Source organism: Mobula hypostoma, chromosome 9, assembly GCF_963921235.1.
Source record: "Mobula hypostoma chromosome 9, sMobHyp1.1, whole genome shotgun sequence".
NCBI classification, from domain to species: Eukaryota; Metazoa; Chordata; class Chondrichthyes; order Myliobatiformes; family Myliobatidae; genus Mobula; species Mobula hypostoma.
Genome location: NC_086105.1, coordinates 56,660,405 through 56,804,583, shown reverse-complemented (window position 1 = coordinate 56,804,583; position 144,179 = coordinate 56,660,405).

Genomic DNA, 144,179 nt, shown 5'->3' with positions numbered 1-144,179 from the left:
CTGATATCCTGACTAATAATGAAGTTCAACTGATAAATACTCTGATATGATAGATACAGTGATTCTGCAGACCAAAAGATGAAAAGATGGGTCCCCAAGTCAGAGTCACGTACTGGGCGGGAGTTACAAGAGCTGGTGACCTCCCAGGTCACTGGGGTCGGAGGTCCTTGTGGGTCCAGAAGTAGAGGCCCGAAGGGCAAAACTAAAGGCTGAAGCCTGAAGGAATCATGAGTGCTCAGGACACCAGGGGTGGGGGTTTATGGGAGTCTGGAAGTGAAGTCCTGAAGTTCCAACCTATGATCAGCACCCTGGGGTGAAGTCCAAATTTGGAGGCCCAGTGACTGCGAGTCTGAGAATCCGGGGACGAGGATGTTGTGTATTTAATATTTTAACAATATCTGAGTAATTTTATATATATATATATATATATATATATATATATATATATAGTTTGATTAATCATTCTTGTCATTCTTGTTCATGTAAATAATTCATTACGGGTATCTGTATATAATGTATATACATGAAATGCATGCATCATCACGCTGCCATGCGATACGCGGGTGCCTCGTTTAAAATAAAGCTGAAGTTACACCTGTAATCTCAGACTCAGGTGTCTTTGTTCGAATTAATTTAATGTTTTGAAGTTACAAAACATAGCAAAGGGCTGTCCCAGGGTTAGAGGCCAGTCTGTGTGTGTGCTTGGGTGGGAGGGATGTGAAAAGAGTTTTTGTTGTTGTTTTTGCTTTATCGTTGTTCGTGTTGTTCTATTCAGCATTGTTGATGACTCCTACCACCCATCCCACAATCTCTTTGACCCACTACTGTGAGGAAGGACGTACGGGCGCATCAGGATTAGTGCTGTCAGATTCGGTTACAGCTTCTCCCCCTGAACTGTGAAACTAATGAATACCCTGCCACCACCGAGGTCTTGTCAGTAGGACAACGAGCTGTTTACTGTTTACCTGTGCTGTGCATTACATGCATTTTTGATTATATTTGTTTAGCTTATTTATGATAATATTTTGTTTTATGTGCTGTGTGTGATATATGTTTTGTGGGTGTGCTGTGGTCCTGAGGAACATTGTTCTGTTTGGGTGCATATATGTACAGTCATATAACAATAAACTTGGACTATGGAATACCGTGAGCATGCTATGTTGGCAGCAGAATGTATCACGGGGATCTGCTGGGGGCAGCACTTGGGTGAGACAGTTCACTGTATGTTTCGATGTACTGTACATGTGATAAATAAATCTGAATCTGTACCTAAACAAACCATGTCATGTACAGAGCTGAGAACTTTGACAGAGAATGTAGTGTTATTATTATGCAATGACATTATATTTCCTTCTTAAGAATACTCTACTTCCTTTTAAGACTGTGTACAGTTCTGAGTGTACTGAGTTGCTTGGGTCTGGTAATAAAGTAAGTAAATATTTGTTCTACAGTGTGTAGCACTGCATTTGTATAATTAACCACAAGATGTTTACCATTTCCAATTTATATTGCAGACAAGGAACAAGAAATTGAAAAGTTGGAAGTTCAAATTTATTATCAAAGTATGTATACCATATACCAGTGGTCCCCAACCACCAGGCCGTGGACCGGTACCAGGCCGCAAAGCGTGTGCTACCGGGCTGCGAGGAAACGATATGAGTCAGCTGCACCTTTCCTCATTCCCTGTCACGCACTGTTGAACTTGAACACAGGGTTGCCAACTGTCCCGTATTTGCCGGGAGATCCTGGATATTGGGCTAAATTGGTTTGTCCCATACGGGACCGCCCTTGTCCTGTATTTCCCCCGCTAAGGTACAGCGTTCCTATGAAACCTTTCGTGCCGAAATGGCGTGAAGCGAAGAAGCAATTACCATTAATTTATATGGGAAAAATTTTTGAGCGTTCCCAGACCCAAAAAATAACCGACCAAATCATACCAAATAACACATAAAACCGAAAGTAACACTAACATACAGTAAAAGCAGGAATGGTATGATAAGTACACAGCCTATATAAAGTAGAAATAATGTATGTACAGTGTAGTTGGGAAAATGAAGGCAAAACTGAATTGTGGGAAAAAAATCAGCACGTAATGCACGCACACGTCACACATGCACACACAGGTGCCCACACAAGGCTTCATGGTCATCATAGTTTTTCCTGGGGTAAAGTGTCCTGGGATTTGACTGCTACTTTTGTTCCTTATCTGGGAGTGAGAAAGCTGGCAACCCTAACTGTAAAAGACATGTTGAGGTGAGTTTAACCCTACTTGAACACCCCCCCCACCCCCGCCGGTCCGCAAGAATATTGTCAATATTAAACCGGTCCATGGTGCAAAAAAGGTTGGGGACCCCTGCCATATACAACCTTGAGATTCTTGCAGGTAGACACAAAACAAAGAAACACCATAAATAAAGGGAAAAAAACGTCATGTAACCAAGACCAGCAAACATGCAATGTGCAGAAGAGGACAAATCGTGCAAGTAGTGAAACAAAGTAAACAAATAGTACACAGAACGTGAGCTGCAGAGTCCCCGAAAGCAAGTCCACAACTGCACTCGGTTCAGTACTGAGGCGAGTGGAGCCAGTCCAGGAGCAACTGCTCCCGTGGGACCCAAGGCTACTGCGCCTCCACCGTGGTAGTAGTGAGAAGAGAGAGAGACGGGACAAACACAGGCAGACTGTGCTAAGCTTTCTCCACTCGCAGGCCTCGTTGCTTCAATCTGATTCGATGCTTTAATCAGCGTGGAGTAACAGAGCTGAGCACGGCTTCATTTTCCACCCCCAGCCATGGCCATAACTGCAATCAACTGAGGTAGACTTGCAGTCATTGTGGACATTCAGTGTGGGTGATTACTGCCTTCTGGTGTTGTTTAATGCAGTGGGAAGATCCCCTCACACGCCACCTTTAGTTCAAAAGCCGTGAGGTAATATTGCAGCTCTATAAAACCCTGTTTAGACCACAGTAGGAATATTGTATTCATTTCTGGTTGCTTCGCTATAGGATGGGTGTAGAAGCTTTAGAGCGGGTACAGAGGAGATTTACCAGAAAGCATGTCTTATGAGGATAGGTTAAGCAAGCTGGAGCTTTTCTCTTGCAGTGAAGGAGGATGAGAGGCAACTTGATAGACTTCTACAAGATGATAAGAATCATAAATATAGTGTGGATAGCCAGAGTCTTTTTATCAAGGAGGAAATGGCTAATTCCAAAAGACATAATTTTACAGAGACTGGAAGAATGTTTAGTGGGGATGGCAGAGTTAAGCTTTTTACAGCTTAATTGTGTGCAGTTTTGGTCCCTTAATCTGAGGAAAGACATCCTTGCCATAGAGGGAGTACAAAGAAGGTTCACCAGATTGATTCCTGGGATGGCAGGACTTTCATATGAAGAAAGACTGGATGAACTAGGCTTGTACTCGTTGGAATTTAGAAGATTGAGGGGGGATCTGATTGAAACGTATAAAATCCTAAAGGGATTGGACAGGCTAGATGCAGGAAGATTGTTCCCGATGTTGGGGAAGTCCAGAACGAGGGGTCACAGTTTGAGGATAAAGGGGAAGCCTTTTAGGACCGAGATTAGGAAAAACTTCTTCACACAGAGAGTGGTGAATCTGTGGAATTCTCTGCCACAGGAAACAGTTGAGGCCAGTTCATTGGCTATATTTAAGAGGGAGTTAGATATGGCCCTTGTGGCTACGGGGATCAGGGGGTATGGAGGGAAGGCTGGTGCAGGGTTCTGAGTTGGATGATCAGCCATGATCATAACAAATGGCGGTGCAGGCTCGAAGGGCCGAATGGCCTACTCCTGCGCCTATTTTCTATGTTTCTATGTTTACACAGAGAATGCATGCGTGGAATGCCCTGTCAAGGTAGTGGCAGTGGCAGATACATTCAAGGCATTAAAGAAACTCTTAGATAGGCACATCAATATGAGAAAAATGGAGGGCTATGTAGGAGGGGTTAGATTGATCTAGTTAAAAACGATGGCACAACGTGGTTGGCCGAGGGGTTTGTACTGTGCTGAAATGTTCTATTGTCGACCACTTCCAGCTGAAGGAGCCTGCCTGTTAGTTCTACAGCTTTCTAACAAATAGACTAATTACTCTGCAACAAACTCAGTCAGGATATCATTTTCTGCATTCACCCTGTATCAATTGGCTTGAATATCACCAGTGAATGGCTTTCCACAGAGAGTCACAGAATCAAGACAAACGCAATACAGAAACAGGCCTTTTGTCTCAACCTATCCATACCCACCGTGGTGCCCGCCTAAACTGCTCTCATTCGCCTGGCATTTGACCCATAGCTCTCTCAACCTCTCCTATCCAGGTACTTCCCAACATACATTGTAAACAACCAAAAGACCATAAGTAAGAGATTAAGGAGTATTTAACATGCTCTTTCATGTAACAGGTTCACCCAACAGCACAGGCAATGCAAGAGTGTTGGTGCAACTTGTAATCTCAACTACACTTTATTCCACATTTTTCCATAGTTACTCTGCGAGAAAACTGATCAACATTGGATTATCCCTGGTTTGTTGGCAGATGCGTGGCCTCGGTAATAGTGAGAACCAGGCCTCGAGCTGCAGTGCTGCCCATTTACAATCACTTAGGAGAGAGGCGTTGGAGCCAGTGTGCTCCACTGGAGCGGGTGTGGAGCAGCATCTAAGCTGGAGTTGGTGCTGCCTCCCCCCGCCACACGCCACCCCCGCACAGTGTCACTTGGCAGAAGACAAGCCATATTGTGTTTGACTGCAGACTGCTGTAGCATTCATGGACTCAGGGACTTGGACCATATCCTTTTTTGCGTGCGACAGTATTCTACTGCTACCTTGTAGGTCCTTGCTGTCTTATCTGTGCTATGTGTGCCTTGTGCTGTGTGTGATTGTTGATACTGTGTTCTGCTCTCTCGGGCCTGGAGTAATGTTGTTTTGTTTGACTGTATTCACGGGAACTCATGTATGGTTGAATGATAATTAAACTTGAACTTGAACCTGATTCACACAAGTGTGATAAGGCAAACAAGCTTATGAAAGCTAAATAAGGAAACACTAATAATTCAGAACTATGCTATTACAGTCTTTGAATAAATATCCTTAGAAATACAATAAACATTTGGGCAAGTAAATACTTGGTATGATAAGTGACCATTTAGACTCACCAACAGGCAAGGTTTCATAATCCACAAACAAAGCAGCAGAGCCTGACAGCATACCTGACCGTGTGCTCAGAGACTGTGCAGCCCAGCTAGGAGATGTTCTCACTGACATCTTCAACATCTCCCTGAATCAGACCACTGACCCTGCAAGCTTCAAGACCACCACCATCATCCCACTGCCCAAGAAGCCAACTGAATCCAGCCTCAATGACTAACAATCCATGGCACTGGCCTCAGTAATAATGAAATGTTTTGCGCTGCTGGTCATGAACTGCACTAAATCCAGCCGTCCCATCACATAGGACCCCTACCAGTTTGCATATCACCTAAATTGGTTCACCAACAATGCCATAGCTTTGCCCCTTTACACAGTCCTGTCTCACCTAGACAATGGAGTCTCCTGTGTCAGAATGTTGCTCATTGCTTTCAGTGCAGGCACTCCCCAGAAACTGTCCACAGTGGGTCTCAACACTTCCCTCTGTAACTGAATCTTGGACATTCTGCTGAAGAAACCACGGACTGTCTGTATTGGCAGCAACATCTCTGCCTCCATCATGGTAAGAACCAATCTCCCAGGGCTGTGTGCTCAGCCTGCTGCTGTACCGACAGATCCAGTTCTAACCACATCAGTAAGCACACTGATGATACAGCAGTGCTTGGCCTCATCGGCAACAACAGTGAAAGGGAGGAGGCTAAGCAGCTTATGAACTGGTGTAAATACAACAATCAGAGACGCAACATGGAGAAGACTAAAGAGGTGATTGTGGACTTCAGGAAGGTACAGGCTGAACACTCCTACACATCAACAGCGTCTCCATGGAGAGAGTCAGCAACACCAAGTTTTCTGGTGTTTTCTTTCATCAGGTTCCAGAATTGCAGCTTCTCATGGCTCGCGAAGCATCGTACAAAGCACATTATCCACGAAAAAAATTCATCAACGAAATGCTGGGAACACTGATCAGGTCTGCGGGAAGGAAAACCGTCAGCACTTCAGATCAAATACTTTTTGTCAGGTCTGGGAGAAACGGAAAAGTCAGTTTTCACTTCTCCTGCTGACAACAGGAGAGATGGATTGGACAAAGAGGATGCCTGTGATAGGGTGAGAGACCAGGGCTTCCTTTGGGCGTGAGTCATGTGCTCAAAAGGGTCAATGAAGTGTTGGATTTGAAGACAGCATTGCCCAGGAGGGTCTTCCGAAGTCAAGAATGAGGTGCAAATCTTGTGGTTACGACTGTTTTATTGGACATTCACAATTGAGAAATAACTGAAACCAACTCACTCTCCTGAAAGAACAAACAACAGGAAGAGCTGAAGGGAGGCAAAGAATCCGCCTCGTGGTCACCTTTATATTGAAAACTAGCTCAAACTAGACAGATAAGAAACTTCTTTTGTTGTAACAGCCAGTGAGACAGCTTGATTTGTGCCGGTATGATGCAGGCTTACAGATAAAGAAACTATGGAAAATATACAGAGCCAGCTATACCACAAATGACTAAAAATCCACTGAACACTTACACACAGGTGATTATGTAAACATATGCTGTAAGTAAGCATAAAGAAAGTTGAACTACAGAAACAATGGCAATTTAGACCCTAATTTAACTGACAGTAGAGCTCAACAATTTTACCACGCTTGCTGTGAGTTACGACCCTGTTATTCCCTATGCTTCACTCGCTCCTGGATCTTTCTGCTCCACCTCAGGAGGAAGGTTAGCTATCCGATCTCCTTCCCCATCCTACAGATATCCACAGCTACCTCGCTTATCTCTCTTTCCAGCTGGTCCAGACAAAGGCTGCAATGAGGTGAAACCATGCTCTTTCCTCACTGCTGCCATTGGGAAGGGAGTACAGGAGCCTTGGGTCCCACAGCACTAAGAACAGTTATTACTCTTCAACCACCAGGCTCCTGAGGATAACTTTACTCACCTCAGCTCTGAACTGATGCCACAACTTACGGACTCACTTCCAAAGACTCTACATCTCATGTTCTCACCATTATTTACTTATTTATTTATTTATTTTTATTTGCACAGTTTGTCACCTTTTGCACATTGGATGCTTGTCGGTCAGTGTTTGTGGGTGGGTTTCCATTGCTTCTGTTGTGTATCTTTGTTCCTCTGTGAATGTCTGCAAGCAAATGAATCTCAAAGTAGTGCATGGTGACATATAAGTGCTTTGACAATGATCTCACTTTGAACTGAACTTGAACTTTGAAATGCAGTCCAAGTAGCTGAATGCCAGACCTGAGGTGAGATACATCCAATCCCACAACCTCTGGCATCAAGGAGGAGCACGGTGGCAGGTGCTTGGGGAAACCAAAGTTCTCCTAAATCACATGCTATCCTTATTTATGTTGCCATTCCTTAATCACCATGCAAATCCCAGAAGTTCCTCCCTAATGGAGCTAAAGGAATGCCTTCACCATAAGAACTGCAGTGATTAAAGAAGGTTTAATTACCACAAAGTTCTCAAGGACAGTTAGATTTCCCTGGCTTCCTGGCCTATCCTCCACCTATGAGGGTCTGGCCACACTTGTGCCCCAACCTCATATCAGGGCGATTTCCCCAGTCCACGTTCCCCTGGTCTCTCATCCTCCAATACACCAATCTCCACTTAAAGTCGTAGAGTCATTCAGGAGGGAAAGAGGCTCCTCAGCCCAATTGGTCTCTGTTGATCAGGATACTCACCTGTCTAATCTAGACCCATGTTCCCACATTTGGCCCATACCCCCCTAAACCTTTCCTACCTGTCCAAGCAACACACACAAAATGCTGGAGGAACTCAGCAGGCCAGGCAACATCTATGGAAAAGAATACTGTCGACATTTCCGGCCAAGATCCTTCAGCAGGACTACCTATCCAAATACATTTCAATGTTGTTAATGTACCTGCCTTAAACACTTTTGCTCAAAGTTCAAAGTAAGTTTATTATTAAAGTACATATATGTCACCATATACAACCCTGAGATTTATTTTCTTGTGGGCATACCCAATAAGCCCATTATAGGATAATCACAATAAGACCGCACCAAGCTCATTCCATATATTCATCACTCTCTGAGTAAAAAAGTTGCCCCTCAGATTCCTATTACCTCTTACCTTTAAACTAAGCCTTCTTGTTCTTGAATCCAACCCCAGGAAAAAGGCTGTGCACATTCACCATATCAATGTCTCTCATAATTTTATACACTTCTATGAGACTACCACTCATTTTCCCATGCTCCAATGAAAAAAGTCCTAAACTTATCAACCTCTATTCATAACTCGGTCCCTCAAGTTCGTGCCACATCATTATTTTCCACTACACGCTTTCAAGTTTAATGTCTTTCCTACAAAAACTGAACAGAATATTCCAAATACAGCCTCACCAATATCTTATACAACAGCATAACATTCTGACTTCTATACTCAGTACCCTGACTGATGAAGCCTTCTTCACCACACTGTCTACCTGTGTTGCCACTTTCAGGGAACCATGAATTTGCCTTCCTGTTCTCTAACACTACCCAAGACACTGCCATTCACTGTGAAAGTCCTGTCTTCATCTGTCCTCTCAGAATGTCACACGTTGCATTTATCCAAATTTAACTCCATTTCCCACTCCTCAACCCATTTACCCATCCGATCAAGGTCCCTCTGTAAATCCTGGTAAACAACTTCACTGGCAACGACCTCCTATTTTGGTGTCATCTGCAAGTGTATTAACAAAACTTAATACATTCTTATCCAAATCATTGTTACAGATGATTCACTAAGAGTCTGAAAAATTTGGTACGTCACCAAAGGCTCCTGCAAGTTTCTACAGATCTACAGAGAGAACGTTCAAACTGGTTGCTTCACTGCCTGGCATGGAGGCTCCAATGCACAGGACTGAAAGAGGCTGCGGGAGGTTGTTGACTCAACCAGCTCCATCATGGGAAGAAGCCTCCCCAGTATTGAGGACACCTTTGAAAGGCGATACCTCAGTAAGTCAGCATCCATCATTAAGGACCCTCACAACCCAGGACATGCCCTATTTGCAACAGGGAGGAGGTACAGGAGCATGAAGACCCACGCTCACCAACTTGGGAGCAGCTTCTTCCTCTCTGCAACACAAGTTCTGAACGGTCCATGAACCCAAGAACACTACCTCACTGTTCCTCTTTTGCACTATTTATATATTTTATTTTTTCATTGTAACTTAAGGTAATTAGCTATGCCTGCAACTGTACTGCTGCCACAAAACAACATATTTCATGGCATATGTATGTTGGTGGTAATTGTTATGTTTTATAACTCCAAAATCTAATCATGACCTTCCTAGTCTCCATTTAGTGAGGCGCTTACGTATGATGTGGTGGCATAATAACGTATGCCATTTACATACTTCTTACATATAACCCATAATGAATTATGCAAGCAAAGAATGCTTAATCAAACAAAATATTTACAATATATATACAATATTAGTGAAATAATAGATACATTACACTCCTCCATGCTTAGCATTAAACTCCAACTTTCTATAAAGCATTAAACCTCAAATATGTAATGTATTGCTCTCTAGCCATCTAAATATATTTATTTATTTATAATATGCTATATAATACAGCTACTGTATAGACTTCCACAGCATAGTCAATGTTAAAATTTATCCCATCCAGGCTTGAAGATTTAATTGCTGTGGAGGATTTCTTACTCTTGTGGGATGATGTCTTTCCTGACAAGGGGATCACTCTGCCTGGCAGGTGAGACTTATGGCTGTGAAAACAATCTCATGTTCTGGGGTCACTCTGTGGTGGTTGTAGGAGTTGACTCTGGGACTGCAGGAAGTGGTTCTGACAGCTCTGGACACCTTTCTTCTCTAACAGTTGACTCTGCTCTCCTCCTCTGATCGATGTGTTGTACCCAGATGACGCCAGACACAATCTCCACCATTTAGGAGAGTGGTCCAATTCTGCCCTTAATCCTTTTGTGTACCCACTTTTGAACACCTCTGTAGTCCCTCAACAGGACTCCTGGTTCAGGAGTGAAACATTGAACCTCTTTGGTTGGACTACTGGCATTTTCCATGCGTTCCAATCAGCCTTGGAAAGAACTTCTTCAGCTTCCATGCGATCTAGCTCACTGTCTACTTTATCAAGGATGATATAAGCACTTTGTAAAACTTGGGTGTGGCACTTTTATTTAGCACTATTTTACCCTTTAATACGTTTATAGTTTTTCCAATCTTCTCCGTGGATTGTCACCTTGTCGTGGTGGAGAAGCTTGTGTGGTCCTGTGATCCTGAGAGCAATACCGTCTGAAGCTATGCTCCTGGTAGGGTCACCCATGGTGGTAAGGTCAAGAGTGAGGGCCCTGACAAAGAACAATCCAACCAAGACTTCAACAGTGGAACAGGCGGACGAAGTTACTTCAAACTCAACGGCTGTGAAGGCAGATGAAGGCTGCAACAAATCCATCAGCTCCAATCGTTGTGGTTTCCATGCCATTGGAATCGGTTGGTTGATTTGTGAAGTATCGTGTGCTTCTTCAAGTACATGTTAAACAAATACACATGCAGGCGTCTTCACTCTGTGAGCCACTTCCTCAGAACTAAGACCATCATCCTCGACCCCAAGGGATAGCCACGACGATGACGATTTTTTTCCAATGCCACCCTTGAACATAGCTGTGACATCATCTAGTTTCTTTCTTAATGTACTTCCAGTTGACTTGATTGCAGAGGATGTGGCAATGATAACGGTGGATGGATCTCCAATCAAGTTGTAGATGTCTCAGTCAATCGTATCCCCACAGTGCTGGCCCTCCTGTTTTCACCACATAAAAGCCCAATGTGGCTTCTGGTTGTTGTACTTCACTGCTCCAAATGTCATTCCCACAGGAATGATCTCTTATTGTGTTTAAGTTCCCAGTTGGATATCTGCAGGCTTCCGTTTAGTGTTTTTGAAATTCCATTCAAACTCATTTTGTGGAATGAACAAAACAGCCGAGCCAGTGTCAACTTCCATCTTAATTAACTTTCTGTTCATTTGCTTTCACATTGTACATCTCTAGGCTACTCAGTCTTGTATCACTATCATCATTATCAGACGTCTTTATCAACAGCATGCAGATGAGTGTTGTTTTTGAAAGTGCAAGTTGATTTTTTAGCTTTTTCTCTTCCCTGTACAGTCCATTTATTTTTTTCCTACCTAATGTGCTCTTTGTATGTTGAATTGAATTAAATTGACTTTATTTCTTACATCCTTCACATACATAAGGAGTAAAAATCTTTACATTACATCTCTCTCGAAATGTGCAATGTGCAGCCATAGTAATTTATAATAATTTATAATAAATAGAACAGTCAATGTAACATAGAGTGCACTCAAATCAACGTGAGTCATCAGTCTGATGGCCTGCTGGAAGAAACTGTCCCAGAGCCTGTTGGTCCTGGCTTTAATGCTACAGTACTATTTCCCGGATGGTAGCAGCTGGAATAGACCGTGGTTGGGGTGACTCGGGTCCTCAATGATCCTTCGGGCCCTTTTTTCGCACCTGTCTTTGTAAATGTCCTGAATAGAGGGAAGTTCACAGCTACAGATGCGCTGGGCTATCCGCACCACTCTCTGCAGAATCCTGCGATTAAGGGAGGTACAATTCCCATACCAAGTAGTGATGCAGCCAGTCAGGATGCTCTCAGTTGTGCCCCTGTAGAAAGTTCTTAGGATTTTGGGGACCATACCAAACTTCCTCAACCATCTGAGGTGAAAGAGGCACAATTGTGTCTTTTTCACCACACAGCTGGTGACCTACATTGTTGTATCTTCTGCAGCTTCACCTTTAAACCCGCAATGGCCTGGATGTGAGCCCCTGCCACATTAGTAACACAATTTTTTTGGCCAGGCCGTTTTGTATTCAGACATTGCAAGTTTGTGCACGTTCACTTTCATTCCTGATTGCAGCTCACTTGCGTCTCTGGCTGGGGTTACCATTGATAAAGCAATTTCAACTGCTCTTTTAAAGGTGAGTTGTGCTCCAGATTGAAGCCATTTTTGAGTTATTTCTTCTAACATTCCATAAATTAAGCTCGCACATCATTAAGCCCGTCACTGAACTGACAATGCTTGGACAATTTCTTCAATTCAACCATGTAAGCTGAAGTGGACTCCCCTTCCTTTCCATTCTGGTTATGAAACCTGAGGTGTTCCACAATCAACAACGGTGTTGATTCTAAAAGTTCCTGCATTATGTTCATGATATCCACAAAGCTCATTTCAGCTGGTTTATTTGGAACAGTTAAAGCTTTAATCTTTTCCACCTATTGCACTCAGCAAAACTGGCACTCATATTTTATTAGCTATTTTGTTTGCTTCAAAGTTCATTCCTTATATAACACCCAATTATCTGTTGTGCATTTGAACACATCTATCTTTCTGATGTAGCCTGCAATTTCTGCTTTTTAAAAATTTATTATTATTATCACCCGGTACTCACTGTTTAAGTAACCGTGGCTGTACACGTTACTTGTTAATTGCGTCCACGTTCTACTTTTTTTTAACTTTAAATTCTCTCTGCCCTTTTGAAAAAAAAACTGGCAACACTTTTTTTTAACTCAAATGTCTCTCCCCCCACCCCCCAACCCCCATCTGAAAAACAATGTGCCGCACAGATAGGTGGTCATCTAGGGTTCACATTAAAACTTCTTGATCTCGACTGTTATGTTTTGTAACTCCAGAAACTAATTGAAAGAAACACGTGGGAGTCAGATATACCCCTGTGCACTTAGTTTTCTTCAGTGACACACTCTATATGATGTGCTGGCGTAAAGATGTATGCCATTCACATACTTCTTACATATAACCCAAAATGAGTTATGTAAACAAACAAAGAATACTTAATCGAACAATATGTTTACAATATTACTGATATATTAAGAACACAGAGTATATTCAAGGTGGAGTTTGATAGGTTTTGATTAGTAAGGACGTCAAAAGTTAAGGGGAGAAGGCAGGAGAAGAGGTTGAGTGGGATAACCAATCAGCGGAATGGTGGAGCATATTCAATGGGCCGAATGGCGTGACCCTGCCTTTATGTTTTATAGTCAATGCCTCCCCCTCCTGACCCCAAACACCACCATTAGAAACACCAACACCCATCCATCCGGGATAAGATATCAGCACTGGTGCTATCATTCATGGCAACGTGGTGTCACTGCCTGTGTATTCAAGACAGGTATTGAACCTTGCAGGGTGATTCAGGAATACCCCTGCTGTTAGAGAAGTACATGCATGGGAGGGCTACGGTCCAGGTGGGTTCAATGGGTTGAGGCAGAGTAATAGTCTGGCATGGCCTAAATGGGCCAGAATGCCTGTTTCTGTGTTGTAGTGTTCTATTCCAATGCACTTCTACTACCGGCAGAGTGCTACCTCTTTTCCATTAACACTGCCAAGCTTCACACAGACCAAATATCTCACGATCACTCATGCCGTTAAGCTTCCTAAAGCGAAATAACTAACAACATTTTTTCAAGTACCTTTTCAGTCTGTTTTTATTTCATTTCATAAATGCCATTAATTACCAGATCTCATTCAAATAATTGGAGGGCTCGACTTCTCCTTTCGTGAAGGAGAGCACAGCCAAGTGCTTGTTCAGGGCCTGTGAATGAAGGGCTGGAGCGATTAATGGAGATTGCCCTCCGCAACACATGAAAGTCATTCCTGCTGTGCTGAGCAGGAGCACAATTCCAGCTTTGTTTTCCCAACAAGGAGGGCCTGTGCTCCTGGTGCCAGCATGAAACTCAACCCAGCACCTAGCTGATAATTTGGCTCCAGCATTGTTTTCCTGTTTGTTTTTCTTTAAGTCATGAATCAATCTCAATATCTTAATTCTTTCAAGGACAATAATGAGGTGGCTTTCAGGGGCCCTGGGAAGGAGAAAGCTACATGCGTTTTCCTTGTGCCTGCAAGGTGCCAGCATTTCTGAGTTTCATTCACCTCAGCTGTGTCAGGAAGAAAGGAAGCAATATTTTTGGTTCTAGTGGCTTCAAGTCAAGGCAATGCGAGCTGGCAGCTTCTCCACAGGGATATGAAGAATGAAGCCGGCCTGTTAATTCAGATAGGTCAGAAGATTACCTTGAAACTGCCATCGCTCCTCCCCGTAGCAGTCTGTGGAGAGAAAGTTACAGCACTCATTTGATGTCTTCTCCTCCACCTGGACCAAATTCCTTCAGAGCGTAAACATCTAGCTGCGTTGGCCAAGGACAGAAGCAGAAGGGTGTCTGTGTCAATTGATCCGATATCTAATGTTATTCTGAAAAGTGATCTCACAGAGAGAGGCACCCAGGTCAATTAATGCTCCTGCCAGCATTTCACCAGAGAATTACACCCTCAAGTTTTGGAATTTCTAACAATGCAGAATCTTTCCTTTCAGATTCACATTGTTGGATGACATTCAGTCAGATTCAAGACTCAACATTCAAGATGCACGAATGAAGTTTATTTATCAAGTATATGTCAAAGCATACAGTGAAATGTGTTGTTAGCATTAACGACGAGCGCTGGGGGGCAAGCCCGCAAGTTTCGCCACACATGCTGATGCCAATGTAGCATGCCCACAATGCTTGGCAGAGCAATGCAGGACATAACAAGCAACAAAGCAACAACTGCAAAACAACCCCTGTTCATCCCTCCCACCTCCAGCAGACCCAGACTCGAGCCAGCAAACACCAGGCTTTGAGCTCCCCAGTGGACTCACAGAAATTTGCAGATTCACGGGCATAGACTTCCAGACTTTCGATTCAGCTCTTGGGCCTTGTCCTCAGCATCGATCCTAGGAGACGCTGAGCACTGAACACTAGGTCTTGATCTCCAGACTCGCCGATGATGGAACCCCGAACACTAGGCCTCGAACTCCGCTCTCACTGACTTGCGAACCCAGGGTGTCATTGGAAGCAGCTCAGCACCATCTTGAAGATCTGTAACTGAAACCAACAAAGTCTGAAATGGCAGGAGTGACACTTACCAAACAATTGTGTCTTCTGAGCTTGACTGGTGAGACTGATGTCTGCTATTTGTGAATGATTATGCACAAATCTTCCTCACCAAATGGATGCAGCCCACTTCACCTCCGTCAAGAGCAATGCTTGGTAGTCAGCAGCAAGGTGCAACAGAACATGGACTGAAATTGTGTTAAAGGCATTGGGATCACGTTGGATGCAATTGAAAGCTGAGAAATCTGTCAGCACTTACAGTTGTGAGCTCACACACAAACAAAGGCCAAGGACAGGCCACTAAAAGCTAGAGAATACAGGTCAAAGGTAACAGGATTTAAAAGGGACATGATTGGCAACTTTTTCATGCAGAAGGTGATCCATACATGGAACATGCCACCAGAGGAAATGGTTAATGCAGGTACCATAACGTCTGTCTGTCTGGGTACCATATCCGATGCGGACGATGGTGACCATGGTTTTCCATATAGATCTATCCTTCGTTCTTTGGGTGACTTCCATTTCCTCGATGTGTAGCCACCATAACAACAGCTAAAAGATATTTGGACAGATAAACAGATAGGAAAAGTTTAGAGGGATAAAAAAAGTGGGCACATAGAACCAGCTTAGTTGGGAATTTTGGTTGGCATGGACCAATTAGGCCAAAGGGCAGAGCGCCAGTGATCACCAAATAGGATTCAATTCCAGCCGCTGTCTGTAAGGACTTTGTACATTCTCTCTGTAACTGGATGGATTTCCTCCAGACGCTGCCGTTTCCTCCCACATTTCAAAGATGTTCAGGACAGGGATAGGCTTTATAGGTTGTGGGCATGCTATATTGCTGCTGGAAGCATGGTGGCACTTGCAGGCTGTTTCCAGAACATCCTCGGTCGAGTTGTTGTTAGTCATTGACACAAGCAGTGCATTTTACTATAATTTTCAATGTTTCAATCTACATGAGACAAACAAAGCTAATCTTTAATCTAGTCAAGGTTCATTAAAGAAGTAAGTGGGATCTGTACTTCTGGCTTGAGAACGGCTCCTCTGGATGTAATGTGATAACAACTGCACTGAGACTCAGAGTGCTGTGTTCGAGGTCTCCTCCAAATCTTCCCGGAAATCCTGCACAGTTATTCGGGGAGCAGGTTTGCATTTGGTGGTGCCCTCTGACACAAGATGGGGAGTCAAAGTCTAAGTAAATATATTATCAGAATATGAATATGTCACCATATGCAACCTTAAGGTAAACTTTTTTTCTCCAAGGATCACCACCTTGTCGCGGTAGACAGACTAGTGCGTTCCTGAGATCCCGAGAGTGATGCTGACTGGAGCTTAGCTCCTGGTAAGATCGTCCATGGTGGTAAGGTCAAGGCGGAGGTTCCAGACAAAGAGAGAATGCAGCCAAAACTCAATGGTGGAGCTGGTGGAAGGTGATGACACATCACAACGCCACCGAAGGCTTTCCAGTCATCTTGCATTCCATGCCACTGGACCCTAACCCCAACCTGTCAAGAACTGTGTGGTGGCTGCCCACACATCAGCCTCCCCACGTTAACGAAGTCAGCACAGGCAGTCTCCATCAAGGGAATAACCTGTTGGAAGAACATCATACTCAACTCGAGTGATCGCAGGACTATTACCTTCAGATTCACTTTTGTGCAGGCATTTACTGGAAAATGAAGAAATTTATGGAAAGCTATAAACAACAAAGACTGACAAACAGCCAATATGCAAAATTATACAAACCAATCAAACGAGTAAACAGCTGGGTTGGGAAGTCAGGGTTCTCCCTGCTGCCAGCCTCCTTCTCAGCACACGCGTAATACTGGGTGTGTACTACGGGTCTGTACCTGCACCTATACTGTACAACCATCTAAAGCAAACTTTCGGTCTGCTCTGTTTCGCTGCCCTTGGTACAAATGTCAAATCCCAGAAATCAATTCATATCAAGATTAGGTCAACACAGTGGCACAGTTAGTAGGTCTGCTGCCTCAGAGTGCCAGGGACCCTGGTTCAACCCTAACCTCGGGTGCTGTTCCATGTGGAATTTACACATTCTCCCTGCGTATTCGCCTGGATACTGTGCACTTGCACCCCCCTCTTCTCCACCGCCTCGTATGGACATGTCAATTGATTGGTTAATAGTCCCAAGCAAGCAGGTGAGTGGGAGAAACTGAAGACAGCTGATGAAAGTGTGAGGAGAATAAAAATTGGGATCCGTATCATGGAAGAGGGCGCATGAAGGTCGGCACAAACTCGATGGGCCTCTTTCTGTGCTGTATCTCTGCAAAGACCTGCAGTTTCTAGTTTACTCCATTGCATCTATCAGTTCCATCCCAACCTCTTCCACTGAACCTGCGCTGAACCCAATCTTCCCATTGACAGGTGTCAATTCAGCCTTAAAAAACTATTCCTGGGGGTTCTTTGGAGTCCATGTGCCTCTTCAGTCTCCCACCAGCCCATCTGCCCTGCCCAAGGCCCAATGCCAGAAAGAGCTCCCACGGGCACCCTGCTGATGAATTCAAAGCTACGATGGGTCCCAGATAACCTTAGGAAAGTGCCCAGAGCTCCAATGAAGAATCTTCAATGAAACTATAACCAGAGGTACAAACAGAGGTAGCCTGACCTGCTGAGTGCTATGTTATTTTCTGTTGCAGTTCCATCAACTGACATATCAGAGAATGATCAGAGATTAATTTTCCAGGAATTGCAAATCTGAAGTGACCTGCAGTGCGTTCAGTCACTGCAATGCCTGGAATTCATTGTGAGAAGGAGAGTTCCTCTGCTCCGTATTTCAAACAAAACAATTGAGGGATTCATTTGATGTAGTTGGGCATTCATAATCGTCTTGGTCAACTTAATTGCTTGCCGCAGCTCCAGTAGCAAGCTTGGAAACCCATTCCCTCTGAATGTATTACGAGCAAGCTTTGCTGAATTTAATCAGGGGATTCATTACTATTCACTCAGTGATGCTCTTGCTGGGTTATCCAGTGGACATACTGAATGTGGAAAGTGAATCTTTCAAGTAATTCTTCATTGATCCACAGGATATAAACACTGAAGGCAAGGTCACCATTCCTTATCCATCCTCAGCGACTCTACTTTTGTAGGACATCCTCAGCGACTCTACTTTTGTAGGAGGCCAAAGAGGTTCAGCCTCTCACTATGCACTCTACATAAACTTCTACACACGCATTGCTGGAAATATCCTAACAGCTTGCATCATGGTCTGTGTTTAAATTCAAATATACAAAATGTAACAAGATGCAGAGAGCAGTGGACTCTGCCTAAAACATCACAGGTACCTCCCTCCCCACCATTTGTGCTCCGCACATGGCCAAGTGGTTAAGGCATTCGTCTAGTGATCTGAAGGTCACTAGTTCGAGCCTCAGCTGTGGCAGCATGTTTGTGTCCTTGAGCAAGGCACTTAACCGCACATTGCTCTATTGTCTGTGCAAGGAGTGGCGCCCCACACAGGCTTCCAGTCTGTGCCTTGTAAGGCATGAAAATGCACGACGCAGGCCTCTCATGGTCTGAGTCGACGCTCCCTCCCCTCCCCACCAATGGTACTATCTACAGGAGGTGTTGCCTCAAGAAGGAAACATCCATCAGCAAAGATCTCCACCTTCTTGCGGCTACCATCGAGCAGGAGGTACAGAAGTCTGAAGTCCCACAGCACCAGGTTCAGGAACAGTTACTTCCATTCACCCATTTGGTTCTGGAATCGGAATCAGCAACAGAATCATGTTTATTATGAATGACTTATGTTGTTAAATTTGTTGTTTTGTGGCAGCAATGCATTGCAATATGGAAATTACGATAAGAAATATATACAAATAATTAAATAGAATGAGAGAGCAAAATCTGTTCATGGGTTCAGAAATTTGACAGCAGAGTAAGGAAACTGCTTCTAAACCATTCAGGCTCCCTGTTGGCAGTAACGAGAACCGACTTGCACAAGCTTAGTCCTTATCTCAGAACAGCAACACTGCGACCACTTTGCACTACAATAGACTATGTGGTTTCGGTTTGTTCTAATTGTGCTGTATTTGTAAAGATCGCAAACAGTTTATGTATAATTTATGTTTTTCTCACAAAGTCCTCTTAGCTGATGTGCCTGTGATGCTGTTGTAAGTAAGTGTTTCCTTGCACCTGTGCCTTTGGCAATAAACTTGTCTTTTTGACTTTTATCATCTGTGACAAGGTGGTGATCAGGTTTGACGTGAACGTACAGGGATACTATCCAAATCCTATTACACAGCAGAGAATTCAGACTGTAGAAACAATATTTTGCAATTTGTATTAAAGGTCATGATTTTGAATTGAATCGACTTTATTATTACATCCTTCAAATACATGAGGAGTAAAAACCTTTATGTTTTGACCTGGAAACCTTTAAACACAAAATAAAAACAAGATAATCTGCAGATGCTGGAAATCCAGAGTAACACACACAAAATACTGGAGGAACTCAGCAGGTCAGGCCGAGAGGAATAAACAGTCAATGTTATGGGCCAAGACCCTTCATCAGCACAGTATGTTCTGGTGGCACTATATAGGATGTTAATACCCACCTCTCTTCTGCACCCAGACTCTGCTATCCAACATGCATAATGCCCTTGGTCATAGAGCAGATATTGCATGAATCAATGGAAAGTTCTCTGACCTTCATAAAGGTGGTGCCTGGATTAGAGAGCATGTCTATGAGGAAAGTAAGCAAGCTAAGGCTTTTCTCTCTGGAATAAAGGAGAATTAGTGATGACTTGATCGAGGTGTTCATGATGATGAGAGGCCTAGACAGAGTGGACAGCCAGCACTTCTTTCCGAGGGTGGCAATGGCTAAAACTTTTAAAGTAACAGGAGGAAAGTATAGGGAGGATGTCAGTAGTAGGCTTTTTACACAGAGATGCAAGTAAGTGGGATGCACTGCGAGGTGTGATGGTAGAGGCAGATACATTAGGGATGTTTAAGCACACTCTTAATTAGGCACATGGATGATAGATATAGTTGGGAATGATTCGATTGATCAAAGTATAGGTTAAAAGGTCAGCACAATGTTGTGGGCCAAAGGGCCTGTGCTGTACTGTACTGCTATGTGTTGCTATGGTGCATCTTCATAAGTTCCTGTTGTTAGGGAGCAAGGGGTCATGGAGGAAGGAGTGGGTGGTGATGGAGGAACAATTGATGGAGAAGACTAGGATGGCGATTATTGGCTTGGATTTTCTCACGATTCTATCCTGACCTGGGTAGAAACATCCAGAACTTCAGCTTTTTCTCTCATCTAGACATTCCTGATCCCAGCACAACCATTTGCTCATCACACCATGATTATTGGCCAATTTTTGCTACCATCTCTCGGAGTGAATTCTCTGGGACTCCACAAGTTTTTTGTGGAATCTTAATGGTGATGACATTATTGGAAGTGCAGCAACTTAATCTCTATTGTATGGGGCTCGAAAAATGCGGGAATCAGGAAGTAATTTTGGCCCTGCATTTCTGTTCCACATTTCAAGAAGATTGTGACTTATCTTTTATCTCAGCACCAGTTTATTGCACTAAATCCATATCCAGTGATTCCCTTAATATGTAAAAATCAATGCCATGATTATAATCAAGAGCCTCAACAGTCTGTACCAGAATATTGCATTCAATACAACGTACTCTGAGTTTGTTAAACAATCTCTTAAGTCCACATGCACACAACTGGTCTGTCACTCAACTTTAAAAAAACAGATTTGTCAAACAGAGTTTCTTTCCACAAACACAAGAGATTCTGCAGATGCTGGACAGTCTGAGCAACACAAAGTTCTGGAGGAGCTCAGCAGGTTAGGCAGCATCTATGGAAGGGAATAAACAGCCAATGTTTTGGATCAAGACCCCTCATCGGGACTGGAAAAAGAAGGGGGCAGAAGCCAGAATTGGAAATTGGGAGAGGAGAAGGACTACAAACTGGCAGGTGAGACCAGGCGAAAGAGCAAGCGGGTGGGTGGGGGAGAGGTGTGTAATAAGAAGCTACACTTCACCTGTGAATCTTTCAGATCATCTACTGTATCCATGTGGTGATAACACGTGTCACATGTAAGAACGTGATTGGACAGAGTTCGGAGAATGAGCAAAAATGACAGAATGATCAAGAAACTTATATGGTGAAAACGTGGTTGCTGTTGCTCTTGTAAATAAAAGTTCTAGTTTTAATTCTTCCAGAATATGATTTGTTCTTAGTAACCCGCGGTACACATAAAGAACACAACATGGTGTCGGAAGTCAGTCTGGAAGAATAATACAGAAATGGGAGAATCGAAGATAATTGAAAAAGAGAGCATGCGAGCTGTGGTGTGCTAACAGTTTTACAAATGGAAGGGTTGAAACCTCTGAAAACACTTCAGCTGACTGTGAATGCAGCTGATAACTGGAAAAGATTTAAACAGCATTTTGAAATCTATTTATCGGCGATCAGATCTAACGAAAAATTGGAAGAAATGAAAGCTGCAATTCTACCCCATGTAATAGGGGATGACACAATTGAGGTATATAACCATTTTACTTTGGAAAATGGAGAGAATTTAAATTTCAAAGCGATAATGGACAAATTTGACGCATTTTGTATACCGAAGTGCAATGTGACGCATGAACTGTACAAATTTTTCAAATGTCGGCAGAGACCTGGTCAAACGATGGATCAATTTGTTACAGAATTGAGAAACTGCAGTAAAGCATGCGAGTTTGCAGAACTTACAGACTCTGTCATTAAAGACGGAATTGTTTGTGGCATTCAGGATAATGGTCTGAGAGAAAGACTGTTAAGAGAACAAGACATCGACCTGGAAAAACCTTTGAGGCTGTACAAAGCTTCAGAAACTGTGATGTCGCAGGCAAAAGAGCTTTTTATTGAGAGCTGTGTAGACGCTGTAAAGCACAAACATATTAGAGAAAATAATGAAGCGACAATGAAACCAACAAAGAGTAAGACGTCATGTGATCACTGTGGGCGGCAACACCGACCAAAAAAGTGTCCGGCATATCGGAAAATGTGCAACAATTGCGGTAAGAGTAATCATTTTTCATGCTGTTGCAGAAGTAGAAAGGAGATAAAACATGTAAATGCAGTGCTTGAAAATGAACGTGAGGAGTTTTATATAGATGTGCTTTGTGAAAACAAACAAAGTAAGAATGAGTGGACTATGCCATTGCAAGTGAACCAAAATATTATTCTGTTTAAATTGGATACTGGAGCACAAGTAAATGTTCTTGCAGAACCTGAGTTTAATGCAATAAAACCAAGACCAAAGTTACATCAGAAAAATATAAAAGTGACTGGGTATTCAGGTGTAGACATTCCAGTTAAAGGAACATGTGTGGCAAAAGTATCACACACAAATATGGTGCACACGCTTTCATTTGTGGTGGTGCCAAAGAATGTACAGTCAATACTTGGCTTATCTGTCTGTGAGAGACTGAATTTGGTGAAAAGAGCCTTGTCCTGGACAGTGACACAGAGTCAGAATACAGTGACTTGATGAAAGAGTATGAGGACTTGTTCAAAGGGCTTGGTTGTCTTCCAGGAGAGCACATGATTAGAATTGACAACACAGTGCCACCCATAATACATCCATGTAGAAAAGTACCTTTTCCATTACGAGATCAACTGAAAACAGAGCTTGACAGAATGGACCGGTTAGGAGTCATAAAAAAATTGATGAACCGACTGAATGGGTCAATTCACTTGTCATTGTTGATAAGAAAAGTGGAAAACTGAGGATTTGCTTAGATCCAAAAGACTTGAATCGAGCCATTAAAAGAGAGCATTTCAAATTGCCTACTCGTGAAGAAATTATGTCAAATGCAAAGTACTTTAGTAAATTAGATGCATCCTCTGGATTCTGGCAACTTAAACTAGATGAACCGAGTTCAAAGTGGTGTACCTTTAACATTCCTTTTGCCAGATAATGTTTTCTTAGGCTTCCATTTGGAATTGCATCAGCTCCTGAGGGAGTTAGATATGGCCCTTGTGGTTAAAGGGGTCAGGGGGTATGGAGGGAAGGCTGGTACAGGGTTCTGAGTTGGATGATCAGCCATGATCATACTGAATGGCGGTGCAGGCTCGAAGGGCTGAATGGCCTGCTCCTGCACCTATTTTCTATGTTTCTATGTTTCTATAAAACCATTCACATGCTACATGAGCACATTGAGGGCGTAGATATTTCCATGGACTATATTATTGTTTGGGGATCATCTAAACAAGAGCATGACACCAGACTTAGACAAGTCTTAGAGGCAACACACAAGGCAAACCTGAAGTTGGATAAAGACAAATGTCAGCTAGGAGTGACTGAACTTACCTCTGTGGGTGATATCTTCAGCAAAGAGGGTGTGCATCCTGATCCATTGAAGGTTTCTGCTATTGAGAACATGCCAAGACCGCAATGTAAAAAGGATGTTCAAAGGTTTATGGGAATGGTCAACTACATGGGAAAATTCATACCCAATCTTTCGGAACAGTTTGCTCCATTGAGGCAGTTAACAGAAAAAAAACGAATGGAGCTGGAATCATGAACAGGAGAAGGCATGGCGAAATCTCAAGAAAGCGCTCACTAAAGAACCTGTGTTGAAATTCTATGATGCTGAGAGACCCATTAAAATCTCATGTGATGCATCTCAAGCAGGCTTAGGGGCAGTATTACTCCAGAAACATGATCAGGAATGGTTACCAGTGACATATGTATCTTGTTCATTATCTGATCCAGAAACAAGGCATGCCCAAATTGAAAAAGGATTGCTCAGCTTTATGTCTGCTTGTGAGAGATTTCATCAGTTTGTGTCAGGGCAATCTATTGACGTTGAGGCATTTGTTTTGATTAATGTTGCTAATTGTTTTTCTTTTTAAGGAAAGGAACATGTGGTGATATCACGTGTCACATATAAGGACATAATTGGACAGATTTCGGAGCATGCACAGAAATGACAGAATGATCAAGAAACTTATATGGTGAAAACGTGGTTGCTGTTGCTCTTGTAAATAAAAGTTCTAGTTTTAATTCTTCCAGAATATGGTTTGTTCTTAGCAACCCACAGTACCTATAAAGAACACAACATTCGATGCTCCCAATGTGGCCTCCTCTGTATCGGTAAGACCTGACACAGACTGGGAGATTGCTTTGTCAAGTACCTTCACTTCATTCTAACCACCACAAAGGCAGGATCACCCAATGGCTACACGTTTCAGTTCAAATTCCCATTTTCACACTGACGTGTCCGTCCCTCGCCTCCTCTACTGCCACTATGATGCCAAGTGCAGGCTGGCGGAGCAACACTTTACATTCTGTCTGAGCAGCCACCAACTTTGATTTCTCTAACTTCCATTAATTACTTCCCCACTCTCCTTTCTCTCTTTTTTAAATTCCCCATTGTGACTCCCCTCTTACTCCACTTCTCCTCACCTACCCATCTTTTCCCTTTGGTTCCCCACCTCCTTCCTTTTCTTCCACGATCCACTATCCTCACCTATTAGATTCCTTCTTGGTCAACCGTTTATCTCCTCCTCTTATCACCTCCCAGCTTCTTACTACACCCCCATCTCCCATCCACCCACCTGCCTCCTTACCTGGTCTCAGCCATCATCTCCCAGCTTGTAATCCTCCCTATCCCCCGACAAGCATCTACCCGCTTCCTTTACAAATCCTGTAATGGCCCAGTACATCAATTGTTTATTCCCCTCCATAGAATCTGCTTGGCCAGCTTAGTTCCTAGAATATTTAGTGTGTTCCTTTTCACAAATCCACAATGACTGTGTAATCTTATTATTAACTTCTACATTCAGTGACCACTTATTAATGCAAATATAGAGCCATAGAGTCAGGGGACACGACAGTGCAGAAAACAGGCCCTTTGGCCCATCTAGTCTGTGCAGAACCATTAATCTGCCTGGCCCCATTGATCTGCACCCAGACCATACCCCTCCTATCCATGAACCTATCTACTGTAAATATATCTTAAACTTTGAAATTGATTCTGTATCTACCACTTGCACTGGCAGCTTTTTCCACACCTTCACTACCCACTGAGTGAAGATGTTCTGCCCTCATGTTCCCCTTAACTACTTCACCTTTCACCCTTAACCCATGACTTCTAGTTCTAGTCTCACCCAACATCAATGGAAAAAGCCTGCTTAAATTTACCCTATCCATACCTCTCATAATTTGTATACCTCTATCAAATTTCCCCTCAACCTTCGATATTCTCAGGAATAAAGTCTTAAACTATTCAAATTTTCACTATAACTAGTCCTCAAGACCCTGCAACATCCTTGTAAATTTTCTCTGCACTCTGTCAATCTTATTTACATCTTTCTTGTAGGTAAGTGACCAAAACTGTGCACAATACTCCAAACAAAGCCTCACCATGACTTATACAAGATCATCCCAATTACACAGCATCCCAATTACTGCAAGCATGAGGAAATCTGCAGATGCTGGAATTTCAAGCAACACACATAAAAATTGTTGGTGAACATAGCAGGTTAGGCAGCATCTATAGGAAGAGGTACAGTCAACGTTTCCGGCTGAGACCCTAAACGTCGACTGTACCTCTTCCTATAGTTGCTGCCTGGCCTGCTGCGTTCACCAGCAATTTTTATGTACGTTGCTTTCCCATTTACTGCGCTCAATTTATGAAGGCCAATGTGTGTCAAAAACTTTCTTAATGACCCTATCTATCTGTGACACCGCTTCCAATGAATTATGGACCTGTATTCCCAGATCCCTCTGTTCTACCACACTCCTCAGTGCCCTACCACTCACCGTGTAAGACCTACCCTGGCTGGTCCTCCCAAAGAGCAAAACCTCATACTTAACTACATTAAATTCCATCTGCCATTTTACTGCCCATTTTACCAGCTGGTCCAGATCCTGCTGCAAGCTTTGATAGTCTTCTTCACTGTTAACTATACCCGCAGTCTTGGTGTCATCCACAAATTTGCTGATCTAGATTACCACATTATCATCCAAGTTATTGATATAGATGAGATATAGCAATGGACTCAGCACCAATCCCTGTGGCACACCACTATCCACAGGCCTCCAGTCAGAGAGGCAACCATCTAAAACTACGCTCTGGTTTCTCCCACAAAGCCAATGTCTAATCCAGTTTACTATCTCATCCTGAACGTCAAGCGACTGAACCTTCTTCACCAACCTCCCATGTGGGACCATATCAAAGGACTTGCTAAAGTCCATGTAGACAACATCCATTGCCTTGCCTTCACCTACTGTTCTGGCAACTTCCTTGAAAAAGTCTACAAAATTGGTTGGCCATGTTGACTATCTCTGATCAGCCCCTGTCTATCCAAATACTTATATACAATATCCAGTCCTTTAGAATACCTTCATATAACTTATCCACCATTGATGTCAGGCCCACAGGCCTGTAATTTCCTGGATTATTCTTAGAGCCTCTCTTAAACAACAGAACAACATTAGTTGTCCTCCAATCCTCTGGCACTTCGCCCTTGGCTAAGGTTGTTTTAAATATCTCTGCTAGAGATAGAGATATTTAAAACATGCCTTAATGTTTTAAATAGACAAAAACACACTTTTTCTGAAATTTCTTCGGTAACCTCCCTGAGGGAATACATAGTTAACCCCTGGGGATTTAGCCACCCTAATTTACCTCAAGACAGCAAGACATCCTCCTGTAAAATCTGTGCAGGGTCAATGAACTCGCTGCTGCATTGCCTCACATCTATAGACTCTGTGTCCAACTCTCAAGCAAATACACACAAAAGCTCCATTTAATATCCTCCTCATCTCTTTCAGCTCCACCTATACAGTAGATTACCACTCTGATCTTCCAGAGGACCAATTTTGTCCCTTGCTATCCTTTTGCCCTTAACATACCCTTAAGGATTCTCCTTAATATTGTCTGCTGGAGCAAGTTCATATCTTCTTTTAGCCCTTCTGATTTCCTTCCTAAGTGTTCTCTTGCATTTTTTATACTCCTCAAGTACGTCATTTGCTCCTACGTGCCTTTGCCTGCTATGCACATTCCTTTGCTTAACCAGGGTCTCAATAGTTCTTGAAAACCAAGGTTCACTAAATCAGTTATCTTTACCTTTTATTCTGACAGGCACATACAAGCTTTGTACTCTAAAATTTTCATTTTTGAAGTCGTTCAAATTACCAAGTATGCCTTTGCCAGAAAATAGCCTGCCCACTCCGCACTTCCCAGATCTTTTCTGATATCATCAGAATTGGCCTTTCTCCAATTTAGAATCTCAAGCTGAGGACCAGAATTTTCCTTTTCTATAATTACATTGAAATTAATGGCATTATGATCACCAGGTGCAAAGTGTTCCCCTACATAAACTTCTGTCACCTGCCCTGTCTCATTCCTTTTCCCTCTAGTTGATACTTTTATGTACTGATTAAGGAAACTTTCCTGAACACACTTGACAAACTCTTTCCCATCCAGCCCTTTCACAGTATGGGAGTCCCAGTCAATATGTGAAAAGTTAAAATCACAACCTTATGTTTCTTGGAACAGTCTGCGATCTCTCTAAACCTCACAGACTATTGGGTGGTCTATAATATAATCCCATTAATGAGGTCATACCTTTCTTATTCCTCAGTTCCACCCACAAAGCTTCACCAGACAAGCTCACCCGTCTGTCCTGACTGTCTGGAGAACTGCTGTTGCGTTTTCCCTGGCCAGTAATGCCATCCCTGCCCCTTTAATCCCTTCTGTCCCATCACGTCCAGAACAACGGAGCCCCGGAATATTGAGCTGTAGCCCTGCCCCTCCAGCAACCAAGTCTCACAAATGGGGACAATGTCATAATTCAACACACTGATCTATGCTCATCCACAATACTTTTTGCATTGAACTATATGCATCTCAGAACATTAATGCCACTATGCTCAATGTTTTGATTCATGAATTTCTGTGTAGGCTTAACAAGCCCTTTCAACGTTCAAAGTGAAACTTATTATTAGAGTACATACATGTCACCACATACAATCCTGAGCTCTTTTTCCGTGGACATATTTAGCGAGTCCATAAAACCGTAACTGTACACTGTAAGGGCTTCGGCTCACCGGGCTTAGGCGGAAGCGGGCGAGGCGAGGAAGGTTTGACATTCATTTTCTGTTGCTATTTGAGGAGAGGGGCATTATGACTGTGAGGGCAGTTTGCTGTTCTCGGTGTCGGATGTGGGAGGCCCTGGAGTCTCCAAGCCTCCCGGACGTCTACATCTGCGCCAAGTGCATCGAGATGCAGCTCCTAAGGGACCGCGTTACGGAACTGGAGCTGCAGCTCGATGACCTTCGTCTGGTCAGGGAGAGCGAGGAGGTGATAGAGAGGAGTGGAAGGCAGGTGGTCACGCCGGGGCCACGGGAGGCAGACAAGTGGGTCACGGTTAGGAGGGGGAAGGGGAAAAGGCAGGTGATGGGGAGTACCCCGGTGGCTGTGCCCCTTAACAACAGGTACTCCTGTTTGAGTACTGTTGGGGGGGACAGCTTACCCGGGGGAAGCGACAGTGGCCCTGCCTCCGGCACAGAGTCTGGCCCTGTAGCTCAGAAGGGTAGGGCAAGGAAGAGGAGGGCAGTTGTGATAGGGGACTCGATAGTAAGGGGGTCAGATAGGCGATTCTGTGGACGCAGTCCAGAGACTCGGATGGTAGTTTGCCTCCCTGGTGCCAGGGTCCGGGATATTTCTGATCGTGTCCAAGATATCCTGAAGTGGGAGGGAGAAGAGCCAGAGGTCCTGGTACATATAGGTAGCAATGACATAGGTAGGAAAAGGGATGAGGTCCTGAAAGAAGAATATAGGGAGCTAGGAAGGGAGTTGAGAAAAAGGACCGCAAAGGTAGTAATCTCGGGATTACTGCCTGTGCCACGCGACAGTGAGAGTAGGAATGCGATGAGGTGGAGGATAAATGCGTGGCTGGGGGATTGGAGCAGGGGGCAGGGATTCAAGTTTTTGGATCATTGGGACCTCTTTTGGCGCAGGTGTGACCTGTACAAAAAGGACGGGTTACACTTAAATCCTAGGGGGACCAATATCCTGGCAGGGAGATTAGCGGGGGCTACTGAGGTGACTTTAAACTAGAATGGTTGGGGGGTGGGAATCAAATTAAAGAGGCTAGGTGTGAGGAGGTTAGTTCACAACAGAGGGATGGGAACCAGTGCAGAGAGACAGAGGGGTGTAAAGTGAGCGTAGAAGCAAAAAGTACAAAGGGGAAAAGTAAAAGTGGCAGGCCGACAAATCCAGGGCAAGCATTAAAAAGGGCTAAGAGAGTTGTAAAAGAGCGCCTGAAGGCTTTATGTGTCAATGCAAGGAGCATTCGTAATAAGGTGGATGAATTGAAAGTGCAGATTGTTATTAATGATTATGATATAGTTGGGATCACAGAGACATGGCTCCAGGGTGACCAGGGATGGGAGCTCAACGTTCAGGGATATTCAATATTCAGGAGGGATAGACATGAAGGAAGGGGAGGTGGGGTGGCGTTGCTGGTTAAAAAAGAGATTAACGCAATAGAAAGGAAGGACATAAGCCGGGAAGATGTGGAATCGATATGGGTAGAGCTGCGTAACACTAAGGGGCAGAAGACGCTGGTGGGAGTTGTGTACAGGCCACCTAACAGTAGTAGTGAGGTCGGAGATGGTATTAAACAGGAAATTAGAAATGTGTGCAATAAAGGAACAGCAGTTATAATGGGTGACTTCAATCTACATGTAGACTGGATGAACCAAATTGGTAAAGGTGCTGAGGAAGAGGATTTCTTGGAATGTATGCGGGATGGTTTTTTGAACCAACATGTCGAGGAACCGACTAGAGAGCAGGCTATTCTGGACTGGGTTTTGAGCAATGAGGAAGGGTTAATTAGCGATCTTGTCGTGAGAGGCCCCTTGGGTAAGAGTGACCATAATATGATGGAATTCTTCATTAACATGGAGAGTGACGTAGTTAATTCAGAAACAAAGGTTCTGAACTTAAAGAGGGGTAACTTTGAAAGTATGAGTCGTGAATTAGCTAAGATAGACTGGCAAATGACACTTAAAGGATTGACGGTGGATATGCAATGGCAGGCATTTAAAGGTTGCATGGATGAACTACAACAATTGTTCATCCCAGTTTGGCAAAAGAATAAATCAAGGAAGGTAGTGCACCCGTGGCTGACAAGAGAAATTAGGGATAGTATCAATTCCAAAGAAGTAGCATACAAATTAGCCAGAGAAAGTGGCTCACCTGAGGACTGGGAGAAATTCAGAGTTCAGCAGAGGAGGACAAAGGGCTTAATTAGGAAGGGGAAAAAAGATTATGAGAGAAAACTGGCAGAGAACATAAAAACGGACTGTAAAAGCTTTTATAGATATGTAAAAAGGAAAAGACTGATAAAGACAAATGTAGGTCCCCTGCAGACAGAAACAGGTGAATTGATTATGGGGAGCAAGGACATGGCAGACCAATTGAATAATTACTTTGGTTCTGTCTTCACTAAGGAGGACATAAATAATCTTCCAGAAATAGTAAGGGACAGAGGGTCCAGTGAGATGGAGGAACTGAGCGAAATACATGTTAGTAGGGAAGTGGTGTTAGGTAAATTGAAGGGATTGAAGGCAGATAAATCCCCAGGGCCAGATGGTCTGCATCCCAGAGTGCTTAAGGAAGTAGCCCAAGAAATAGTGGATGCATTAGTGATAATTTTTCAAAACTCGTTAGATTCTGGACTAGTTCCTGAGGATTGGAGGGTGGCTAATGTAACCCCACTTTTTAAAAAAGGAGGGAGAGAGAAACCGGGGAATTATAGGCCGGTTAGCCTAACGTCGGTGGTGGGGAAACTGCTGGAGTCAGTTATCAAGGATGTGATAACAGCACATTTGGAAAGCGGTGAAATGATCGGACAAAGTCAGCATGGATTTGTGAAAGGAAAATCATGTCTGACGAATCTCATAGAATTTTTTGAGGATGTAACTAGTAGAGTGGATAGGGGAGAACCAGTGGATGTGGTATATTTGGATTTTCAAAAGGCTTTTGACAAGGTCCCACACAGGAGATTAGTGTGCAAACTTAAAGCACACGGTATTGGGGGTAAGGTATTGGTGTGGGTGGAGAATTGGTTAGCAGACAGGAAGCAAAGAGTGGGAATAAACGGGACCTTTTCAGAATGGCAGGCGGTGACTAGTGGGGTACCGCAAGGCTCAGTGCTGGGACCCCAGTTGTTTACAATATATATTAATGACTTGGATGAGGGAATTAAATGCAGCATCTCCAAGTTTGCGGATGACACAAAGCTGGGTGGCAGTGTTAGCAGTGAGGAGGATGCTAAGAGGATGCAGGGTGACTTGGATAGGTTGGGTGAGTGGGCAAACTCATGGCAGATGCAATTTAATGTGGATAAATGTGAAGTTATCCACTTTGGTGGCAAAAATAGGAAAACAGATTATTATCTGAATGGTGGCCGATTAGGAAAAGGGGAGGTGCAACGAGACCTGGGTGTCATTATACACCAGTCATTGAAAGTGGGCATGCAGGTACAGCAGGCGGTGAAAAAGGCGAACGGTATGCTGGCATTTATAGCGAGAGGATTCGAGTACAGGAGCAGGGAGGTACTACTGCAGTTGTACAAGGCCTTGGTGAGACCACACCTGGAGTATTGTGTGCAGTTTTGGTCCCCTAATCTGAGGAAAGACATCTTTGCCATAGAGGGAGTACAAAGAAGGTTCACCAGATTGATTCCTGGGATGGCAGGTCTTTCATATGAAGAAAGACTGGATGAACTGGGCTTGTACTCGTTGGAATTTAGAAGATTGAGGGGGGATCTGATTGAAACGTATAAGATCCTAAAGGGATTGGACAGGCTAGATGCGGGAAGATTGTTCCCGATGTTGGGGAGGTCCAGAACGAGGGGTCACAGTTTGAGGATAGAGGGGAAGCCTTTTAGGACCGAGATTAGGAAAAACTTCTTCACACAGAGAGTGGTGAATCTGTGGAATTCTCTGCCACAGCAAACTGTTGAGGCCAGTTCATTAGCTATGTTTAAAAGGAAGTTAGATATGGCCCTTGTGGCTACAGGGGTCAGGGGGTATGGAGGGAAGGCTGGGTTCTGAGTTGGATGATCAGCCATGATCATAATAAATGGCGGTGCAGGCTCGAAGGGCCGAATGGCCTACACCTGCACCTATTTTCTATGTTTCTATGTTTCTATGTAAACTTCAGGAACTGTTAACTGTAAACAAGCTGTGCAAATGCAGATATACATAAGTAGCAATAAATAACGAGCATGAAATATCAATATAACAGAGTCCTTAAGTGAGTGTAGTTATCCTCTTCTGTGCAAGAGTCTGATGGTTCGGGTAACTGTTCTTGAACCTGGTGGTGTGAGTCCTGAGGCTCCTGTACCTTCTATCTGATGGCAGCAGAGAAAAAAGAGCATGGCCTGGGTGGTGAGGATCTTTGATGATGGATGCTGCTTTTTACAGCAACGTTCCATGTACTCCACTCCGCTCCATTATCCAAGTAGCCAAACATATGGCAGCAACTCAGTGAGTAAAAGCATGCAGACATGGTCAAGAGGTTCAGTTGTTCAGACCAAACATGAGCATGGGGAAGAAATATGATCTAAATGACATTGACCATGAAATGATTGTTGGTGCCAGATGGGGTGGCTTGAGTACCTCAATAACTGCTACTCCTGGGATTTTCACACACAACAGTCTCTACGGTTTACAGAGAATGGTACAACAAACAAAAGGACATCCTGTGAACAGTAGTTGTTTACTTGAAAATGCCTTGCTATTTTTGGATTACCAATGATAGAATCAAATCATTTAACCTCTTCAGCTCATCGGATGATTGCATTTCTTACTTCAATGGCTAGAAGATCCATTTTGCTGAATTGGAAAGAGATTAACACTCCTACTGTATTTCACTGGTTTTCACAAACTATGTTGTGTTCACATTTGGAAAAAATTAGAAGTGTGGTTTATGACCCTTCCATTAAATCTGAAAAAACTTGGAGGCCGTTTATTCAGCATTTTCATATGATGTAATTTGACCATTTCCAAACTTATTTTACTTCTCTGTAGCGTTGTTTGAGAGGAACGGAGTTGTCGACACTAAGATTTTCTTTTCTTCCATTTTTACGTTGTTAAAATTTTTTTAGTTTAGTTGATTAATTCTGTTTAGATTAGTTTTTTTTTGAGGGGGTTTTATTTTTTTTTTGTTTTTTTTTCTTTTTTCATTATTTTTGTCTATATATTTTCTTTTTGTCCTGTATTATTCATTGGTATCCTACATGATTGGGAGTTTTGTCAATTAAATACTATTTGGTTTTATAATTACTCATGTTAAGTATAACAATGTATTCCTAACAACTTTGTATTATTGCTATGTTATGTTTATATTCTATGAAACTAATAAAAAGATTGAAAAAGAAAGAAAAAAGAAAATGCCCTGTTAATGGGAGGGGTCAGAGGAGAATGGCCAGACAGTTCAAACTGACAGGAAGGTGACAGTAACTCAACCACGTGTTACATCAGTGGTGCGCAGAACAGCATCTCTGAATGCACAACATGTCAAACCTTGAAGTGGATGGGCTGCAGCAGCAGAAGACCATGAGCATATACCTAATGGGCATTTTATTAGGTACAGGACGTACCTGTAAAAGATGCCAATGAGTGTAGGTGCCCTTAATAATAGATTCCAGCATTTTCCCTGCTACTGATACCAAGCTAATCAGACAGTGGACCTCTGTTTATTCTCTCCTTCCTTCCTTATGTACTGCAGTTGATTTAGCCATGAGCTGGATGGAGTGTCTTGCTGTGGGCACTTCCCACAAAAGCCACTTCATAGCCACAGTGATTCTGCACATCTGATAAAACATTGGCTCTGCTTAGTGGCATGGCAATCCCAGTCAGGGTGGGTATTGTTGAGCACCTCTTCCATTATCCAAATCTCTTGACACATGCCCTCTTCACATTGTTACCAACAGGAAGGAGGTACAGGAGCCTAAAGGCACACAGTCTATGATTCAGGAACAGCTTCTTCCCCCCTGCCATCCATTTTCTCAATGGACATTAAACCCATGGACACTACCTCACAACTTTTTAATTTCTGTTATCTTTCACTATTTAATAGACAGAGGTATGTACTTACTGTAATTTTTGCTCCATAAAGTTAACAAATTTCACAATGTATGCCTGTGACGTTAAATCTGATTCTGATACTGAAATAATTTGTGATCAACTGTCTTCCACTTTTCTGGAGAAATGATATTACGTTTTGCTATTGGTATTGGTGTTTGTTTATTATTGCCATATGCACCAAGATAGAGTGAAAAGCTCATTTTGCATACTGTTCATACAGATCAGGTCATTATGCAGAGCAACGAACTAAAGATAAAACCATTACAGTGCAAAATAAAGTGTATATGCTACTGAAAGAATGCAGTGCAGAAAACAATAAAGAGCAAGATTATAAAATAGATTATGAGGCCAAGACTCCATCTTATTGTACAAGAGTCTTATAACTGTAGGGATAGAAACTGTCCTTGAGTCAGGGAGAGAGGAGAACAGGGAATGGCCAGGGAGGGTTTGATTATGTAGGTTGCTTTACTGATGCAGTATAGACAAAGTCCATAGTGGGGAGTCTAGTTTCCATGACGTACTGAGCAGTATCCACAACTCTCTGCAGTTTCGTGCGGTCATGAGCAGTGCGTTTTGAAATACTAAGCACATATCTATGCAGACAGAATGCTGTCTATAATACATCGGTAAAAATTGATGAGGGCCATCAGGGGCATTCCAAATTCTTTTCGCCTCCTGATGAAGTAGAGCTTTCTTGATAAGCTTTCTTGGTGGCAGAAACAGGTGTGGATTCTGAGGTACTTTCTGTATCACTGCACTAATTCCACAAAACAACAAAATGTACCCATGTCAATGATAATAATCTGATTCTCTGCCCTTTCAAGGTGAACTGACTTGGTTTAGAGATTCTTCTGATAAAACATTTGCTGAGAGATTGTCTGTGAAATGCTAGCCATTGCAATGTACAAGAGGTGATTGGTAAGTTCGTGGCCTAAGGTAGAAGGAGCCAATTTTAGAAAACCTAGCACATTTATTTTTCCTACATTTACACATTTAGTCCAGCGGTCGCAGAGCATACGGATCCCTTCTTTGTAGAAGTCGGGGTCTTGGACCTCCAGAAAGTGGTCCACAACAGGGGTGATTGATAAGTTCATGGCCTAAGGTAGAATGAGATGAGTTATTAACTTCGGACTTTCTGCATATTCACTCAAAGAGTTGAACTGCACGTTCATGTAACGAGAGCTGTATAACTCATCTCCTTCTACCTAAGGCCACGAACTTATCCATCATCCCTCGTATTTATCTTGAAGGAATTGTTAACTATTCTGTAGTTTCTTTGAGATTTCTGCAATTCTTGCCATCCAGCATTGATGTGAACATAACCCTCATCTCTCCAGTATACCAGAGGGAATAGAAACTTTCAGAGTTACAATGAATACTGTACATAGACAACAGTATGTAAATCACTGTCTTCCCATTAATTCAATGTATTTTTTCTCAGAAAGTGAAAATAAGCCCAGGAATTGTGAAGTGTGATTATCAGAACCAGAATCAGATTCATTGTCACTGACATAGATTGTGAAATTTGTTGTTTTATGGCAGAAGTACAGCACAGAGAAAATAAATGAATATAAGTTGCAATAAACCATTAAAATAAAGAACTCGTGCAAAAGTGGAATAATGAGGTAGTAGGTGAGGCTCACCATCCAGGCCATGGGTTAGTAAAGGCAAAATTTCTAGAATCTTTAATTTCACTGTTATAAAATGGCACCCATGTTAACCTTTGAACATAAAGACAGTTGTAAGGGGGTTTCGACTTTTATGTTACTGCGGAGGCTAATTAAAATGGCGTCTTTGTTATGTTAATCTAGGGAATGCGGCTTTGTTGTGCTAAACGCAGAGAAAGTTTGCGCTAGCAGCTTGTTGTTTCTTTAGAGTGTGATAAGTAAGTGCTATTAACCAATTGGGATAGTTGTTATGGTTTTGGTGTATTTGAAGATACTGTATGCGCGGGGTTTGGGGCCAGAAGGCGGGAGAGCAAGGCAGAGGATGGACGAGGTGCTGTGAGTCCGCTAACCGGGTCGGACCCCGAGCGGGACATTCGGCGAGGAGACGGAGACGGACTCGTGTGGAGCGTCTGGTCGACCGCCGTTGTTGGTCCCAGGCGGCCGGTCGAGGTCGTCCGAGGGGGTCGCAGGGTGAAGAAGAAGATCCTTGAGCTCCAACGGTTTTGTGCACGAAGAGATTGAACTTTGATAAGTGTGGCACCTTTTATTTTCCTTTTATATTTTATTCTCTTTTAATTATATAGTTCCAGTAATCTCTATAAACTGTAAATCATTTAATTGCATGTGGTGTATTGTCTGTTATTTGGGCGGGGTGGGGTACCTCACACAGCATCCACACAAACGAATTATACAGTTTGCCGGGGCCGAGGCTGTTTCCCTAGACGACAGCGAGCCGAGCGACCCTGAGGGTGGCCGGGGGTGGGGGGGGGGGCTACACAGTCATAGCATGTGATGGTGAGTTTGTAAATTCATTTTTAATTATTTTTGGTGACCTATTTCCTCCTTTGCCATCTTTACAAAGAGAGAAGAGGTAGCCAATAGTTTTGTTTTGTTGCAAATGTACAGTATTTCTTAGGAAAGTTTCAGGTTCAATTACCAATCAGTACTGTATGTGTACGTAAGATTTGATTGGATGTAATGTGCCTCGTCTCTTCCTGAGCACCCACCAGTGTAAGCAGCTAGCCTCCCCTCACAGATGGGCCCAAACATACAAGGATTACCCAGATCTATGGAACGGCACCGTGTCTGAAAAAAATCCTTCAACATTTAGAGAAAAGGATCAGTGACATGTGTAATGAACAACTCAAGGCTAATGAAGAAACTAAATCATTCTCAGTATTGCTGAGGACATCAAGAATGACAGAATCTAATAATCATCATAACTATTTAATGGACCACAAGTTTCATAAAAATGAAATTTAATTATTTTAATTATTCTTCGTTGTAATGGGAAATTACATTCTCTTAGAAAATAATCTCTGATTTTATTGCTTTGCTCCTTTTGAGATTAGATTTCAGTATCCATTTAGAGAGTGTTGCAGCTGGAGTGTGTAACATGGCCAAGCTGTGCACTCGACTGCAACGAAAGAACCTGTCATTGTCTCCCTGCTTCATGCTCCTCTCAATATCACAGCAGAGTTCAGCTGCTCCCCTCTCACTCCGAAGGAGAGAAAAATGTCGTCAAGCAATGGGCCAGGTCGTTCGAGAGACAAGTGACATAGTGGGATAGCATGGACTGGTGAAGGCACCTGACCTGGGCGTGGCAGATGGGGAGCAGTAAGTAGAAGCTGGGTTAGAGCAGAAGCCAACACTGTGGCCTCCTCTTAGCCCATATACTGTACATGAAGAGTGTTGAGAGGAATGATTATCATGATAATAATCGTCCTGCATTGTCTCACCATCAAGGCCATCTTTAACAGGCGATAACTCAAAAAGGTGGCATCCATTATTAAAGACTCTCGCCACCCAGGACATGCCCTCTACTTGTTACTACCATCACAGCAGCCTGAAGATACACAGTCAATATTTTAAGAACAGCTTCTTCCCCTCTGCCATCAGGTTTCTGAACAGACAATGAACCCATGAACTCTACTTTGCTATTTTTGCTCCCTTTTCACCCTACTTATTTAAAATGTTATATATAAATTTATTATCTTAATTTGTGGTATATTTTATGCATTGTACTGTACTGCTGCCACAAAACAACAAATTTCGTGATGAATTTCAGTGACAATAAACCTGATTCTGGTTCTGCATTTCGTAACTTCTTCCCCGCCACACGTTTGAAATTATCTGTGATTTACCTGTAGTTTCTGCTGTGATGCAGGACAAGAGGTGGCAGGTTCTGAGCCCATGGAAGTCCCACGAGCACCAACATCTACTTGTGACTTTGGTCGGGGGATAGATATTGACTATGATACCCTAACTCTTATCCAAAGTGGTACCACAGGAACCTCTATGTCTACCCAAATAGAGAGTAGAACAACATCAGCCTGGACCTCAGGGATCTGTACTGGGTCCAATGTTGCTTGTCAAATACATTAGTGATCTGGATGATAGGGTGGTAAATTAGAATAGCAAGTATGCAGATGATACTAAGATAGGTGGTGTTATGGATAATGAAGTAGGTTTTCAAAGCTTGCAGAGAGATTTTGGCCAGCTGGAAGAGTGGGCTGAAAGATGGCAGATGGAGTTTAATGCTGATCAGTGTGAGGTGTTACATTTTGGTAGGACTAATCAAAATAGGACATACATGGTAAATGGTAGGGCATTGAGGAATGCGGTAGAACAGAGGGATCTAGGAATAATGGTGCATAGTTCCCTGAAGGTGGAATCTCATGTGGATAGGGTGGAGAAGAAAGCTTTTGGTATGCTGGCCTTTATAAATCAAAGCATTGAGTATAGGAGTTGGGATGTAATGTTAAAATTGTACAAGGCATTGGTGAGGCCAAATTTGGAGTATTATGTACAGTTCTAGTCACCGAATTATAGGAAAGATGTCAACAAAATAGAGAGAGTACAGAGGAAATTTACTAGAATGTTACCTGGGTTTCAGCACCTAACTTACAGAGAAAGGTTGAACCAGTAGGGTCTTTATTCTTTGGAGCGTAGAAGGTTGAGAGAGGACTTGATAGAGGTATTTAAGATTATGAGGGGGATAGATAGAGTTGGCGTGGATAGGCTTTTTCCATTGAAAGTAGGGGAGATTCAGACAAGAGGACATGATTTGAGAGTTAAGGGGCAAAAGTTTAGGGGTAACATAAGGGGGAACTTCTTTACTCAGAGAGTGGTAGCTGTGTGGAACGAGCTTCCAGTAGAAGTGGCAGAGGTAGGTTCGATGTTGTCATTTAAAGAAAAATTGGATAGGTATATGGACAGGAAAGGAATGGAGGGTTATGGGCTGAGTGCAGGTAGATGGGACTAGGAGAGAGTAAGCGCTCGGCATGGACTAGAAGGGCCGAGATGGCCTGTTTCCGTGCTGTAATTGTTATATGGTTATATGGTTATATGACCTAATGCTTACTGAAGTCTAGTTTGGAACCTTCTAATTTGAGACAAGGGCTTTTCTCCTTTTCAGTTTGAATAGGGCAATAACCCCATCACTGAGCAGATGTACAAAGAGTACTGCCACGGGGAAGCAGCATACATCATCAAGGACCCGCACCATCTTGGCCGTGCTCTCCTTTCACTGCTGCCTTCAGGCAGAACATGCAAGAGCCTTAGGTCCCATACCGCCAGGCTTAGGAACGTTTATTATCCTACAACCAGTGTGGATAACTTAACACACCTCAACATTGACTGATCACTGAACACAAACTAAATCTCACTTGCAAGGAATCTGCAACTCATATTCTCAGTATTATTTATTATTGTTATTTTTTTTTGTATTTGCATAGATCTTTCTTACTCCTGTAGGCTTCCTCATCGCCATCTGAGATTCTGCCAACTGTGTTGGGGTCATTGTGAATTTATGGATAGTGCGTGAGCTATACTTGGCCAGACGCTCATGAGTATAGAGAGGGTAGAGCAGTGGGCTAAGCACACATCTTCGGAGAACTTACAAACTCCTTACAGTGATCGGAGATCACTGTTGCTATAAAGTGATTGCGTTAACCGCTATGCTGCCACATTGCCTGTAAGGAATGCTGTTTGTATGATTTGAACTATCTTCCCATGGAACATAGTTCCAATCATACAAACAGCATTCCAGCTTTTCTGTTTGAATGAATTGACCACACTGCACGGTCCAGAGATCTTCAACTTTGCTCAGTATTAAAACTGACCCAAGGCAACTGGTCAAACTTTGACCTGTGCCTCACACTGCCAGTGATCTTCTGGACTGACATAGAGTTAGACCATTCATCCTGTTGGCTTCATTCCAGATCTACATGATCAACCCATTTTGACCCAGCCACCACTCCCGTTGCCATGCAAACTTTTTCAGAAGTAGGAGCAGATGTCGGCTACCTGTCCCATCCGGCTTATGACACTCAATATGATCATGGAGGACGTGTCCAGGATTGATGCAATCACAAAGAAGGCACATCAATGGCTGTACACAATCCAGGGTTTGAGGAGATTTGGTATGTCACTAGAAACTCCAGCAAATTTCTAGACGAGTACTTTGGAGAATAACGTAGTGCCCTGTGTAGCCCCCCGGCCACCCTCAGGGTCGTTCAGCTCACTGTCGTCTAGGAAAACAGCCCTCGGCCCCACCAAACTAGTTTGTGTGGATGCTGTGTGATGTACCCCATCCCGCCCAGATAACAGACAATACACTAGATATGATTAAATGATTTACAGTTTATAGATATTACTGGAACTATATAATTAATAGAGAATAAAATATAAAAGGAAAATAAAAGGCGCCACACTTATCAAAGTTCAATCTCTTCATGAACAAACAGTTGGAGCTCAGGACCCTCCTTCTTCACTCTGCGATCCCCTCGGACGACCTCGACCTGCCGCCTGGGACCAACAATGGTGGTCGACCAGACGCTCCACATGAGTCCGTCTCCGTCTCCTCTCCTCACTGAACACCCTGCTCAGGGTCCGACCCCGTTAGTGGACTCACAGCACCTGGTCCATCCTCTGTCTCTCTCTCCCGCCTTCTCCCCAAAAACCCACGCATCACAATATCTTACAGACACACAGAAAGCATAACAACTATCCCAATTGGTTCGTAACACCCTCTTATCGGTAACATAATCCAAACAAACTGCTAGCGGGAGGACTTTCTCAGCAGTTAACATAACAAAGAAGCCATTTCAATTATAACATAACAAAGAAGCCATTTTAATTAGACTACGCAGTAACATAAAAGAAAAAAACCCTTACACCTGCCTCAGAGACTATTGTTTGTAGCACTTACACCCACAGGGATGAAGTGTTTTGAGAGGTGGGTGATGAAACATATTAATTCTTGACTGAGAAGTGACTTGGATCTGCTCCATTTTGCCTGCTGGAGCAACAGGTCCAAGCAGATGTCATCTCATTAGCTCTTCACTCATCTCTGGAACATCAGGACAGCAAAGGTGCAGACATCAGGATGCTCTTTATCAACTACAGCTGGGCATTCAATACTATCGTCCCTTCAAGACTTATCAATAAGCTTCAAAACCTTGGCCTCAATATATCCTTGTACAATTGGATTCTCGATTTTCTCATTTGCAGACCCAGTCAGTTTGAATTGGTAACAACATCTCCTCCACGTTTTCCATCAGTACAGGTGTACCATAGAGGAGGGAGATTGAAAACCTTGCTGAACCTCTTACTCAATGTCAGCAAGACCAAGGAGCTGAATATTGACTTCAGGAGGAGGAAACCAGAGGTCCCTGAGCCAGTCCTCATCGGAGGATCAGAGGTGGATTGGGTCTGCAACTTTAAATTCCTCGGTGTTATGATTTTGGAGGACCTGGTAAGGGCAATTATGGAAAGAGCAGGGCAGCACCTCTACATCCTTCGGAGTTTGCAGAGATTCAGCGTGACATCTAAACATTTGACAGACCTCTATTGATATGTAGTGGAGAATATATAAACTGGCTGCATCACAGCCTGGTATGGAAACACCAATGCCCTTGAATGGAAAATCCTACAAAAAGTGGTGGATTTGACCTGGTTCATCACAGGTAAAGTCCTCCCCACCACTGAGCACATCTGCAAAAAGTGTTGTTGTAGGAAAGCAGCATGAGGTTGGGCCGGGTGGTGTGGTCTAGGCCCGGAGCATTTCACTGCAGCGGGGCCCAACTCCTAATGCGAGGCACTATCCGCTGATTTGATCATTTAAGCACCAGCCTCTATAGACTGGAAAGGCAAGGTGTTCAGGAATGGAGGCAAGGCTTGGGCCAATTTCATTCACTATCCCAGAATGTTCACTCCTCTCTCCACGACACTAAGACTGCGAGACTGCCTCGGCAGCTGTGCTTCGTGTCTGTAGGCTTCACGGCGATTTGCCCCCCTAATGTGATGAACTGAGACCTATTCTGATCTGCTGCAGGGATTTACATCTGAGGACTCAATTCGGTTCGGAATGCTGTTGTTTTTTGCATGATTTGTTTTCTTTCTTTCTCTGCGCATTGGGGGTTGGGCTTTATTTTTCATTGGGTTCTTTCAGGTTTCTTGTTTTGTGGCTGCCTGTTCTTTGATAATAAATGTACTTTGAATCATTGAATCCACCAGCAGCGATTTCCCCCCATCCTCCCCACCACACCACCCAGTTCATACTTTCTTCTTGCTACTACCATCAGGAAGAAGGTACAGAAGCCTCAACACTCACACCACCAGGATCAGGAACAGTTATTACCTCTCAACCATCAGGTTCTTGAGCCAAAGAGGACACCTTTGCTCAACTTCACTTGCCCCATCATTGAAATGTTTTCACAATCGGTAAACTCACTTTCAAGGACTCTTCATTTCATGTTCTCAAGATTTATTCCTTATTTATTTAATATTATTATTTCTATCTTTTTGTACTTGCTGTATGTTGTCTTTTGCACACTGGTTGAAGGGCCAAATTGGTGTAGTCCTTCACTGTCTTATTCTATTATGGATTTACTGCGTATGCCCGCAAGAAAACTAATCTCAGGGCTGTATATGGTGGCACAGTAGCATAGTGGTTAGGACAACACCTTTGCAGTACCAGCATTCCGGGTTCATTTCCTGCTCCTATCCATAAGGCGGTTGTACGTTCTTCCCTTGAACACGTGGGTTTCCTCCAAGTGCTCCAGTTTCCTCCCACAGTTCAAAGATGGACCAGTTGATAGGTTAATTGCTCAATATAAGTTGTCCCATGATTAAATCAGGGGCCGCCAGGCAGCACATCTCGGAGGGCTGGAAAGGCCTATTCCACACTGTATCTCAATAAATAAATAAATAAATTGCTACGAACTGCTAGTGTACTCTGACTGGTTGCGTCACTGCCTGGTGTGGGGGCTCCAAGGCGCAGGATTGAAGGAGGCTGCAGAGGGCTGTGGGCTCAGACAGACCCATCACGGGCAAAATCCTCCCCGCCGTCGAGAGCACCTCAAGAGGCTGCGCCTTAAGGAGGTGGCACCCACCATTAAGGGCCCTCTCCATCTCTTCTCATTAATAACCATCAGAGAGGAGGTACAGGAGCCCGAAACCTACGCTCGGTTTTAGGAACAGTTTCTTCCCCTCTGCCATCAGATTTATGAATGGTCCATGAACCCATCAACACTACATCTCTATTCCTAGTTTGCAGTATTTGCTTCTTTTTCTGTAACGTGTTATGTATTGCATTGGACTGCTGCCACAGAGCAACAGATTCCGTGGCATGTCAGTATAATAACCTTGATTCTGATTCTGAACTCCTGTGTGTCTCTCCCATAGCCCTCATTGAGCTCATGCAAGCAAATGCTCTGTGTAATGATCTGATCTGTTTGAACAGATGACAAGACGAGCTTTTCACTGTGTCTTAGTACATTTAGCAATAACAAATGAATTCAAATTCCAATTCCTTGGTCAAGATCCAAAATGTCTAATTTTGGCCTCCACAAATGCCAAAGGGTCCTACTAGCAAATTTTTTTTGCTCAAATAGTAATTTTTTTTTGCTCCCCAGATTCCAGCATCTGCATTCTCTCATGTCTCTTCTTGTAAGACTTGCCAGGCTACCTTTAAATCACTATTATTGGATCTGCCTGCTGCCTGCCAGTGCAGCCCAGGTCCTCACTACCTGCTGTGTCAAACATACATTTCATCAGATCTTGACTGCTGAATTTCTCCAGCATTTTGTGTGTGTTGGGCTGGATTTCCAGCATCTGCATTGATTTTTCTATCTTCCAGTAATTTCTCCCCTCTCTTTTTTCATTCCCCATTCTGACATCTCTCATCTCTTCGGCTGCCTATAACCTCCCTCTGGTGTCCTTCCTCCTTCCCTTTCTCGCATGGTCCACTCTCCTCTGCTACCAGATACCTTCTTCTTCTTTCCTTTACCTCTTCCTTCTTTCCCATCCCAGTTCCTTACTTTATCATCCTCCCCTTCCCTACACACCCACCTTCCCCCTCACTTGGTCTCACTTATCACTTACCAGTTTGTTATCCTATCCCTCCCCCAGCTTCTTATTCTGCTTTCTTCCCTCTTCCGTTACAGACCTGTTGAAGCTCAACTCAAAATGTCGACTCTTTATTCCTCTCCTTAGATGCTGCCTCACCTGCTAATTTCCTTCAACATTTTGTGTGTGCTCTGGATTCCCAGCATCTGAAGAGTCTCCTGTGTTTCCTCAAGTCTTGTTTGATTCCTTTGCTGATCACCAGACAAAATTCCCTAGTTGGTTACCCTCCTGACAATGGCAACAGCTTCTTACTCTCTCCACTGGCATGGCCTTCGGATTCGCAACCGAGATTGTGACACCAGCACCTTCCTAGGTTTCATTGACTGATTGTTGGTATACTATCAGCAACTGTTGAATAATTTACACTTTGCTGAGCATTCAACTCTGTCTCCCCGACAGCTGGGTTTTAATTGCTATGCGGCAATATAAATCACACGTAGTCAGACAACTAACAGAGCTCATGACTACTGATGGCTCATAAACACAAGAACATCTGCAGATGCTGGAAATCCAAAGCAAAACACATCAGGCCTGATGAGTTCAACCAGGATTTTGTGTGTGTTACCATTGATGCTTCACGCAGAAGGATAGTACCCCAATATCACAAGATCTTGCATAAGACAAGAGTCTCAACAATCCAGACAATCAGAGATTCTGCAGGTGCAAGAAATCTTGAGCAACACACAGAAGGGACTCAGCAAGTCAGGCAGCATCTATGGAGGGGGGTAAAACAGTCAATGTTTCGGGCTGAGTCCCTTCATTAGGACTGGAAAATCAGACAATGCTCACTATTTTGCTTACACAACCATGAGCCATTGCACCAGCTTCTCTGAGTGATGAGAGAAGTCTTAGAATGCATTTCAATTTAATGACCTTCTTCACCGTCAAACTCCAGACAAAGATGTAACACTAAAATGGGTAAAAAAAGATGTGAAAAAGCTTGTGGTTTTGTTTGCTCAAGTAGCAGGCATGACCGTCATTCCTAACATCTACTTCGAACAATGTTGCCCTTTCAGACGTTTCATGTTACAGAGCATTAGTGGTTAAAGCTGTAAAATGTTAAAGGGCTTTATGTTCTACAAATATCCATTTGCTGACCAGAAAAACAGAGGTAGAAGCAAATGATTAATAGTTTCTGCAGGCACTTCAGGACATCACAGAAGAGGAACGTGACAGGGAAAAGCCTTGAATAACCTTTTGTCAGTCATGCCTTCAGGAGCTTCTTTGACTCCATTACATTGTCCAGATAGACCCATTCCAGGTGCGAAGTGAGTTACATCTCGGTGTCAGAGGTCAGACTTTAACAGTTGTTGCCTGTAATCCATCATATCACTGACCATTTTACGTTCAGAATTGGGAAGTGTTCAGGAGATGTTTAGTGAAGTCAGTTGATAATTGTCAGTGATACTTTCATCAGACGACTTGCGTGAAACTCAAAACAGTTCATATTTATCAGCTGCAAGCCATCGGGGTCTTTAAAGAAGCTCTTACGCATCTTGCAGCATCATTTGAAACACCTGGTCTCTCCAAGCTGCAACTTAAACACGTAAGCAATTGCGCTGGCCGTGATTCTTACCTGATACCCTCATAGCTGGGTGCAGCTATCCATGGACTTGGCTGAACCAAATTGATTTGTGTCTAAACAGTTCACTTCACTTGTCCTTTAGTCCTTTCCTTAGCTGTTCGATATCCAGCCAACAAAAAAGGCAACCATAAAGACAAATGCTTTCTACAAGCATACAAAGAGAAAGAAAACTCGCTTCTGCTACTGGAGAGGGAGGAGACAGTCTGGATGAGGAAGCCCCCCAATTATTGCAGTAGTGTACTACCTGGGGGTGGGGGGGCGGGCTACTTGAGGGGCAGCGGTGCTATCGTTGTGTAGAAATGTAATGGAACAATTCTGAAAGCATTGGCTATGAATGGTTTATTCCAGAAAATATTTTTATTATGAATAAAGTTTATTCTGATTTTTAAAAATCTCACATTGAGATATTTTTAATAAATACTAACAGGACCCAGGATCCCGGATGTTCAATACTTGGACCCAGAACATCCAATAAATACCGATGCAAAGTACTCATTTAGGACCTCACCCACCTCCAGACACAAGTTCCTCCTGTGACGAGAATACACATAAATTAAGATGTTTGCTGGCCTGGGCTAGCATCAGTGGCATCAGCAGTTGGTCTGCCACCTGTCCTCAGGGGAAGGAGAGATAAGGAACAATGAAGCAGCATCTGGAGATCTGTAATGAAGGGACGGGAGAGAGAGAGCTGTCTGGAGCGGCTCCCCCTTTGAACCCTGAACTGTTTGAAGTGATGGACAGGCGATACCCCAGCAGGGGGATAAAAAGGGACCAGTTCGCTAAGGCAAGACACACACGACACCCCGAGGTAACGAGACCCTGGAAGCGGTGCGCCTCTCACGAGTCGGTGGTAAGTATCGGGCCACAAACGCACAGGGCGGAAAGGTACGATCAGCGGGAACCCGGTGTGTGTCCGCCCTTGCTTGGGTGCCGGGTTCACTGCAGAGGATCGACCGCATCTGGAGGAGGGGTCACAGTCGGTGACCTCAGGTGACATCACAAAGGACTCGCCCGAAAGCTGCTTGTGAGCAATATCGCTGGTCTGTGAGTGGAAGCCATTTCTGAATGATCAGTCGTTCTCATTCTCTCTCTCCTTCCCCCCACGTTGTCCATCGCCATGGCAACGATTACTGTGAACTGAACTAAATTGAACTGGACTTTGTGTGTCACTTTGAAATTGGTCATTTACCCCTAGAAAACGATAGAGCTTGATTGATCCTGTTATCTTAATTCTGTGTACATGTGTGTTTATCATTGCTGAACTGTTGCATTTATTATCCTTTCGATTACTGTGTTGCTTGTTTCTTTAATAAAACTTTCTTAATTCTAGTAATCCAGACTCCAACTGAGTGATCCATTTCTGCTGGTTTGGCAACCCAGTTATGGGGTACGTAACACTCCCTTTTATCCCTGAGTGGCCCTATGCTCATTATCCTCCTGCTCTTGATGTATCTCTTTAATACTACTTACCAAGATCTTTTCATGACCCCTTCTAGCTCTCCTGATTCCCTTCTTGAGTCCCTTCTGGCTCCTTTATAGTCCTCAAGTGCCCCGTTCAATTCTAGCTTCCTGATCCTTACATACATTTCCTTCTTCTAGACTAAATTAACTACCTTTCTCATCATCCAGCATTCCTGTATTTCACCACCCTTGCCCATCCCTCTTACTAGAAATTACCTGTCCTGCATGCTGTGCAATTGGCTTTTAAACATCCTCCAGACGTGGACTTGCCCAAAAACAGATGTTCCCTATTACCTCTCCCTAGTCCCTTGTCTAGTGTGCTGTGTATTTAATATTTCAATAATATTCGAGTAATCTTGTATATATATTGGTTAAGCTTTCCTGTTCATTTAAATAATAATTACAGGCCGTATGTTAAAATACATTATTTACATAATTTGCACATGTCATCACATTACCACGTGATATGTGGGTGCCTCACTTGAAGGAAAGATAAAGTTACACCCGTATTTTCAGACTCCTGATCTTCCTTTGAATTAATTAATTCAATGTTTTAAAGTTACAAAACATAACATAATTTGCCCTGGTCCAATTTAATACTTCGCTGCAGGGCACAAACTTATCCTTATTTATAATTATCTTAAAACTCAAGGAGCTGAGATCACTGTTCCCTAAACGTTCTCCCACTGAAAAGGCCAAATCACCTGGCCAAGCTCATTCCCCAATGGGGAAGTTGCAGCGAGGCAAGGAATAAAATGGTGTGCTGAGAGAAAAGAGTGCAGATACTGCACCTCTCAAACGTTTGAGAGCTCTGGTCCCCTTTGCACAGCCTTTTCTGAGTGTAGAACGTCAATAAGGTAAGCGTCAAGATGATTCAAGATTCATGATTGTTCAATATCATTTCCAGTACACGTGTTAAGGAGAGGGAATAATTGTTACTCCAGCTCTAATGCAGCTTAAATAAAATACCATGGGATAAAGAACACAATAATAGTAAAAAACATAAGATAGTTTATATACATAGATAGCATGTCCATAAAGTGATGCTGGGCACAGGAGTGTCTGTACATAAGGTGACTGATAAAGTAGTGGTAGTTTAGTGAGTGAAGGTGGATGAGCTTGTCAACCTGATACTCAGATGTTTGGCCTTGCAGTCATGTGTCAGCACACAGCCCTGGGGGAATTGGACTTCTCTGGTCCTCAATGTCTAAGTGGCTATTGGAGTCAACAAACTGTCCGATCAGAGTGATCGCATCTGTTAGGTTACTTCTGTTTCAATGTACTGTGGGTTATCAGTAAAGAATGATATTCTGGAAGAATTAGAGAACTTTTATTTACAGTAATAAACAAACACGTCTTAACCCAGCTACGTGCTGGAACATTCTGGCAATCCCCACGCATGCTCAGTTCTCTGTCCAATCATGTACTGGCACATCATTGCACGTGATATCACCTCATCTTCCTTTCCTTAAAAAGAAAAACAATTAACAGCATTAATCAAAACACATCTATATCAGATAACTGAAACTCTGAAGTTGGCTTTTTATTAAAGTCTTTGCGATTCTTTCTCAACACCGCTCCCTCCTCTGTTTGGACCATGTATGATCTGGTCTGTATTCAGTTGTTCTTTTTATCTTGTATCCTCACTTTGTCTCCTTGTCCTTCAGACAAACGTCTCCTTAGATCAGTCAATTCACGTTCCACTTCCATTTGTAATGAAATATGAATCTTCTTTTCTTCATCTAATTCATTCATTAACTGTGTAATCTCTTTTTTATGCTGAGACTTCATCATTTCAATAATACTTCTCAATTCCTTCACTTGTGCTTTCAGCTCTTCCTTATACTGTGCCCACTGTGAGCGTTCTTGCTCTAGACGGTGATGAAACTGAATCTCATATTCTCTCAGTGTCTCTCTCATTATCACTTACATCGAAGCAACCTCCTGCCATTGCTTTTTCACATCATCAATTGCCTCCTGTTTGGTCGTCTCAGACACTGCAGCTACTGTTTTTATATTCTCCATGTCAGCATTTGCCTCCATGAGCTGGAACTGCAGTCGAGTTACATCACCTTCCACCGACTGTAATGCAACATTCTGTCGCTTCAGCTCTGTGTCACCATCCAAGACAAAAACTCTTTTCACTGAATTAAGTCTTTCACAGGCAGATAAACCCAGAATTGACTGTACATTTTTGGCACCACCACAAATGAAAGTGTATGCACAATATTTTTGTGTGATACCTTTGCCACGCATGTTCCTTTAACTGGAATGTCTGCACCTGAATACCCAGTCACTTTCATATTTGTCTGATGTAACTTTGGTCTTGGCTTTAAAGCATTAAACTCAGATTCTGCAAGAACATTTACCTGTGCTCCAGTATCAAGTTTAAACAGAATAATGTTTTAATTCACTTGCAACGGAATAGTCCAGTCATTCTTACTTTGTTTATTTTCATAAAGCACATCCATATAAAATTCCTCACGTTCATCTTCAAGCACAGTTTCATTTTATTTTCCTTCTTTCTACTTTTACAACAGCGTGAAAAATGATTAATCTTACCACAGCCATTGCAAATTTTGCCATATGCGGGGCACTGATTTGGACGGTGTTCCCGCACACAGCAATCACATGACTTTTTTCTTTCCAATGCTGTCTTGCTCTCTGTCGGTTTTGTCGACGTATTATTATATTTCTCGATGTATTCGCGCTTTTTTACAATGTTTACATTGCAGTTTTTGACAAAAAGCTCTTCAGCCTGCAACATCATGGTCTCAGAAGCTTTGCAAAGCGCCAAAGCCTTTTCAAAATTTAAATCTTGTTCTCTCAACAGCCTTTTTCTCAGAGCATTATCTCGAATGCTACAAACAAGTCTATCTTTAATGAGAGAGTCCATGAGCAATCCAAACTCGCATGTTCTACTACGCTTTCTTAACTCAGTAACATACTGATCAATTGTTTCAGCGGCTCTCTGCGCACATGTAAAGAATTTATATCGCTCATACGTTAAATTGCACTTAGGTATACAAAATACTTCAAATTTATCCATTATCGACTTTAAATTGAAATTATCTCCATCTTCAAAGACAAAATTATTATATCCCTCTACTGCGTCATTCCCAATTACGTAGAGCAAAAGCACAGCTTTGGTTTTTTCCGATTTTCCTTCATAATCGTTCGCCGATAGGTACAGTTCAAACTGTTGCTTGAATATCCTCCAATTCTCAGCGACATTGCCAGTCAGCTGAAGTTTTGGTGGGGGTTGTAAACCTTCCATTTCACTGTTTACAGGTTGAACTTTTTTCTTCTTCTGTCTTTTTTTCGATTATCTTCAATTCTCGATTCTCGATTCTCGCGTATTATTCTTCCAGAACCACTTCTGACACCATGTTATGTTACTTCTGTTTAAACGTACCGTAAGGTTAACAGTAAAGAGTCATATTCTGGAAGAATTAGAGAACTTTTATTTACAGTAATAAACAAACACGTCTTAACCCAGCTATGTGCTGGAACATTCTGGCAATCCCACGCATGCTCAGTGCTCTGTCCAATCATGTACTGCCACATCATTGCACATGGTATCACCACAGCACCTTTCTTATTTCCTGTTCTTTCATAGTTAAGGAGGAGATCAGTCCCAGGAGGAATGTCCTGAAGACCCAATCCAACTACTAAAAGAACTTAAGGTCCTCAAGTGTCTGATCAAGGTCAGTGAAAACAACAGAGTATTAAATGCTAAGCCACCACACACGTATTCACTCACAAACACGCGTATAGTTATTCAACCATGACAGGCGTGCAGCACCCACACCTTTAAACCTGTACGTTTCCCTGTTTTCAGTAGAGGGTACTTTGCAGATGGGGTCTGCACAAGGTGAGATGATAGGGATGAGAGACGTACTCTTGCTGCGGCTGGGTGTGGACTGGCCCTGAACAAGCCCTGAGATGGTGGGGGGAGGGAGGGGGTCTTTGAGACTAGGTCAGCATGTCCAATAATCTACTTCCTCGACCTTTCTCTATTAAAGAAAAGGACTTGGGTCTACACGGTAGCATAGTGGTTAGTGTAACGCTAGCGCAATGCCAGTAACGTTGCTGGGTTCAATTCCCACCGCTGTCTGTAAAGAGTCTGGACGTTCTCCCTGTGACTGTGAGTGTCTTCTTTCACGTTCCAAAGACAGTCGGGTTAGCAGGTTAATTGGTCACGTGGGTGGCCTAGGCTTGTGGACAGGAAGGACCTGTTACGGTGCTGTATCTCACCACAAAACTATTACAGCTCGAGAGGTTCCAGCATTCAATTCTGGTGCCATCTGGAAGGAGTCAATACGTCCTCCCTGTGGAATACATGGGTTTTCCTTGGGTGCTCTGGTTTCCTCCCTCCCACCATCCAAAGACATACCGGGTAGGATAATTGATCATTGTAAATTGTCCTGTGATTAGGTTGAGGTTAATCGGGTTTGTCAGAGGTTGCTGGGGTGGTGTGGCTCAAAGGGTCAGGAGAGCGAACTCCATGCTGTATCACTAAATAAAACAAATAAAATCTCCAGATAAAATAAAATACTGCTAGATCTGGCAATGATGTTGAAGGTTCATTGGAACTCTAAATGAGGCACAAATATTATTGTTATAGCCGTTTAGTTAAAAAGTTCATCAAAGTACAGGTCAGACAAGGTCAGCCTGTAGCAGGAAACAAGGCAGAGAAGTTACAAAGGAACTAGAAATGACTGTAAAAATGCAAACATGAGGAATTCTGCAGATGCTGGAAATTCAAGCAACACACATCAAAGTTGCTGGTGAACGCAGCAGGCCAGGCAGCATCTCTAGGAAGAGGTACAGTCGACGTTTCAGGCCGAGACCCTTCGTCAGGACTAACTGAAGGAAGAGCTAATAAGAGATTTGAAAGTGGGAGGGGGAGGGGGAGATCCAAGATGACAGGAGAAGACAGGAGGGGGAGGGATGGAGCCAAGAGCTGGACAGGTGATTGGCAAAGGGGATATGAGAGGATCATGGGACAGGAGGCCCAGGGAGAAAGAAAAGGGGGAGGGGGGGCAAAAGCCCAGAGGATGGGCAAGGGGTATAGTCAGAGGGACAGAGGGAGAAAAAAGAGAGAGAGAGAGAGAGAGAGAGAGAAAGAATGTGTGTGTATAAATAACAGATAGGGTACGAGGGGCAGGTGGGGCATTAGCGGAAGTTAGAGAAGCCTTACCACCATTCAGAGCCCCAGACAGTCCTTCCAGGTGAGGCAACACTTCACCTGTGTGTCGGCTGGGGTGATATACTGCGTCCGGTGCTCCCGATGTGTCCTTTTATATATTGGCGAGACCCGACACAGACTGGGAGATTGGTTTGCTGAACACCTACGCTCTGTCCGCCACAGAAAGCAGGATCTCCCAGTGGCCACACATTTTAATTCCACACCCCATTCCCATTCTGACATGTCTATCCACGGCCTCCTCTACTGTAAAGATGAAGCCACACTCAGGTTGGAGGAACAACACCTTATATTCCGTCTGGCTGGCCTCCAACCTGATGGCATGAACGTTGACTTCTCTAACTTCCGCTAATGCCCCACCTCCCCCTCGTACCCTATCCATTATTTATTTATATACGCACATTCTTTCTCTCTCTCTCTCTCTCTCTCTCTCTCCTTTTTCTCCCTCTGTCCTTCTGACTATACCCCTTGCCCATCCTGGGCTTTTCCACCCCCTCCCCCTTTTCCTTCTCCCTGGGCCTCCTGTCCCATGATCCTCTCATATCCCTTTTGCCAATCACCTGTCCAGCTCTTGGCTCCATCCCTCCCCCTCCTGTCTTCTCCTATCATTTTGGATCTCCCCCTCCCCCTCACACTTTCAAATTTCTTACTAGCTTTTTCTTCAGTTAGTCCTGACGAAGGGTCTCGGCCTGAAACGTCGAAGTACCTCTTCCTAGCGATGCTGCCTGGCCTGCTGCGTTCACCAGCAACTTAGAAATGACTGTAACAAGCTGACTGTCTGACTGTAACAGAGACATGAGTACACGTTTTCCTTTTATACTGCAAACCGATATGGACCAGTTTAAATAAGAATCCTGTTGAGCAGGTATTGCCAAAGACACAATTCGGCTTTGCAGACAAAGAAACTACAGAAATATTAAACCAAAAATATTTTGTTGCAAAAAGTCTAGAGTCAAACAGGTGTACTGAGGAGATAATGATGTTGAATGCTGAGCTGTAATCAATAAGCAGAAGCGTAAATAGGTATTGTAGTTGTCCACATGGTCCGAGGCTGAGAGGAGAACCAGAGAGATTCTGTCCATGGTGGTAGGCAAAGTCCAATCCTTGCAGGAGTTAATCCTAGCCATGACCAGCCTCTCAAAGCACTTCATCACAGCAGATCATCACTGAGGCAGCATTATGACTGATACTCTTGAAGCAAGTGGGAAACGTCCCACTGCAGCAACAAGTGGGTGAAGATGCTCTTGAACACTCCAGTCAATTGGTTGGCACAGGTTTTCAATACCCTGCTAGATACACCATTTTAGGAACAGTTTCTTCCCCTTTGCCTTCAGATTCTGAATGGTCCATGAATCCAAGAGTGTTAGCTCACTATCCCACTTTTACACTATTTATTTATTTGATATTTAGTGTAACTTAGAGTAATATTTTATGTCTTAAACTGGACTGCTGCTATTAAGCAGCAAATTTCATGACATATGACAAGTGATAATAATTCTGATTCTGAAATAGATGATTGTACACACACTTAAACAAGTGTAAAGAAATGAAAACAAAAATCAGCAACCTAATCCGACGTTCAAAAGTACAAATATTATCAGAGTACACATATGTCACCACATACAACCCTGAGATTCATTTTCCTGTGGGCAAACCCAGCAAACCTATAGAATAGTAACTACAATGGGGTCAATGAAAGATCAACCAGAGTGCAGAAGACAACAAACTGTGCAAATGCAAATATAAATAAAGAGCAATAAATAACAAGGACATGAGATAAAGAGTCCTTCAAGTGAGATCATTAGTTGTGAGAGCATTTCAATGATGAGGCAAGTGAGTGTAGTTATCCCCTTTTATTCAAGAGCCTGATGATTGAGGGGTAGTAGCTGGTCTTGAACAGTTCCAAGATTACAACAGCAGCAATCTGAAAGCAGGACATTGTAGTACACAGCTGGTGGTGATGAACAACGAGAAGCACTCTAGGACCACTGTGGAGTAGTCCCTGAGCACTGGACCACTGTTGAGATCCCTGTGGCTACATCCACAAACCCATCTGGTCCAGCGGTTGTGATAGCAACTCTACTGTCCAACTCAGCCTGGAGACTGAACTGGAATGCCGGCCAAACGTTGCATCCCAGGAAAGATTCGTCCATCTGCTGCCGTTTACACATGAACACTGAGGTCAGCACTGTGGATGCACTCACAGGTTTCATTCATCTTGCTGCCCTCCCTCATTGCAAGTGTGACCCCAGCCTGTTCCTGGTTGTAACAGACCTGTTGCAAGTGTGACCTCACACTACTCCTGGTTATAACAGAGGGCCACAAAAACCAGCAGTGAGATAACAAAATGGATGCTATTTTAAATGGATGCATCGGGGACATCTCCAAAGGGTGATATGTCAAAAAGGTGGGAAGACATGGTATTGTAGGGGTTATAACAATGCTTTACAGTGCTAGAGACTCTGGGTTCAATTCATGTCGCTATTTGTAAGGAACTTGTACATTCTCCTTGTGACCACGTGGGTTGCTCCCACAGTCCAAAGATTGGTAGGTTAACTGGTCATTTTAAATTGTCCCGTGATTAGGCTAGGGTTAAACCGGGGGCTGCTGGGGTGCAACTCAAAGATTCAGAAAGGCTTGTTCCACGGGGTATCTCTATAAATAGATAAACAATAAATATATTAAGGACCCTCATCAACAAGGACGTGCTCTTATCTCATTACCACCATCAGAAAGAAGGTACAGGAGCCTGAAGGTACATACTCAATGCTTTAGGAATGGTCAATCAAATATCCCGTGAAAACTTCCTCACTGTTGTTGCTTTTTGCACTACTTATTTCTTTCAATTTTTATGGATATTTCTTATTGGAATATATCGGGTTTTTTGAAGGTATTGCATGTACTACTGCCACATGCAACACATGTCACAACATATGGCAATGATATTAAACCCGATTCTGGATGACATCTCCGTAGAAATGTGGTAAACAATATAAAATTGTCGTAGCTCTTGACAAAAGTGTGGCTGACAATGAGTTCAATTCCAGCAGTTTCCCCCAAAAATATTGTAGGTTAATCCACTTTGAGTCCAGGCTTGTTTCGGCTGCTCTATCTCCCAACTGCCTTGTGAGTGCTCACTTTTACAGAGGATTGATGTCACCCTTGATGATCAGCTTCAGTGTTTACAGAGCCACACAAATGATTGCTTCATAGAGCAAAGGAACTGTGGACGCTGGAAATCTGAACTAAAACAGTGGAGATGCAAGAGATTCTGCAGCCACTGGAAATCTGGAGTGACACACAGAAAATCTTGGAGCAACTCAACAGGTCAGACTGTCATGAAATTTGTCGTTTTGTGGCAGCAGACTTGGGAGTTAACTTGCAGGATGAGTCGGTGCTAAGGAAGACAAATGCAATGCTAACATTCATTTTGAGAAGGCTAGATTTAAAGCAAAGAATGTAATGCTGAGGCTCTATTAGGCATTGGTCAGACCATGTTTGGAGTGCTGTGAGCAGTTTTGCGGCCCTTATCTAAGAAAGGATGTGTTGCCACTGGAGATGGTCCAGAGGAGCTTCATGAGGATTGTCCTGGAAATTAAAAGATTAACAAATAAAGAGAATTTGATGGCTCTAGGTCTACACTCACTAGAGCTTAGAAGAATGAAGGTGATCTCACTGAAGCTTCAATTCAATGAGATCCCCCAATGAGTGGATATGGAAGGATGTTTGCAATAATGTAAGAATCTAGGGCCAGCGGGTGTAGCCTCAGAATAGAAGTATGCCCTTTTCGAACAGAGATTAGGAATTCTTAGTGAATCTGTGGAAATCATTGCCGCAGGCAGCAGTCAAGGCCAAGTTTTTGGGTAGATTTAAAGCAGAGGTTGGTAGGTTCTTGTTTAGCAAGGGTGTCAATGGTAACAAGGAGAAGACAGGGGAATGGGAGTTGAGTGGGAAAATAATTCAGCCATGGTCGAACGATGGGGCAGACTCAATGGGCTGAATGGCCTAACTCTGCTCCTATATCTTATAGCTGAAAGGTTACAGTTGAAAAGATTTAAGAAGGCAACGATAATCCCAGTACCGAAGAAGAGCAAGGTGGTCTGCCTGAATGACTATCGACCTGTGGCTCTGACATCAATTGCTATGAAGTATTTCGAGAGATTGGTTATGGCACACATCAACCACAGCCAACCGGTCAACCTCGACGCTTTGCAATTCACCTACCGGAGCAACAGGTCAACGGCAGATGCCATCTCTCTGGCCCTACATTCCTCCTTAGAACATCTGGAGAATAAAGACGCATACGTAAGGCTCCTTTTCATTGACTACAGCTCTGCCGTTAATACCATCATTCCAAATAAACTGATTCCTAAGCTCTGGAACCTGGGCCTTCCTTAGCACTCAGATCTGCAGCTGGATCTTCAACTTCCTCACAGACAGGACCCAGGCTGTAAAAATAGGGGACAAGCTCTCCTCTACAATCACGCTGAGCACCGGTGCCCTACAAGGCTGTGTACTCAGCCCCCTGCTGTACTCACTGTACACCCATGATTGTGTAGCCAAGGTTCCATCAAACTCAATATATAAGTTTGCTGATGACACAACAATTGTAGGCCGTATCTCGGGTAATGATGGGTTTGAGTACAGAGAGGAAATTAAGAACCTGGTGGCATGGTGCGAAGACAATAACCTATCCTTCAACGTCAGCAAGACGAAGGAATTGGTTGTTGACTTCAGAAGGAGTAGTGGACTGCACGACCCAATTTACGTCAGTGGTGCGCAAGTTGAACAGGTCAAAAGCTTTAAGTTCCTCGGGGCCAATATCACAAATGACCTGACTTGGTCCAACCAAGCAGAGTTCACTGCCAAGAAGGCCCACCAGCGCCTTTACTTCCTGAGAAAATTAAAGAAATTTGGCCTGTCCCCTAAAACCCTCACTAATTTTTATAGATGCACCGTAGAAAGCATTCTTCTAGGGTGCATCACAACCTGGTATGGAAGTTGTCCTGTCCAAGACCGAAAGAAGCTGCAGAAGATCGTGAACACAGCGCAGCACATCACACAAACCAATCGTACGTCCGTGGACTCACTTTACACCGCACGCTGTCAGAGCAGTGCTGCCAGGATAATCAAGGACACGACCCACCCAGCCAACACGCTTTTCGTCCCTCTTCCCTCCGGGAGAAGGCTCAGGAGCTTGAAGACTCATATGGCCAGATTTGGGAACAGCTTCTTTCCAACTGTGATAAGACTGCTGAATGGATCCTGACCCGGATCTGGACCGTACCTTCCAACTATCCGGACCTGTCTCTCGGTTTATTTGCACTACCTTACTTTCCATTCTTCTATTTATGAATTATAATTTATATTTTTAATATTTACTAATTTTTACTATTTTTAATATTTAATATTTGTAATCAAGGGAGTGGGAAGCGTAGAATCAAATATTGCTGTGATGATTAACAGAATCAGAATGAGATTTATCCTGATTTATATGAAGTGAACTTTGTTGCTTTGCAGCAGGAGTACTGTCCAAGACATGGAATTACATCAATAAACAAATATTGTGAAGTAAAAGGAATAACTAGGTAGTGTTCATGGGTTTATAGACCATTCCAGTGGTGGAGGGAAAAAGCCTGTGTTGATAATGTTGAATGCCTCTTTAGTCTCCTGTATCTCCTCAGTGATGGTGGAAATTAAAAGAGGGCACGTTCCATTTGGTGAGGCTTCTTAGTGATGGATGTTAACTTCTTGAGGCACTCTCCCTTATAGATGTCCTTGAAGGTGGGGCAGGTTGTGCCCTTGATAGTGCTCATTGAGTCTACTATTTTCTACAGCCTCTTAAAATCCTAAGCTAGTGGCTGCAGTCTTGGATCTGATAACAGCAGGATAGAAGCTGTCCTTCAGCCTAGTGGTACATGCTTTCAGGCTTTTGCATCTTCTGCCCAATAGGGGAGAGAAGATGTCCAGGGCGTGGGATCTTTGATTACGCTGGCTGCTTTACTGAGGCAGCGAGAAGCAACAGCTCCTTTATTTCCTGTGGAGCATCAAGAAAGCTCACCTCTGTCCCAGGATACTGACGGACTTTTACCACTGTACCATTGAGAGCGTACTCACCAAATGCATCTCAGTGTGGTATGGCAATGGTCCCATATCGGACCGCAAAGCACTCCAGCGTGTGGTGAAAACTGCCCAGCGGATTATCGGCACCCAATTGCCCACCATTGAGAACATCTATCATAAACGCTGCCTGGGCAGGGCGAAAAGCATTATCAGGGATGCATCTCACCTAACAATGGGCTTTTTACTCTCCTCCCATCCGGTAGGCGCTACAGGAGCCTCCGCTCCCGCACCAGCAGGCACAGGAAGAGCTTCTTCCCTGAGGCTGTGACACTGCTGAACCTCACATCACAGCGCTAAGCAGTATTGCACCCATATTGGACTGTCTCAGTACTTTTATATTTGTGTGCTGTAGCACTTTTTTTATTCATAGTTATTTTGTAAATAACACTATTCTTTGCATTTCTGGTCAGATGCTAAATGCATTTCATTGGCTTTGTATCTGTACTTGACACAATGACAATAAAGTTGAATCTAATCTAATCTAATCTAATCTAAGTGTAGACAGAGTTCATGAAGGGGAGGCTAGATTCCGTGATGTGCTGAATCGTGTCCACAGCTGTGGCGGTCATGTGCAAAGCAGTTGTCATGATGGACCCAAGTAGATGTTTTCTATGCTGCACCAATAAAAATTGGTAAGGCTCGACAGACCCTTTTCTTGAATCAGCAGCCCAGCATCCACTTCTACAGTGCAGAGCAGTTAGCTCCGATATCTAATAATGAGAAAAGCACTCAAGAAAATGCTGTGTCTGAATCAGAAAGAAGGAAGAGTAAGAGGAACACTTTCCTTAAATTGTGATGGCAATCTGAAATCTCCCAGAAGCAAAGTAACTTACTGTCAGTAAAACCTGAGGCAAGGGCTTTAGTTGAGAAACCAAATTAGTAGCAGGATAACGTGAAAATAATGAACTTGAATTGTTTATTTTCTCCCTGGAGCATTTTCTATCGGAGAACAAGTTCCAGGAGAACGCTGTCTGATGTCTTATTCATTCCCTCAGGTGGCAGACTCTGGCAGTGTTAGAAAAGAGTCAAGAGTATAACTGAAATCACCATGCTGTACAACTGATAATTAATTAGACACATGTGCTAACTCTATTTCATATTTTTAATTAGCTGATAATGACAGTTATGCTTCTTGAATATAGATAATGCCATTGTGCAGCTATGTCTTAAGTAACAGCAGTGGGGATTGTGAGGAGGAGGCGGCAAGTATTTTACAAAGGAGCCAGGTTCTACTTCTACAGCTTTGCTTGTCACGTCTGTTGATTACACATGGGTTAAAGGCAATTAGCATTGCCCTGACCTAAGCCAAGGATATCTTCAAGCACCTCGGTAGTATGTGAGAGACACAGGCATATGCAAATGGTACTGATGTGAGCTGAGGGGCATCTCCAATTAACCCCGTGTACGTAAATATCATTCGTCCTTTATGATTACAAGCCACTGCTGGGATGTTTAGAATGTCAAGTATAGCAGGTCTCCTCCTTCGGTCAGTTCCTCGGTAGTTGTGAAACTGGACTTGTTGAGCATTGGATTGCAGCTTACTTCAGCCCCCCAGCGAAGTAGGCGCCAGTGGCCGTGCGTGGAGGCGGTGCACAATCCAACAAATGGTGCAAGTGACTGGCATGGATGTCTTTACTGTGATTGCAAGACCCTGTTGGATGTCGGTAAGGTAGAATACTGCAAGTCTGATTCATTGATTTGTTGGTGAAACTGATGGTGGGGGAGCTGCGTGGCCTTTGCTGTGGTGTGTACTAGTTCCTCATGCCTCGGCTTCAGCTGTTGCGGCCACCAGAGTTGGCTGTGTGACCCTGGATTCCTCGCTGACTCCTCCCATTGGTGCTGCTCTCCAGTGTTTGCTCCCAGGAAGACAAGCTGGATTGTGTTCATCTATAGCTGCACTTGTGCGAGATGAGCAACTGCTACAAGCTGTTCTTGAAGAAACGTGGCTTCAAGATAGCATCCATGCACCATCAATCTACAGGCCATGGCACAGAGCGACTTGGGCTATATTTTTATTTTTTATTATATTATTTCTTGTAACAATATGTTTCTCTGCTACCATTATTATATGTGCTATGTGCTCTGTGTGCTACTGTTGGTACCACGCTTTGTACCTTGACTCCTGTTTTGTTTGACAACTCAACTTGAACTTGAACTCTCATTTCTAGCTTAACACAGATGCTCAATGGAGCAAGCATGGGGCAAAGGAATGAACAAAAAGTATTTATGTTTGATGATTAATATCTAATCAAGTCCTGTGACCATTAGAGTACATGACTACTTTTAATGATCAAAGGAACTGGTATTGGTGTTGGTTTATTCCTGTCACTTGGACCAAGGTACAGAGAAAATTTGTCTTACATACTGTTCATTTAGATTAGATCATTACACAGTGCACTGATCTAGAATGAGGTAAAAAAAATAACTATGCAGAATAAAATGTAACAGCTACAAAGAAAGTATGGTGCAGGTGGACAGTAGGTATAAGATTATAACAACGTAAATAGTGAGGTCGAGCCCTGCACTTCATACTAGGGAAACATTTAATATCTTACAACAATAGGGTATAAGCTGTCCTTGAGAGTGGTGGTATGTGCTTTCAGGCTATTGTATCTTCTGCCCAATGGGAAGGGGGAGAGAGAGAACGTCTGAGTGAGTGGGCTGTTTTGATTAAGATGGCTACTTTGATGAGGATGCGAGAATTACAGACAGAGGCCACTGAGGGGAGGCTGCTGTGTCCAAAGACTGGAAAATATTTCCCATCTATGGACCATAGCCTTCTATTAAAGCAACTTCCAAAAATAAACAGAATGGATCATGCGGTGAAGGTTGTCTGCTTTGGGTCACACAATAACTGGAACGCACACAAAATGCTGGAGGAACTCTGCTGGTCAGGTAAGTTCTATGGAAAGGTATAAAGAGTTGCCATTCCGGGCTGAGACCCTTCGTCAGGACAGGGAAGCAGGGGGGAACAATTCAGCAGATGAAGGTGATGGGAGGGGAAGGAATACGAGCTGACAGATGATAGCTGAAGTCAGGTGAGGAGGAAGGGGAGGGCTGTGAGGTGAGAAGCTGGGAGCTGAGAGCTGGAAAACAGGCTGAAGAGGAAGGAAGCTGATAGGGCAGTGGACTATGGGAGAAAGGGAATGAGGAGGGGACCCAGCATTTCGTGTGTGTTGCTCTGAATTTCCAGCATCTGCAGAATCTATTGTGTTTCTGAATAACGGTGGATCTCTGCGCCAAAACCTAATCAGAGTCTGGCTGATTGTGATTAGTTTATTAGAGAAAGAACTTTCATGGAAGACAAGGATGAACTGAATCCACGTGCAGAACTTATCGAAACAACTGGCCACTGATGTTTAGAACTGACTCAAAATATAGAAACATAGAAAACCTACAGCACAATACAGGCCCTTCAGCCCACAATGCTGTGACGAACGTGTCCTTACTTTAGAAATTACCTAGGGTCTGGCCGGCTGGTGGTGCAACGACATTGGAGCTGGGCCCGGGAGCAGAAGTCCCCGGGTTCGAAACCAGTCGGGTCCACTCCCAAGTACACTTTCCATCTGTGCCAGGTTGAGTGTCGAGATCGCAACTCGACCTCGTAAAAATAAAGGGAAAAATACTGCGAAAATGTCTGTGTGAGGAATGATGCAACACACAGTCTCTCTCTCTCTTGCTCCGCGCTTTGTAAAAGCCATGAAAAAGACATCATCACGGATGCACGCACAGACACACGCACAGACTCGCATGCACGCCGGCACATGCCAAAAAAAACGAAGAAATTATCTAGGGTTACCCACAGCCTTCTATTTTTCTAAGCTCCGTGTATCTATCCAGGAGTCTCTTAAAATACCCTATCATTTCTGCCTTCACTGCCGCCGTCGGCAGCCCATTCCACACACTCACCACTCTCTGTGTAAAAAACTTACCCCTGACATCTCCTCTGTACCTTCTTCCAAGCACTCTAAAACTGTGCCCTCTTGTGGCAGCCATTTCAGCCCTGGGAAAAAGCCTCTGACTATCCACACAATCAATGCCTCTCATCATCTTATACACCTCTATCATGTCACCTCTCATCCTCTGTCGCTCCAAGGAGAAAAGGCCAGGTCCACGCAACCTATTCTCATAAGGCATGCTCCCCAATCCAGGCAACATCCTTGTAAGTTTCTATAGTTTCCACATCCTTCCTGTAGTGAGGTGACCAGAACTGAGCACAGTACTCCAAGTGGGGTCTGACCAGGGTCCTATATAGCTGTAACATTACCTCTCGGCTCTTAAACTCAATCCCATGATTGATGAAGACCAATGCACCATATGCCTTCTTAACCACAGAGTCAACCTGCACAGCAGCTTTGAGTGTCCTATGGACTCCGACCCCAAGATCCCTCTGATCCTCCACACTACCAAGAGTCTTATCATGAATACTATATTCTGCCATCATATTTGACCTACCAAAATGAACAACCTCACACTTATCTGGGTTGAACTCCATCTGCCACTTTTCAGCCCAGTCTTACATCCTATCGATGTCCCACTTTAACCTCTGACAGCCCTCCACACTATCCACAACACCCCCAATCTTTGTGTCATGTTGAGAGTTGTATGTGTATCATGAACATCAGGCAATGGGGGAAAGGTGAAGTATACGATTCTGTAATACTTGAATCTGCTCTTTTATCATGTTGCTGCTTCGTTTCTTGCTCACCACGTTGCTTATTTCTGGACTTTCCATGCTCCATCAGGTTTTTTCCTTTCTTTTTTTCTCCTGCCACCTGTTTGTTGATACAAAAACAGTTCCAGGCAGTTTTTTGATATGTCAAAACCTCACAGAGAATTCTGCTTGAATATATAAGCTATCATGGATTGGACTAGACGAAGGGTCTCGGCCCGAAACGTCGACTGAATACATTACACATCGAACCCTGGTGTGGATGGGCTACAGCATAAACATACACTCAGTGGCCACTTTAGGAGTTGTTTTATATAGCTGTTCAGAGGGTGATGAGGAAGGCATATGACAAAGTTGCTTTTGCATGACAGGACAATGAGTACAAGAGATGGAGCATCATGTTACAGTTAGATAAGAGTTGTTCACTCAGCAACTAGAATATTGTCTGCAGTTCTGGACACCATACTACTGGGAAGAATGAATAAAGAGGTTGCACGAGGGCACTGCTAGGACTGGAGGGCTTTATTATAAGCAGATAATGGATAGGTTGGGACTGTTTTCCTTGGAGTTTAAGGGGATGAGGTACAGAAACCTGAAGACCCACATGTACTGTTTTGGGAACAATTTCTTCCCCCCTGCCATTGGGTTTCTGAACAGTCCGTGAACCCGTCAACGACACCTCACTATTTCCTTCCTTATTGCTGCAACTCATAGTAATTTCTGTCTTGCACTGTACAGCTGCTGCAACACAACAAACTTCCCAACGTACAACAATGATAATAAACCTGATTTTGTTCTTATGAGAACATTAATAAGATAGTTTGTCACAATTTTTTTTCCCAGTATACGGGAGCCTAAAACTAGACGGCATAAGTTTAAGGTGAGAGGGGAAAGACTGGAAAGGGAATTGAGAGGCATGGTTTTCCACATAGAGCATGGTGGGTATATGGAACGAGCTGCCAGCGGAAGTGGTGGATGCCAATACAATTACAATTTTTAAAAGACAGTTGGACAATATATGGAGATGGATATCGGCCAAATGCAGGCAAATAGGACTAGCTCAGGAAGACACTTTGGTTGGCAAGGACGAGTTGGGCTAAAGTACCATTTTCAGCAGTGCACAACTGTATGATAAGAAGAAGCATTCTATAGACTGTGGTCATTTCTGGTTGCCTCATCATAGGAAGGATTTGGGGGTGTCATTGCTATTACTAGGGAGAAAGTGCTTGGGAAGCTGAAGTTTGGAGTTCGGAAGGTAGATAAGTCAACTGGACCTGATGAACTACACCCCAGAGTTCGGAAAGAGGCAGCTGAAGAGATTGTGGGGGTATTAGTAGTAATCCTTCAAGAATCACTGAATTTTGGAATGGTTCTAAAGGGCTGGGAAATTGCAAATGTCTCTACTCTTTAAGAAGGGAGGGAGGGAAGAGATAGGAAATTACAGCCATGGTATCGCAGGAAAAGATAAGAGCCCACAAGAAAAATATTAGCATGGTGTGAAATTAGGGTCGTGGTTTCAGTGAGTGGGAACAGAAGACACTCACTATTGGTAATTAAGTTAACTATTTATTTAAAGGACAAGAAAAACACTGAACATTGAGAAAACTGGTTAAGTTACACTCAGTTGCAAATACTTATCTAAGTTGAGCATTTGAAGAGGCAGGACAAGGCAGACACTAGATACACACACAGTGGCAAACACTTATCTATAGTGTGCTCCCGGGCCCTCTTTACTGCAGCACACCTCTGCTGTTTACTTTTTCCATGGCACTGACAGAAAAACCAAGACCATGGTAATCCGGTGAGCAAAAGAAAGATGGTGTGGTTTCTGCATGGCTGACTTAAGGTGCACTGGCACCATGGTGTCGTCAGCTAAACGGCTGCTCGTGGGAAGGGCTGCAAAGCTCCTTAATTGGGTCAATCCCTAGCTAGCCTAAGGGAGAAGCTTTCAATCAACAGGTAAGATGGACCCTTACTGCAGCACACAGCTTCCAGACTGGCAGGACGCAGAGAGCGGGGCCTTTTCTAGTTGGTCTCTGATGACTAGTGGTGTTCCACAAGGGTTGGTGTCGGACCGCTTCTTTTCATGTAATATGTCAATGATTTGGATAATGGAATCGATGGCTTTGTGGCCAAATTTTCAGACGATACAGAGATAGGTCGGGGGGGGCAGGTAGTGTTGAGAAAACAAAAAGTCTGCAGAAGGACATAGAAAGATTAGGAGAATGGGCAAAGAAATGGTAGATGGAATAGAGTGTAAGGAAGTGTACGGTCATGCACATTGGTAGAAGGAATGAAGGCATAGACTAATTTCTAAATGGAGAGAGAATTCAAAAATCAGAAGTGCAAAGGGACTTAATAGTACTCATGCAGCATTTCCTACAGGTTAACCTGCAGGTTGAGTCAGTGGTAAGGAAGGCAAATGCAATGTTAGCATTCATTTAGAGAGGACTGGGATATAAAAGCAAGGATGTAATCCTGAGACTTCATAAGGCATTGGTCAGACTGCATTTGGAGTATTGTGAGCAATTTTGGGCAGCTTATCTAAAAAAGGATATGCTGGCATTGGAAAGGGTTCAGAGGAGCTCCAGATTAGGATGGCACTGGTGAACTGCAGTGACGACTTTCTGGCAGCAAACACAACTTTATTACTCACGCTTTTTCTCAAAAACCATCACTTCAATCAATAGCCTGTAACTTTCCTTTTGAGTTGTGTGACCTGGCATTTTTGTGCTATGAACTGAAGTCTCGAAGGTGCAAGATGATTATAGCGCAATGTGTATGGGGCCAAATCAGGGTGGTGGGCCTGAGCCTAAGAGCGGGGAATGAGCCAATATTTGGCCGTTGCTGGAGAGGTCTTGGAGGCCATTTGAAGCAACAGAAGAGAGGCGAAGCAGAGTCAAGGTGGAAGGGCCTGGGTTTGATGGTGAGGATCAATCTGTGGTTTGGTTAATTTAAACACTGGGCTGGATTGTCAAAGTTGGATACGGGCCAAATCATACTGGCAGGGCCCAGGTCCGAGAAAGAGGAACTTCCCGAGGTTTGGCCGATTTAAGCTTCCTGCCTGATTGAAAAGGTCAGAGTGACAGGACCAGAGGTGAGAAAGGGCCAGTGTTCAGCTCACTGCTCACAAGGTTTACTTGTCTTTGTGCTGAACTGAGGCTGTAGCCTGCAACAAACGGGCTCCTGGATCGGTTGTGGCGGACTTGGTGGCCATGAACTCACTCTCATATGCTTCAGTTCTGAATGTTATTTGCATATTTTTATTATTTGCATGATTTGTTTGGGTGTTTGCTGCTCTTTTTGTAAAATGGGTTCTATTAGGTTTCTTTGTTTTGTGGCTGCCTGTAAGGAAACAAATCTCAATTTTGTATAATGCATACATACGCTGATAATAAATGTACTCTGAACTTTGACCTTTGAGGAGGTTCATGAGAATGATTCTGGGAACGAAAGGGTTAATGCTTGAGGAGTATTTGGTGGCTCTGTGACTGTACTTGCTGGTGTTTAGAAGAACAAGGAGGATCTATTGAAACCTATCGAATATTCAAAGGTCTAGATAGAATGGACATGCAGAGGATGTAGTTGGGTCCAGAACGCACAGCCTCAGAATAGAAACATGTTCATTTAGAAAAACAATGAGGAGGCATTTCTTTAGCCAGAGGGTTAAGAATCTTCAGAATTTATTGCCACGGATCGGTGTGGAGGTCAAATCATTGGGTGTATTTGAAGTGGAAGTTTTTCATTTTTTTATCAGTAAGCACATCAAAGGGGATAAGGCAGGAGAATGGGCTTGAGAGGAGTAATAAATCAGCTCTGATGGAATGGCAGAGCAGACTCAAAGGGCTGAATGGCCATCTACAGTGGAGAACATTTTGATTCCTTTCATCACAGCCTTCAATGCACAGGATCACAAGTCAGCTGTAGAGTAAGCCAGCTCCATTTCATGCACGGCCCTCCCCACCATTGTGAACATCTTCAAAAAACGTTGTCTCATGAAGCTGGAATCCATCATTAAGGAAATCCACCATCTGGGACACGTCCTCTTCTCATTGCCACCACAAAGGAGAAGCTGAAGAAGCCTCAAGACCCAGACTCAAGATTTTAGAAATACCTTCTTCCCCTCCCTCATCAGGTTTCTGAATGGTCCATGAATTTAGGAAAACTGCCTCACTATTCCTCTTTTGCACCATTTTTTAAAATTGCAACTTATAGTAATTTTTGCGTCTTGCACTGACCTGCTGCTACTGAACAACAAATTTCATGGCGTAAGTCAGGGAAAATAAACCTGATTCTGATTCTGATCATTTGTATGAGTGTGTGGAGGGGTGGAGTTTGAGTGAGCAGAGAGAGGAAAGGGAATATTGATGTGAAGAGAGGCCTTTTTCCACTCACTTGGGGCCATCTTTAGAGCCAATGGTAATTTTGACAAGGGTTCCACTATTTTATCCTAACTCATAGCCCCTGTATCCATTGTCAAATGCAAAATGTTTAATGCGTTTGAGTTTGGGGAAACTCATGCCTTGGGAGCCCAGTTTGGTTACTGCCTTGTGTGAATTCAAGAGGAGATAGCTTAGAAAATTGAACATTTTATTTGGATCTTTTTTCATGCCTGAGGCTATTTGGGATATCAGAGATATGGGTCTTGGTGTTTTACATTTGTATGGGACATGTATAGGTGAGTGTATGGAATGAAAATGATGGGGAGACATCCCCAGTGCCTTAGTAACTGCTGCTCCCACCCACTATCAGTTGGCTAGGATTCAGTTCAAGAGCCATGAGGTAATGTTATAGCTCTATAAAACCCTGGATAGACCACACTTGGAGTAGGCGTTCAGTTCTGGTCACCTTATTATAGGAAGAATGTGGGAGCTTTAGAGAGGGCGAGGAGGAGATTTACCAGGGTGCTGTCTGGGTTAGAGATAATGTTTTATGAGGAGAGGCTGAGTGAGCTAGGACTTCTCTCTTCGGAGTGAAGGAGGATGAGGGGCGACTTGATGAAAGTGATGAGAGCCATAGTTCGAGTGGACAACCAGTGGCCTTTTCTTCCTCCAAGGCAGCATTGGCTAATAGGAGAGGACATATTGGAGGAAAATATGGGGGAATGTCAGAGACTAGTCTGTACACAGAGAATGGTGGGTGTGTGGGACTCCCTGTCGGGGGTCGTGGTAGGGGCAGATACATTTATGAGACTGTTGGATGAGGGCGTGCATGAACGGTTAAATGGCCAGCTATGTAGGAGGGAAGGGATAGTGATTGTTCGTGGAATAGGTTCGAAGGCCAGCACAACATCATGGGCCGAAGGGCGTTCTACGCTCCATAAGCACAGAGGCTCGACATGTTTTATATCTGATACACACTAACTGTTGTAACTGGAAGTGAGAAACAACTGATGCTGGAAATTTATTTTGTTTAACTTCAGAAATACAGTGAAAAGGTTACAATACAGTTACTGGCCCACTCAAGAGACTGTGGACGGAAAGTAGAAATAAAACCAGAAAGGAAGTGAATAAAGAGCTATTTGCTGTTAACACTTAGGTCATTGTTCATTAGAAATTGGTACCCTGCAGGCACTCAGGACTTTTTTGTTAAATGTTTCAGCTTCAATATTTAGTGATTTGTGTTTTCCTGACAGAACTCAAGAAAAATTGCAGTTTCTAAATATATCCTGGATTACACTCTGTTTAAACAACGTCTAATTACTCTCATAATATATTTATGTGCAAATTTAAATAAATATTTTAATGGCAAAGAACATTGAGGTCCAGATCATTATAATCTGTATACTCGCTACAAATTGAAATGTTGTTATTTATGTTGGTTGTTAATCAGGGGAAGTCATGGGCTGAAATGTAGACTAGCAAAAGGGTCGTGAAAGGCTAAAAATTGGACCATTGAGTTGTTATCACACTTCACAATGTCAGTCATGGACGAACTAAGACAGCGTTGATAAACAAGATTTCAGAACTCTGCTTTTGGATTGCATTGAATGATTTAGTAACATCCAGCTCGTCAAACTAAACTCTCACCCATCAAACTTGGCAGCACGGCAGTGTAGCAGTTAGCGCAATCGCTTTGCAGCGCCAGCCAGCCATCGATGATTGGTGTTCAGTTCCCGCCACTGTCTGTGGGGAGACAGTGGATCTCCTCGTGTCTGCCCGGGTTTCCTCCAGGGGCTCCGGTTTCCTCCTGCATTCCGAGGACGTGCGCTCAGGATTGGTGGGCTGAGGGTATGTTATGTTTTGGCGCTGGAGGCGTGACCACACTTGCGGGCTGCCCAGCACAACGCTCACGGATATGATTTGACACAAATGATGCATTTCAATGAACATAGAACATAGAATAGTACAGCACAGTACAGGCTCTTCGGCCCACAATGTTGTGCCGACCCTTAAACCCTGCCTCCCGTATAATCCCCCACCTTAAGTTCCTTCATATACCTGCCTAGCAGTCTCTTAAATTTCACTAGTGTATCTGCTTCCACCACTGACTCAGGCAGTGCATTCCACTCACCAACCACTCTCTGAGTAAAAAACCTTCCTCTAATATCCCCCTTGAACTTCCCACCCCTTACCTTAAAGCCACATCCTCTTGTATTGAGCAGTGATGCCCTGGGGAAGAGGCGCTGGCTGCCCACTCTATCTATTCCTCGTATTATCTTGTACACCTCTATCATGTCTCCTCTTATCCTCCTTCTCTCCAAAGAGTAAAGCCCTAGTTCCCTTAATCTCTGATCATAATCCATACTCTCTAAACCAGGCAGCATCCTGGTAAATCTAATCTGTACCCTTTCCAATGCTTCCACATCCTTCCTATAGTGAGGTGACCAGAACTGGACACAGTTCTCCAAGTGTGGCCTAAGCAGAGTTTTATAGAGCTGCATCATTACCCCTCGACTCTTAAACTCTATCCCTTGACTTAAGAAAGATAACACTCCATAAGCTTTCTTAACTACCGTAGCTACCAGGGAGGCAACTTTCAGGGATCTATGGACATGTACCCACAGATCCCTCTGGTCCTCCACATGACCAAGTATCCTGACATTTACTTTGTACTCTGCCTTGGAGTTTGTCCTTTCAAAGTGCACCACCTCACACTTCTCCGGGTTGAACTCCATCTGCCACTTCTCAGCCCACTTCTGCATCCTATCAATGTCTTTCTGCAATCTTCGACAATTCTCTACACTATCCACAACACCACCAACGTTTGTGTCGTCTGCAAACTTGCCAACCCACCCTTCTACCCCCACATCCAGGGCGTTAATAAAAATCACAAAAGGCAGAGGTCCCAGAACCGATCCTTGTGGGACACCACTAGTCACAACCCTCCAATCCGAATGTACTCACTCCACCACGACCCTCTGATTTTTACAGACGAGCCAATTCTGAATCCACCTGGCCAAACTTCCCTGGATCCCATGCCTTCTGACTTTCTGAATAAGCCTACCGTGTGGAACCTTGTCAAATGCCTTACTAAAATCCATATAGATCACATCCCCTGCACTACCCTCATCTATATGCCTGGTCACCTCCTCAAAGAACTCTATCAGGCTTGATAGACATGATCTGCCCTTTACAAAGCCATGCTGACTGTTCCTGATCAGACCATGATTCTCTAAATGCCCATAGATCCTATCTCTAAGAATCTTTTCCAACAGCTTTCCCACCACAGACGTAAGGCTCGCTGGTCTATAATTACCTGGACTATCCCTACTACCTTCTTTGAACAAGGGGACAACATTCGCCTCCCTCCAATCCTCCGGTACCATTCCCGTGGACAACGAGGACATGAAGATCCTAGCCAGTGTATTTCACTGTATGTTTCGATGTACATGTGACAAATAAAGCTAATCTTTAAAGAAAAATCACTGGGTAGCCATCAGCATTGTTACACCTTTATAAGCACTATAAACAAACTCATCACTTGAACAGTGAAGCCCTCGAGGTCTCCTTTATCAGTGGCAATAGAGGAATTAATTCTGTTCTGAGTTGTTTCTCCTAGCAATGAATGAATCTCACGGGAACAGTAGACAGCTCAGTTCGTCTGCTGATGAAGATTAACACTTGACTAGCACGAGCTGGAATGTCTGGACTGTTGATGTACTTAAAACAATTGAGTTATAAAATGTTCAGTAAAGCCTTTGCCTTTTGGGGTCAACCCTCGATCCAGTGTGAGCGAGTCTCTGCTGGGAAATCAGCTTCTCCTTAAGCTACAATGCAGGACCAGACACCAATGAATCAGAATAGAATCAGGTTTATTAATGCGGACATGTGCCGTGAAATTTGCTTCTTCGTGGCAGCAGTACATTGCAATACATAAAGCAAATTATTATATGTTGTAATAAAAAATAAAATAAATAGATATTGCAAAAGAGGAATAGTGAGATAGTGTTCAAGAGGTGTTGGACTGTCCACAAATCTGACGGCAGAGGGGAAGAAACTGTTTCTAAAACATTGAGTGTGGGTCTTCAGGCTCCCGTACCTCCTCCCCGACAGCAATAATGAGAAGAGGGCATGGCCCGGGTGAGGGTCGTTACTGATAGATGCCACTTTCTTGAAGCATCACCTTTTGAAGATGTCCACAATGGTAAGGAGGGTTTTGCTGATGTGGAGATAACTGAGTCTACAATCCTATGTAGCCTCTTTTAAACTTGCCTCTTTGATCAGATTATTATTTTTATTGAATAATATGGTTTTGTTTTGTAAAACAATACTTTCCTGAATATGCTGTGCCTATAAAAAGTATTCACCTCCCACCCCACCCCCCCGACCCCAATTTGGAATCTTCCATGTTTTATTGTTTTACAACTTTAAACCACAGTGGATTTAATTTGGCTTTTTTGACACTGATCAACAGAAAAAGACTCTTCCATATCAAACTGAAAACATCTTTACAAAGTGATCTATATCAATTACGAATATAAAACACAAAATAATTGACTTCATAAATATTCACCCCCTTTAATATGGCACACCAACCCATCACTGGTACAGCCAATTGGTTTTAGAAGTCACATAGAACATAGAACATAGAATAGTACAGCACAGTACAGGCCCTTCAGCCCACATTGTTGTGCCAACCCTTAAACCCTGCCTCCCATATAACACCCCACCTTAAATTCCTCCATATACCTGTCTAGTAGTCTCTTAAGTGTGGGCACGTGGTGAGGTGGCTAAGATATTGGACTAGCGACCTGAAGGTTGTGAGTTCGAGCCCCAGCCGAGGCAACGTGTTGTGTCCTTGAGCAAGGCACTTAATCACACATTGCTCTGAGATGACACTGGTGCCATGCTGTATGGGTCCTAATGCCCTTCCCTTGGACAACATTGGTGTTGTGGAGAGGGGAGACTTGCAGCATGGGCAACTGCTGGTCTTCCATACAACCTTGTCCAGGCCTGCACCCTGGAGAGTGAAGACTTTCCAGGCGCAGATCCATGGTCTCGCAAGACTAACAGATGCCTTTATTTAGTCTCTTAAATTTCACTAGTGTATCTGCCTCCACCACTGACTCAGGCAGTGTATTCCATGCACCAACCACTCTCTGAGTAAAAAACCTTCCTCTAATATCCCCCTTGAACTTTCCACCCCTTACCTTAAAGCCATGTCCTCCTGTATTGAGCAGTGGTGCCCTGGAGAAGAGGTGCTAGCTGTCCACTCTATCTAGAGAGAAGCTGACAGCGATGCAGGTGGATGCTTTCCTGGTGTCATGGATTCTTGATTACCTGACTGGCAGACCACAGTACGTGCGCTTGCAACACTGTGTGTCTGACAGAGTGATCAGCAGCACTGGGGCTCCACAGGGGACTGTCTTGTCTCCCTTTCTCTTCACCGTTTGCACCTCGGACTTCAACTACTGCACAGCGTCTTGTCATCTTCAGAAGCTCTCAGATGACTCTGCCATAGTTGGATGCATCAGCAAGGGAGATGAGGCTGAGTACAGGGCTACGGTAGGAAACTTTGTCACATGGTGTGAGCAGAATTATCTGCAGCTTAATGTGAAAAAGACTAAGGAGCTGGTGGTAGAACTGAGGAGAGCTAAGGTACCGGTGGCCCGTGTTTTCCATCCAGGGGGTCAGTGTGGTCATGGTGGAGGATTACAAATATCTGGGGATACGAATTGACAATAAACTGGACTGGTCAAAGAACACTGAGGCTGTCTACAAGAAGGGTCAGAGCCGTCTTTATTTCCTGAGGAGACTGAGGTCCTTTAACATCTGCCAGATGATGCTGAGGATGTTCTACGAGTCTGTGGTGGCCAGTGCGATCATGTTTGCTGTTGTGTGCTGGGGCAGCAGGCTGAGGGTAGCAGACACCAAAAGAATCAACAAACTCATTCATAAGGCCAGTGATGTTGTGGGGATGGAACTGGACTCTCTGACAATGGTGTATGAAAAGAGGATGCTGTCCAAGTTGCATGCCATCTTGGTCAGTGTCTCCCATCCACTACATAATGTACTGGTTGGGCACAGGAGTACATTCAGCCAGAGACTCATTCCACCCAGATGCAACACAGAGCGTCATAGGAAGTCATTCCTGCCTGTGGCCATCAAACTTTACAACTCCTCCCTTGGAGGGTCAGACACCCTGAGCCAATAGGCTGGTCCTGGACTTATTTCCTGGCATAATTTACATATTACTATTTAACTATTTATGTTTTTACTACTATTTAATTATTTATGGTGCAACTGTAACGAAAACCAATTTCCCCCGGGATCAATAAAGTATGACTATGACTATGACTATGACTATGACTAGTCCTCTTAATATCTTGTATACCTCTATCATGTCTCCTCTCATCCTCCTTCTCTCCAAAGAGTAAAACCCTAGCTCCCTTAATCTCTGATCATAATCCATACTCTCTAAACCAGGCAGCATCCTGATAGATTTCCTCTGTACCCTTTCCAAGGCTTCCACATCCTTCCTACAGTGAGGCGACCAGAACTGGACGCAGTACTCCAAGTGTGGCCTAACTAGAGTTTTATAGAGCTGCATCATTACCTCGTGACTCTTAAACTCTATCCCTCGACTATCCTGTCATTTACTTTGTACTCTGCCTTGGAGTTTGTCCTTCCAAAGTGTACCACCTCACACTTCTCCAGGTTGACTTCCATCTGCCACTTCTCAGCCCACTTCTGCATCCTATCAATGTCTCTGCAATCTTTGACAATCCTTTACACTATATACAACATCTCCAACCTTTGTGTCATCTGCAAACTTGCCAAACCACCCTTCTCCCCCCAACATCAAGGTCGTTAATAAAAATCATGAAAAGTAGAGGTCCCAGAACAGATCCTTGTGGGACACCACTAGTCACAACCCTCCAATTCAAATGTACTCCCTCTACCACGACCCTCTGCCTTCTGCAGGCAAGCCAATTCTGAATCCACCTGGCCAAACTTCCCTGGATCCCATGCCTTCTGACTTTCTGAATAAGGTTAGTGTGTGGAACCTTGTCAAATGCCTTACTAAAGTCCATATAGATCACACCCACAGCACTACCCTCATCTATATTCCTGGTCACCTCCTCAAAGAACTCTATCAGGCTTGTTAGACACGATCTGCCCTTCACAAAGCCATGCTGACTGTCCCTTATCAGACTATGATTCTCTAAATGCCCAGAGATCCTATCTCTAAGAATCTTTTCCAACAGCTTTCCCACCACAGACGTAAGGCTCGCTGGTCTATAATTACCCGTACTATCCCTACTACCTTTTCTGAACATGGGGACAATATTTGCCTCCCTCCAATTCTCCGGTACCATTCCCGTAGACAACGAGGATATAAAGATCCTAGCCAGAGGCTCAGCAATCTCTTCCCTCGCCTCGTGAAGCAGCCTGGGAAATATTCCATCAGGCCCTGGGGACTTATCCGTCCTAATGTATTTTAACAACTCCAACACCTCCTCTCCCTTAATATCAACATGCTCCAGAACATCAACCTCACTCATATTGTCCTCATCGTCATCAAGTTTCCTCTCATTGGTGAATACTGAACAGAAGTACTCATTGAGGACTTCGCTCACTTCCACAGCCTCCAGGCACATCTTCCCACCTTTATCTCTAATCGGTCCTACCTTCACTCCTGTCATCCTTTTGTTCTTCACATCATTGAAGAATGCCTTGGGGTTTTCCTTTACTCTACTTGCCAAGGCCTTCTCATGCCCCCTTCTTGCTCTTCTCAGCCCCTTCTTAAGCTCCTTTCTTGCTACCCTATATTCCTCAATAGACCCATCTGATCCTTGCTTCCTAAACCTCATGTATGCTGCCTTCTTCCACCTGACTAGATTTTCCACCTCACTTGTCACCCATGGTTCCTTCACCCTACCATTCTTTATCTTCCTCACTGGGACAAATTTATCCCTAACATCCTGCAAGAGACCTCTAAACATCAACCACATGTCCATAGTACATTTCCCTGCAAAAACATCATCCCAATTCACACCCGCAAGTTCTAGCCTTATAGCATCATAATTTGCCCTTCCCCAATTAAAAATATTCCTGTCCTGTCTGATTCTATCCTTTTCCATGATAATGCTAAAGGCCAGGGAGTGGTGGTCACTGTCGCCCAGATGCTCACCCACTGAGAGATCTGTGACCTGACCCAGTTCATTACCTAGTACTAGATCTAGTATGGTATTCCCCCTGGTTGGCCTGTCCACATACTGTGACAGGAATCCGTCCTGGATACACTTAACAATCTCTGCCCCATCTAAACCCTTGGAACTAATCAAGTGCCAATCAATATTTGGGAAGTTAAAGTCACTCATGATAACAACCCTGTTATTTTTGCACTTGTCCAAAATCTGCCTCCCAACCTGCTCCTCGGTATCTCTGCTGCTACCAGGGGGCCTATAGAATATTCCCAATAGAGTAACTGCTCCCTTCCTGTTCCTGACTTCCACCCATACTGACTCAAAAGAGGATCCTGCTACATTACCCACTTTTTCTGTAGCTGTAATAGTATCCCTGACCAGTAATTAGTTAAATTAGTTAAATGGAGATCACTATGTACAGTCAAGGTGGTTCAACTGATTATAGTAAAAATTCACAAGGATCTGGAAGGTCCAACTGCTGTTAATCAGTATTCTGGCAAAAACTACACTGTGAAGACAAAAGAAATGTCCAAGCACATCCGTGTTAAGGTTATTGAAAAGCACAAGTCAGGAGATGGATAAGAGAAAATTTCCAAGTCACTGAATAGCCCTTGGAGTACAGTTGTCAATCATCAAGAAATGGAAAGAATATGGCACAGCATCCAGGCGGAATGCTTCCTATGGTGCATCGATAACAGTTGGCAAGCATCAATGAGACGTGCCAAATTTCTGTAGCCCCCTGAGGAAGTTGAGGGGTTGGTGAGTTTTCTTGGCTGTGACCAGGTAAGCCACACAAGCAGTATAACTTTGTTCTCCGTTCTCCATCAGTACCTTCCTGAAGGTGTAGTCCTCCCTCATCATTGTCCTGTTCAGTACAGGTATACTAGATGATCTCTCTTTCCTTCCTCGCAGACTCTCGGGATATGGGGAAGAATTGCTTCCAGTTCAGTTCAGTGTTTTTGGAAGTAACTGGTGAAGCAAATAGGGGAACTGCAAGACCTTTATGTAGACGGTGAGGGCAGGAGGGAAAGTTATGAGGTGGTGTGCTTGTTTCCTGTTCCGGGCTTCTATGTACTACTAGAGCAAGGACTCAAGATCCACAACACCAAATTGAATTCTCTTTCTCCAGTTCCAGTGGCCACAGGACAGAGGCTCTCAAAAGCAATTCTTCAAACATTTGAGAACATCTTTGAATGTTTTTCTCTATCTGTCCAGTACTTTCTCCCTGAGGCAGGGGTCTTGTAGGTCTCAGAGTTTGCTAGTAAGTTCCACTTATCAAGGCCAGGACTTCAAGTGAGAGTTTAAAAGAGCCTCCTCACATCAGATATTACTGTCTGGTTTAGTGCATCATCTTCTGACAATATACAAAAAACTACAGTGAACTGTCAGGCCAGCAGAAAAGATCGTTGTCTGGAGTCTACCATCACTTCAAGATTTGTACAGTGTGTGTCCAGGACAAAGAAACAGACAGAAAAAACCATTGTGGACATTATCCACATTGCAAATTGCCTTTTGCAAAAAGGTCCCTTCTGGAAAGCATTATTGGGGTATTAAAACAAAAAAAAAACTTCACACCATCTTAAACTCCCCCAGGCAGTTAATTTGATCAAGCATTCTCGCTGGCTATCCCCACCCTCCCTCTCTATGTATTGCCCCTATCACTGTACTGAACCGTAAACACTTTATTCTACTTTTTATAATTCTGTTAACATTGTAAATACATACTGATATATATATATCTATGCACATTTTATTCCATATCCACACTTTTATCTCCAACTGTAATTTTCATGTAATTTGTTATTCTCTACATTATTGAATGATATTGTTCTTTGTTGCCAACACACCACAGCAGATTCCTAATACATATAACTGTTTTTGGAGAACACTTCCAACTTGGAGGGTCAGATCTCTGGGCTTGCTGGTTATGCAGCCTATCAAATGTTGTGTGCCTGTGACACTGCAGCACGTTAGTATCTCACTGTTTCTCTGCATAAATGTACTTGTGCTAATGACAATAAACTCAACTTTGACTTTGATGTATATCCTGCTGGAGCTTTCTCCTTGAGTGGTGAATATAAAGAGAATGCTTTCTTTTGCAGGCAAATCTCGAAGTAGGACACAGTTTAAAAATGAGGGGCTGCCCATTTAACTCAGAGGGCAAGCTTCTGTTGTAGAGGGTCGCAAGTTCGAGCATTTTTGTCACTCTCTTCCATAAAGGGCAGTGGAAACAGAGGCTTTAAATATTTTTTAAGGTGAGAGCTGGTCATAGGCAAGAGAGAAGGTTATCAAGGTGGACCAGAAAGCAAAGTTTAAAATCAGATCAGCCACAATCTCACAAGATTGTGGATTTGGCTCAAGGTGGCAGATGACATCCTCCAGCTGCTAATTCATTTATTTTGTATATATTAATATACACTTCTGCAGAAAAATTTGCAAAGAACAATCACGGTCAAGACCATGATTGCCCACGTCATACGACGCGTCACATAATGACGATGATGATATTAATTATATAACATGGGACACAGAACAGCAAAAGACCATTCAGCCCATGATGTTGTGTCAAACTAGCAATTAAAAGCCTACTAAACTAGTTTCATTTGACTACTCAAGTCCATGCCTCCTCATTTCCTCCACATTATCCCCTACTTATGGACAGTTCGTCCCATTCCCATCACGGAGGAGTCTACACAGCATCTACACCAGGACCACTAGACTCAAAAACAGTTACATCCCTCCCAAGACGTCAGGCTGATCAACATCTCCACCCATTAACCCACCCCACCACTCTCTCACCACCATTACATACACACGACCGAGCGTCACATTATCTATGCACAATCAGTCCATGTATATAACATGCAGAAAATGCTGGAGGAACTCAGTAGGTTAGGCAGCATTAATGAAAATGAATAAACAGTTAATATTTTGGGCCGAGACCCTTCTTCAGGTCCTAAAGAAGGATCTTGGCCAGAAGCATAAACTGTTTATTCATTTCCATAGTTGCTGCCTGACCTGCCGAGTTCCTCCAGCATTTTGTGAGTTTTGCTTTTGATTTCCAGCATCTGCAGATTTTCTTGTGTTTATGTGCAGTATGTAATAGCTCCTTATGCACTGTGTTTTATTGGATTGCTTTTATATCGATTGTATTTTCTTTCTTTCTTTGCTCTTTCTGTGTATTCTGTTTCTTCATGCTGCGTCTGATCCAACAACAATCATTGCATTCTCCCTTACACTTACGTACTGAAGTATGACAATGAACAATCCTGAATCTTGAATCTTGAATTCACGTGTCTAGGATCCTCTTAAACATCACAGTCGTATCTGCCTCCACAGTCGTAGCACCCTCCACTCTCCGTGTAAAACATTTCCCACACACGTCACCTTTGAAGCTACCCCTTTTCACTTTAAATAAATGCACTCTAATTTTAGGTATTTTAACCCTGGGAAAAAGGATACCAGCTGTCTACATTATCCATTTTATAAACACTTGTCAAATCTCCCCTCAGCCTCCACCACTCATCTAAGCAACCCAAGTTGTCCAGCCTCTCCTTACAGCTCATGCCCTCTAATCCAAGCAGCATGCTGGTCAACCTCTTCTGCATCCGCTCTGAAGCCGCCATATCCTTCCAGTAATGGCGCAGAACTGAATGCAGTGGTCCAGATGTGACATAACCAATGTTTGATGAAACTCTTGAACTCAGTGCCTCAAGTAGTCAGTGTGGAGGTGAGTCATCAAACTGTGCAACCACCTTCAGGGAGTTATGGACCTGGACCCCAAGATCCCTGTGTACATCGACACTGTCAATGGTCCAGCTGTAATCCACGGTAGTGAGACACTATTCCAGCTCCAGTTACTAGGTTAATTGGCCTTTGTAAATTGTCTTGCAATTAGGCTAGTGTTAAATAGAAGGGTGATGTGGCTTGGTGGGCTGGAGGTACTTGTTCCGTGCTCTCTCTAAGTAAGTAATTAATTAGTGAATGATGAACATTAACTTCTAAACTTTATACTTTATTGTCGCCAAACAATTGATACTAGAACATACAATCATCACAGCGATATTTGATTGTACGTTCCAGTATGAATTGTTTGACGACAATAAAGTATAAAGTATAAAAGTTAATCTTCATCATTCACTAATTAATTACTTACTTAGAGAGAGCACAGAACAAGTACCTCCAGTCCATCAAGCCACAGCACCCTTCTATTTAACACTTAGTCTAATTGCAAGACAAATTACAATGGCCAATTTTGAAATATCATTATATTTAGGTTAATAATGGCCATGAAAGAAGGATGAATTCTCAAGTTCAAAGTTCAAAGTAAATTTATTATCAAAGTAGGAATATGTCATCATATTCCACTCTGAGATTGATTTTCTTGCAGGCACTTAGAGGAAAATAAAGAACTACAATAGAATTTATGAAAATATACGTAACAAAGGCTGACAATCAACTAATGAGCAAAAGAAGACAAATGGTGCAAATAACAATAAATAGTACTGAGCACGAGTTGTAGTGTCATTGACAGTGAGTCCGTAGGTCGTGGTCTAGTTCAGAGTTGTGGTGAGTGAAGTTATCCATGCTGGTTCAGGAGTCTGATTATTTCAGGGTAATAGTTGTTCCTGAATCTGGTGGTGTTACTTCTGGATTTCACTGATAATGGGGATAAATCATAAAATAATCATGATTAAACGATGGCAGTGTGTTAAACAAAAGTAAATGTCGCCTGTTCTTCTGTCCTTATCCGCACCAAATCCTGCTCTAAGTTTTACCGTAGGCACAACACAAACCTGCTTTAAATCAGTTAACAAAGATAGCACTTATTTTCATTAGAGGGCTACAGGCAGGGTGTCAGTTAATGGCCAGGGACGTTTATAGCCTCTTGACTTTGAAGGTCTTGACCTGTTTCAGGTTGTTTTACATCATGAAACCAGATCATCTCCATCACCTGAAATAATCAGTTCTTCATTTCAAACTCCTTTACCATGTGTTCATTCTGAAAGAAACGTACCAAACAGTAACACTCCCTTGATACACACAGGTATAGCACATAGGATAACATACTTTGCTGCCTTCTTTTCTCATCTATTAGTCAGTTCCCCAAAATTAGGCAATTATTGCTCAGCACAATACAAAATTGTGCATATTTTACATAAACATATCCGCCTCTATTTTTTCCAGCTTCCTTAATAGCCACTTTCTCCATTTCACTTTGATCCCTCACCTCACTTTCATGGGCTTGGTGTTATTACACCTCTGTGAATTGGTGTCGTATGTCTCTTGGTTTTAACTATATCGATTATACAGAAATCAGTCTGGAACTATAAGTTTCTTGGAAGGAGGTCAAAGTGAGACAGCCTGCTACTCTGATTGACAATAAAAACTTCATATTGCGATTCACAATATTTATCTCTCAAACAGTTTTTTTTGAACCAGATTGGTACTTCAGAGACATAATAGTGAGACAGTTGAAATAAACTCAATCTCTTTCCCCAAACCTCCCTTTGAATTGATTATGGTTCTTAAGTAAAGTTTTACTACGTCAATTCTTCTCGCAATTTTTTTACTTTGGAGAATGGGAGTTAAATTATCAGAAAAGAGAAAAGAGAGCATTGATAACACAGGGAGGGTATTATATCCTAATTGTTTTTATACATTTCTGTGATTTAACTGCAGATCTACACATCTATCTTGTGCTAGCTCTTTGCAGGCATGTTGTGCATCCACACAACACGTATCTCCCTCTTTATTTATATTAATAGTGGCCTCGTTTGAAGAGCCTACATCAAGGATTATGCTGTGTGTAAATGTAACCATATTTTCAATATTGTTGTGATGTTTATTCTTTTGAGGTACCAAATCACACAGCACAGAAAAAGACCTTTCAGTTACCATGTTCATGCTGTCCACACAAACCCATCTATAGTAATCCCATTACCAATTCATAGTCTGCAGCCTTCTACATACAAAGGTAATTTAGGTGCTCTTTCAGATGTTTCTTTACACTGTAAGAGTGTCTGCCTCTACCACTTTGGTTTCACTCCACTCTCACCCAATATCCTTTGCTCCCACCAAATCAACAAGCTCACCCTCTACTCTACGTTGACAAAAACAGTACTGTCTTAAAGTCTTATGCGACCTAGCTTTATATATGTGCCTAAAACTTTTGCACAGTACTGTATAGTGATACAACATTTGAGACGTCTGTTTTACCAACGTAAAGGAAATTACAAACCTTTAACCTTTGTACTGCGTCGTCAAGCAAGCAAAAGGTCTGGGGTTAATGTGAATTTATCACGTAGTGTACCAATAAAAGAAGAACTAACACTGAAATTAAGAGTGAAATCAGGGTACAATGTTGAACAAAGAAAAGTGTTGTTTTGTTGACCTCTTTGTGAAATTGTTCCCCTACTGAAATACTGCCCATGGAATATGAACTTAACAAAGAAACAGCAGTGGACTCATAATCCTTCAAAACCAAAATTAAATAGATCACAGGGTTCAGGTCAGTAGTTCAACTGCTGATACTTTTCAGAAAAGAAACCTTCTGCTTTTATAACTCAGGTCTGAAAATTAAGCTGACCATTTGACTCAATATTTCCCCTAGTATTTTTTTCAGCTGCATGGACCAACCATTGCTTTGAGCAGGAATTTTTTACATGGCCTGAAGACTACACGGTACTTTCAATTTTTTTGTAGCATGCATTCTATGAATATTTAGAATGAAAATTGAAAAATCACATAATTTTGATTTTATTTATTAATGGAAGGGTAAATGAAATACAGTACCACAAAGAAATCTTTCACATTTCGTAAACTTTTAAAGTTAGACAGCATTCAGTGGGCTGGTGGTTTATAAACAATGAGCTAGCAGCTTCCATTCTGTGTTTATTGTTACAATTTGTAACAGTTGTAACTTGAAACATTGACGATGAAAATACGTTAAAGCTCTAAAATGTTTCAAAGTAAAGGTTGTGGTAAACTTATTATTTGAAATATTTATGGATTATATAATTACAGATTATTTCACAATTGTGTTAGCATAGATTTCAAAATTGTGTAAGCATAATTTCAAAATTATATTAACATTATATAAAAGGATATTCCAGCTATGCGGCAACAAAGGCTATGTGTGTGGGAGCATTTCAGTTACTGCGTGGCCAAGTAGTCAAACTTCTTCAAGGAAACAGTAATTGATTGCATTTCCCACAAAGTATGAAATACCGTGGAAACAAGAGCTTCGATTAAGTTTTCTCACAGCGCAAGCTGTCCTCACTAACAGTGTGCAAGCATCAACAACTTTTATGCAGAGCTTGTCCTAATTCTGCCATAAAACAGGGCAGTCAAACGAGCTTAAGGAGAGGGTATCAAAAATATAATTGTGATACACCCATATTGAAAGTGCTTGATTCTAACACAAGTCCCTGAAGTGAAAAAAAGTTCATTCATCAGTACCAGGCCAATGGTGAGCACAGAAAAAGAACAATGCATTTCAAAAATAATCACTACCATAAGCCTCCAGTTACCACCAGCACGAGAAAGTTGGACACCAGATTGATTCATCATTAATTCTTCATCAGTCCCAATGGGAAAGTACTTAATCTTCTTTTGGGTCCCTCTAATGAGAAGGAAAAGTAATAGAAATGACGAGGGCGAATTGATATCTATTTGTACTGAAAACACTGCTCCTAATATCTACCTGTATAACAGGGTGCTACATTTGATAGCCCCTATTAAACAAAAATAGTTAACGGCTAACTTACACTTATTGGTTGCACAACAGTCAACACAGCAACTTCATGTTGCCTGTTCAGTTCAGTAAGCTCAGGATCAATTCCGTGCTATTTAGCTGGCTGGGCAGGTCAGCAGGATGTGAACATTGTGAGGGGTGAGCAACAAGAAAGCTAGTCTGTAAAGAAACCCAGCAGCTATTCCTCAAGAGGAGTTAACTTTGCCTGGAGCAGGTGATACCAGTGTTTTATCAGTCAACTTGACTTGGCCACACACAAAATGCTGGAGGATCTCCACAGCACCCATGGATAGGAATAAACAGCTGATGTTTCAGGCCGAAACCCTCCATCAGGACCTGTCTCTGCTGCAACATGCTGAATCTTGAAGTGGATGGGCTGCTTCAGTGGAAGATTATGAACATACATTCAGTGGCCACTCGGGAACCTAGTAAAGTGCACACTGAGTGTACGCCAGGAAGTGTATTGTTCTGCAGCAACAGTACAGTGTAAGGCACAAAAAAATTACTATGTTATCATCTGAAAAAACTAAACAGATAGTGCAGAAGGGAATGGTGAGACAGAGTTCTTAGACCATTTAGAAACCTGATAGTGGAGGGGAAGCATTGTTCCCAAAATGCTGACTGTTGGTCTTCATGCTCCTGAACCTGCTCCCTCATGGTATTAATGAGCAGAGGGCAATTCCCGAATGGTGAGGCCCCTTCGTGATGGGTGCCTCCTTCTTACGGCACTGCCTTTTGAAGATGTCCTTGGTGAGGAGAGAGACGCCCGTGATGGAGCTGGCTGAATCCACAACCCTCGGCAGCCTCTTTCGATCCTGTGCATTGTGCAGGTATCTTCAACACAGAAAATGAGAAATGGGCTTTATCTCTCACATTTGTCAATGGTCCATTTATGCAGCTGCCATACGACCCTTTTCTGTTTGTGTGTTACAGTTCCACAAGCGCTGAGCCATATTAAAGCAAATATTAATCACACCTTGTGACCAGCAATTCATCAGTAAGTTGTTTTGTACATGCATTAATTTGAAGTCCATCACAGGTAAAGCCCTCCCCACCATTGAGCACATCTACATGAAACCCCGTCACAGGAAAGCAGCATCCATCATCAGGGACCTCCACCACCTAACCAGGACATGCTTTCTTCTTGTTGTTGCCATCAGGAAGAAGGTACAGGAGCCTCAGGACTCACACCATCAGGCTAGGAACAATTATTACCCCTCAACCATCAGTCTCTTGAACCACAAGTTATAGCTTCACTCAACTTCACTTATCTCATCATTAAAATATTGTTCCCACAACCAGTGGACTCACTTTCAAGGACTCTTCATCTCATGTTCTCGATATGTATTGCTTATTCATTTATCATTACAATTTCTTCTTTTTGTATTTGCACAGTTTGTTATCTTCTACATTCTGGTTGAACGCCCAAGCTGGTGTGGTCTTTCTTTGATTCTGTTATGATTAGTATTTTATAGATTTATTGAGTATGCCCACAAGAAAATGAATCTCTTGGTTGTATATAGTGACATAAATGTATTTTGATAATAAATTTACTTCGAACCTTGAACTTTGACTTCTCTTTTGGCCAATGGTTAATCACAGTTGACTTCATATTCAAAACCATTGTCTTGGCGTCATGCAGTTTATCTCAGGTAGTTTTTATTAATGTAAAAAAAAGGACAGAAATTTTAATGTAGGTTGGCCAAAATAGAATGAGTCAAGATCTAAGTATAATTTTCTATTTAACAGTTGGTGACAAATTTGTGGTCCACTCAAATATCCCTGCACCATTACTGCCATAATAATCTATCGTATGCAGGTGACTGAAAGAGGAGTCTGAAGAATTGAATGGAGTCAGCTTATCATTCAGACTAGCTGGGGTCACTTTAATCAGTTCCCCACTGGAAACCGTGAGGTAGAACAGGATCAAAGCATGTGGTTTAATGTTGATGGGCATTGGGTAGCTTTGCCATTCAATTGCATAGGCAAATCATAGATGGCTGGTGATGACTGCGGTTTGATTAAAAATTCCCTGATTCAAGTCATCTCAACCTTCAATGTTTAGTGGCCCTGAGAGAAGAATAGAGGGAAATTATTAGAGGAAATTGCCCGCTGCCCTCCTTACGAATTTACTCCATAAGTGACCTCCATATTGTTTTGCACTGTGATGATTTTGGCATCTTTATGTTCCTGCAAAGAATATTGGAACTGTTTTCCACTACCTGTTTTTTAGGTGCTATACTGATGCATTTGATATGAAGATCCAATTTGTTTGTACCAAGTCCCACTGTGGGATTCAGTACCGCTGGGTCTTGGCCTAAAGTGACAACGGTTCATTCCCCTCTATAAATGCTGACTGGACTGCTGAGTTCCTCCAGTGTCTTGTGAGAGTTGCTCAAATTTTCCAGCATCTGTAGAATCTCTCATGACTCAGTGTCCTAACCGCCCATTCTGAATTCAACAATTTGGCCTAATTTACTTTCTCTGTTTGGGTCAGAACTGGGTGGTTCTGTTGCAGGCGAAACATCTTTTCCACAGATCTTACATGTTCCTTTGTTTACTCTGTTGCCAACTAACTCATTAACCATTCTTCCAGTTTACTAGTTTATCACTGGTAATCCTGTCTTTCCAATCAGTTTTCACAACCTTCTACCCCCTCACCTCCATGGCTAGCCATTTAAAACAAACCCATTTTCTCCCTTCCCTTTACATGAGTTCTTTGACCTGAAATATTAGTGCTTTTTCACCTTCCACGGGTACCACCTGGCCTGTTGAGTTTCCCCAGCATTTTCTGTTTTTATTTCAGATTCCAGCTTGATTTTCAATAACCACCCACATTGTTTAAATGAACACATATGGAGTATTTCTGACCCAAGAATGTTGATAATAAAACCACTTTTCAAGGAGAAGTCAATATTCATTAGTTATAAATAAAACAGTATAGTTCATCATCAGGAATCGCCCCAATTACAAATGGCTTTGTAAATGCTACTTATGCCACAGTTTATCATCCTTCACCATAAACACCGTCCTCCACATTATACACACACAAAAGCTCCCTTCTTGAAAGCGCTATAGGGCTATTAAAACTAAAACTTCACACCATCAGTTTCTTCCCCCAAGCCATCATACTCCGAGTCTAGAGTCAGAGTCTAGACTGACATCTACATCATTTATTATTATATTGTAATTTGTCCTCTACTCTGCCTATTGTCTTGCTTATTAATTATTGTACTGCCCTGCACTGTTTTGTGCACTTTATGTAGTCCTGTGCAGGTCTGCAGTCTAGTGCAGTTGTTATGTTGTTTTACGTAGTCTAGTGTACCCTTGTGCTGTCTCACATAGTCCAGTGTAGTTTTGTGTTGTTTCATGTAGCACCATGGTCCTGGAGGAACGTTGTTTCGTTTTTACTGTGTACTGTACCAGCAGCTTATGGTCAAAATGACAATAAACTTGACTTGACTTGACTTGAACACGAGGAAATCTGCAAGTGCTGGAAATTCAAGCAACACACACAAAATGCTGGTGGAACGCAGCAGACCAGGCAGCACCTATAGGAAGAAGTACAGTCGACGTTTCAGGCCGAGACCCTTCTTCACAGACTGCCAATTTCAAAGTCAAAGTAAATTTATTACTGAAGTATTGTACCTAATAAAGTGGCCACTGAGTGTACGTTCAAGGTCTTCTGCTGCTGTAACCCATCCACTTCAAGGTTTGACGTGTTGTGCATTCAGAGATGCTCTCCTGTACACCACTGTTGTAATATGTGGTTACTTGAGTTTCTGGTGCCTTCCTGTCAGCTTAAACCAGTCTGGCCATTCTCCTCTAAACCTCTCTCATTAACAAGGCATTTTCACCCATAGCACTACCGCTCACTTTTTTAAATTGTTTTTGCACCATTGTCTTTAAACCTTAGAGACTGTTGTGCATGATATCCCAGGAAATCAGCATTTTCTGAGATACATGAACTGATGCCAAAAATCATTCCACAGTCAAAGTCACTTAGATCACATTTATTCCCCATTCAGATACTTGGACTGAACAACAATAGAACTTCTTGACCATGTCTGCATGCCTTTATGCATTGAATTGCCGCCACATGATTGGCTGATTAGATATTTTCCTTTACATGCATGTGTACAGATGTACCTAATAAAGTGGCCACTGTGTGTATGCTGTTACATACTACCTTGAGATTCATTTTCTTGCAGGCATTTATAAGAAAATAGAGAAATGCAATAGAATTTGTGAAAATCTGTCTATGCACAAAGACAAACAAGCAAAGTACAACTGAAGACAAATCATGCAAATATACGTATATAAATTTATAATTAAGTCTTGCAAGGCCATGGATCTGCGCCTGGAAAGTCTTCACTCTCCAGGGCGCAGGCCTGAGCAAGGTTGTATGGAAGACCAGAAGTTGCCCATGCTGCAAGTCTCCCCTCTCCACAACACCAATGTCGTCCAAGGGAAGGGCGTTAGGACCCATACAGCTTGGCACCAGTGTCGTCGCAGAGCAATGTGTGATTAAGTGCCTTGCTCAAGGACACAACACGTTGTCTCAACTGGGGCTCGAACTCACGACCTTCAGGTCGCTAGTCCAATGCCTTAACACTTGGCCATGTGCCCATGACACATATTTAAATAATACATGAATAAGTAAACAAATAAGCAAATATTAAGTAAATAGATAAATAAATAAACAAAGAAAAAATCAAATAAGGAAATCATAAATTAATAGATAAAAATGGATAGATATATAGATAGGAAGATAGATAGATGGATAGATTGATGGATAGATACTGTAGATAGATCGGTAATGCAGAGAACATGAGTTGTGTCTGTGGAAGTGAGTCTGTAGGTTATGGAATCAGTTCAGAGTTGAACTGTGCAAAGTTATCCACGCTGGTTCATCAGGTTGATGGTTGTAGGGTAAATACTGTACCTGAACCTAAGGCTCCTGTACCTCCTGCCCAATGGTAGTAGTGAAAAGAGAGCATGGTCTGGATGGTGGGGTTCTTTGAGAACGGATGATCTTTCTTGGGGCAGCGATCCATGTAAACGTGCTCAGTGGTGGGGAGGACTTTCCCTGTGATGGACTGGGCTCTAACCTTCATTTTTTGCAGGATTGTAAACAACTATGTAAGTTCTAACAAAAGTAAACAGGATTTTTAGAAACACAAGGGATTTTACAGATGCTGGAAATCCAGAACAATTCACATGTGAAACTCAGCAGGTCGGGCAACATATACGGAGAGGAATAAGCAATTCAATATTTCTGACTGAGACCCTTCATCGGGACTGGAAATGAAGGGGGAAGAAGCCAGAATAAGAGGGTGGGGGAAAGGGAAGGAATATATGCTGGCAGGTGATAGGTGAAGCCAGGTGAGGGGAAATGTGGGTGTGTGTGGGGGAGGGAGGTGAAGTGAGAAGCTGGGAAATGATATGTGGAAAAGGCAAAGGGCTGAAAAAGAAGGAATCTGATAGGAGAGGGGTGTGGACATTGGGAGAAAGGGAAGGGGGAGGGATGTCAGAGTGTAGTGATAGGCAGGAGAAGAGAAGGGGTAAGAGTGAAGTCAGAATGGGGAATGGAAAAAGAAGAGAAAGGGAGGAGGGGCAATGAGGAGAGATAACTAGAAATTGATGCTCATGCTGTCTGACTGGAGGTTAAGCCATAAGGTTTTGTTCCTCCAAGCTGAGAATGGCCTTATCACATTGAAGTTCCTGTGTGCCAACATCTCTGAAGATCAATCCTGGGCCCAACATATTGATACAGTTACAAAGAAGGCACGACAGTGGCTATATTTCATTTGGAGTTCGAGGAGACTTGGTATGTCATCAAAGACTCTTGGAAATTTCTACGGATGTACCGTGCAGAACATTCTAACTGGTTGCATTAGTGTCCGGTGTGGAGGAGCCACTGCACAGGATCAGAAAAAGCTGCCGAAAGTTGTAAGTTCAGCCATGGACACCTTCAAAAGGCAAAGTCTCAAAGAGGCAGCACCCATCATTAAGGACCCCAATCACCCAGGACATGTCCTCATCTCATTGTTCCGTCAAAGAGGGGGTATAGGAGCTTCACGACGAACACTCAATGTTTCAGAATCAGCTTCTTCCCCTCCACCATTAGATTTCTGAATGGACAATGAATCCATGTGCATTTTTTATTGTAATTTATAGCTTTTTTATTGTTGTGTATTATAATGTACTGCTGCCTCAAACAACAAACTTCACAATATAAGCCAATGATATTATACTTGATTCTGATGGCAGTACAGGAGGCCATGACCAACATGTCAGAATGGGAATGGGAATTGAAATGGGTGGCCGCTGGGAAAACTGCCTGTTGCGGCAGACAGAACAAAGATGCTGGACAAAGCGATCTCCCAATCTATGTCAGGTCTCACTGATGTAGAAGAAACCGCACCAGGAGCACTGGATACAATAGGTGACCCTGCAGACCTGCAGGTGAAATGTTGCCTCACCTGTAAGGATTGCTTGCGGCCCTGACTAGTGGTGAGGGATGAGGTGGAGGAGCAGGTCCTGCTTGCAAGAATAAGTGCCAGGAGGGACAGCAGTTATTGGTTGAGATTTAAACACGGATCTACAGCGCTATGCTGGGAAACTCTCCACTTGTGCAAAGTGAACAGATTGAATCAGGGCCTTGGTTTTGAGACAATGCTTACAGTAGGCACTTCACCAAGACAATAGTAAGTCGCTTCATATTGTCCATGAAGTATTTTTATATACTGCTCTTCTATATTAAGCTTGAAAATCCTTAACAATATTAAAAGGTATGACAGATAATTTTTTGGAAATAATTTTTGGTGTAGACTGCCCAGGGCCGACACTTCTTGAGCTGAGAGGCGGGTCACACTCCTATCTGGCCCTACAACAGGTTGGTTGAAAAGGATGAATGCAGGTAAGCATTTTTAATTAATCTTAATGGTTTCAACCAGTTTACGTCACTAAAATTTGATGTTATTATTTTTAGATTTATTGTTTTATTTGTCTTGTCAGTTTAATCCATTAGAACTGTTTTACGAGCCTTTGATTGTCTGAGGCCTGTGGTAGCACTGAGGTGCTCAGAGAGTGTCCAGCTGCTCAGTGGGGTCACAGCTGAGGCCGAGGCACCACTTGGGGGCCATTTCAGTGGAACAACCGTAGCAGTGAGGCTTAGAGCTCAATTATATTCACAAGGACGCACAAAGTACAGAAGCAGGAATTTTGGAAGGAGTGGCCAAGCGTTGGGAACAGCCAATTCACCCGACCTCCTGGATGCTACACTTTTATGACGCAAGGACTGACATAACACTTTTTTATGAAGAACGGGTAAGAAGTTTTCAGTTCCTGGGTATCAAAATCTCTGAAATTCCATTCTGACCCCAACATAATGATGTAATATGAAGAAGGAATGCCAGCAGCTGTATTTTATTCAGTGCTTGAGGAGATTTAGAAAGTGACAATGACTCTGACAGATTTCTACTGATGCACTGTGGAGAGCATTCTACCTCATTATACCACTGGAGAGGCCACTGCAGAGGATTGCAAAAAGCTGCAGATGGTTGTAAACTCAGCCAGCTCCAATAGCCTTCTAACCATCGAGGAGATCTTCAAAAGGTGATGCCTCAAAAAGAAACATCCCAACATCTGGGACACGCCCATGTGCCCCCTTCTCATTTCTGCCATCAGGAAGGAGATACTGGGGGCTTTTAGGAACAGCTTCTTCCCTTCTGCCATCACGTTTCATGACATATGACAGTGATAATAAACCGGATTCTGATTCTGATTGTGACTCTAACTGCAGTGTGGAGGATCAGAGAGATCTTGGGGTCTGAGTCCATAGGACTCTCAAAGCTGCTGCACAGGTTGACTCCGTCGTTAAGAAGGCATATGGTGTATTGGTCTTCATCAACCTTTGGATTGAGTTTAAGAGCCGAGAGGTACTGTTGCAGCTATATAGGACCCTGGTCAGATCCCACTTGAAGTACTGTGCTCAATTCTAGTCGCCTCACTATAGGAAGGATGTGGAAACCATAGAAAGAGTGCAGAGGAGATTTACAAGGATGTTGCCTGGATTGGGGAGCATGCCTTATGAAAATAGGTTGAGTGAACTTGGCCCTTCTCCTTGGAGCGATGGAGGATGAGAGGTGACCTAATAGAAATGTATAAGATGATGAGAGGCATTGATCGTATGGATAGTCAGAGGCTTTTTCCCAGGGCTGAAATGGCTAGCACGAGAGGGCACAGTTTTAAGGTGCTTGGAAGAAGGTACAGAGGAGATGTCAGGAGTAAGTTTTTTACGCAGAGAGTGGTGAGTGCGTGGAATGGGCTGCCGGCAACGGTGGTGGAGGCAGATACGATAGGATCTTTTAAGAGACTCCTGGATAGGTACATGGAGCTTAGAAAAAATAGAGGGCTATGTGTAACCCTGAGTAATTTCTAAGGTAAGGACATGTTCAGCACAGCTTTGTGGGCCAAAGGACCTGTATTGTGCTGTAGGTTTTCTATGTTTCTACGTACATTGTGAGGGAGTAAAACTCGATAGGCCCTTAAGCTACAAGGGACTGAGACCTAATTGTCTACTCCTCACCCACTGATTGATCAGATATAGGGCACCAATTTTTCCAGATTCAAATCCAGTTCAGATTCAGCTTCAGATTGATTCATATATCACATGTACATCAAAAACATACATTGCAATGAGTTGTTTACATTAACAACCAAGACAACCTAAGGATGTGCTGGGGACTGCCCGCAAGTGAGTGCCAACCTCGCATGCCCACAATGTTCAGCAGAACAGCATCAAGCAGCAACAGAACAAAACAACTGCATCAAAGCAAGCCCATTTCCCACCCACTCACACACATAGAAGGTCTCCAACCCCAGGACCGACTGTCTCTGTGACTCCAACCACCAGTCCTCGGGTCCAGACACTCAGACCAGCAGACACAGAGCCTCAACCTCCAGTCCCTGGCCGAGTGTGGAAGTGGAGGCCATGTCTGTTCGCGGCCCTGTGGAGCCAGCTGTGCGATGATGAAATATCAGCTTCATTTGTCTCGTGTAAGTGGGAACATCAGCCACCCAGCTGTTGGAGTGGCCGTGCCCACTTGGAAAGGTGAATCATGGCTGCAGACTACACTGTGGAAACGCAGGGTCTCGCAACAAATTGGTGTTGGATCCTGGTGCTTTTGCGATCCAAAAGTCCTCTGGAAGGGAAGAATAAAACTTATTGCTCAAGATTGTTTTCTTAAGTGTTAGAAGAGCCAAAGAGAACAAGAAGAGGTGTTGAGGGACCAAAGGAAAGACCAGACTAAACAGCAGTTGTGCTCACCTCATACTCGGACTAGAGATCACAGCAAATTCCAGTGATAACAAATAACCTATACTGTACAATAACCAGACCCAAGTGGCAGCAGAAACCTAAGAAATTTCTCAAGAAATACGGAAGCAATAAATGATGGGAAGTTCACTGAACAATTATATGTATATACTGTAGGTGATTATATAAAAATACAGAAAAATAAGAAAGCTAAACTAAAGAAAAATAACATGTCCACACCCCAATCTAACATCAGGAATTTGTATGGGAATAGACAAGTAAGAAGGGGTGTGACATTGCCCCGGGAGATCAGCAATGGCTCTGAACAACAATTCACCGCCCTCCTACAACAAAGTAGCATTTCCCCTCCCACCCCTTCACTACCACCAGTGCCCCATCTGCTGGTCTCATTACACTCCAAGTCTGCAGCCACATACCCTGCGGAGGCACAGTGTGCAACCAGGCCTTCTGGACTTTCACAGGCAGCGTCCTTATCCAAGGGTGACTCGTGTCTCTGCACTGAGAAACAGAGTACAAGTGCCACTGGGGACAGCAGGAGAGCAGTGACAGGCAGCAGCTCTGGAGAGGGAGGTATTCAAGGGATGGATTACTGACCCTCAGTGTACTGGAACTAGAAATGGTTGATTATTGTCACATGTACTAGGATTTTCATGAAAATGCCCGACGCAGGCCTCTCATGGCCTGAGTCGATGTTCCCTCCCTACTAGGATACAGTACATTACACAGTACATTGAGGTAGAACAAGGTAAAGCAATAACAATGCAGAATAAAGTGTAACAGCTGCAGAGAAAGTGCAGCACAGGTAAACAATAAGATTCAAAATCATAAAAAGGTAGACGGTGTCTGTAATACCAAAAAAGGAATAACTTACTTTATAGTTCTCAGTTTGAAATGTTACATTGTGCAGGTGTTAATTTTTGCATTTGGATCAAGAGCATGTTTCAGTTATTGAACTTCACGCTCAGTACAGGGGCTCCCCATGTAGACTTACAGACTTAAAGGAATCTGACTTTATTCAAATTCTCCTAAAATTATCGAAGCATTTATCAAGAAAGAAACATTAGAAAACAGGAAAATCGTCTTCCAACAAAAAAAAACAAATGTTTACATGTAACATCCTCACAGTAATTAAACAAATATGCAGTCTATTAAGAGTACAGCTGCTGGTTCACAGTGGGAGGCTACTTAAGAGATTTACTCCGGAAACTGACAAAGCGGACTCTTCCATTGTGACCCTTGCAAAATACTTCATCCAACAATATAACAGTCATTGATACTTCAGGCTATCAAAACTTGCCATTCTGATCCTGTGCCGTTGTAACTGCACAGAGGAAAGCAATAAATAACTATTGGTATTCATTGATGCTCAGTGAAATTGTTCATTTCTGATGGGGGGAAAGCTGGTTTACAGACAGTTCTCCAGAATGGAACCCTTGCGTAACCTGGTGACTGCCCGCATCTGAAAATCTGACCCATCCAACTTTATTGAAAATACCTAACATCTCCAGGGCATATATTCAGAATACATCTGTTACCATTTTGCCTTGTCACTGGAAGCATTTCATGCAATCTTCAATAATAAATAGGTTTTTATCTCCTTAACTTAGTCTAACAACAGTTGCTTTTGAACCTTTTGGTTTGCAAACTAATCTTGCAGGTTTGGCCAATGTCTCTGAGGCCTTCATAAGTGTTACCTGCGTCGAGGATGCTGAGCATTTAAGGAACAGCAAACACGAATATGTTGGCCTGAAACAAACTCAACACCTCCTGGAGACATACCTAATATCCCACGACCTTAGTGACGATCCGTCTCCAGAGTGAGTTCAGATCGTCACCACGGAAACAGGTCTCCAGAATCGTGTTGGATTTGCATGGGATGACCTGACTTGTGCAGGGTAGGGGAGTAGGAGTCTTCCGATGGTTGTAAAACTATAGCTTAGCCTGTGCATGTATGCAGTGCTAGCTATTTAGCTATCAATAATTAGACCACTGGGAAGCAGCTTGGAGGAGATTACCCCTTTGGCAAACAGTCAGATTAATGTCTCACTGAGAAATACTTTTGTTTTTTTTTCCCTCTTCCTGTAACTAGCTTTCTTGCGGCTGAATGCCTAAGCTTGTGGAGGTCAAGGTGACAGAAGACAGCCAACAGCCGTGCAGGAGAGCGCAGCAGAATGTCAGATTACTCTGCATGGGGTCAGTTACTTCTTTCAATGATCCAGGCAAGAATTACTCAACATAAACACTTCGTGGTGGGTGAGTGGGGTGAGGTTAAACAATCATTTTTTGCAATGTTCGTGGATCTGCAATATTTTCTACATGCTCCTCCATACAATTTCTGTGACCATTAAGACGATATTTAGGAATGCATTGTCCTTTCAAGTCTGGTTAGTTTGACTAAAATATATAGTTTTACTGCAACACCAGTGGAGATCTGACCTTGCATTAGGAAGGGAATCCATCAGTGGTGGTGCTTCCCTGTGCCTGCTGTCCTTCCCTGTCTTGATAGTAGGTGCTCGACTCTAAGCATCGTACCTAGATGGATCATGGCATGGTGCGGTAAATGACCACAAGGAACTGCAGAGCGTTGTGGACTGAGCTTAACACATCACGGAAACCAGCCTCCCTTCCGTCCCCTCATGGACTACCACCACACTCAAGGACAGCCTTTATCCCAGGGACATAAGGCTCTTGAGTACACCACTTGTACATTAAAGATGAACTCTTGACCTAATACTTAAAGATGTCTTTAATACATTAAAGATAAACTCTGAACGCTTGGCTTTCAGTAAGATGGCTCGGATGCAGTGCTTCTAGGAGGTCAACAAAGGTGTTATTGCCTTTTTAAACATATTTTTATGACTGCAAGACTCTGCTGGACATTAAGAGCTTAAAGTACCGCAGGTCTACCCCATCAACGAGTCGCTTGCTCATGGAGAAACTGAAGGAGCTCGGCTTGGTGCGGATCGTGATGCTGCCTGAGACAGAGAGGCATCTGTGTGTGAAGGAGGCGTGCAGTCTAATAGCCAGTGATCGCCTCAATCATTCTTCTTGTGATCGCAGGACCCTATTGGACATTGGTGATGTGGAATATCGCAAGTCCAATTCATTGATGTATTGGCGAGCGGCAGGGGCGGGCTGAGTGGTCTTACTCGTAGCGAGGGCTAGGTCTCCTGTTTGCAGCCACCCAGGGAAAGGTGTGGGAGTTCGATGCCCCACCAGAGTGTTGGAGGCAATTAGCATGGCATCCATGCAAATAGCCCCAGGATTCGCTCATTACAACACAAGTTGTAATGTGTTCGACTGCAGACTGCTGCAACGTTCATAGACTCAAGAACTTAAGGCAATTTTTTTTTTGAGTGACTGGATTTTACTGCTATCTAATATATGTGCGATATGTGCCTTGTGTTGTGTGTGACTGTTGGTACTGTGTTTTGCACCTTGGCTCCAGAGTTATACTGTTTCATTTGGCTGTATTCATGGGTATTCATGTATGGTTGAATGACAATTAAACTTGAACTTGAACTTATCATCGCCCTTGCACCTTCATGTCTACTTGCACTGCACTTTATGGGTAACTGTACCAAGTTATTCTGCATTCTGTTACTGCTTTTCCGTCGATGCATTTATTTTGAGAAGCTCCTTAAGGATGGCTTGTATGCTTATAAACCAATTCCAATTCTAGCTAATGGGTTTGGAAGTTGGCGTTAGAATTCTCTGGGTGACTAAATACGGTGCACTGTGTACATGGTACACAGCCTGGCCGCAGTGGACCACTGGCGGATGGAAAGAATGATTAGGGTGACGCCACATTCCTGACTTATAGATGGAGGAAAGGTCTTCGGATGTCAGGACAAAATCTCTGACCTGTCAATGTAGATTCATTATCAATGAATGTTTATGTCACCGTCTACTACCTTGTGATTCATTTTCCTGCGGGCATTTGCAGGAAGTTAAAGAAATACAATAAACTTTAACAGTTCAGAAGATGTATATCTAGTAGTTTTGTGAGCTGCCTGAAAACCGTCGCCGTACATCCCCTGTGCCATTTATAGCCTTTTTATCTCTGTGGCTCCCTTGCTCTTTGATGCAGTAGCTAGCTTATTAATAATTGAATGGCTTGAATTGGGTTTTGCTACCAGCTTTACCCAGGTGTTGACGTTTTAGAAGTAGTATTTCCTGGGCTGGCACCCGAAGGGGTTTTGATGTGGGGAATGAACAATTGAATTGAAGACAAGGGCAGGTGATTAGAGTGCCTCGTGTTGGGGATGGTTCTATGCCTGGAACATCACTGCCGATCAGCCCATGTCTGAATGCTGTTTTGGTCTTGATGCACGCAGGCAGCGGTTGCTCCATCTGTTGAAGAATTGTGAAGGGGATTGAACACTGTCCAAACATTCTTAATATTCCTAATTCTGAACTCAAGGTGGAAGAAAGGTCAGTTATGAAGCAGCTGGAAGTGATTGGGCTTACATCACTGCCCTGAGTAACTCCAGCACAGATGTCCTAAGCACAAGAGTTTCGGAAGATCTCAAAATCCAGAGTAACACATAAAAGATTCCTTGGTCTCAGCCTGAAACATCGACTCCATAGATGCTGCCTGACCTGCTGAGTTCCTCCAGCATCTTGAGGCTGGATTTCTTGATGTCAATCAGCCAAATCCTTTGTCACAGTTCAAAGATCAAGGATCAAGGTTCAAAGATCAACTTTATTGATCATATACATTTACATCTATTAGGAATTTGCTGTGGTGTGTTAGCATGGCATGCAACAAAAAACAACGTTCAGCAATGATAAAGAATAAGATTTAGAACATAGAACATAGAATAGTACAGCACAATACAGGCCCTTCAGCCCACAATGTTGTGCCAACCCTTAAACCCTGCCTCCCATATTAGCCCCCACCTTAAATCCCTTCATATACCTGTCTGATAGTCTCTTTAACTTCACAAGTGTATCTGCCTCAGGCAGTGCATTCCACGCACCAACCACTCTCTGAGTAAAAATCCTTCCTCTAATATCCCCCCTGAACTTCCCACCCCTTACCTTAAAGCCATGTCCTCTTGTATGGAGCAGTGGTGCCCTGGGGAAGAGGCACTGGCTAGCCACTCTATCTATTCCTCTTAACATCTTGTATACCTCTATCATGTCTCCTCTCATCCTCCTTCTCTCCAAAGAGTAAAGCTCTAGCTCCCTTAATCTCTGATCATAATGCATACTCTCTAAACCAAACATCATCCTGGTAAATCTAATCTGTACCCTTTCCAATGCTTCCACATCCTTCCTATGGTGAGGCAGCCAGAACTGGACACAGTACTCCAAGTGTGGCCTAACCAGAGTTTTATAAAGCTGCATCATTACCCCGCGACTCTTAGATTCTTTTCCCTCGACTTATGAAAACTAACATCCCATAAGCTTTCTTAACTACCCTATCTACCTGTGAGGCAACTTTCAGGGATCAATGGACATGTACCCCCAGATCCCTCTGCTCCTCCACACTACCAAATATCCTGCCCCATTTACTTTGTACTCTGCTTTGGAGTTTGTCCTTCCAAAGTGTACCACCTCTCACTTCTCCGGGTTGAACTCCATCTGCCACTTCTCAGCCCACTTCTGCATCCTATCAATGTCTCTCTGCAATCTTCGACAATCCTCTACACTATCCACAACACTGCCAACCTTTATGTCGTCTGCAAACTTGCCAACCCACCCTTCTACCCCAACATCCAGGTCATTATTAAAAATCACGAAAAGTAGAGGTCCCAGAACCAATCCTTGTGGGACACCACTAGTCACAACCCTTCAATCCGAATGTACTCCATCCACCACGACCCTCTGCTTTCTGCAGGCAAGCCAATTCTGAATCCACCTGGCCAAATTTCCCTGGATCCCATGCCTTCTGACTTTCTGAATAAGCCTACCATGTGGAACCTTGTCAAATGCCTTACTAAAATCTATGTAGATCACATCCACTACACTACCCTCGTCTATATACCTGGTCACCTCCTCAAAGAACTCTATCAGGCTTGTTAGACATGATCAGCCCTTCACAAAGCCATGCTGACTGTCCCTGATCAGACCATGATTCTCCAAGTGCCCACAGATCCTATCTCTAAGAATCTTTTCCAACAGCTTTCTCACCACAGACGTATATAAAAATAAACTTAAATGTTAAAGTATAGATACAGAATAAAATGTGTATAAATACATAAATACCAGCATGTATTTACAATGTAAACAGAATTATAAAAAATAGGTGGAAGTATTTACAGCGCAGTGCAAAGTCCGAGATAATAGAGAGGGATGTGAGGGGCCTAACTAGAGTGGTTGATCAGATTAACTGCCTGGGAGAAGAAACCTTTAAAATGATGTGAAGTTACCGTATATAGCCCTTTTGCACATTCCAGAAAAGTGCTTTTGGAAAAGGCAGTTGCAGGGTGGGTGGTGTCTGCAATAATACTGTCTGCCTGCTTCTTTGTGCTGGACACACACAGCTCCTGCACTGATGGTAGCCTGCAGCCAATGACCTTTTCTGCTGACCCTGACAGTTTCAGCTGTAGTTTTCATATATTGTGAAAGGATGCAGCACTAAACCAGACGGCAGTGTCCGATGTGAGGATGCTCTCTCTGATGGTGATGAGGAATTGCAACAGGTGTGACGACAATCGCCGGAATGTCTTCCCCCTTGACATTACAGTTGACTGCTGCCTTGATAAACGGCCGTGCCCCTCTGGGTCCCAGCTTCCTGGACCAAGACTGCTGTCGGCTCTGGGGCTGAGCATTCGCAGCTCAGCACAGACTGGATCCGGCCAAGCAGGTTATTGGTGAATTCGTTCCCCTGGAGAGGACCGTCGATGACAACTTCCATTGCTTTGCCAATGACCGAGATTGGATTGATGAGGTGTTGGTGAAACAAACCTGGTAAATATTTCTGTGATGATTGCCTGGGCAATTTTCCATATAATCTAGCATGCCAGATGTTAATGCCATTACTACTCTGAAAGAGGATAGCCAGAGGTGCAGCGAGCAGTATGCTATAACATCACCTCTATACACCTCTGTAACCACAGGACTATAAGACCATAAGACATAAGAGTAGTATTAGGCCATTCAGTGCATCAAGTCTGTTAATGACTGAGTTAGTCACCCTCTCAACCCATCATTCTACCTTCACCCTGTAACCTTCGGTGCACTCACTAATCAAGAGCCCATCAACCTCCATGTTAAATGTGCACAATCACTTGGCCTCCACAGCCATCTGTGGAAATGAACTTCACGATTCACTACCCTTCGACTAAAGGAATTCCTCCTCATCTCTTTTCACCTTGCATTCTGAAGCTGTGACGTCTGGTCCTAGGCTCCCGCTATTGGAAAAATCCTCTTTATGTCCACTCTATCTAGACCGTTCACTATTCAAAAGATTTCAGTGAAATCCCCTGATTCATCTAAACCTCAGCGAGAACAGGCTCAGAGCCACCAAACGCTGTTCATACGTTAACCGTTTCATTCCTGAGATCAATCTCTGGACCTTCTCCAGTATCAGCACAGCCCTTTTTATATAACAGACCCAAAATTACTCACAATATTCCAAGTGCAGGCTAACCAATCCCTTCTAAAGCATTGGCATTACATCCTTGCTTTTATATTGCAGAGCTCTCGAAATGTATGATAACATTGCATTTTCCTTCCTTACCACTGACTCAGCATCACCCTCATTCTCCCATTCTCCAATGAAGTTCCAACTTACTCGTTATAACTCAATGCCTCAAATCCCAGCCACGTCATCATAAATCTTTTCTGCATTTTCCAGCATAACAGCATCTTTCCTATAGCAGGGTCACCAAGATTGAACACAATGGTTCAAATGTAGATTCACCAAAGTCTTGTACAACTGCAACAGAAAATTTCATCTTCTGTACATAAAGTCCTGACTTATGGCCAATGTACCAAAAGCTTTCTTCACTGCCTTGTCTATCGTTGATGCAACATTCAGAGAACCATGTGCTTGTACTCCTAGATTTGTCTGTTCTACACCACTCCCCAGAACCCTACCGTTCACAGTGAAAATCCTACTCTGACCTGCCAACCCAAAATGCATTTATCTGAATGAAATTCCATGTGTGATAGATCAAATGCACAGGTTTTATATTTAAAAATCTCTTCATGCTGCAAGTGCTGGATCAAGTTTGCATAGCCTTTGCTAATGCACCCGTGAAGGATTATAGGGAGCTTGCTAAAATGGCTGATAGTCTACATTCATCTGGGGAATGGAGCGTCATTCCTCCTGCATTCTCCAGCTCAATAAGCTTGATCTGTAAGGCCCTCAACATAAGGATGTCCATGGCTGTGAAGCAGACAATGCCAGGCCAGTGTCTTTGCCATGCTTACTTTGGTACGAACTCTAGAAAGTGCCAACAGCCTTGCAGCTTCAACAGTGCCAGCACATCAGGGCATCAAAAGTCTGTGAACACCATGAGCTCCGGTCACCATGGTAGTCTACTGTTCACTATGGACACCTTTTCAGGGTGACACTTCCTGTGTGACACGGGTGCTCAAGTGAGTGTGCGACCAGCATTGCCTATTAATCAGAAGGCAAAAGATGACTAAACTTTGCTGGAGGCCCCAACGACAGCAGGATCTAGACCTATGGGACATCACAGGTGACATTTCACATGGGACTTTGTCCTGGCTAAATTGGCTAGACCTCTGCTCGGCCTCTGCAGGGTTCCTATTTGCCCAAAGACTGATAGTTGATCTGAAGAACTGCCGGCTTGTGGATGTCAAAGACTTTGGGTCATTACCCTGCTCCCTCAGTAAGTTCCCCACAACAACTCAGTCAAGTGCGTGCACCACTGCACGTGAGTTTCCTCAACTGCTGGGTGAATTCCAGGACCTCACCAAGCCCACATTCTCCACTACAGTCAAAACCGGGGGCTGAGCACCACACTCCGACAATTGGCCCGCCAGCCCATGCCCACGCACCTAAACTGGTCCTAGAAAAGCTGGCAACTGTGAAGGCTGAGTTTGGCAACATGGAAAGACTTGGCATTGTACGCCGGTCGAATAGTCCCTGGGCTTAACCCCTCCGTATGGTTCCCAAGTCCAACTGCAGTTGCTGCCCATGTGGTGATTACCAATGCCTTAATGAGGCCACCACCCAAATTAGATTAGATTAGATTATGAGGACACTCAGTCTTCGTTCATTGTCATTTAGAAGTGCATGCATTAAAAAATGATACAATGTTCCTCCAGAATGATATCACAAAAAAAAGGACAAACCAAGACTAAAACTGACAAAACCACATAATTATAACATATAGTTACAGCAATGCAAAGCCATACCATAATTTGATAAAGAGCAGACCATGGGCACAGTAAAAAAAAAGTCTCAAAGTCCCGATCGACTCATCATCTCATGCAGACGGCAGAAGGGAGAAACTCTCCCTGCCATGAACCTCCCAGCGCCGACAACTTGCCGATGCATTGGAAGCACCCGAGTGCAGCCAACTCTGAGTCCGTCCGAAAACTTCGAGCCTCTGACCGGCCCCTCCGATACAGCCTCTCCGAGCACCATCCTCTGCTGAGCGCTTCGACCCCGCCCCGGCCGCCGAGCAACACGTAAAGCCGAGGACTCGGGGCCTTCTCCGGAAATTCCGGATCACACAGTAGCAGCAGCAGTGAAGAAGGCATTTCAGAAGTTTCTCCAAATGTTCCTCCGTGCTCTCACGTCCGTCTCCATCAAATCAGGATTGTGCACGGCACCCTACTTGACAAATAACAGACATCACCACCGGAGTGGCCGCTGCGAGCTGCGTCACACCGCCATCTTCTCCTCCCACCTGATCAGGTTATGGTCAGGGATCATAACCTGATCCCACACATCTTAGACTTTTCAGCACGTTGAGCTGAAAAGTTAATTTTTTCCAAAGTCAGTCTAGTTAGAGGCTACCATCAGGTGCCTGTGCGCTTGGAAAACATTCCCAGAACAGCTGTGGTAACCCCATTTGGCCCTTTTGAGTTTCTGCACATGCCGTTTGGACTGAAAAATGCAGCACAGACTTTCCAACAGCTGATGGACTCTGTATTAAAAGACTTAGATTTTGTTTTTTGTTTACCTGGATGACATCCTTGTCGCTGGTGCATTCAAATGCAAACACGTATCTCATCTCCGTGCACTTTTAAAGCGGTTAAGCCAACACGGGTTGATTATTAACCCTACTAAATGCCAGTTTGGGTTGTCAACTTTCCCAGCCACCACATCTCCACAGAAGGTGCGAAACCTCTCCCATCAAAAGTAGCTGTTGTTATGGGTTTCTCACCGCCCTGCTCTACAAAAAAACGACAGGAGATTTTAGGTATGGTAAACTTCTATCACTTCATTCCACAAGCTGCTGAACTTAACTGGGAGCTGGGAGCTAGGGTTTTACTCTTTGGAGAGAAGGAGGATGAGAGGAGACATGATAGTGGTGTAGAAGATAATAAGAGGAATAGATAGAGTGGATAGCCAGCGCCTCTTCCACTGCTCAATACAAGAGGACACGGCTTTAAGGTAAGGGGTTGGGAAGTTCAAGGGGGATATTAGAGGAAGGTTTTTTACTCAGAGAGTGGTTGGTGCATGGAATGCACTGCCTGAGTCAGTGGTGGAGGCAGATACACTCGTGAAGTTTAAGAGACTACTAGACAGGTATATGGAGGAATTTAAGGTAAGGGCTTATATGGGAGGCAGGGTTTGAGGGTCGGCACAACATTGTGGGCCGAAGGGCCTGTACTATTCTATGTTCTATGTTCTATGTTTATGTTCCCCCTAGATAGTGCACTTAAAGGCAATACTCCTAATCAACTGCTTGACTGGTCAGTGGACATGACCAGGGACATGATACCAAATGAACTCTTTCTAACACAACCCTGCTGGTGCACCCACTCCCCAAAGCACCCATAGCCATAACTACTGATGCTTCAGACTATGTTGTGCGTGATGTGTACGTACAGCAGATCAGAGGCGTGTGACAGCTGCCTTCTTCAGCATCCAACTCTCCACCACCCCCCTGCCCCCGAAAGGAAGTACAGCATGCTTGTCCATGGGCTTCTCTGTATGTATCTAGCTGTCTGCCATTTTAGTTTTCTTCCAGAGGGCCGCCATTTCACAGCGTTTGTTGACCATAAACCCTCGTGCATGTGATTGCCAAAATATCAGACCCCTGGTCTGCACGGCAGCAACACCACCTGGCCTCCGTATCAGAGATGACCACTGAGATGCAACATATCAAGGGGAAAAATAATGCTGTGGCTGATTGCCAACATGGCAGCCGACCAAATCACTGACCCAGGCTTAACGAATAGCAGTCATAAGTCTGTGGTCAGCTCACATCAAGTTTGGCGAAGCTGGGGTTCCTCTCCCGTGCGATGTCTCGACTGGTCGCCCTTGTCCCATGGACTGATTCCAATTCCATGCATGGACTCTCACTTCCGGGCCAGAAGGCCTCAGAGAAACTGGTTGTACCAAAATTTGTTTGGCAGGGCCTCAGAAAGGATGTGCATGATTGCTGGTGTGGAGTGCCAGCGGGCAGAAACTAACCGTCATGATTAGGAGCCATTGGCACCTTTTGAGATCCCTGAGCGACAGTTTGACCAGGTCAATGTGGACCTTGTTGGTTCTCTTCCCCCATCCCGTGGTTTAGACCATAAGACCATAAGATGTGGTGGCATTCATTAGTCTCGCAAGACCATGGATCTGCACCTGGAAAGTCTTGCTTCAGTTGTGCCATTGTGGTGAGGCGACGCTGGAGTGTCCTCTCCAGGGGCCTGGGTAAGGTTGTATGGAAGACTGGCAGTTGCCCAAGCAGCAAGTCTCCCCTCTCCACGACACTGATGTTGTCCAAGGGAAGGGCAAGGGCCGATACAGCTTGGCACCAGTGTCATCGCAGGAGTTGCCAGAACAAGGTTGAAGGCAACGACGGACTGCCTTAGGCACTCCAGCTCTGGATTTGTCCTCAGGGTTTACTCCCGAAGCCTTTCCCATGAGTGGGTATGGACGCAAGGCAGCGGAGGTTTGAAATCAGAGTTTTCCCACTCTTAGTCAGACTGCCTTCCCAGGCTGATGAGCTCCATCTACTCGAAGCACTGGTTTTAAGGCAACAGGACCCGCCTTCGCCCCTTCTCCTGTCAGTAGAAACAGTTCCGCCGGGCTTAGAGGCTAAGCCACACGAGAAGGCCAGGAGTTGGACTTGCTTGTCAGAGGCTACTTGAGACGTATGCTGTGAGGGGAACTTTTAGGTAGTGGGAGCTTGTCCCCACTACCACTCCTTGGCTTGACAACCTTGGAACCAAGACCATAAGATATAGGAGCAGAATTAGGCCATTTGGTCCATCGAATCTATCTGCCATTTCATCATGACTGATTCAATTTCCCTGTCAGCCCCAATCTCCTGCCTTCTACCCATATCCCTTCACGTCCTGACTAATCGAGAATCTATCAGCCTCTTACCATGGTGGACCATACCACCAGGTGGCAGGAGGTCCTTCCTCTAACACCAGTGACAGCCGCAGATGTGGATCAGATGTTCATTGGCACCTGGGTGGCTTGGTTTGGCACCCTCACCTGGTATCTCCTCTGACTGTGGTCGCCTGTTCATTTCAGACCTCTGGGCTGCATTGGCTCAGAACCTTGACATTAGGCTACATCACACCACGCATATCACCCACAGCCCAATGGCCTATACAGGCAGTTTCACCACCCCCTTAAAGGCTGCTCTGAGGGCTTCCTGACCAACATCATTTTCTCCCATAGGTCCTGCTAAGGCTCAGAACTGCTGCTAAAGAGGACCTGTAGTCATCCCTGGAAGGGTTGGTGTACGGGCAACTGTTACGAGTGCCAGGTGATTTTATTCCTTACACCACGACCACCTGGGCACCCTCTCAACAGCGTTCTACCCTCCTCGGTAAATTCAATTCCTTTTCACCTATTCCTACCTCCCATCATGGTGTACAGCACCCTTGGGTTCCTGTTGACCTGCATTCCACCTCATTTGTTTTCGGCTGCCATGGCACACACCAACATCCCCCTAGGCCCCCTTATGAACGCCCAGTCTGCATTTTGGAACAGGAAGAAAAGACTTTTGTCATAGATAAGCGGGGTAAATCTGAACATATTTCACTTACATATTACCTTAAACCGGCCCACGGAGATTTGGAGGATCCCACTGCCATAAACCTGGTGTCATAATGTGACCATGAGCATGTCAACACACCTCTGGACGAGCCAGAGGCACCTGCAGTTCCTCCACCCATGGAACATAGGACACAAGCTCCAGACAGGCTCACAATGCCAGCTTTAGTGAATTTTGGGGGGTGGTGTGAGCTGTGTAGGGTAACGTAACATTATTCACAAACACCGACATTGAGTTGTGGTTTCACTTTAAGAGGTTTGTCCTTAACATGTTGACATGGTAACATAAGGATTTTTGGAGCATTTTTGGGTTAGGATTTAGAGTTCAGTAAAATGTGTTACAGGTTTTATTAAACATAAATCGCCTCACTTTGTTTTATTTGCAAAAACCTTCACTGTGACCCATTCAATTAGCTGATATATTTCGTTCCTGTAAGCTCCCTCAACACCATCTGAAATTCTGCCAACAATAGTTGTGTCCTCAGTAAATTTATAGATGGCATTTGATCTGTGTCTGGCTCGACAGTCATAGGATTAGAGAGAGAGTGGAGCAGAGGGTTAAGCACACATTCTTGAGGCGCGACAGTGTTGATTATCAGTGAAGTGGAGATGTTATTTCCAATCCGCACAGATTGTGGTCTCCTGTTTAGGAAGTCAAGGATCCAGTTGCAGAGGGACGTATAGAGACCCAGTTTTGGAGCTTTTCAATCAGAATTGTAGAAATGATGGTGTTAAACACTGAACTATAGTCAATAAACAGCACCTCACATAGGTATTGGTGTTGTCCAGGTGATCCAAGACCACATGAAGAGCCAATGAGATCTCATCCACAGTAGACTTATTAAGGTGATAGGCAAATTGTAGTAGGTCCAGGCCCTTGCTGAAACAGGAGTTAATTCTAGCCAAAACCAACCTTTCAAAGCACTTCATTACCCTAGATGTGAGTGCTACTGGACGATAGTCATCGAGGTAGCTCATTCTGCTCTTCTTGAGTACAGGTATGATTGTTGCCCTTTTGAAGCAGGAGGAACTTTTTTTTTAGATTATGAGAACACTCAGTCCTCTTTTATTGTCATTTAGAAATGCATACATGCATTAAGAAATGATACAATGTTTCTCTGGAGTGATATCACAGAAAACAGGACAGACCAAAGACTAACACTGACAGAACCACATAATTATAACATATAGTTACAGCAGTGCAAAGCAATACCATAATTTGATAAAGAACAGACCATGGGCACAGTAAAAAATAGTCTCAAAGTCCTGAATCGATCGACTCCCAAGTCCCCAATAGTAGGCGGCAAAAGGGAGAAACTCCCTGCCATAAACCTCCAGGCACCGTCAACTTGCCGATACCTTGGAAGCAGCCGACCACAGCCGACACTGAGTCCATCCGTCCGAAAACTTCGAGCTTCCAACCACCCTCGCCGATACAGCCTCCTGAGCGCCATCCTCTGCTGAGTGCCTTCGACCTCTCCCCGGCCGCTGAAACACGCAAATACGAGGTGCTGCAGGGATCCTCATAGCTGTAGGTTTATTCTCCCTTTCAAAGCGAGCATAAAGGCATTGAGCTTATCTGGGAGTGAACCATCACTGCCATTCATGATGTCTGCTTTGTAAGAAGTAATGTTCTACAAACCCTGACAGAGCTGACGTGCATCCAATTCCACCACCAGCCTCGTTCAAAATTGTTCCTTTCTTCTTGAGATAGCCCTCTGTTCGTGATACCTGGTTTTCTTTTACAGTCCTGGATTGTTAGACTTGAATGTTACGGATCTAGCCCTTAGGAGACTACAAACCTCCTGGTTTATCCATGGCTTTTGATTTGAGTATGTGCAGTAATTTCTCGTAGGCACACACTCATCCACACAGCTGTGGTGTACTCATTCAAACTGGAAGATGAATCCCTGAATAGAGTCCAGTCCACCGATTCAAAGCAGTCCTGTAAGCACTCCTGCTCCTCCCTTGTCCATACCTCTTTATCCTCATTCCTGGTGCTGCAGTCTTCAGTCTCTGCCTATACTCAGGGAGTAGAAGTACAGCCAGGTGATCAGACTTCCCAAAGTCTGGGCGAGGGATGGCACGGTAAGCACTCTTGATGGTGGTGTAACTGTGGTCCAATGTGTTGGTTCCTCGGGTACTACAAGTGATTTGCTGGCAATTATTATTGAGAGACTTTTTCAAGCTGGCCCAGTTAAAATCCCCCAAAATGATGGGGAAGGCATCAGGATGCACTGTTTCACGCCTGTTTATTATATCCCTCAGTTTGTCTAGAGCCTGTTTGACACTGGCCTGAGGTGGGATGTACAGCTCCACAGAATGATGGCTGAAATCTCCTGTGGCAGATAAAATGGACGTCCCTTGTTCACAAGATGTTCCAGGTCAGGTGAGCAGGACTGGGATAGCACCACAATGTTTGTACACCGCAAGGTGTTGATTATAAAGCATATACCATCTCCTCTGCCTTTGAAAGACTCTGCATTCCTACCTTGGCAATAAATTCTGAAGCCATTGAGTAGTATCACTGAGTCCGGAATGCAGGGGGTTAACCAAGATTCTGTGAAACAAGAAACACGACAGCTCCTAATATCCCTCTGGTACAGCAATCTAGCGCTGAGATCTTCGATTCTATTTACCAGAAACTGAACTTTTGCCAGCAAGGTGGTCAGTATTGGGAGTCAAAAACCATGCTTCCTGAGACAAACTTTTAAACCAGCATGGTATCCTCTCTTTGGCTGCCTTAAAGGAAACCACGCCAGCAACCAGAGTCTGTTCAAGTTTTGTTGACTTTGAGCAGTGATAGATTTTTTAATCGCCTTAACGTGACGTTACTGACTGTACAGTCCATAGATGCAGCTGTGGTTTTCAGCTGTAGCAGACTGGAACGGGAACATTTGATGGCTTCATCAGAGATGCTCGCACCAGTAGCCTTCTTGATGGCGCTCCAGGAGACATGGGGATTAATCAATTCATCATTTTACGAATGAAAATCTTCCAATTGCTTCAGTCAATATGCTTAATGTATCCTGTTAATAGCACCCAAGGCTGTCATAGCTGGGGGTGGGGGGGATGGTATAATGCTGATGAACTCCCATTACCTACTTTATACTTCTAACAGCGTGCGTCTCAAATAGCCTCTGATAACCAAGTCCAACTCCTGATTGACATGTGTGGTGTAGCTACTAAGCCCAGTGGAACCACTTCAACTGACAGAAGAAGGGACAAAGGCAGGGTAGTGTTTTCAATATTTCAGTAAAATTTGAGGAATGTTGTAAATGTGTTGTTTGATTAAGCATTCCTTGTTTGAATACATAATTCACTCTGGGTTGTATGTAAGAGGTACATTACTGGCAGACGTCACTATGCCACAAAGTCATATGTGAGGAATTCACTAAAGAAAAGGAAAGAAAAACCAAATACCTAAAACATATCCTGACTCCTGTGTTTTCCTTTTGGTTAGTTTCTAGAGTTTAAAACATAACAGTGGCGACCAGGAGATTTTAAGATGAACCTGAGATAAATATCCACATGCGGAAATGCAGCACATTTTTCTTCGGAATGGGAGAGAGAGAAAGATTGACTTTTTAAAAAAGCACAGCATATTTGCTTCAGAAGAGGAGAGAGACATTCACATTTAAAAAATACAGAGCACATTTTTCTTCAGAAGGGGATAGAGGCATTCGAGTTTTTAAAAAAGGCAGAAAATGGATTAAATAAATAAGCAACTGGTACGGCCACAGGTTTATAAACAGTGGTAACAACAATAAATTTTTAAAAAACAGAAATGGCGAGCTACATCAAAAAGATAGATGTGTTTGATTATACAACAGATAAATGGATGATGTATACTGAACAAATTGAGCATTATTTTGAAGCAAATCAAATAACTTATGAAAAACCAGTGTTAGTGTCACAGCAGTGGGTAGAAAAGCATACAGTTTGCTTAAATCTTTAACTGCTCCAACCAAACCAGTCAAATTCAGCTTTGCTGGTATTGTAAATGTAATGCAGGAATCAGAGAACTACCTGTGGAACCAGAAATGCCAGCACACTGGACCACTGTTATACTACCATAAAGAGCGTTTACTATTCCATCCCACACCCACACTTTGGAAAGTCTGATCACCTGGCTGTACTACTCCCTGAGTATAGGCAGAGCCTGAAGACCACAGCGCCAGTAGTGAGCAGCAAGAAGGTATGGACAAGGGAGGTGCAGGAGTGCTTACAGGACTGCTTTGAGTGTATTTAGGAATTCACCTTTGAGTCTGAATGAATACGCAAGTTGTCCCTGACTTAGAAACATAGAAACATAGAAAACCTACAGCACAATACCGGCTCTTCAACCCAAAATACTGTGCTGAACATGTACTTACTTTAGGAATTCCCTAAGGTTACCCATAGCCCTCTATTTTTCTAACCTCCATGTTCCTATCCAAGCTTGTGTGGGTGAGTGTGTGCCTACGAGAATATACTAAACATACCTGAATCAAAAGCCATGGATGAACCAGAAGGCTCATAGTCTGTTGAAGGCTAGATCTGTGGCATTCAAGTCTAGTGACCCAGGATTACACAAGAAGGCCAGGTACGACTTATGGAGGGCTATCTCAAGAGCAAAGGAACAATTCTGAGGTTAGAGGCAGAAATGATGCACGTTAACTCTGGCGGGGTTTGCAGGCCATTACTTCCTAGAAAGCGAAACCTAGCATCATGGCTGTGATGCTTCCCTCCCAGATGAGCTCAGCGGCTTTTACACACGCTTTCAGAGGGAGAATAAAACTACAGCTATGAGGATTCCTGCAGCACCAGGTGAACCAACTCTCTTTGACTTGGAGGATGACATCAGATTGTTTTTTCAAGAGGGTGAATCCCCGCAAAGCGACAGACCCCAAATGGATACATGGTCAGACTCTGAAAACTTGTACCAACCAACTGGTGGGTGTGTTCAAAGACATTTTGAATCTCTCATCGTAACAGTCGGAAGTTCCCACCTGGTTTATAAGGGCATTGATCATACCATTGCCTGAAAAAAACAGGGTGAGCTGCCTTAACAATTATTGGCTAGTAGCGCTCATATCTAGGGTAATGAAGTGCTTTGAGAGGTTGGTTATAGCTAAAATTAACTTCTGTCTCAGCAAGGACCTGGATCCACTGCAATTTGTCAATTGCCTCTTAGATTCACAGTGGATGTGATCTCACTGGCTCTTTACATAGCCTTGGATTATCTGGACAATACTAATACATATGTCAGGGTGCTGTTTATTGGCTACAGCTCAGTGTTTAACACCATCATTCCCAGAGTTCTGATTGAAAAGCTCCAAAACTTGGGCCTTTATACCTCCCTCTGCCACTGGATCCTCGACTTCCTCATTGGGAGACCACAATCAGCGCAAATCGGAAATAACATCTCCACCTCACTGATGATCAACACAGACACACCTCTAGGCCGTGTGCGTAGCCCACTGCTCTATGCTCTCTACACCCATGACTGTCTGGCTAGGCATAGCTCAAATGCCATCTATAAATTTGCTGATGACATGACTATAGCTGGCAGAATTTCAGATGGTGACAAGAAGGTACACAAGAGCATGATACATCAATTAGTTGAGCAACAGCCTTGCACACAACATCAGTAAGAACAAAAATCTGATTGTGGATTTCAAAATTCGAGGCAGCACACACTAGTTTTCAAATAGGGATCAGAAGTGGAAAAGGTGAGCAATTTCAAGTTCCCCGGTGTCAACATCTCTGAGGATCTGTCCTGGGTTCAACATATCAATGCAGTTTCAAAGACACGACAGCAGCTATATTTCATCAGGAGTTTGAAGAGATTTGGTACATCAGCAAAGACACTCACAAGTATCTACAGATGTATCAAGAAGTGTGTTATATACGGCTGCATCAGCATCTAGTATGGGGGGGGTGGGCGGGGGATGTCTCTGCACAGGATCGAAAGAAGCTGCAGAAAGTTGTGAACTCATTCAGCTCCATCATGCATACTAGCCTCTGTGGCATCCTGGACATCTCCAAGGAGCAATGCCTCAAAAAAGCAGTGTCCCTCATTAAGGACTCTCATCACCCAGGACATGCACCTTCTCATTGCTATCATGCATTAGGAAGGAGAAGTTACAGGAGCCTGAAGGCACACACTCAATGATACAGGAGCAGCTTCTTCCCCTCTGCCATCAGATTTCTGAATGGACAATGAACTCATGAACACTACCTCAAAATGAAGGTAGTCCATTTCAGCTTACGTAGCTGAATTGAAGGAATTGTCCGAGCATCGTCAGTTCAGTGATGGGCTTAATAATGTACTGAGAGATCATTTAGGCTGTAGAATCTTACAAGAACACATTAATAATGGCTCCTAACTGAAGCACAAGTCACATTTAAAAGAGCAGTTGAAATCATAGTATCAATGGAAACAGCAGCCAGAGATGCAAATGAGTTAGGAAAGAAAGTGAGCAAGGACAGGATTGTAATGACTAAGCAGGAACATGCCTGGCTGAACAAATTGTGTTACTGTTGTGTCAGAAGCTCACATACACCATGCCAATGCAGATTTAAAGGCGAAACTAAAAACAAATGCAACGTAGTAGGACACATTCAAAGAGTAGACAAAATAAATGAGATGAAAAGGGAAAAAGTTAAGAGTCAAGTTGCATTTTCAAAAAGAGTACTAATATGTATGCTGTTGATGAAAACTCTGAAAATGATTAGAGTAACGCTGGACTGAGTAGACTGGAGATTTATAGTGTAAAAACAATAGACACACAATGTGGCTTGCATCAGAATTGGACACCGGTTCAACTGTTTCAGTCATTCCACAAAATGAGTTTGAATAACATTTCAAAGATACTGAACCTAAGCCTGAAGAATTTCAACTAACAACTCACAGTGGAGAAAAGGTAAGTCCTGTGGGAATGACATTTGCAACAGTGAAATATCCACCATGGCACACTAGGCTTGTATGTAGTAAAAACAGAAGAGTCAGCATTGTGTGGCTATGATTGGCTGAGAAACTACAACTTGATTGCAGATCCATCCACCACTTGCATGCCATATCCCCTGCAATAGAGTCAACTGAAAGTGAATTAAGAGAGATATTGGATGGTGCCACAGCATGTTCAAGGATGGCATTGGAAAACTCAAACATATCGAGGGTAAAATAGTACTAAATGAAAATGCCACACTCAGGTTTTACAAAGCCCATCCTGTTCCTCATACCATACATCATAAAGTAGCAGGGAGCTACTGAGATCGTATGGAGGTTGAAAGAATTATTTCCATGCCAGAGTGGACTGCATGGGCAACACCAATGTTCCCAGTAGCCAGGAAAGATCAATCAGAATCTGTGGTGATTTTAAGGTCACCATCAACCCAGTACTGAAAGTAGATCAATGCCCTCTGCCTAGGATAAAGGATAAAGAATAGTGCCTCGGATAAAGGATATCTTTTCAAGCCTTTCTGGAGAGAAAAGGTTCACTAGAGTTGACTTAGCTGAGGCCAATCTACAGATAGAGATGGAAAAAGAATCCAAAATGTTTCTCACCATAAACACTCAAAGGGTTTTTTTAATTTAATAGGCTTATTTTTGACATAGCATTTGGCAGGAAGCTATGGACCAGGTGCTGCAAGGTTGCCCAGGCACTCAATGTTACCTGGAAAACATCATTGTTACTAGTAAGGATGACAAGGAACATCTCCAGAATCTCAATACAGTGTTAAAAAGATTAGAAAATTGCAGGCTCAGAGCAAGACACAAGAGTAAATTCTTTAAACCAAACATCATTTACTGTGGTCACACCATTGATGCACAAGAACTACACAAGTGTGCTGACAAAATTCAAGCAGTGGTGGATGCCCCAAGCTCAAAGAATGTGTCACAGTTGTAGTCCTTTTTAGGATTTGTTAATTACCATAATAGGTTCCTGCCAAACCTGGCTACTGTACTCTACCCGTTGAACTCATTACTATAGATCAGGATGAAATGGTAATGAACAAAGCAGTGTGAGGTGGTTTTCCAAAAAGGTAAATGAAATGGTGACGACAGACACTGTAATCACCCATTATGATTCACACTGTCCAATGAAGCTTGCCTTATGGTATAGGTGCAGCCAAGTCACATGTTATGAGTGATGGAAGTGAACACCCTATAGCCTTTGCATCACATTCTCTTACTGCTGCAGAGAAAAATTATGCACAGATTGACAGAGGGGCCCTTGATTCTGGTTTGGGGGTGTAAAATGTTTCAACCAGTACTTGTATGGGAGAGAGTTTACCCTTGTTACTGATCATCAACCACTAGCGTCCATTTTCAGTCCACAGAAGGGTGTTCCACTAACAGCAGCAACACAAATGCAGAGGTGGTCTCTGTTTCTTGGAGGACACAATTACAAGATCAAATTTAAGAGGACAACTAGTCATGGAAATGCTGATGGATTACCCTGTTTATCCTTGGAAAATGAAATACCTGAAATATTTACAAAAAAGGACATTCCACTTGACAGATTCTCCCTAAAGCAAATCAAAAACCTCCCTATTATGGCAGAGATGATCCAAAGGAAAACCAGAAAAGATCCCACAGTGTCTCATGTCTACATGGCAGCCCAAAATGGCTGGAAAGTGCAGCAGAATTTCAAGTTCCCTCATTTTTAGCAGTGCCCGGATGAACTTGCCCTTGATGGAGGTTGCCTTATGTGGGGATAGAGAGTTGTACCATCCAAGCTGAGAGCGAAAGTGTTGGAGGAGCTATGTGCTGACCATCTACGTATGGTCAAAATGAAAGCAGTGGCTCAAAGATCTGTTTGGTGACCCGGGACAAATGTGTAGATCAAGCAGCTCACCATGCACTGATCAGGATGCCAACATGTCCAGAAGATGCCAAGAGCAGCACCTTGCCATCCCTGGGATGTCTGCATTGCCCTGGCAGAGGATTCATGTGGATTTTGCTCAACATTTCATGGGCACAAATTTCTTGTTTGTGGTGGATGCAGCTACAAGGTTGCCAGGAATGTTCCCAATAGGCTCCACTACAGCCTTGCACATTGTTGATGCATTGAGAAGCTCTCCTAGCAAGGACTGGCTTTCTAGATCACTTAGTCAGTGACAATGGACCACAGTTCGTTGCAGAACAATTTCAGTCATTCCTCAAAATGAATGGAATGATACATATTGCATTTGTACCAGATCACCCAGCTACAAATGGCTTGGTGGAAAGGTTTGGCCAGAATCACAATACTCTGTGAGCAATTTCAGCAGAACACACTACACTAACACTGAATCAGAAGCTCGCTTTGCATATCGAAATGCAGTACACTCCACAACCAACAACTCATCTGCTGTGCCGTTCCTGGGTTATCCCTTGCACTCACAGTTGGACATCCTCAAACCCCATCTCAGAAGGAGGATGTAGGACAAACAGCTGAGACAAATTGACAGTTCCTGGAACAAGGAGGTTCGATGTTTCACTCCTGGAAAAGTAGTCCTAGGGAGGGACTATAGAGGTGATCAAAAGTGGGTATTCGGAAGGATTAAGGACAGAACTGGACCACTCTCCTACACAGTGGAGATTGCTCCTAGTGTCATATGGAGACGACACGTCAATCATTTGAGAAATCAGCGTCAATTGCCAGAGAAGAATGGTGTCCAGAGCTTTCACAGCCACTTCCTGCAGACCCAGAGGCAACCTTTATAACCACCACGGGGGATATTGAGATTGCTTCACAGCTACAAGTCTCATCTGCCAATTAGAATGACTCCTCCCGCCACATCAGTAAAGACGTTATCCAACAGCAATAAGAAATCCTCCACAGCGATTAATTCTTTAAGTTTGAATGGGATAGCTTAAAACTTACTATGCTGTGGATGTCTGTATATAGTAGTTGTATTATATAGTATACTGCGTAAGATGACTAGAGAGCAATACATTACATATTTGAGTTGAGATGTATTCTACATTGATCTGGAGTTTATAGCAAAGCAGGCAGGACTGTAGTGTATTCAGTACTTCAGTAATATTGTAAATATATTGTTTGATTAAGCATTCTTTGTTTACATAATTCATTATGGGTTAAAGTAAGAACTAAGTGAATGGCACACGTTATTACGCCACCACATTATATGTAAGTGCCTCACTATAGAAAAGGAAAGTAAAACTAAGTAGACAAAACATATCTCGGCTCCTGGTTTTTTTTTCAATAGTTTTTAGAGTTACAAAACATAGCACCTTTTAAGAGCCTCTTAGATGGGTACATGGAGCTTAGAAAAAAAGAGTTATGAGCTAGGGAAATTTGAGGCAGTTTCTAGAGTAGGTTACATGATTAGCACAACATTGTGGGCTGAAGGGCCTGTGTTGTGCTGTAGATTTCCATGTTCTATGTCCTTTAACAAGCACGTTATTGGTTCCTTAAAATCAGTCACTTCGGGCAATTGGGACTCATCAGCCGTGGTGGGCAGTTCATCCAGGAGAAGGAAAACTCTGATCTCAAACCTCTGCTGCCTTGCAGCTCTACCCACTCATGGGGAAGGCTTCAGGAAAAAAACCCCGAGGAGAAATCCGGAGCTGGAGTCCCTAAGGCAGACCTATGCTGACTGGCAACTCCGCTGATGCTACTGGTGCCAAACTGTATCTGTCTCTGGGGTCCAGCTGTGTGGGGAAGGGGAGCCGGCTGCATGGGCAACAAGTTGCTCTGCATACTGTTCTACCCTGGCTTGCATATTGGTTTGTGTATCGACTTCGATGCAGCAGCTAAGATGAAACATCTACTGACTAATGGAAGCCCATTAATCGTACCCTGGTTCATAAACTTCCAATTAATTATCCAATTTACAGAAATGTCCACGCAACCCAGGTCACAGAAGCACTGAAGGACTACAACAGGGAAGGAAGACAATTGATCTGTTGAGACCAACATTGGCCCCACACAAGAACAATCCCTATTATCCCACTCCTCCACCCTCTCACTAAAGTTCAGCTAATTCCTTCTTTTTGAACAAGTATCTGGCTCCCTTTGCAATGCCATAAATCAACCTGTCCAAGTCAATCCCTTTAACATATAAAAGGATTTCCTCGTATTGGTTTTTGTTCTTTAGCCAATCAGTTTCATTTATGTCCCTTGATTCTTGACTCCTCTGCCTATGGGAACAAATTCTCTCAAGCAACTCTGCCCTTAGCCTTTACTATATCTATTAGATCTCTCACAACCTCCTCTTTTCAAAGGAGAACAGCCCCCAGTTCTTGAATCCACACACAGAACTAAAATCCCTCCTCTATAAAATACATTCAGGAAATCGCTTCTGCATCCCCTCGAAAGTCTTCACAACTTTCTTAAAATACAGTGCCCAGCACTTGATACAATACTCTACTCATGGCTGAATCAGCCTTTCATAGAGGCTTATCACAACCTCCTTACTCTAATAAAGCACAGCTTCCAAATGTGTTTTTTTTAAATTACTTTCTCTGCCACCCTGTGAATTTCAATGCACTATACATAAATATATCACAGGTCTTCATTTACATCCTCACTTTTGGAATTGTGCCCCATGGTTTTTTACTGCTTCTCTCATTAGGACATAGAACTGTTCAGCACGGGAACAAACCCTTCAGCCTAGGATGTTTTGCTAAACTAATTAAACTGTTAATTAAATGGCTAACTAAATTAATCCCTCTTCCTAGGCAATGCCCATATCCCTCCATTCTCTGCACATTAAAATGCCTATCTACGATACCTCTATCGTATCTGTCTTCACCAACCGCCTTGGTAGCACCCACCTCTATGTAAAAAAAATTGCCCAGTACATCTCCTTTGAAATTATCCCTTCTCACCTCAAGTGCATGCCCTCTGGTATTGATCGTTCCAATCAGGAAAAAGATACTGGCTGTCAGCTCTATGCTGATCATAATCTTCTAAACTTCTGCCAAGTCTCCACTCTGTTAACACCACTCTGGATAAAACAACCTAAGTTTGTCAGCCCTCTGATCCAGGTACATCCCGGTAATCATCCATTGCACCTTTTCCCAATCCTTCAAATCCTTCCTATAATGTGACGACCAGAAATGAATGCAATACCAGAGTTATAGCCTAACCACAGTTCTATAAGTTTGCAACATAACTTCCTGACTCTTGTACTCAGTGCCTCAACTTATAAAGGCAAGCATGCCGTATACCTTCTTTACCACTCTATCAACCTGTCAGCCTCTGTCAGGAAGATATAGATTTTGGCCCCAAGATCTCTTTGTACGTCAACACCGCAGAAGGTCCTGCCAATAGAGTGTACAGTCCCTTCAGATTTAATTTCCCAAAGTGCAACACCTCACCCTTAACTGTATCCCCTCTGTCCTTTCTATGCACATATCCTTTGGGTAATGAATTTTTTAGCAATCTGCACTAAAAACACTGCCACCAATCTTTGCATCCTCTGCAAACTTATTAACCCATTCATCAACATTTTAATCTAAATCATTTATATACTGTACATCACAGACAGCAGAGGTCCTAGTACAGATCCCTGCAGAACATCACTGGTCACAGACCTCCAGCATTTTGAGTGTGTTGCTTGGCTTTCCTGCATCTGCAGGTTTTCTCTTGTTCCTCTCATTAAGAAGGCATTTTCACCCACAGTACTGCCGCTCATGATGTTTTTTGTTTTTTGCACCATTCTCTATAAACTGCAGAGAATGTTGAGTGTGAAAATCCCAGGAGATCAGCAGTTCCTGAAATACTCAAACCAGCTTGTCTGGCACCAACAATCATTGCATGGTCAAAGTCACTTAGATCACATTTCTTCTCCATTCTGATGTCTGGTCTGAATGATAACTGAACCTCTAGACCATGTTCTGTCTGCGTGCCTTTACGCACGGAGTTGCTGCTATATGATTGGCTGATTAACTCACTGAGTGTACAATATATCAGTGATAATAAACCTGATTCTGATTATAGACTTTCCCTGTAGCCCAGATTCATGTCTCAGAAGCATCCTTGTAAATTTTCTCTAGACACTTTCAAGCTTAATGATATCTTTCCTGTAAGTAGTTGAGCAGAGCTACACAGAATACTCCAACTGTGGCCTCACCAATGTCTTATACAGCCTCAATAGAACAAGATTCGATGTGTTTGGTGGATTAAGTTGTCACATAGCAGCACATGGCCATCTGTTGAAACTGGCGTGAGATGCAAGGTGTCAGCAGAGATCATGAGGTTTTCACCCCATGGCTTCTGCGTTCTCGATAGAAAAATGTTGCTCTAACAATCCAACCAGGGGAGTGAAGTTCTGCAGTGACCTCCCGTTGCCTCCAATCCTGATCGAGTAGAACAGCCTTACACAGATTGAACCCTTTCAACAGCATCTTGTTTCTTGCTAATTCAGTACAGTTGCTGCTCTTATACAAGCACTAGCAGGGAGCACATTCTGATCAACGTGCAACTTAGAACAATGTGACATACAGTACGCTTGCCTCTATACCACATCGATTCCCTGATAGTATGCTACATGGTGTGACCACGTGAGCAATTGGCACTGCTTTCATTGTTAGTCAAAGGGGACTCTCGTTGATGTAGTTGAAGTCAACCACTAAAACTTGAGAGTTTCAAGAGAACATCGTCAGCTTTACCTTCATCAATCATCTTCATCACCTCCATGAAAAACTCAGTTAGTAAGACATGACTTGCCCTGTACAAAACCATACTGAATGCCCCTAATTAGGCCATGGTTTTCCAAATGGAAACCTCTAATAGATTTCCAACCGATGACATGAGACTCACGGGTCTATAGTTTCCAGGATTAACCCTGATTCCCTTCTTAAAGAACAGCACAATGTTAGCCAATCACCAATCCTTAGGGACCTCTCTCTTTCGTGCAGCAGACACCAAGATCTTGGTCAAGGCCCCAGCAATCTCATCCCTTGTCTCTCTCAATAACATGGGTATATCCCAGCAGGCCCTGGGTTCTTATCCACCTTAATGTTCATCGAGACCCAAAACTTTGTCTCAAAATGCCCTAGTATATTAGCACATTCCACACTGATCTCACTATCCTCCACGCTCTTGATCTTGGTAAATACCAATACAAAGTATTCATTTAGGGCCTCACCCCCATCGTCCACCTCCAAGCACATGTTCCTTCCTTTGTCATTAACTGGTCCGGCCCTCTCCCTAGTTATCCTCTTGTTCTTGATGTTTGTATAGAATATCTTGAAGTTTTCTTTAATCCAATTTGCCAAGGACCGTTCTTGGCCCTTCTTGATTCTCTGAATTCCCTTCTTTTTTATAAACCACATCAAAAGTGGCACTCTCACTCCCTTGTCTTTCCTGAACATCAACCATTCAAATGCAGAAGGGACCGGTGCCAAACATTCCTTTGGCAGTGTCTCTGTCAGCTGCGATTTCACTGTTCGCATCTACACTTGAACACTGGGGGAGAAAAGGAAGTAAAACAAGGCTACAAGATGCAAAGCTGAGGCTCTCTAAGTGAGCATCTAGTCAGCTGGAGGCCAAGAGGGCTAAAGGACCGTGTATGTGTCTACTCTAGGGAGGAACCGTTGTTGCTTTCTTGCATGATATGTTCTGTCTTGTTGTGTTCTGAGTTGCTCTGCTGAACACTGTAGGCAGGTTACGTTGGTGCCTGAATGTGTGGCAATACTTGCGGGCAGCCCCCAGCACGCTTTTGTATGTGTTGGCTGTTAATATAAATGACACATCTCACGTGTGATAAATAAATCTGAATCTGAATCGGTTAGACTCCACAAGCAATCGAATGAAGAGCTGGAGACTCCTGCCAGTAGTTTTCTGTGTGGGGCCAACGTCATTTTATAACAACACTTATTAACCTTTAAATAAAAGAAAGGTGACAAAGTCACAAACGGAACATCGTTCTCTGCACCAAAGTTTGCAAATCCTGAGATGTGAAGTGCTTAACTCGTGCAGGTAATTGGTTAAGGCCGCCCAGATATCTAACTGGTTGTTTTGCTAACCTTAGACACTACAGGAGTTCAAGTAACTTATAACTAAATAAATTTCTTCCAGATGATAGACATGCAGAGTTTTGATAATGAAAATGTAGCTGACTACTTGATTGGCTACATTGTGGTTTCTAGAAAACTAAGCTAACCTTAATCTGTCCACAAAAGTGTGTTCAGTGGCAATAAGTCCAATAAATCACAAGCAGATTTGGTAGTGCAGGTTCTATATCCATTTAAAAGCTCAGATTGAAATTGAGACCAGAGTAATTGTATCAATATTGCATGCATTTTAATTAAGAGCATTCTTTCCCTCTTTCCTAAAAGGTAGACTACATTGTCCTTTATTCAATTTAGAAAAATCTCTATGAAAAGGGCTTTTTGATCCGCACAGAAATACTAAACCAAAAACAATCTTGAACTTTTAAACCTAACTTTCATGACCCATAAATTCTGTGGCACGCGTTTATGCTGTCACCCTTTGTCAAACATTCCAGACATACCAGACAACGGGTTTACCTGGAAAGTGGAGCCACAGAGCAGGTCACAGACACAGTGACAGGTGAGAATGTTGGCAGCACCGGCAACTCAGCAGCAGGCTGAAGCTGTAAATAGTTGAAGCTCCTGATCGATTCCTCACTCCTCAAAGAGCGTCGGCCCAGTGTACATAAGACATGGGATAGAGCAGGCCACTTGCCCTCTGAGATTGTTCGGCTGCTCACCAAAATCTTCATCGCTCTTCTACCTCAGTGACACTTCCCTTCCTTTTCCCAATATGCCTTGAATCTCTTAAAATGGATAATCTGGAAATGAACAGCCACAAAACAAGTCTATACCTGGAAACATTTACTGAGCCAGCAGAAGACAGCTCACTTGCTATTTTCCATTATTATCACTTGAGCACACACAAGAATGTGTTGGATATACACAAGATCAAAACTTTGGGTCTAATACATTATATGGGCTAAGAAATTCAGTAATGCAGCACAGGACTGACAGCAAACCTGAACATGTTTTTCCAACAGTTATAGATAAGACAAATTCCAATGTTTATTTCTGATTCTGTGGATATTTAAAGGTTCAGATATTAAATGCTTCAGTGCCCAGATATTCTTGATTTAATCAAACGCACTAAAAAGAAAACTGAGAAAAACAATACAATGCTTTTTAAATGTTGGTATTGTATCTGCTTCCACCACCAGCCTAGTCAGTGTATTCTAGGCACAGAGTGCTACCTGCAAAAATTACTTATGTCATTAATCTCTTTTCACGTTCCCCTTACCTCTTGTATTCGGCATTTCCTCTGTGGGAAAGTAACTATTTACTCTATCTATACATCCCATAATTTTTTTTTTAACTGTCAGGTTACCCTTCAACCTCTTGCACTCCAGGGGAACAACCCAAGTTTATCCATCTTTCCTATATTAGTAGTAGTAATATTGAAATCACTCGAGTCGAGTAAGATATTCTTCTAAAAAGCTGTGTATTGTTGGGTCCTCAGGTGGCTGTGGGGACTGATCCAGGATCCACATATTGTGGTGCAAAATTGCACACAATGCACAGATGTGACCGAACCAAAGATTTATATAGCTGCCACATTGACTTTCTGATATCTATGCTCAAAGCCCCAGTCACTGAAGGTGTAATCCCTATGCCTTTTTTACCAGCGTGCCCACTTTTATTGCCATTTTAATTTTCCTACGGGTTCCGACATTCATGGTATACATTTTTTTATATATTTGACCTCCCAAAGCACAAACAACTCAAACTTGTCCAGATGAAAGTCCATTTCTCTTCCCAGGTGGTCTCTATTCTGTGTCCTTTGACAATCTTCCTTGCTACCCACAGCTCTGCTAATTTCTGTGCCGTCTGCAAAATTACTAATCAAATCACGTGGCTGTTTACGTTGAATGATCACTTTTCATAGACTCAACGGTTGTAATTAGGGGATTCACTCCATCATCCAAGAAGTTGAAAATATAATTAGGGGCTTTAAAACTGATTTGAAATTTTTTGTTGTGTATTAAGTAATTCCAATGTTCAACATCAGGACATGTTAACTGATGTCAGCAAATTCACTGTTGATCTATCACTGCTTCAGCTTATGGCGTAAACTGGGTGAGAGGTGGAAAACACAATTTTGCTGAACGTAGGTTTAATAAGGGAAGTGGAGTTAATTGATAATTGCAGAATTTTTTATTCAAGACCAAATATGGGTAAAATTAGTGAGCCAAGTTTGTGTTTGAGGCAGAGTTCAGTCCCGGTTAGAGTTCACCCTACCTATCACAGTTCCCGCTCATATATCAATCCTGTCAAACGTTATACAAATGATGGTTTACGCTAAACTGTTCTCCCACAGGCTATACAAGACTGTCATCATTAAATGTGCACAAGTTAGCAGATACAATAAAACGGTACAAACATATTTTAACTCTACCATAGAACTGAGACATTCCAGGCTAGTTCCGATTTATTTCAGCACTATTCTGCTCTTTCTATGTCATAATAAAACCTCCTTAACTTCAATAAATCACTCATGAACTATTACACCAATCCATTCTGTGGTTGCATTCTCTTAAGAGAACTACTTCTCAGATTATAAACACACATAAACTCTATAACTAAAATCATTTCCACATTATTTTGATTTGCAAATGTTCATCCAATTTACCATGTCATTAATTACAAAAGATCCTTTCTCAGAGCTTCATGCAAGGAAGGAATTTCATTGCAACCATAGGAAGATAAACTCATACTGAATTTTCATGGTATTTTTCCCTGCCTTGCTTGGGTGCTCAGCTATCACTACTTCCCTGAGCATCCTTGCTGAGGGAGGTAAAAATAGTATCGGCTTCTAAACAGAGGTAGAGGATGCATCTGGTTTTCTAGAGAGCTCAGTAATAAGCTAAGCAATAAAACTCATCTTCGTTTTGATGGGCGCCATGGTAGGTTAGCATAGCAGTTAGTGTCTTAAAAATCAGCTGGGAAGATAGAAGAACCAACGTCAGTGTACTAAATGAAGCAAAAACAACAAGCATTGAAGTCTACATCATCAAGAATCAACTAAGATGGAGCGGTCATGTTTTTCGGATGGAAGACGAACGTCTGCCGAAACAAATCTTCTACTTCCAGCTTAAAGAAGGCAAACGTAAAAGAGGCGGACAACAGAAGAGGTTCAAAGACGTCTTAAAAGCCAACATGAAGAAATGTAAGATCGACATCAACAATTGGGAAACCAGCGCCAAGATCAGGAAACTCTGGCAGGCCATCATCCGAGAAGGAACAGCAACTTTCAAAGCCAACAGATGTGCAGAATTAGAAGAAAAGAGAAGAAAATGGAAAGAGAGGCAGCAACAACCAAAGCCTGATCTGCCATCTGGAACTACCTGTCCTGAATGCGGAAGAACTTTCAAAGCCAAGATTGGACTCATAAGCCACTTGAAAGCCCATAAATAGATCAACAGTACGAAGACCATCATCCTCGACCTCGAGGGATAGCCACCACGCGGAGTGTGATTCTATTAGAGACTGGGGCATTGGAATTCACAGTTCAATTCCAGCATCCTATTGAGCAAGTTGGTATGTTCCTGTGTGTGCCTGTGTTTCCTCCAAGTGCTCCAGTTTCCTCCCACAGTCCAAAGAGGTATCGGTTAGTAGGTTAATTGGTTATTCTAAATTGTCCCCTGATTAGTCAAGGGTTAAATAGGTGGGTTTGTGGGCAGTGCAGTTCAAAGGGCTGGGACGGCCTATTCCGCACTAAAATTAAAAATAAAATGAGTGTAAATACTTCATAGGGGATTGCAGCCAGATTTACAATGAAAACTCAAAGGGGTAATAAAACGTCATGCTGTAAAACTCAAACATAAAGCAGAGGAAGGCCATTTAGTTTTATAAAGCCCAGGTGAGGTCACACCTGGCAACACTATATGGAGCTCTGGGGAACTTTTGGATAGGGCCAAGTGGACGAGAAAGGTTAAACTACAGAACAGCCTGGGTCTTGATGAAGGGAGAACCACACACTGAATGGATCTCAATTTCACTTCGAGTCATAGAGTCCAGAGCACTACAGCACGGAAACAGCCTTTTCAGCCTATCTAGTCCATGCCAGCCTAGTCCCACCTACCTGTACGTGGACCATGGACCCCCATGCCCCTGTCATCAATGTACCTATCCAAGCTGCTCTTAATTGTTACAACTGAACCTGCATCTCCAACTTACACTGGCAGCTTGTTCCGCTCTGCAGAGAAACTACAGAGAAATATAGAACTGCTATACTGCAGTTACTGAGAATTCACTGCACCGTTACAGAGAAATAGGTGATTATATATGCAAGCATAAAGTTCAAAGTTCAAAATAAATTTATTATCAAAGTCACCATATACAATCCTGAGATACATTTTCTTGCAGACATACTAAATAAATCCATAGAATAATAACCATAACAGAATCAATGAAAGACCACACCAACTTGAGCATTCAACTACTGTGCTTAACACAACAAACTGTGCAAATACAAAAAGAAAGAAATGATAATAATAAATAATCAGCAATAAGTATCAAGACACGAGACAAAAGTCATTGAAAGTGAGTCCACTGGTTGTGGGAAAGTTAATTTACATGAAACATAGCAGTTTAGATTTTAATCCAACACTATTGACTGGAAAATGAGTGCATAAATGTGTTAGTTACAATGGCAATTCAGAGATACAAGGGATTCTGCAGATGCTGGAAATCCAGAGTAACACACAAAATAGTGGGGGAACTCAGCAGGTCAGGCAGCATCTATGGAAATGAATAAACAGACGATGTTTCAGGCCGAGACCCCTCATCAGGACTCAACTCAGAGAGTGGGTGTGCAGCAGCAAGGGACTCACCTCCTGTCACTGCTGGCCCTCTCTGCTATATACAAAATGCAAGTCAGGAATGCAAAAGAGTCGCCTGACTGGATGAATGCAGCTCCATCAGCTTTCAGCAGGTTCAGCACCATCCTGAGCAAAGCAGTGTGCTTGCTGGGCAGCCCATCTGACCTTTATATACCACTGTCCAAAGGAGCGCTGTGCTCTTGGAGCAGTAGTACCATCTACACTGTGGGATACTCCAGGAACATCTCCAGACCCCTGATCTCTACCACCGAGAAAGACCAAGGTATTGTAGTGATCAGCACAATGCATTACAGTGCCAGCATCCCAGGTTCAAGTCCTGCTGCTGTCTGTAAGGACTTTGCACGTTCTCCCCGTGACTGGGTGGTTTTGCTCCAGATACTCTGGTTTCCTCTCACAGTCTGAAGATGTACCGATTGGTAGGTTAACCGGTCATTGTAAATTGTCCCATGACTAGGCTAGGTTTAAATTGGGGCATCGCTGGGCAGCACGGTTTGAAGGGCCGGAAGGGCCCGTTCTGTGCTAGTTCTCAATAAATAAATAAAGAATAGCAGCGGGCACATAGGAATGCCAGCACCTTCAGGATGCACGCGGTCCTGCTTGGAAATGTGCCTCCAATTCCTCATTGTTTCTGGGTCTAAATTGCTGGAACTTCCTACACAGCAGAACTCTGTAAGGGCCTTCCAGCGACTCAAACAAGTTAGCTCACCATTACTTCTCAAGGGCAGGCAGGCGGGAGGAGAAGATGGCGGCGCGATGCAGCGTGCGCAGCCTCCCCGGTGAAATGATATCGTATTTGTTAAATAGGGTACCGTGCACAATTCTGATTTGATGGAGACAGCCGTGAGAAGCACGGAGGAACATCTGGAGAAACTTCTGAAATGCCCGGTTCGCTGCCGCTGCTACTGTGCGATCGAGAATCTCCAGAGGGGAAGGCCCCAAATCCTCGCCTTTGCCTGCTGCTGGCGGCTGGGACTGGGTTCGAAGCATTCAGCAGAGATGGTGCTCGGTGCTCGGTGTCGGAGGGCTGGTTGGAGGTTCGAAGTTTTTGGACGACTCAGAGTCGGACTGTGGTCGGGCATGGCAGGGAGAGTTTTCTTCCTTCTCCTGTCTGTGTGAGATGTGGGACTTTCAAGAGACTTTGAACTTTTTTTACCGTGCCCATGGCCTGTTCTTCATCAAGTTCTTGCACCATTGTGACTATATGTTATAATTATGTGGTTTTTGTCAGTTTTTCAGTCTTGGTCTGTCCTGTGTTTCTGTGATATCACACCGGAGGAATATTGTATCATTTGTTAATGCATGCATTACTAAATGACAATAAAAGAGGACTGCATGTCCTCATAATCTAATAATAAATATTGTCCTTGTCAGTAATTCCAGATGCCAGGATTTATTTGCTTATTATTTCTGGACGTTGGAGGTGGCCAGATCTGTCGTCCACAGAAAAGTCACAGGAAAGCAGCGTCGGTTGTCAGGGACCCTCACCGTCCAGGCCAGCTGGTGGCGCAATGGCATCAACGCCGGACTTTGGAGCGAAGGTTCCCAAGTTCGAATCCAAGTCAGGCCACGCCCCCAAGCACGCTTTCCATCCGCGCCGGGTTGAGCGTCGAGCTAGCCACTCGGCCTCGTAAAGAAAAAGCTCGAGTCAGGAGCATTCATATCGTGACCTGGTTAATCTGAAAGGAGACCAATCCTGACACCACGTGCCAGACAAGAATGGCTGACTGTCTGGTGCGACACACTTAAAAAAAACATCCAGGCCATGTTCTCTTCTCACAACTGCCATCAGGAAAGAGCTATAGGAGCCTCAGGCCCCACACGACCATGTTCAGGTGCAGTCATTACCCCTCAACCAACAGGGCCTCAAACCAGTGGTGATAACTTCACTCCCATCACTCAACTGTTCCACACCCTTGGACTCACCTACAAGGTATCTTCATCCCATGCTCTCAATATTTATTGTTTATTTATTTATCATCATTATTATTATTATTATTTTCCTTTTGTATTTAAACAGTTTGTCACACCTTGGTTGTTCTTTCCATTCTGTTGGGTGTGGCCTTTCACTGATTCTATTGTGGTTCTTGGGTTTACTGTGTAGGCCCACAAGAAAATGAATCTCAGAATTTTATATAGTGACATATATGTGCTCTGATAATGGATTTACTTTGAACTTTGAACCTCATCAGGAGACCACGGTCAGTGCAGATCAATAACTATATCTCCTCCTAGCTGACAGTCAGCTCTGGTGCACCTCGAGGATGTGTGCTTAGCCTGATACTCTATTCTGTCTACACTCATGACTGAGTGGTCAGCACAGCCCAAACCCCATCTATAAATTCACTGATGACACCACTGTTGTTGGCAGAATCTCAGATGGTGGTGAGGTCATGTACAGGCGTGAAATAGATTGGCTGCTCACAGTAACAACCCTGCACTCAGTAAGACCGTGTAATTGTCCGTGGACTTCAGGCAGTGGAAGTCAGGAGATCACACACCAGACCTCAGTTAGTGGGCAGCAGTGAACGACTTGAAGCTCCTTGACATCAGCTTCTCAGAGGACCCATCTTGGGCCCAAGACATTGATGCAATCACAAAGAAGACACACCTGTGACTATACTTCATTAAGAGTTTGAGGAAATTTGGTATGCCAGCAAAGATTCTGGATAATTCCCACAGATGTATGGTGGAGAGCATTCCTACTGTTTGTATCACCACCTGGTTTGGACGAGCCAATGCGCAAGATTGAAGCGGAGAGCAGAGAGCTATAGATTCAGCCAGCTCCATCACAGACACGAGCCTCCCCTCCATCACAGACACGAGCCTCGCCACCATCACAGACACGAGCCTCCACTCCATCACAGACACGAGCCTCCCCTCCATCACAGACATGAGCCTTCCCTCCATCACAGACACGAGCCTCTCCACCATCACAGACACGAGCCTCCACTCCATCACAGACACGAGCCTCTCCACCATCACAGACACAAGCCTCCCCTCCATCACGGACATAAGCCTCCCCTTCATCACAGACACAAGCCTCTCCTTCATCACAGACACGAGCCTCCCCTCCATCACAGACATAAGCCTCTCCTTCATCACAGACACAAGCCTCTCCTTCATCACAGACACGAGCCTCCCCTCCATCACAGACATAAGCCTCTCCTTCATCACAGACACGAGCCTCCCCACCATCACAGACACGAGCCTCCCCTCCATCAGACACGAGCCTCCCCTCCATCACAGACACAAGCCTTCCCTCCATCACAGACACAAGCCTCTCCTCCATCACAGACACGAGCCTCCCCACCATCACAGACACGAGCCTCTCCTCCATCACAGACACGAGCCTCTCCACCATCACAGACACGAGCCTCCCCTCCATCACAGACACAAGCCTCCCCTCCATCACGGACATAAGCCTCTCCTTCATCACAGACACAAGCCTCTCCTTCATCACAGACACGAGCCTCCCCTCCATCACAGACATAAGCCTCTCTTTCATCACAGACACGAGTCTCCCCTCCATCACAGACACAAGCCTTCCCTCCATCACAGACACGAGCCGTTCCTCCATCACAGACACGAGCCTCTCCACCATCACAGACACGAGCCTCCCCTCCATCACAGACACAAGCCTCCCCTCCATCACGGACATAAGCCTCTCCTTCATCACAGACACAAGCCTCTCCTTCATCACAGACACGAGCCTCCCCTCCATCACAGACATAAGCCTCTCTTTCATCACAGACACGAGTCTCCCCTCCATCACAGACACAAGCCTTCCCTCCATCACAGACATGAGCCTCCCCTCCATCACGGACATAAGCCTCTCCTTCATCACAGACACAAGCCTCTCCTTCATCACAGACACGAGCCTCCCCTCCATCACAGACATAAGCCTCTCCTTCATCACAGACACGAGCCTCCCCACCATCACAGACACGAGCCTCCCCTCCATCAGACACGAGCCTCCCCTCCATCACAGACACAAGCCTTCCCTCCATCACAGACACGAGCCTCCCCTCCATCACAGACACGAGCCTCCCCACCATCACCGACACGAGCCTCTCCTCCATCACAGACACGAACCTCCCCTCCATCACAGATATGAGCCTCTCCACCATCACAGACACGAGCCTTCCCTCCATCACAGACACAAGCCTTTCCACCATCACAGACACAAGCCTCCCCTCCATCACAGACACGAGCCGTTCCTCCATCACAGACACGAGCCTCTCCACCATCACAGACACGAGCCTCCCCTCCATCACAGACACGAGCCTCCCCTCCATCACAGACATGAGCCTTCCCTCCATCACAGACACAAGCCTCCCCTCCATCACCGACACGAGCCTCCCCTCCATTCAGAACTTCTTCAAAAGGTTCTGCCTGAAGAAGGTGGCACCTGTCATTGAATACAACTCTCGATCTGGGATATGGGATATAGGATATGTTCTAGGACAGTTTTACCCTCCATGATTAGATTTCTGAATGGTCCATCAACCCATGAGTATTACTTCCCTATTCCTCCTGTTCACTATTTATTTATATTATTTCTTATTGTAATTTATACTAATTGTTTATGTCTTGCATTGTACTGCTACCACAAAACAACAAATTTCATGCCATATATCTGACTTTGACCTCCTCACTGACTATCAATACTGGCACACCTTAAGGGTGCGTGCTTAGCCACTGCTCTACTCTTTCTAACTCATAACTGTGTCGCTAGACACAGCTCAAACACCATCTATGAATATTCCGATGACACAGCTATTGTTGGCAGAATTCCAGATGTTGGCAAAGAGGCGTACAGGAGTAAGATAGATCAGCTGGTTGAGAGGTGTTGCAACAACCTTACACTCAACCTTACGACCAAGAAATTGACAAGTCCTCATTGAGGGATCAGCAGTGGAAAGGATAAGCAGTTTCAAATTCCTGGGTGTCAAGATCTCTAAAGGTCTATCTTTGGCCCAACATATTGATGTAGATACAAAGAAGACACAGCAGTGGCTATATTTCATTAGGAGTATGAGGAGACTTGGTACGTCACCAAAGACCCTCACAAATTTCTACAGATGTACTGTGGAAAGCATTTTAGCTTGTTGTATCACTGTCTGGTGTTGAGGGGCGAATGCACAGGATCGGAAAACACTGCAGAAAGTTGTAACCTCAACCAGCTCCATCGTGGGCACTAGTCTCCCCAGCATCCAGGACACCTTCAAAAGGTGATGCCTCCAAGATGTGGATGTATCATGAAGGACCCCATCAGCCAGGACATGCCCTCTTCTCATTGCTACAATCGAGGAGGTACAGGAGCCTGAAGACACATACTCTACATTTCAGGAACAGCTTCTTCCCTCAGTCATCAGATGTCTGAATGGACGATGAGCCCATGTACATGACCCCACAATTTTTACACTACTTGCTTAATTCAATATTTTTTTCTTATTGCAGTTTATAGTTTTAGATTTAGTTAATGAGGACACACAGTCCTCTTATTGTCATTTAGTAATGCATGCATTAAGAAATGATACAATTTGTTCCTCCAGAATGACATCACAGAAACACAAGACAAACCAAGACTGAAAAAAAACTGACAAAACTCACATAATTATAACATATAGTTACAACAGTGCAAAGCAATACCATAATTTGATGAAGAACAGACCATGGACACGGTAAAAAAAATCTCAAAGTCTCTCAAAAGTCCCATCATCTCACGCAGGCGGTTGAAGGGAGAAGCTCTCGCTACCATGAGCTTCCAGCGCCACAAACTTGCCGACGCAGCATCCTGGAAGCACCCGACCACAGTCCGACTCTGAGTCCATCCGAAAACTTCAAGCCTCTGACCAGCCCTCCGACACCGAGCACCGAGCACCATCTCTGCCGAGCACTTCGACCCCGCCCCGGCAAAAGGCAATAGGGCAAAGCCAAGGATTTGGGGCCTTCCCCTCCGGAAATTCTCGATCGCACAGTAGCAGCAGCAGCGAAGCAGGCATTTCAGAAGTTTCTCCAGATGTTCCTCCATGCTTCTCATGTCCATCTTCATCAAATCAGGATTGTGCACGGCCCCTATTTAACAAATACGATATCAATTCAGAGCGGCCGCACGCGCCGCGGCGTGCCGCCATCCTCTCCTCCCCTCCCATTTATTTTATTTAGTATATTTATTATGTACTGCTGCCACAAAACAATAAATTCTATGGTGTATGCCAGTGATATTAAACCTGACTCTGATCCTGATTCTACGCAGAGGACAAGCAGGGTGGTACAGACCGGATGGTGGAATTAAGCTAAGAGATAGCTGAGTGGATGTACAGAGGCAGATACTGAGGTAGCTTATACACAAAGCTCATCAGAAATTAAAAAGCAGGATTCCAGAAGCTGGGAGGTGATAGCAGGAAGTGGTAAGGGGCTGAAGAAAGTGGAACCTGATAGGAGAGGACCGTGGAGCATGGAATAAAGGGAGGGAGGTGTTGATATTGGTTTATTATTGTCATATGTACCAAGATGTGTAAAGCTGGACTTACAAACTGTTCATTCCGATCAACTCAGAACACAGTGCATTGATCTAGAGTAAGGTAAAACAATAACGATGCAGAGTTAAGTGTAAACACTAGCAAAGAAGTGAAGTGCAGATAAACGATAAAGCGCAAGATCATAAAAAGGAAGATTGTGAGGTGAAGAATTCACCTTATTGTATGGGAGCTCCATTGAAGAGTTTGGTAACAGTTGGATAGAAGCTGTTCTTAAGCCTGGTGGTGGATGAGGAGGGAAACCGAAGGGTGACGGGCAGATGTACACTGAATTGACTTTATTACTTATATCCTTCATATACATGAGGAGTAAAAATCTTTATGTTACGTTTCCGGCTACATGTACAATGTGCAATTATAGTAATTTATAATAAATATTATGTACAATAGGATAGTCAATGTAACATAGAAATACAGTTGCATCAGCATAAATTAATCAGTCTGATGGCCTGGTGGAAGAAGCTGTCCTGGAGCCTGTAGGTCCTGGCTTTAATGCTGCGGTACCATTTCCCGGATGGTAGCAGCTGGAACAGTTTGTGGTTGGGATGACTCGGGTCTCCGATGATCCTTTGGGCCCTTTTTACACACCTGTCTTTGTAAATGTCCTGAAGTTCACATCTACAGATGTGCTGGGCTGTCCACACCACTCTCTGCAGAGTCCTGCGATTGAGGGGAGTACAGTTCCCATACCAGGCAGTGATGCAGCCAGTCAGGATGCTCTCAGTCATGCCCCTATAGAACTTTCTTAGAATTTGGAGAGGGCCATACCAAACTTCTTCAACCGTCTTAGGTGAAAGAGGCGCTGTTGTGCCTTTGTCACCACACAACCAATATGTACAGAACACGTGAGATCCTCGGTGATGTTTATGCTGAGGAACTTAAAGCTGTTTACCCTCTCAACCCCAGATCCATTGATGTCAATAGGGGTTAGCCTGTCTCCATTCCTCCTGTAGTCCACAACCAGCTTCTTTGTTTTTGCAACATTGACACCACTGTGTCAGGGTGATGACTTCCTCTCTGTAGCCTGCCTCATTATTATCTGAGATTAAGCCAATCAGTGTAGTGTCATCAGCAAATTTAATAAGCAGACTGGAGCTGTGGGTGGCAACACAGTCATGGGTATACAGGGAGTAAAGGGGGGGCTTAGGACACAACCCTGAGGGGCACCTGTGTTGAGGGTCAAAGGGGCAGAGGTGAGGGAGCCCACTCACCACCTGCCGGCGATCTGACAGGAAGTCCAGGATCCAGCTACACAAGGCAGGTGAAGGTCGAGGTCTCTGAGCTTCTTGTCAAGCCCGGAGGGAATTATGGTGTTGAATGCTGAACTGTAGTCCAAGAACAGCATTCTCACATAAGCATCCCTCTTCTCCAGATGTGTAAGGATGGTGTGTAGAGCTGTGGCTCTTGCATCATCTGTTGATCGGTTGTGTCAGTAGGCGAATTGTAGGGGGTCCAGTGTGGGAGGCAGTGTGCTGCAGAGGTAGTCCTTGACCAGCCTCTCAAAGCATTTGCTTATTATTGAGGTGAGTGTGACTGTACACCAGTCGTTCAGGCATGCTACCTTGGTCTTTTTAGGTACAGGGGCAATGGTGGATGTTTTGAAGCAGGAGGGCACTCTAGACTGGGAGAGGGAGAGATTAAAAATGTCTGTCAACACACCTGCCAGTTGTGCCGTGCACATCCTGAGTACCTGCCCTGGGATGCCGTCGGTCCTGCAGCCTTGCGACTGTCCACCCGTTGGAAACAACTGCGTACTTCAGCCTCAGAGATGACCAAGCTGCCGGTCGCATCATCTGCAGGTCTCCTCAGGGGCACAGTATTGGTGACATCGAATCAACCGTAAAAAAGATTTAGCTCGTCTGGGAGAGAGGTATCGATGCTGGAAACTCCACTGCGCTTGGCTTTGAAGTCTGCGATGGTGTGCAGACCTTGCCATAAGCTGCGTGCATTGTTGGTGGAAAGTTGAGTCTGAATCTTGTCTCCGTATTGTTGTTTCGCTGCCTTGATGACCTTGCACAGGTCGTAGCTGCATTTCTTCAGCTCTTGCCGATTACCAGCAGTGTAAGTGAGGGGAAGGAGATGGGGTGGTGGGGCTGGTGGGGTGGAATAGATGAGATGAGTGAGAGATGGGTAGAGAGATGGAGGAGAAGAGAGTGGGATTGATGTCGGAAGCTGGGGGGACGATGGGTAGAAGTATCAAAGAGTTGAGAAGAAGATGGAATGTTTTATGAGAAGACAGTGGACCACGGAATAAGGGGAAGGAGGTGGGAAGGGGAACTGGTCGGAAGAGTGTGTGAGTGATGGACAGATGAAGAGGTTGGGGGAGGGTAAAATCATAGGGTGATAGGGCCAGTTTGATCAGGAGGATTGAGAAAAAAGAAAAAAATTGCAGAGGAAAGGACAGAGGGGGAGCAGTTACCAGAAGTTTGAGATTTCAGTGTTCATGGCGCCAGGTTGGAGACTGCCCAGGCAGAATATTGTTGGTCTAATTTGCCCTTAGCCACAGCCTGACAGTGGAGATGACATGTGGTGCAGAAGTTGAAAATGGAATTAAAATGGGTGACTGCCAGGAGATCCCGACAGGAGCAAAGGTGCTCGACGCTGGAGGGGGAGATTCTTATTTCCATGGGCAAGGAAGCACAGGAATCCACGCTATACTGGCGTCAGAAAAGGTCACAATATATGCAAAGAAAAGGCCACTTTGAGTGTAGACCTTTTAAACTCAAACGTTTCGGGAAAATCCATGTCAGTAAAACCTGCTGATTTTCTGAGAAAATAAATATGTCTTTTCTTCAGACAGGGAGATTTAAAGTCCATCAGCGGAGTCAAACTTGCACCTCTGCTGATGCACTTTGGGGAAAATGTCCATTAGAAAGATTTGGGAAAAAACAAAAAGGTTGCTGGAAAATTAAATGAACTTCCAAAAAAAACTACATAAAAATTGCTGTTCTCCAGGTTAACCTGGTTCTTAACTGCAAAGCACACTTGCTTTGAAGTTGTCAAAGAAGATTTATAGCTCACAGTGCTTAAGGTGAAATGCGGAATTTTTGCAAGTATTTTAGAGAATATATTAAGGGAACCTAAAAGGCAAAAGCTTGAAGTTTATTGTACTATTGACAGAAGCAGATTCTTGCTGCCTTTCCGATACCTTGGTTTTAATTTACACAAAATAATCCTCACTCCTAATTCTAAACACAAGCCAGTTTTCTTCACTATATCACTGACAATAATGTTTGTGGCAATCTATTTCTTTTAAATACTTTAATGGCATGTTTTGTCTGATCAGTGTCTCAACTGTGACACTGTGGAGTGATTACTGATACCCGAAGCCCAGGTTATGAGTGGCAGCTGAGCCTTTGCCAACCTCACAAACATGTTTTTTTTGGTAACCAGTTGTCTATTCTGTTTCAAGATAAGGTTAGATTGTAAAATATAGATAAACTCTGCTCAGGATGTGTAATGCCAATTTCAAAATGTAAAAAAAACTCACGTGCTAAAGCTACTTAAATAATAAAGAACACTGAAAGGGTTAAATTGAGACAGACCCCAAATAGACATGCAGATTGCAATCTATGATGATTTATTATGCCACTGGCAATACTTTGAATTTATACTGTCTAGTGATTCGCATAATTGCCTTATGCTCCTAGTATTACCTGGACTGCTTGTTAACTGTGCTTCTTACCAGCATAAAGGATAGCCAGTGATGTTTACTGGTACCCTGGATCTGTTAAATTACAGATGGAGTCTGTTATTAATTATAAATACAAGCGATTCTGCAGATGATGGAAATCCAGACTAACACACGCAAAATTCTGGAGGAACACGGCAGGTTCGGCAGCATCAATAGAGACAAATAAACAGTAGATGTTTCAGGCCAAGTTGCGATGAAGTCTTGGCCTGAAACATCAGCTGCTTATTTCTCTCCATAGATGCTGCCTGACCTGCTGAGTCCCTCCAGCATTTTCTATCTGTTCCTCCTTGGTTTTTGAGCAGCTTTTGAAGATTACTTGAGCTCGATACACTGAGATTCCCTGCTTGCTGCGAGGTGCAGGAGAGAAGGAGATATCCCGGAACTAAATTGGGAGCTGAGGGGAAAGCCCCTCCAAAAATAGCTCAGACGGCAATGGGAAGCAGGGCAGCAGAGACCAATGCCAGGTCTCCAAGAGCATGGGGAACTTTAATGATCTGACAAAAGGCATCAAGAGAGTAAGTGGGACATCCTACCAGCAAAACTATCAGCCTCCATTATTGCTCATTTCACTAATCTCCAATCAACTAACTGCTGGCAGCTCTGCCAGTGAGAGTACATTGGTTCAGATTAATTATACTGACATATTGAGCACTGTTTCAAGCCTTGCTCCGTTCGTTCTCAGTTCTCATCCAATGGCAGACACTCAATCATTACCACCACAGTGCACAAATGTATTGGCACACTGCCCTCTTGAAGACAAAGTGATAAATTGTGGAAAACATTGGGATAAGAGGACACACAAACTTACCCCTGAGGAGGATCGGCTGTGATGGAGCGACTGAGGGCACAGACTCTAATGGGACGGGTAGGATTAATGGTGATTACAGCTCTCAGCTTTCTCTTCCCGCTCTTCCCTCATCTCACATTCTCTCTGTCTCAGAAGCTAACCATGACGACAGCACACTTCTTTTATTTCTCGCATCACTTCCACAGAATCTCTGAGATCCACAAACTGTTTAGAAGCTGAGGACAATTACAGAGGAGTTGAAGAGATGGTTTTAATCAGTTGCTTGGCTTAGTCATTGTCAGGGCAAGGACCTGTACTGAGGTAAGACCTGTACACAGTCAGACATCAGACATGCACCTCCTCCAATCTTTGCCACTGCCTTCAGTGGCAAATCGGTAAGATTGAGTGTAAACAGGGAGGCCATTTTGCAGAGAGCTTATTCTCCATTGCAACGGCCATCTTGCATTTCTGATTGTACATCATGTCAACTCCACTTCCCTGTCTCCACTGGTATGGTGACGCCAAATACAAATGTGGAGCAATAGCGTCGCATATTTCATTGAAGTATCAAGGTGTGTATATGTCACCGTATACTACCCTGAGATTCATTTTCTTGCAGGCATTCACAGTAGAACAAAGAGATACAATAGAAGCAATGAAAAACCACTCACAATTCAAATAATTCTGCAAACATGAATTGTACAGTGAGTCCATGGGTTGTGGAATCAGTTCAGAGCAGTGGTGAATGAAATTATTCATGACAGTTTAGGAGTCGGACGGTTATAGGGCAATAAAAGCACCTGGACCTGATGGTGTGGAACCTATGGCTCCTGTACCTCCTTCCTAATGCCAGCAATGAGATGGCCTGGATGATGGGGGGTGTTGTTCCTAGATGATGGATGCTGCTTTCCTGAGGCAGCTCTCCATGTAGATGTGCTCAATGGTGGGGAGGGCTTTGCCTGTGATGGACTAGGCAGTATTCATTACTTTTTGTAGACTTTTCTGTTCTTGGCCATTGGTGTTTCCATACCGAGTCTTGATGCAGCCAGTCGGGATACGCTGCACTGTGCATCTATAGAAGTTTGTCAAAGTTTTAGATCTGTGGAAGTGGCTAGGAAAGTAGAAGTGCTGTTGTGCCTTCTTTGAAATGGCACTTACGTGTTTCTATACCAGGTCGTGATGCATCCAGTCATGGTACTGTACACTGTGCGTCTGTGCGCTCCATTGGCTGTGGCAGCCAACAAACAAATGGTTCAGACACTGAATTTTCCAATGTCAGGTAGTCCACTTCTCCTGTGTTCCTTCCACACTCCCTCCAGTCCAACCGGAGCCTCTCTTCCTCTGTTCACCTTTCCTATTTTCACCTGCTCATCACCAAAGCAAATCTCCACCTGAGCTTGGTCTCTCCTGGTCTATCCTTCCTATATCTCCCTTCCATCTGCTTCCATCGACCTATTAGACTGCCAACCCCCTCTCTTAACCCGCTCATATACCCTTCAGCCTCTGTCCTAACCTTCCTCCTCCTGGATTCATCTGCCATTGCTTTATGTTTGAAAATCCCACCCACAATCTGGGCCTCTAGACTTCCCCCTCCTTCTCCCCCGCCTGCCCAGAACGCCCCGCCTCACCTGCTTCCCCGTCAGTCAAGTACCTGCTCCTGCTTATCCTTCCCTCTCACTTTGCAGAACCGGCTACCTTCCCTCGGCACTCTCAGTCCTCGTGCAGGGTCGCAGCTCGAAATGTCGACCGTCGCTCCGCTTCCGCAGACGCTGCCTGACACACTGAGCCCCTCTGGCAATTTGCTGGATGCTCCTTCCTCCAGCATCCATGAGTTATGGCACTTTGGGAGGACATACCAGGGTGGGACTTACACGGTGAGCGGCAGGGCACTGAGGAGTGCAGTAGAACAGAGGGATCTGGGAATACACATCCATAATTCCCTGAAAGTGGTGTCACAGGGAGATAAGATCGTAAAGAGAGCTTTGGGCTCATTGGCCTTCATAAATCAGAGCAATGAATACAGGTGTTGGGATATTATATTCAAGTGTATAAGACATTAGTGAGGCACAATTTGGAGTGTTCTGTGCAATGCCGGTCACCTACCTATAGGGAGGATGTCAATAAGATTGGAAGAGTGCAGACAGAGAAAAATAACAAGGATTTTGTCAAGTGTTGAGGATCTTCATCATAAGGAATCGTTGAATAGGTAGGATGTTATTCTATGAAGCATAGGAGAATGAGGGGAAATATCATAGAGGTATACAAAATTATGAGGGGTATAGATAGAGTAAATGCAAGCAGGCTTTTTCCACTAAGGTTGGGTGAGACTAGAACTAGAGGTCATAGGTTAAGGGTAAAAAAATGAAATGTTTAAGGGGACATGAGGAGGAACTTCTTCACTCAGAGGGTGGAGAGAGTGTGGAACGAGCTGTCAGTGGAAGTGATGGATGTCGGTTTGATTTCAACATTTAAGAGAAGTTTGGATAGGGATTTGGATGGGAGGTGTATGGAGGACTATGGTCCTGGTGCAGGTCAATGGGACCAGGCAGATTAATAGTTCAGCACATGCTAGATGGGCTGAAGGGTCTGTTTCTGTGCTTTAGTGTTGTATGACTGACTATCTGCCCTCTCTCTGATGTCTATGATTGTCAGGGGCAAACATGAAGTGTCAAAAACAGCAAATGGTGGCAAAAGTCACAGGGAAGGCGTGAGCCTAAGTGAGATTCAGAATACAATATAACTCCACAGATCCCAGGGTGATGGCAAACAGTTGTCACCAATGCAAACTAAAAAGAGTAGCACTTATTCATAGACACGGGATGCTGGACATCTTGAGCAACACACAGAAAATGCTAGAGCAACTCAGCAGGTCAGGCAGCATCTATAGAGGGTCCAAATAAATGGGCTTGGCTAGAAACATCAACTGTTTCTTCTCCTCCATAGATTCGGCCTGACCTGCTGAGTTCCCCCAGCATTTTGTCTGTGTGGCACTTGCTCACACTGCTTTTTTATCCCACTGATAAACTTCAATCCATTCTAATATATTATCCTTAATCGTATGGGGACCATTGACAGTGAAATCCCTCACCATCGCTGAAGGTTTCTGATTTCAGATGAAACACATGCAAAGTGGCGTTTGAGGGTTTCTTGGCAACCTGCACCTGAAAGTCTAGCAAAGCCCATAAACTTGCTCATCGTGCTTTTTACCTGTAATAAGTTATCACATGTCCCTCCTTAAATAAAAAGAAACTACCAGTTCTGAAATGGGTGTAATTGGATGGCGTGTGCTTGTTGGGCTGGAATTACTGTTACTGGACTGTATCTCCAAGTAAGTAAAAGATTGAAAATGTTGGAGATACTCTGCAGGCTAGACAGCATCTTAGACCATTACAATGGCTTACTGTCAATGACTTGAGTAGCTGAATGAAAGAACCATTCAGATGATTACAACTGCATTCATACTGATTTCCACAAGCAATGCTTCACCAGATTAACTACAAATTTAACCTGTGACTTCATTTGGTAAACTGTTTCATGCATTAATTAGGGTGAAGTGGTCAGGGAACCGTTCTCTGAGAATCCTTGGTCAGACGGCCTGATACTCGGCTCCATCCTCCGCTGCCATGCTCCCTTCTCCCTCTTCACTACCAGCATTTTTTCTCCCAGATCTACACCAAAATCTACAAGGTGTCTCAGAGGAAAGTTTACTCATACGTCCTGAAAGAAACTCCTTCAGATATACCAAACACAAACAAGAGAAAATCTGCAGATGCTGGAAATCCAAGCAACACACACAAAATGCTGGAGGAACTCAGCAGGCCAGGTAGCATCTACGGAAAAAAAGTACAATCTACGTTTCGGGCCGAGACCCTTCAGTTGCCTGGCCTGCTCAGTTCCTTCAGATATACCACTCCATGTAAAATTTTTCAAATTTTTCTGATATAGGAAACCTCAAAGACTTTAACTGCACCAGCCTGGCCAGGAATGAGGGAAGGCTGTGCCTCAGAAAGGAGGCATCCATCATTAACGATCCCCATCAGCCCTCTTACTGCCACCATCTGAGGGGAGGTATGCGAACCTGAAGACCCACACTCAGCATTTAGGAACTGCTTCTTCCTCTCCACCATCAGAATTGTGAACAGACAATGAACACATGAACAATACCACGCCTTTTTTGCTTGCTTTTTGCACTACTTACTTAATATTCTTATATACCACATACTGTAAATTTCTTATTGAAATTCATAGTATGTTTTATGTATTGCACTGTGCTCCTGCTGCAAAACAGAACATTTCACAACATATGTGAGTGATAATAAACCCAATTCTGATTCTGTTTCCGAGGGACAGATGAAATAACCCTACAGCCCTGCCAGTCCTCTGCAGTCCTTTAGATTAGCACAGGTTTGCTCAAAGTGGAATTTATTGGAAGGCATCATGAAGGTGGCAGGGAAAGTTGGCAAGTTTGCTAACTGTACACTTGGTTTCATAAAGAGGAAATTCAATTTAAAAACCAAGGAAGTTATTTTAAACATTTTTAAATTCCTGCTTATATTTAAATTGCTTTTCTCACAATTAAGATGGGAAAAGGTCCATTTCTAGGAATGACTGAACCTTCAAAAATATCCATATCTGGAAAATAAATTCACCCTCTTTTAGCATCTTCAACTTGGATATGTGGCTCTCATCTAGTTGCATACCCTTGCAAAAAACAATTGTGTATTGGCCAAAAATACATTAAAAGTAGTTGCAGGGAGGCATAATTAAACCTGGAGCTATTCAGCTCCTGATTGGAAATATATTTCTACGGATGCATGACGAAGAGCATTCTGATTGGTTGCATCACCACCTGATCTGGAGGCTCCAGTGCACAGGATCAAAAGAGACTGCAGGGGGACGTAGATTTTACCGGCTACATCACAGGCACAAGCATCCCCACTGTCCAGGACATCTTCAAATAGAAATGCCTCAAGAATATGTCATCATCGAGGAACATAACCATCTGGGACATGCCCTCTCCTCATTACTACAATTAGGGAGGAGGGACAGGAGCCTAAAGACCCACACTCAATGTCTTAGGAACAGCTTCTTCCTCTCCGCCAACAGATTTCTGAGCGGTCCATGAACCCATGAACGCCACCGCACTGTTCCTGTTTTTGCCCCATGTATTTATTTTATGCAAATTACGGTAATATTCTATGTCTTGCGCTGTATTGCCGTCACAAAACAACAAATTTCACGGGATATGCCAGTGACAATAAACCTGATTCTGATTCTGATTTCACTCCCAGGCGATTGTTCGCATGACCTAGCTATAGGTTGCAAGACTTCCATGTCTGATTTGTGCAAGAGAAATCGGTGCTAATGGACCTAATACCTGCACTCTGTTGAATGAATTTAAAACTGTGATAAAACAACTTATTTGTAATTTAGCTTCAGCTATAATCCTAGCTAAGCACTTCAAGTTTTGTTTGGCAATTTGGAAAAAGTTTGTACATATTAGTTTGAAAGTTGTTCTGCCTACTTCCTGGTTTACACTGAGAGCTTTTTTACTATATTGGCTTCTCAGTCAATTTGGAGTCATCGTAGCTCAAGGACACCAGCAAACCCACTGCCAACAACAGGCATTAGCAAAGGTGAGGAATCCCTACACCTAATTTTAAATCAATAGCTGCAAATACTTGTCAATAAATTCTGAGTCACAGGGAAATCACATCCCAGGAGTTTCTGCTTAAGATGGCACTGGTGAAACTGAGCGACTTCTGGCTGGTGGCTAATGAAACAAGAAGAACAACTAAATACTGTGTCAATTGAACTTTTTCTGGCAAAAGATCATCACAAGTAACAGTCTGAAACTTCCCTTTGGACTTGGAGGCAATTCAATGTGGCAGAACCAAGGCAAGAACCAAAGAACCAAGGCAGCAGAGTGAGGAAGACTCGAGGTTCAATCATTTTAAACGCCGTCCCGAAAGCCAAATCGAGGTGGTGAGGTACAGGCAACAGAGCGTGCTGAAGCAAATGGACTCAATGCTTGGATGGAGATTTAAGCGCAGGGCCAAATCGGAAAGGCTGGGCCCTGGCCTAATTGAGGTGGAGGGGTCCTGGCCCCAAGCATATTGAAGTAATCGAACCCGATCTTTGGACATCGATTTAGGTGCCAGGCCACATTGAAAAGGTCAGGGAGTCAGGGCCTGAGGCTAGGGATGGACCAGTTCAGTTCACTGCTCCACGACCCGGCCCTATGGTGAACTATGGGACTTCAGTTCAGAACACTAGAGTATTTACTTGCGGTTACTGTTTGCATGATATGTTCTCTCTCTCTGCACAATGGTTTTTTTAATATGAGTTCTTTTATTTTTTATGGATTCTTTTTTATGGATGTGATGTGCTTTTTTCTCTCTCTGCACATTGGGTATTTGACTTTTTTTTATAGGGTTCTTTTGGTTTCATTGGTTCATGACTGTGTAATGCATGCATGCTTTGGGTTGGGTAGCAGACACCAACAGAATCAACAAACTCATTCGTAAGGCCAGTGATGTTGTGGGGATGGAACTGGACTCTCTGACGGTGGTGTATGAAAAGAGGATGCTGTCCAAGTTGCATGCCATCTTGGACAATGTCTCCCATCCACTACATAATGTACTGGGTGGGCACAGGAGTACATTCAGCCAGAGACTCATTCCTCCGAGATGCAACACAGAGCGTCATAGGAAATCATTCCCGCCTGTGGCCATCAAACTTTACAACTCCTCCCTTGGAGGGTCAGACACCCTGAGCCAATAGGCTGGTCCTGGACTTATTTCCTGGCATAATTTACATATTACTATTTAATTATTTATGGTGCAACTGTAACGAAAACCAATTTCCCCTGGGATCAATAAAGTATGACTATGACTATGACTTTGATAATAAATGTACTTCGAAAATTGTGTCCAAATTTGAGATGATCTTCTGAAAAATTCTCTGACATGTCATGTTAATTTTGAACAAAGATTATTATTGATAAAATTAATTAGCAATAATAATTATGGACTTTTTAAGGTAAAAAGATGAGTCCTAGTGCTTACTTATGTGTGTTCATT